At 34.8% G+C, this 118400-nt stretch overlaps 1 pseudogene across 1 annotated transcript; it reads left to right on the top strand.

Annotated features, from left to right (window-relative positions):
• The first annotated feature begins 21054 nt into the window (after positions 1 to 21054).
• On the top strand, positions 21055 to 86142 carry LOC149558827 (uncharacterized; annotated as a pseudogene). Its single transcript, XR_016364739.1, has 10 exons — positions 21055 to 21129; positions 27273 to 27668; positions 27927 to 28189; positions 28297 to 28301; positions 28376 to 28750; positions 82385 to 82467; positions 82652 to 83111; positions 85098 to 85213; positions 85291 to 85557; positions 85746 to 86142. The product of XR_016364739.1 is annotated as an uncharacterized LOC149558827 (transcript).
• The last annotated feature ends 32258 nt before the right edge of the window (positions 86143 to 118400 follow it).

Genomic DNA, 118400 nt, shown 5'->3' with positions numbered 1-118400 from the left:
AAATTTCTTAGTACCTTTTTCATCACTACATCCTTGGATATTTCAATTCCAAAAATCTTGATAGAATTCACTTCTTATTTGATTTGACTAATATATTATTACATTTTCTCACCTTAATTCATTCTCATGTTATCAAACTTTCCTCTTAGAATTTCTACCTTAGCTCTCATCATAGTTGTGTCACCTCCTTGAATTAATGTTAGCTTGTTCCATACTTTTTTTGCATTTGTATAGTCTTTAACTTCATGAAATTCATAATAGATTAGGGAAGATGTAGGTTTAATCATTATTTGGTTATTCTCTTGGTTCTCTTTCATCTTCTCAATAGTTATAGGTATGGAAAATTAAATGTAAAATTTTTGAAGATATTAAAGCTTAGAATCTCCAATACCTTATAGGTTCAACTTCATCAGCATTTTCCATGCAATAAAAATCTCCTTGATCAGCTTGGGTACCTCTATCTTATACATCATGATCTTTAGCTTTAAGTCCTTTAAACTTTAACATAAGTACCAAGAGCTCTAATATTAATCGTTAGAATATTTAGAACAATTGGGAGGGGAAATGAATCAATTATCCCCATGTCAAGATGTACAAATAAAATGCTTGAAATTCCAACAAACTTAACCCAATAAATCACTAATTAAAATTGTTCACAATCATCTAACTAATTCATTACATTATAGCTTTATGTTCTATATGTGCTGAATTGTAGAAACTTATCATAGTAAATAATAAACTTAAATTTTAAAATAGTAAGTAGCATAAGGGTATGTGCAGGATCATTTTCAACCAAACTATGTTCTTAAGTGGCAATAAAAATCAACAATCAGGGTTATGTCAACTTGACGTGCAATTTTCAACTTGTTATAAACTTTATATTAAAAAAATTGAGATAAACTAATCTATAAGAAATTGAATTTATCTTTAAAAGTACTAGGCCTTATCTAAAAAAAAGAAAACTAGATTGGTCAAAATTTTGAATTCTAATGCAATAGTAGAAAAATTTCATAAAAATAACAAGTAGATGTATTTCTGACCACCTTAATCAAAATCAAATGATAATATTCTAGATAGAAGAAGTAGACTCATGCCTAGATTTGACACATATTTTTGTGTACTTTTATTCTAATAAATAAATAATTATTAATTTTCTACTTTAGTATTTTTGGAATTAAAAAACTCTTGTGTCTGACCACCTTAACTAATTCAAAAAACTACAAAATTTTATTTTTCTTTTTCTTTTTATAGCAGAAGAAGCATAGAATGTGATGCATCTTTTGGATTTCAAAAATATTGTACCATTTCAAAGTTATAGTTGTTTTTCAAAAAAAACAACTATATTTTAAATAATATTCTAGATAGAAGAAGTAGACTCATGCCTAGATTTGAAACATATTTTTGTGTACTTTTATTCTAATAAATAATTAATTATTAATTTTCTACATTAGTATTTTTGGAATTAAAAAAATCTTGTGTCTGACCACCTTAACTAATCCAAAAAACTACAAAATTTTATTTTTCTTTTTTTTTTTTTATAGTAGAAGAAGCATAGAATGTGATGCATCTTTTGGATTTCAAAAATGTTGTACCATTTCAAAGTTATAGTCATTTTTCAAGCAGTGTGTCAATGAACACTTTATACATAACTCCATTGAAAAATAAGTAATAATTACTTATTAAACTCATAATTTGACAAACCTTACATTTATGGAAAGTTAAGAACATTCTTAAGAAACCCTTTTCATTTGATCAAATTTTGGGGAAAAAAAGTCATGAGCTACATGTTTGAATTAAAAAACACACAAGAACATGCCAAAATCAAATTTTCAAGACATTTTTTAAGTTGACCATATAGGATTGGTATCAAAAGATATAGTAATCATTATAAAGCTATTTATTGTTTTTGTTTAGTATCAAGATGGGTGGAAAAAAGTTGGAATAGATTTTGAAATGCTTTGAGGAATTTCAGGACTACATGTTTTTTCAAATCACCACATTTTGGCTCACCATGATCCTGCACACACCCATAAACACATAACAAACATCCACACAATTTTTGACACCAATAGTTAACATAGAAATCCAATTTGGGAAAAACTACTAGTAACATGCTACCACTTTTTCACTCTTTTGAATTGATCTTTGTTAGGAGCCAACCTTGTTAAAGGTTACAAAACACAATATTAGGTCTAACCCTATTAAAGGATTTAATCACCCTATTAGGAGTAGCCTTGTTAGAGGACTTAAGAATATTCCATAAGAATTTCACCTTAAGTAAAGGATTTATAGATAACTTTTAGGTCAACCTTATCAAAATGATTTTATAGTTTCCAGAATGGTTATAAAGTAATAAAGAAACTTTGATCTAATACACTACAACTCACTTTGCAAATTCTGATCTTTGTTTGGCTTATCTCTAGTTCATTGACTACACTCCATCATTCTCATCATCTTAGATATTCTTGGAAGATCTTCAAGAAATCCTTCACCTCACAAATTTGACACAAATCCTTTCAAGTATATTTACCACTTCTCTTCACAAGTTTCTAGTCCAAAAACCCTTTAAAACATATTAGATACATCCTTAAAAAGGTAGCTATGATATTTTGTTGCTTAATCACAATTGTAGATCTTAGGGTTTATAACCAGATCCAAAACATTTAATGAATCCATCCACCTTCTTGTTATTCTTCTCTTATTAACCCTTCTAGAAATATCTTCTAAAATATTGGCATTTTATCAATCAACTAATCCTTTCTTTGCATTAAATAATACACCTCATCAATCCTTATCATGAATATGTTTTGCTTATTCCAAGATTTCAAACATGTTGGCTACAGATCTTGATTCTTTTACAAACTTTTTTTTTGTCACTTGGCCATCATTGTGTTCTTCTTCTCGATCTTCATTGGATCACTTAATCATCACTAAATTACCTCAGTCAATCATTACTATACAACTTGGTCAATACTATTACTCAAAAATCTCTATCACTTAGCAACACTTAAGTTCCTCAATCTTCCACTTAAACTCCTTCATTGACTGTGCAATATTGATACTCGACTAGGATTATCATTATGACTTGTTTCAACTCTATGCTTCATCCAACTATCACCTCCACATCATATATTGATTAAAAAATAAATTATCTTTTCAAGTGTCCATTGTAGTTCCATCTCATTTACACATCTTAACTCAACCTTTCTCTAGGTCATCTCATGATCTCTTCTTTTCAAATCCTGTACATCAATCAATAGATATGGCACCCTACACTATTATTGAATGCCTCTCTAGTAGGTTTGACACTTGTCTCACCAATAGGTTTGACATTAATGGAAATAGAACAATTGTTTCAATTAGGCACTCAACAATTATATCTTCAATAATAACAAAACTTGGTGAAGGTTTGGAAAATGTAGTTTCAAGAAGAGTTGGTTTAACCATGGAGGAAACTTCATAGTTAAGCACACTCAAGTTGGAATAGTACTAGGATGGATGACTTCCTAGGAAGTATCGATGCTTCACCTCTGTGAGAAGAACCTAGATTCAATGAGTATTAAGTGTTCCAATTATTATCTTAGAGATGGATTCATGTTAATCATTACTCATAAAACATGGGTCAATGATTTTGACTCAAAAAATACATGGTTAAATCCTAATAAAAATATTGCTATTTGACTTGATTTGGAAAATATCTCCTACTTATCAATTGATAAACTTAAGAAAATTTATAATGAATGGATCATAAGGTACAACATTTGTTGAAGGTTTTACATATAGGGTTATAATCATAGTGGATTTAGCCATGTGGACGAAACTCATACTTAAGAATACACAAAATAGACTAGCACTTGGAAGGGTGACCTCCTAGGAACTCTAAGTGCTTCACCTCTATGCACATCACCTAGGTTGAATGAGTGTTGACTGTTCCATTTATTCTCATGAGAAATGGATTCATCTAAATAACTAATCATGAAACATGGTTCAATGAGTTTGACTCAAGAACTACATAGTTAAATCCTCATAAAAATGTTTTTATTTGACTTGTTGTGGAACATATCTCCTACCTATCATTTGAATAATTTTAAGAGGATTTCTACTAAATGGTTCATATGGAACAACAATTCTTGAAGTTTTTACAAATGGGGTTGCAAGAAGATTTGGTTTTAAAATGGAGGACACTTAGTAGTTAAGTGCACTCAAGCTAGAGTAGTAGTGGGATGGGTAACCTCCTCAAAAGTCTCATTGCTTCACCTTTATGAGCATCACCTAGATCCAATGAGTGTTGAATATTTTATTTATTATCATTAGAGATGGATTCATATTAATCACTACTCATGAAACATGGGTCAATGACTTTGAGTCAAAAATTGTACAATTAAATCCTAATAGAAATATTGCTTTTTGACTTGTTGTGGAAAATATCTCCAACTTATCAATTGATGAGATTAAGGGTATTTCTAATGAACAGTTAATAATGCACAAAACTTGGTGAACATTTTTCAAATGGGTTTGCAAGAAGAGTTGGTTTAACCATGGATGAAACTCTGTTGTTAAGCACACTCAAGATGGGTGACCTCTTGACAAGTCTTGATGCTTCACCTCTATGAGAATCACCTAGATCCAATGAGTGTTGACTGTTCTATTTATTCTCATTAGAGATGGGTTCATGCGAATCACTACTCATGAAACATGGGTCAATGAATTTGAGTCAAAAACTAGATAGTTAAATCTTGACAGCAATATTGCTATTTGAATTGCTATAGAAAATATCTCCTACTTATCAATTAAAGAGAGTAAGGGGATTTCTTATGAATGGTTCATAAGACATAACACTTGGAGACATTTTTGTAAATAGGGTTGCAAAAATAGTGGTTTTAACCATGGAGGAAATTGTGTAATTAAGCACACTCAAGATGGAGTAGTATTGAGATGGGTGACCTCCTAGGAAGTCCCTATGCTTCACCTCTATGCATGTCACCTAGGTCCACTAAGTGTTGAGTGTTCCATTTATTCTCATGAGAGATGGATTTTTTTTGAATCACTACTCATGAAACACAAGTCAATGAGTTTGACTCAAAAACTACATAGTTAAATTCTTATACTAATGTCGTTATTTCACTCAATGTGGAAAATATCTTTGACTTAACAATTGATGAGCTTAAAGGGACTTCTAATGAATAGTTCATAAGGCACAACATTCAATGAAGGTTCTACAAATTGGGTTTCCAAGATAGTGGGTTTAACCATGGAGGAAATTCCATAGTTAAGCATGCTCGAGATGGAGTAGTACTAGGATGGATGGCCTCCCAAGAAGTCTCAATGCTTCACCTCTATGTGTGTCACCTATGTCTAATGTGTGTTGAATGTTCCATTTATTCTCATGAGAGATGGATTTGTGTGAATCACTACTCATGAAATATGGGTCAATGAGTTTGACTCAAAAACTATACAGTTAAATCTTGATAGCAATATCACTATTTGACTTGTAGAAAATATCTCCTACTTATCAACCAATTAACTTAAGGGGATTTCTAATGAATAGTTCATAAGGCACAACACCTTGTAAAGGTTTTTCAAATAAGGTTGCAAGCATGGCAGGTTTAATCATGGTGGAAACTCTATAGTTAAGCTTTCTCAAGCTGGTGTAAAACTAAGATATTTGACCCCCAAAGAAATCTTGATGCTTCACCTCAATGAGTATCTCTCCTGGATCCATTGAGTGTTGAGTGTTCCATATTGCTATTTGACTTGCTATGGAAAATATATCCTAGTTATCATTGTTGATTTATAAAATTGCAACTTATTTATTACATTCTTTTTACATACATTATTTATTGTTCAAATTAAATTAAATTTCAAATTTTCTAGAATACTTCAATAAATAAACCACATACATAGCTACAATGTAGTACATAAGACTATACTAAGTATATTAGTAGTTGGTAAAAAATCTAACTTGGAGTACTAGATTATGACATCATCCTTATCTTTGTAGAAAAAAATTATTATCTTTTATAAATTAATATAACCAAACATTAAATCTTATTAATATAGTTGAAACAAAAACTTTAATTTTTTTAATAAGTTTTCTTGAATGTTATCTTATTCATGTTGGAGTCACCTAAAATAAAATGATAACAAACTCATCTTAACATGTTGATATTGTATGCTCTTGAATGATGTACCTATGCAAATCAAAGCTTAGATAATTCAAACATTAGTGGATTAGCACATATATATCAAAGAAGCATATTCATGAAACATTAGAATGAAAACTTGAAATGATAGAAAATCCAAAGATAAAGAAATTGAAGAATAAACTATCAAATTAAGTCTTTCAAAATAATCTCATATCTCCCTAACTACGATGGCTAAATTGCTCTCAAACCAAGCATCTCAGTGACATCCTAGAATGGGATATTTGTTGAGAATTTCTTTGTGGAAGTTTTCCACTTGTTTATATCTTGGAATAGAGTGTATAAAATACCAAAAGGTTCCCTATCCATAGTAAAATATAGGAGGGCCATTTTTAGAGCATAGTTAGCTTGTTTTATGACTTTTATGGGGGTCTGAACTAAGAAACAAAATTATGGACGGGATTACTATTTTAACCTAGTTTTTTTTCCATATTGAAAATGTAAATGTCAAAAATGGGTAACATGTGGCATGGTAGTTTTACCCATGGTTTTGTAAAACCACAAGTGGTTTCTAGGTTGCAAAATCACTATAAAAGGAGGGCTTGGGGAGGTGTTTGTGTAATTGAGTTTAGTTTGCAAGACTAGTGCTAGGAGTCTCTTCGAGTTTGAGTTGTGTTGATGTGCACCTATAAGAATTTGTATTGCAAGTGTATTGTAATCATATTTGTTTGATAATATACTGTGCAGGTTTTGGAGGGTGGGATTTTTCTCTTGGAAGGGTTTCCCCATGGTAATCACTATGTTATGTGTTCATTATTATTTTGATTATGATATTATGCATTTATTGAGATCTCTACAATAGTTAGTTGAATTTGCATAATCATCCTCTCAAAGATTTGCAATGGAAGCAATTTCACCCACCTTTGCTTCCTTACAAGTGGTATTAGAGCTAGGTTAGTTTTTCTTCTATTTCTTGGGTAAAAGGATTTTTGAGCTAATCAAGGTTTGAGTGGGAGCTTGTGAAGAGTATTTCATTTCTGTGTTGCGGGATTGAAAAGATGACAAGCATGTTGGGGAGAATTGATGTTGAAAATTTTTCTAGCACAAACTTTAGATGTGGAAGCTAAAGATGGAAGATCTATGGACTGATTGGGATCTATGGTATGTGATTGATGAGAAAAAGTTGAGGCCCACATATCTAACTTTAGCAGCACAATATGATGTGACAGACAAAAAAGCTAAAAGTCTCATCAAATTGTGTGATCTATCAAGCGAAATCACCTATTAACAAGATTTTTTTGAGGATGATGTTGTATTCCTTGAGAATGGAAGAAGGTGGACAAATTTTTTAGCATCTAGAAAGCTTTAATATGTTGATGACTTAGTTGACCTCAATAGGGGTGCAAATGGATGAAGAAGAAAGGTGCCAAATCTTGTTATGTTCATTGCCAGACTCATGGGATAGTCTTGTGATGGCTATAGGGAGCACTTCAATTTTCTTGAAGATGGAGGACATTGTTGGTTCTCTACTTTTTGAGGAGATGAGAAGGAAGGTCTCTCTAAATGCCAAAGAGGCTTTGAGTGTTCAAGGAAGACCAAAAGAAAGAGGCAAGAATGAAGAGCAGCATGGCCATTCTAAGTTAAAAAATAAGGGGAGATCAAAATCTCCTTGTAAGTCCAAGGCAATCTATTGGAATTGTGGCAAACCTAGACACTTCTGAAAGGACTGCAAAGAGGAGAAGAAAAAGGAGAAGAAGAGGCAAGATTATAATTCTAAGTTCAATAAGGAAGATGGAGATGTTTTCATCATAGCCTTGGCCACTCATGCAAGTGAAAATACATGGTTAATAAACTCAGGTGCATCTTTCCACATGACTCCTAATAGAAACTAGTTTAGTAAGTATGAAAATTTTGATGGTGGTATGGTGTATTTGGGTGATAATTCAGTACTTGATTTTGTTGGTCATGGAAGTATTCATGTGAAATTTTTTGATGGTACAATTAGAAGATTTTATGGTGTCTTGCATATCTCTAGACTAGCAAGGAATTTGTTATATGTTAGTAAGCTAATAGATACGAGTGTCCATGGACAATTTTTTGAAGTAGGTATCAAAACGGTGAGAGGTGCTATGGTGATAACAAGAGGAAGTAGATTGGGTACATTGTAGCAGCTTGATGCATACACTGTTGAGTGCAATAGTACTTTTGATAAGATTGTGAAAAAGACTACTCAGTTGGAGAAGGAGAAGATTTCTCTTTCAATAGATGGTCATGGTTTCTAGGTACCCAAGGGTGCTTTGTCTACTAAATCAAAGTTGCCTATAGAGAAGACCACGTTATGACACCAGAGAATTGATCACATAGGTGAGAAGGGTCTACATACCTTGAAAAATAAGAACCTTGTTGATGGGTTAAATGACTGCAATCTTGAATTTGATTTTTGTGAGCATTGTATCTATGGTAAACAAAATTGCATTCAATTTTACTCAGGTTCTCATAAGTCTTCATATATTTTGGATCTAATCCACTTGGATGTATTTGGTCCAATTGTTGTTCCTTCTATTGGAAAATTAGTTTATTATGTTCCTTTCATTAATGATTTCAATAGAAGAACATTGGTTTATTTTCTTAGGAGTAAAGCTAAAGTTTTCATTCGTTTCAAAGAATTTAAAGCAATGGTTGAATTGCAAACTAGAAAAAAAATAAAAATTTTGAGAACTGATAATGGTGGTGAATTTCGCATCAATGATTTTGACACATTTTGTAAAGATTGTAGTATTAAAAGAGAGAAGACAACTCCGAATTCTCTATAGGAGAATGGAGTTGTAAAAAGAATGAACATGACCCTGATGGAGAAGGCTAGGAGTATTCAAAGTGGTGCTGGACTAGAACAAAATTTATGGGTCAAAGTTGTAGCCACTACCTGCTACCTGACAAACAAGTCTCCTACATGAGCTCTTGTTGATAAGATGCCAATGGAAGTGTGGTTGGGCCACAAGCCTTCACTTAGACATCTGAGAGTGTTTGGTTGTGAGGCATATGCTCGTGTGCCAAAGGAGAAGCAAACAAAATTGGACAACAAAGCTATCAAATGTATCTTCATCGGATATAGTTATGGTGTGAAAGGATACAAGCTTTGGGATCCTATTACACAAAAAGTATTTTATTCTAGAAGTGTTATTTTTAGAGAAACTAAGCCTTCTTCTATTACAGTGTAGCTAAAATAGAAAGAAGAAAAGAAAGATGTGATTCAACTTCTTGCTACACCTGAGAAAGTTGAATCGAGGCCCTTAGAAAGAAAAGATGTTGAAGAGAGCTCTATGAGTTCTGAATCATCAGAAGAAGAGGGAGAACCTAATCATGAACCTAAACCTAAACTAGATCTTGTTTGAAGATCTCCTAGACAAAGGAAACCACCTGAAAGGTATGGGAATTTTCCTAATGATTGGAGATGTATATTTTCATTGAATCCTAATATTGATGAACCGAGATATGCACAAAAGGCTCTTAGTATCAATGATTTTGAGTCCTAGAAAATAGCCATGGATGAAGAAATGGAAGCTCTTAAGAGGAATCAAACATGGGACCTTGTACCATTTCTTGAAGGATGGAAGTCTATTGGTTATAAATGGGTGAGGGAGTAGATTATGGTGAGATTTTTTTCTCCAGTAGCTAAAATGACATCCATTAGATTTTTTCTTTCTATTGCAGTAGCTTATGATCTAGAGATCGAGCAAATGGATGTGAAAACCACTTTCCTTCATGGAGATTTGAAGGAATAAATTTACATGTCATAGCTAGAGCACTATGTGGTGAAAGGTAAAAGTCATTTGGTCTATAAATTGAAGAAATCCTTGTATGGTTTAAAACAGAGTCCTATGATGTGGTACCAAAATTTTGATACATATGTGTTGAGTTTGGGATTTGTGTGATCTAAATCTGGTCACTGTATATATTTCAAATCTGATGGTGATGGTTTCTTGGTTAGTACCTTGTATGTCGATGACATGTTATTTATTGTCAAAGGAAAAGGTTTAATTACAAAGTTAAAATCTCAACTCTTGATAAAGTTTGAAATGAAAGATCTTGGTGTAGCTAGGCACATTCTAGGAATGGAAATTATAACAGATAGATAGAACAAAAAGCTTTGGCTAGGCCAGAGTAAGTATGCTAGTTTTATCTTGAAAAGGTTTAATATGCAAGATTCAAGACCATTGAGTGCTCCTCTTACTATGGGAACTAATCTTTCTAGCTCACAATATCCCACATCCCCATTAGAGATGGAAGAGATGAGTCAAGTACCATATCAAAGTGTTGTTGGAAGTTTGATGTATGATATAGTTTTTATAAGACCAAACATTGCCCAAGCAGTGGGAGTACTTTCCCATTATATGTCTAATCTAGGAAGAGCACATTGGGATGTAGTAAAAAGAGTTTTTAGATACTTGCGAGGTACCTCATAGTACTCGATATGTTTTCATGGAACAAGAAATGAACATTCTTTGGATATTTGAGGCTATGTGGATTCAAACTAGGCCAGTGATGTTGATAGAAGAAGATCCACCAGTGCATATGTGTTTACATTATTTGGTGGTATAATCAATTGGATGAGCAAGTGACAAGATATGGTCACATTGTCCACTACTGAGGTAGAGTATATTGCAGCTACTCATGCCAGCAAGGAAGCCATCTAGCTAAAGAGATTGTGTTCAGTATAGAGTTCAAACAGGGTGCAGTGACAATTAATAGTGATAGCCAGAGTGCAATTTTCCTAGCGAAGAACCTAACTTTTCATGCTAGGACCAAGCACATTGATGTACAATATCATTTTGTGAGAGATATGGTCAAGGATGGCAAGGTGAAGCTGGAAAAGGTAGAGACATTGGTGAATGTTGTTGATGCATTAACTAAGCCTATGGGCACAGAGAAATTCAGATGGTGTTCAGAGACTATGGGCCTCTCAGTCACTAGAAATTAAGTCCATAATATTTTTGGATCCCCTGACTCTTGTAAGGTGCTCAACAAGTGGGAGAATGTTGAAAACATGTGTCTCAACCTTGCAATCTTTTTCTAGAAAATTCTAGAATTTTTTTGTGGATGTTTTCCACTTGCTTATATCTTGGAAAAGAGTGTATAAAATACCAAAAGATGCCCTATCCATACTAGAATAAAGGAGGGCCATTTTTAGAGCATAGCTAGCTTGTTTTATGACTTTTATGGGGGTCTAAACTAAGAGACAAATTTATGGATGGGATTACTATTTTAACCTAGTTGTTTTTCCATATTGGAATTGTAAATGTCAAAAATGGGTAACAAGTGACATGGTAGTTTTACCCATGGTTTTGTAAAACCACAAGTGGTTTTTGGGTTGTAAAATCACTATAAAAGGAGGGCTTGGGGGGGTGTTTGTGTAATTGAGTTCAATTTGCAAGAGTGGTGCTAGAAGGAGTCTCTCTGAGTTCAAGTTGTGGTGATGCACTCCTGTAAGAACTTGCATTGCAAGTGTATTGTAATCATCTTTGTTTGATAATACATTGTGCGGGTTTTGGAGGGTGGGGTTTTTCTCCTAGAAGGGTTTCCCCGTGGTAATCACTGTGTTATGTGTTCATTGTTATTTTGATTATGTTATTATGCATTTCTTGAGATCTCTGCAATTGTTAGTTGAATTTGCATAATCATCCTCTCAAAGATTACCATAGGAAGTGATTCCACGCACCTTTTATTCCTTACTATATTGTGGAATTAAAATGAAACTAAATGCAATATGTAATTATGATGATGAAAATACAAAATGATATGCAACTTAATGATGAAAACTAAATGTGAAAACTATGGAATAAATAACATGAAACTATGCAATGAACTTGAGATTGCTCTATAATAACAATGCATAAAAACTTGATGATAAAATTGAAACTATAATAACAATGCATAAAATCCTAATGATTTTTGCTCTAGAAATGCCTTGTATTTATAGATTTTTCAAAGGGGTTGGGGTTAAGTTTGGTTTTTACCAAGGGTAAAGGTTAAATAATAAAATAATAATATCCATGAGCCCGTTTTGAATAAAATATTCATTATGGAGAATCCACTCAATTATTAAACTATTATTTTGGGTCCATTTTAAATAAAATAATAATATCCACGAGATCCACTTTGAATAAAATATTCATAATGGAGAATCCCACTTCAAATATTAAATTTTTATTTTGGATCCATTTTGAATAAAATATTAATTTCCACCTATTATGAATAAAATATTAATTTTCATCCATCATGAATAAAATATTAATTTCCATCCATCATGAATAAAATATTAATTTCCATCCATCATGAATAAAATATGATTTTTTATGTCCCTATTTTGATTAAACTATGATTTTGGAGATATTTGAATATAATTTTTTTTTTGGAGGATAGATACCCATTTTAATTTTTTTTAAATTGAATTTCATGTGTAACTTTCAAATGGGTTCAAATAGTTGATTAATTTGAATTTTTGATTTAATTCAAATTTTATTGATTTGTCCTCAATTCTCCAAATTACATATGATTTTAACCTTAAAACCCTTGCTAATTAGGTGAAAGCCCTAATTAAAAGATGTGCCCAATTTTAGGTGTCTATAAATGCCCCTCTTTGAACTGATATGCATAACATGTTGGTTCAAAGAATGCTCTTAAATCATTTGATTTTGACCCAAGTTGAAAATTTTAATTGGTTAATGATCTAGAAAAAAAAAAGCTTGGATGCCCTGGTTTGATTGGCTAGAGTAAAATGGATTGAATAGTTAATGAACTTGGATGTGAAACTTAGATAGATGATGATTTATATTGATATGTTGGCCCCTCATAAATGAAATGGGTAAACTCCAATTGTATTTCAGAAAAATTATGATGAAAAGATTGTAGAACGTGAGAAGAGTGGTTGCATTGAAGAACTAAATCACATAGAAACTTGGAATAACATAATAGTGTAATCACCAAGTGAGATTGAAGATCAATCAAAGGGATCAAAGTGATGAAACATTCCCATCTTAGGATTTAGAGTTGGGGAAGCTAACATGTCCTAGCTCAAGATATAGAGCTAGACAATTAACCGGTTCATGATAGAACCATTAGTTGGATAACTAGATGTGGTTGACTCAAATTGATGTAGGATAATCACTTGCAATGAATAACTAATGCAATTTTTTGGAATTTTGTGTAGAAAAGCCTATGGAGGACAACTTAGGTTGTCTAGTGCATAGAATGCACATAGTAGAGAATAAATTAGTTTTGGCTGATTTGGATAAATCCAGTTCAAACAATGGTTTCATCAATGAAAGGAAAGAGAAGGCAATTCTTGATCAAATACAAAGATATGGGATGTATGTAATGGTTAAGAGAATGGTGTGGTAGAAATAGGAGAGAATTCAAATGAGTCAAGTGGCACCAATTGTATGAGGTATATGAACAAAAGATGAAGCTAGGGGTGCCTCTAATGAGCAAGAATTGACAGATGAAATAGAGATAGTTGTTTGTGGTGCCCCTAGTGAGAGGATTCAATGATGATAGTGGATAGATTGATCTAATTGAGCATGGATGCATCATAGGGTTCAGTGATGAATCAAGGATAGGGGATTGTAATTGGACACATTGGTAGACCAATGATGTTACTATTGACCGAGATAGTTTCATTGATATCAAGTGTCCTTGGGGTTATTGCTAGATTCATTAGAACTTGAAGGACTACTAGAGAATCCTTTCCCATCTTTGAAAAGTTTGAGGCTATCATTATCAATTAAATTTTCTTCATTGGTAGTGTTTTCAAGAATTTTATCAAACTTTTGAGGACATTATAATTGCAACCAATACCTTATAGGTTTGATAAGGCTATTCATGAAAATGTAATTTTTTTCATTCTCTAGAATGTTTCAATTGTATTTGGTGAATACCTATTTCCATATTTGAAGAAAGTTTTGAAAGGACTCATCGAAAGTTTGTTTTGTGTTAAAAAGATCAATCATGGTAACTAGTTTCTCAATGTTGTAGGCATACTGCATGACAAATAATGAGATCAATTGTTCAAAAGTTTGGATGCTTGGGGAAAGTTTGGAAAACCATTCCATGTCTTGTCCTCCTAGGTTTCTTGGAAGCAACCTCATTAGGTAAGTTGTCTCATGTAGATATTCCATACTTGTCATGTAGAATTGTCACAAGTGATCTGGAGGATCAGATGTTCCATGGTATTTTGTGATATTTTGGAATTTGCACATTTGGAGGAAATGGTACCAAAAGAGCTTGTTTTTCAAATGGGAAGGGGAATATCTTCTCTACACTAAAAGGTGTTGGTTGTGCTTTTTCTTATCGAAGAAAAATCATTTGTAGTTCAATGTCTCACATTCGTTGGGTCATAATCTCAAAAGGAATGTCTTCATGATCTTTTTTAGTATCACTTATGTCAAAATCTGAAGGTAATTTGGCTCCTTCTTCTGCAAGAAATAAAAGGTATCATTTTTTATTTCTTTCTAGCATTTTTTCATGACATCAAGAAAATTAGGGTCCTATTAGAGTTCATCAATTTTTATGTTATAATATTCATCACTTCCTAGCAAAAATTGGGAGGCCATTTTTGTTGAGTATTATTTTTCTTGTTCTCCTTGTTGAATTTGGTTTGTTTCAGCTTCTTAATCAGTATATATTGGATTAGTGAAAATAGATGAGGGGTTGATTTCAATTTCAAGATCAATAGTGTTTGATGATTGTGAAGAACTTGCAGTCATAGCTTGTTTTGATAATCTCACACTTGTGCATGTAAGAATCATTCTTGCTCCTCCTGTTCTCAAAGAAATGGGTTTGTTTCCTCTTGTTTTGGGAGTACTAATGGATTTTCTTGATGACATGAGCAATAAGTATAACCTCAATAATGTCTCTTCATGTTGCAAAGTGAGGAAAACCCTTGGGACCAAATAAGGATAAAATGTCTAAGCAAGATGAAAAGTCACTCAAATGAGATAGATTGAACCAAGTTCTTTAAAGTTGAAGATAAAGGATGTAAACTATCCTATTGTTAATTGTCAAGAAACTTTGTGATATTGTGTTTGGTTGGACTTAACTTAGTTGTTTGTAGACAACAAGATAATAGATTAATACATTGCTTTGTTGTAATGAATTATGGTCTTTTTGGTTTGTTCAAATTATAGCATGTAGATTAGGAATGAAGGTGTCCAAAACTAATTTCTGATTTTCAAGATTTGAAGTGCAAGTACTCTCTGTTTGCATTTGTTTTCTTAGATGTGTCCTAAGAATTTAGAAATACATTGTTTGATTACTCAAATGCATTATTCAATTATTGTCATGGTTGTTTGTCCAAATTTGTCAAAAAAAAATCTTTTAAAATGTTCATCTTAACTTCCCAAAGGCATATTCAATCTTAGCAAGTCACAAAAAAAGATAGAAAATGCAGGCATGCATCTAAAAACCAAAAATGGCTTCCTATGAATGGTTTTAAATAAGCTAGTGACTACAAGGTCTTAGTGGTAGGTCCCAATAATGTTCAAATTTACCTCTCTTAAAAAGAGAGCTTCCCACCAACACAAGGGAGGTTTGGTGCAATCTCTCATGAGACTACTTGAGGAAGGCTACATTTTGAACACTATTGTCTTGCATCCCATTATGAATGCAAGTCAAAGGCTTTCCATCTCACCGGCCTTGTTAAGGCAAATTCTTGGGAGGTATGCCTTTCTACGGTTGTGTAATCTACCTATGATATAGCATATGAAATAGAAATCGAAAGTAGATTGGGGAGTTTGATCACCCTAAAAGGGTGAGAACATATCCCTACTACTCCAACTTTTCAAACACAACAAGCAAGATTTGTCCAATTTCAAGCCTTTAAGCTAGAGAAGACATGAGGCTCCTATTTAGTCTATGTGTTAGTTCTTTTCCAAATTGATCGCTATAGACTTCTTTAGAATGTTTGACATTTTGATCAACTCAAAGAGTTGAGAAAATAGGCCTAATTTGAAAAAAAAATTAGAGATCAAATTCTCTTACTTGTCTAAGTGGAGAACTTTATATTGTCACAATTTAAAGAAGAATGAAAGGTTTAGGCTTACCTTGTTCGAAGCTAGCAAAGGTTAGGCACATTTTTAAAGGTCTTCTCTTTGTTGTTTTTTATTTTTTATGAGTTTCTCTTTGACATATGTTTTGCAAGACCACTTCTTAACAATCTCAATTTTGTATAGAAACCTCCTAGCAGCATCACAAACTTGCAATAAATTTTCCAATTAAAATTAGTTGATTTTAGTAACCAATGACTTTGTTTTAATAAAAATCACTAAAAATTTTTTATTAAAAATAGAGGTTTGATATGAAAAATATGAAATTTTTATTGTAGGCTCCTGAATGCATCCAAATCTGTGAAAAAAATTGAGATCAAAATTCGTTAATTTGGATGTTAAATAATTTTTTTAATGAAAAATAGTAAACAAATTATTAAAAATTGGTTGTTACTCTGAAAAATCTGAATATATTACTGTAGTTTCAAGCCATTTTCGAAAACTATCAATAAAAATTTCAAAGAAAAATTCATTTGTTTGCATCCCCAAATAATTTCCATATAAAAAATTATTTGAAAATTTATATATAATAATTTTATCTCTGAAAATTTTGAAATTTGGCATTTGATTTTTCCCTATTGTCTAGAGCCTTCAATAAAACATTTAAATCAAAATTCATTGATTTGATCTACTTTTAAATGATTTTATGAAAAATCATAAAATGATTATAAAAATGGAATTTTGATCAATTCTTTTTTAAACTTTAAAACATGAGAAGGAAGAAGAAGATGAGAAATAGAAGAAGAATAAGTTGAAGAAGAGTAAGAGGTCTCTCAAATTCTCCTTCGAATATGATGATTGTTGGGTGTCTTCTCAAATCATCTTCAAACCTACAAAATAAGATATGAGGCTTTCATGCCCCATGATGGGCGACATTTTGTGTGCTCTTGAATGATGTACCTATGCAAATCAAATCTTAGATAATGCAAGCATTATCTGATTAGCACATATATATCAAAGAAGCATATTCATGAAACATTAGAATGAAAACTTGAAATGATAGAAAATCCAAAGATAATGAAATTGAAGAACAAACTATCAAATTAAGTCTTTCAAAAGTATCTTATATCTCCCTAACTACAGTGGCTAAATTGCTCTTTGATGAAGCATCTTAGTATCATCCTAGAATGCGATATTTGGGATGAAAATGAAACTAAATGCAATATGTAATTATGATGATGAAAATACAAAATGATATGCAACTTAATGATGAAAACTAAATGTACAAACTATGGAATAAATAACATGAAACTATGCAATGAACATGAAATTGCTCTATAATAACAATGCAGAAAAACTTGATAATTAAATTGAAACTATAATAATAATGCATAAAATCTTGATGATTTTTGCTCTAGAAATCCCTTGTACTTAAAGATTTTTCAGAGGGATTGAGGTTAATTTTGGTTTTCACCAAGTGTAAAGGTTAAATAATAAAATATTAATATCCATGAACTCATTTTGAATAAAATATTCATTATGGAGAATCCACTCAATTATTAAATTATTATTTTGGGTCCATTTTGAATAAAATATTAATTTCCACCCATTATGAATAAAATATTAATTTCCATCCATCATGAATAAAATATTAATTTCCATCCATCATGAATAAAATATGATTTTTTATGTCCCCATTTTGATTAAAATATGATTTTGGAAATATTTGAATATAAAATTGATTTTTGAGGATAAATGCCCATTTTAATTTCTTTAAAATTGAATTTCATGTGTAAATTTCAAATGGGTTCAAATAGTTAATTAATTTGAATTTTTTATTTAATTCAAATTTGATTGATTTGTCCTCAATTCTCCAAAATGCATATGATTTTAACCTTAAAACCCTTGCTAATTAGGTGAAAGTCCTGATTAAAAGATGTGTCCAATTTTAGGTGTCTACAAATATCAATAGTCATCATGAAATGAAAATAAAACCCTTGCAATAGATGCATAATGATCACAAGATCCACTTTGTATATCATATATGAAGCATAGGGGAGAGGGCACAGTAGTTGACTATTCCAATTAATTTGATGACAATTATTTATATAATATAATATAATACCCACACTTTCTAATTTTCTATCCATTATTTTTTACAACATTGTACCAATAGTGGTGACTTTTAAGTTGTAATTTATAATGATAAGTACTCATAATTGAATGAATGTGTCTCTTATTATAAAAAGCAACTAATCATGTGATGTCACATGTATAGGAGCCTCTAATGCAATTTAATTACTTTCACTTTTTTCTAGACAGTTTTGGACACCTTTGTAAAAAGCATGTTGATGGTGACGTGGTCCCAATACCTTATTTATAACCAGTGGATGCCAAACAAGTTACTTTATAAAAGAAATTAACCATGGAGGAAACTTTGTAGTTGAGCACACTTAGGCTGGAGTAGTACTGGGATGGGTGACCTCCCAAGATGTCTCGGTGCTTCACCCATGTGAGCATAACCTAGATCCAATGAGTGCTAAGTGTTCCATTTATTCTCATAAGAGATGGATTCATGTTGAATCACTACTCATGAAACATGGGTCAATGAGTTTGAATCATAATCATACAGTTAAATCCTGATAGCAATATCATAATTTGACTTGCAGTGGAAAATTATCTCCTACTTATCAATTGATGAGCTTAAGGGGCTCTCTAATGAATGTTTTATAAGGTACAACACTTGGTGAAGGTTTTTCAAATGGGGTTGCTAGCTTTGGGTTTAACCGTGGAGCAGACTTTGTTGTTAAGCATGCTCAGGCTAGAGTAGTACTAGCATGGGTGACCTCCTGGGAAGTCTCGATGCTTCACCCATGTGAGCATCACCTAGATCCAATGAGTACTTAGTGTTCTATTTATTCTCATGAGATATGGATTCAAATTGAATCACTACTCATGAAACATGGGTCAATGAGTTTGACTAAAAATCACACAATTAAATCCTAATAGCAATATCACAATTTTACTTGTAGTGGAAAATTATCTCCTACTCTTCAATTGATGAGCTTAAGAGACTTTCTAATGAATGGTTCATAAGGTACAACACTTGGTGATGGTTTTTCAAATGGGGTTGCAAGCTTTGGGTTTAACCGTGGAGGAAACTCTATAGTTAAGCGTGCTCAGGCTAGAGTAGTACTGAGATGGGTGACCTCCTGGGAAGTCCTAGTGCTTCACCCCTATGAGCATCACCTATATCCAATGAGTGCTAAGTCTTCCATTTATTCTCATGAGAGATGGATTCATGTTGAATCACTACTCATGAAACATGGGTCAATGAGTTTGACTCAAAGTCACACACTCAAATCCTAATAGCAATATCACAATTTGACTTGCAATGGAAAATTATCTCCTACTTATCAATTGATGAGCTTAAGGGGCTTCCTAATGAATTTTTCATATGGCACAACACTTGGTGGAGGTTTTGCAAATGGGGTTGTAAGCTTTGGGTTTAACCATGGAGGAAACTCTATAGTTAAGCGCACTTAAGCTAGAGTAGTACTGGGATGGGTGACCTCCTGGGATTTCCCGGTGCTTCACCCATGTGAGCATCACCTAGATCCAATGAGTGCTAAGTGTTCCATTTATTCTCATGAGAGATGTATTCATGTTGAATCACTACTCATTAAACATGGGTCAATGATTTTTACTCAAAGTCACACAATTAAATCTTGATAGCAATATCACAATTTGACTTGCAATGGAAAATTATCTCCTACTTATCAATTGATGAGCTTAAGGGGCTTTCTAATGAATGGCTCATAAGGCACAACAATTGGTGGAGTTTTTTCAAATGGGGTTGCAAGCTTTGGGTTTAACCATGGAGGAAACTTTGTAGTTAAGCATGATCAGGGTGAAATAGTACTGGGACGGGTGACCTCCCAGGAAGTGTCGATGCTTCACCCATGTGAGCATCATCTAGATTCAATGAGTACTAAGTGTTCCATTTATTCTCATGAGAGATGGATTCATGTTGAATCACTACTCATGAAACATGGGTCAATGAGTTTGACTCAAAATCACATAGTTAAATCCTGATAGCAATATCACAATTTGACTTGCAATGGAAAATTATCTCCTACTTATCAAGTACAAACTGAACAATTGTAATGGTTGCCTCTTAACATATCTTGCGATTTTTTTTATTTTTAGTAGTTTTTCCTCTATTGATGATATTTGTCAACCTATGGTTTCTATAGAATAAGCAATGCAAAAATACATTTTTATTCATCGTTATCTAGATTCGAATAATTATTACTAAAAATATAATTGTTTATATTTGGTGTTGGCTATGTTTGGGACAAAACACACAAAAAGTCAAAAAAAAATCTTTAGATATGTGATTTTTTCTCAATTATTTTGTTGTTTCCATTACAGAACATACAAATCATGAAGAATAAATGTTGAAAATTTCAACAAAATCTATTATGCTTTCAATATTTTAAATTTTGAACAAATATACATTTTATCTAAAAGATAGTAGCATCCTTTATATTTTACATTTTTTATTAGAAATAATAATAATTGTGGTTGATAGGAATTATTTGACCAATAATTGCAAATATTATTGGCAGGCATAACCACCTATAATTAGTAAACACGGTAAAATATGCATGGTTGAACAGACGTGCCACATTATCATTTCACTATGCATTGGTCAAAATTTGCATAAAATGATGGTTTGGCATCAAAATTACTAAACCAATTTAGCCCTTTATTTAGGCATCAAATTCTTCCCTATATAGCCAAACATTTGAGGTGATCTTTCTCAAAACAAAGTTTAGATATCCCAATCTTTGTAAATTCAGTTTAAAATGGCTCTTGAATTAGTGCTTGACATGAAGGGTGGCAATGGAGATTCTAGTTATGCTAACAATTCATCACCTCAGGTATGTAATTGTGAGAAATATAAATCAAAATATTACAGTCAACCCTAAACCTAAAATTTTCTCGGCACTAACAATTACCAAGTGCCAATTTTTCTCGGCACATGAAGGTGCCAAGTGGCAATGTGCTCCACACATGAAGGTGTCGAGTGACAGTTTGCTCGACACAAAATATTACTGAGTGACAGGCAGTAGGTGCTAAGTTAGCTCGGCACTTAAAAGAAAAAAAATACTTGGCAATCACTACAACGTGATACAGAGGATGCCGAGTGTTCTGTTTCATATACTTAATATTTTTATCACTTAAATTGGAGAGCCAAGATGAAGTATTCAATAATAAACTTCTCAAAAAAAAATGAATAGAGGAAGAGCAATGGATTCAAGTATTCCTACTTGCTTTCTATTCAACTTTGATTAAAAACATTACAAAATCTGGGAGCATTCATCTTCAACTAGAAATCCCTAAAATAACACTAAATTGGTAAAACTTCAAACTTCAATGAACTTTAAATTTGCAACTCTAATGGTTGCATACAATGGTGCCTAGAGAATCACTACTTCAATAGGACAAAACCAACAATAGCAAACTTACAGAGTGAACAAGGGAAACACTTGCCAATTGGATCTGTTGATCTCTTTCTTTTTAATTTGCTCTGCTTTGCAACTTCTATCTTCTCTGCTCTGTTGAACTGACTCTCTAAATGAATAAATGTAGAAAATGCTCCTTTTGTCATATTCCATTTTCCCTCTCAACATTCAAATTTCAAAATCACCTACCAAAATAAATGCCTGTCGTCCATGGATGCTTGCGGGAAACAAATTGATGGGGTAGATGAACATGGGGCTCGAGAACAACCTACAGGCTCTCAATGTTCAATTTCCAACACTCCCCCTTTGTCCTGAGACCCACAAACAAGGATCGCTAGTGATCCAAATCAACTACACCAAGACACGCTCTTAGGTGTACAAAACTTCCAATGCCTAATGGCTTTGTGAAAATATCTTCTAGCTACTGCTCAGACCTAAAAAATTTCATCTTGATATCCCCATTCTCCACCAACTCTCTGATGAAGTGATATCTGATCTCAATATGTTTTCTTTTCCCATGGAAGACTGGATTCTTGGACAATATAATTGATGAAATATTGTCACAATAAATTGTGGTTCCATCCTCTTACCTTTCATTCAAATCTATCAAGATCCTTCTTAGCCAAATTGCTTGACATGCTACTACATTTGCTGCTATGTATTCAGCCTCTACTATAGCTTGAGCAACAATAGGTTGCTTCTTGGATGCCCATGAAATTGCACCCGATTCCATATGAAAAATGTATCTGGAAGTGCTCTTCCTATCATCTATACTTCTAGCCCAATCACTATTAGTATAACCCACCAACTTGAAATCATTATTTGCAGTATACAAAATTCCAAATCTCTTGGTACCTTTCACATACCTTAGGATCCTCTTTCCCACTTGCCAATGGGAATCTGTTGGTGTTTCCATAAATCTGGAAATCAAACTTACTGCATGCATTAGGTTTGGCTGAGTTGCAATCAAATACATTAAACTTCCAACCATACTCTTGTATAGTGTTGGATCCACTCTCTTCCTAGAGTCTTCCTTGCTCAACTTCAAAGCTACTGCTATTGGTGTTGGGGCTGCCTTACTATTCTGTATTTTAAATCTCTCCAAGATCTGCCATGCATACTTTTCTTGAGTGATGAAGATGCCATCATGCATTTTTTTAACTTCTATGCCTAGAAAGTATTTCAAGAGACTTAGGTCTATCATTTCAAATTAATTTTTCATGGCCTCTTTGAACTAACCAATTAGATCCTTGTCATTACCAGTAAAAATCAAATCATCTACATACAAGACAACAATCAACACATTTCCATTTTCTGCCTTGATGTAGAAAGTAGGCCCACCATTGCTTTTGCTAAAGTCATTGCTCATCAAATATGAGTCAATCCTACTGTACCATGAGCTTGCTTGAGCTCATAAAGAGCTCTCTTTAATCTATATACTTTATTCTCTTCACCTGCAACTTCATAATTAGGTGGCTGCTCCACATATACTTCTTCTTTCAATACACCACTTAGGAAAGTAGACTTCACATCCATTTGAAATACCTTACATTTGTGATGAGCTGCAATTGCTATGATAGCATGCATGGTTTCCATTCTTGCAATAGAGGCATATGTCTCATTATAATCTCTACCATACTATTGTTTGTAGCCCTTAACTACTAGCCTTTCCTTATGCCTATCAATCTTGCCTTCAACATTGCATTTGGTCTTGTAGACCCATTTCACTCTAATCACTTGCTTCTTGGGAGGCAATTCAATTAGCTCCTATGTCTCATTTTTTTCTATAGCATCTATTTCATCATCCATGGCCTTAGACCATTTCTTCTCCTTAATAGCTTCTTCAAAATATATTGGATCACTATGAGAAAATAATGAAAAATTAACACTCTCATCATAATCTTCATACCTTTCATCTTGGTATATCTCCCTAAGACTCCTTGTCTTTCTTGGTAATAGGGATGAGAGTGTGGGATCAAAATCTTCACTACTACTACTTTACCAACTACTTTGGTCTTCACTGGTACTCGACACTGGTACTCGGTCATGCCTAGAGGAGCTTGACAATGACTGAGGTTGCTTGCCTTTTCTTCTATTTGCTCATTCTTCTTACTGTTCATTAGCATCTTCTTCACTCATAATTGGCACTTTACTTGAAGTTCTCAGTGACTCATAAGTTGGACCATACCAAGAGTGATTTTCAAAAAATTCCACATATGTTGAAAGAATCATCTTATTATTTAATGGGTCATACAATCTATATGCCTTTGATTCTAAGATGTACCCTGTGAAGATGCACTTCACACCTTTTTCATCTAATTTTTGCCTTTGCTCTTTAGGCATATGTGCATATGCAACACATCCAAACACTCTTAGGTGTTCAACTGTCCATCTTCCTCATGACCATACTTCCATTGGAATTCTATCACAGACTGTCTTTATAGGACACCTAGGTAAACTGTCATTGCCACAACCTCTCCCCAAAATTCAGTTGGCAGACCTTTCTCTTTCATCATGCTCCTTGCCATTTCAACAATGGTCTTGTTCTTTCTTTCAGCCACTCCATTCTATCGTGGTGTATAGCTGGTTGTGAGCTCTTTCTCTATAGCATGTTTCCTGCAAAAGTTTATAAAATAATTGGAGGTATACTCCCCTCCTCTATCTGATCTTAGGACCTTGATATAGTGTCCACATTCTCTTTTAGCCTGGGCTTTGAACTCAAGAAACTTATCAAATTCTTCAAATTTAGATTTCAAAAAATAAACCCATGTCGTACGACTAAAATCATTAATGAATGTCACAAAATAAGTACTCCCCCCAATGGAAGTAACTTGCATAGGACTGACTAGGTCAGTATGCACTAACTCTAATGGATATCTAGCCCTCCTAGAATTTCTAGAATTAAAGGGAAGCCTATGTTGCTTACCCAAAATACAAGCCTCACACTTGTCACATGAATTTCTTATGCATGGTAAACCTTCTACCATTTTTTTTTTGGCAACAAATTTAAACCAACATAGCCAAGATTACCATACTTGAGGTGCCATAGCCATGAGGGGTCTTCAATCACACTCCTTACAGCTGATTGTGTGGGAGGTGCAACACTAACTTGAGATGAGAAACACGTCCCAATCCTCAAGGGAAACATTCTATTCTTTGTCATTTGAAATGTTGCAAGTAAATTCTTGCTCCCATCTTTTTCTTGAATGATACACCTGTTAGTCTCCATTAGCACTTTGTATCTATTTTGAATGAGCTAACCAATGCTCATCAGATTATGCTTCATACCAAGGGAAAAATACACATTTTGTATTTCTTTTTTCTCACCTTACTTGGTGCAGACCATAATAGATCATTTTCCCACTACTGGTAGGGTTCCATTATTACCAATTTTAATCTCAAATTTGAAACTCTTGTCAATGAATGAAAACAAAGTTTCATTACCACTCATGTGGTTGCTACATCCACTATCAAGGTACCAAACCTCAGGGCTTCCTTCTTCACCAACATTACACATGATGAAGGTAGTGGCATTGTCTCCACTTCCCATGTTCACATCAGCCACATTTTCTTGTCCTGACTGATCATTTTGCTTCTTCCAGCATTCACTTGCATAATGCCCATATTTATAATAGTAGTAGAATTCTAAATTACTCTTATTTGAGTTGTAGTTTTTCTTACCTCCTCTTGAAGTATTTTGTAAGCTACTTGCTCTATCTGCTCTTCTTGAGCTTTCTGTTGCAGCATTTCTTTGTCCCCCATTACCTTAGCCTCTGCCTCTGGAGTTTTTTTTTGAGCCATTTTTTCCTCACTCCCTTCCTCTTGGATTTAACTGAGCCTTGAATGCTTACTCTTGAGAAGAAGAAGATGTAGATCTGTTGATCCTATGTTCATGGGTTTGAAGAGTACCCATCAACTCATCCATTGTCAAAATAGTGAGTTCTTTTGCCTCTTCTATGGTCATGACCAAATTTTCATATTTATGAGGTAAACTCCTCAATATCTTTTCCACTATCCTTTGCTCTTGATAGTCTTATCCATTTGATTTCATTTGATTAATCACATTTGAGGTCCTTGAACTAAAATCTGCAATTGATTCATTTTCTTTCATCTGAAGGTTCTCAAATTCCCTCCTTATATTCTGTAGCTTTATTGTGCACACTTTATCAGTCCCCTTGAAGTTTATCTCAAGGATATCCCATGCTTCAGTTGCATAATTTTTTGTTGCAATCTTGGAGAATACTATCTCTGTCATTGCTGCTTCAATAAGACTTAATGCCTTTGCATCTCTTCTCCTTGACTCTTCAAATGAGTCTTTTGTGCATTTGTGAGTGCAACATACTAAGTTGGGTCTGTAACATCATTGAACCCATTAATTACAAACTCTCATAAATCATTTGCAACCATAATGGTTTTCATCTACTTTTTCCATGTATCATAATTTTTCCCATTAAAGAATGGTGGTTGCTGCCATATATTTCCTATATCTATTGCCATGTCAAATGTCACAAGAAAATAAATGCCCTAACTCACTATGGATGTGGGGACTCAAAGCTCTGATACCATGTGAGAAATATAAGTCAAAATATCACAATCAACCCTAAACGTAAAATTTGCTCGGCACTAACAATTGCCGAGTGCCAATTTTGCTCGACACATGAAGGTGTCGAGTGGCAATGTGCTCAGCACGTGAAGGTGTCGAGTGATAGTTTTCTTGGCACAAACTATTGCCGAGTGACAAGCAATCGGTGTCAAGTTAGCTCAGCACAAGAAGAGCTCGGCACTCAAAAGAGAAAAAATGCTTGGCAATCACTACAACTTGATACAGAGGATGCCAAGTGTTTTGTTTCATATACTTAATATTTTTATCACTTAAACTAGAGATCCAAGCATTAAAAGGATTAAAAGTATTAAAAATTTTGGGAGCATTCGGCTTCAACCAGAAAACCCTAAAATAACCCTAAACTGGTAAAACATCAAACTTCAATGAACTTTAAACTTGCAGCTCTAATGGTTGCATACAATGGTGCCTGGAGCAATCAGTGCTTCAACAGGACAAAACCAACAATAGAAAACTTATAGAGTGAAAAAGGGAAATACTTGCCAACTGGATCTATTAATCTCTTTCTTTTTGCTTTGCTCTACTCTGCAACTTCTATCTTCTCTAGTCTGCTGAACTGACTCTCTGAATGAATGAATGTAGAAAACATTCCTTTTGTCATATTCCATTTTCCCTCTCAACATTCAAATTTTAAAATCACCTACCAAAATAAATTTCTTCCATCCATGGATGCCTATGGGAAACAAACTAATGGGGTAGATGGGTGTGGGGCTTGAGGACAACCTATAGGCTCTCAACATTCAATTTCCAATAGTAATAAGCTTGCCCTTCAAATTCTTTCAGCATTTACCCATAATTTTGCTTCAAATTTCGCTTGAGTTGCAAATCCTTGAGCTCAAAACCTTTTTGACAATTAAATGTTATTGAACATATTGCCAGCTTTGATTAAGTTCAGTTTTATCAAATCTAAACCTAGATTTTTGAAAATTTTGTGGAGCAGTTAAAGATAATTCAAGCTGTTAGACCAATTCTCGAGCATGGAATTTATGAGAATATGAGAGTGAAGTTTGGTGTGGGTGACATTTTTAGGATGGAAAATATTGGTTGTGGCATTGGTAAAAACACTCTTGTGGTGGCAGATACCATTGTCAATGCCATCCAACGCTTACTTGATGAATAGGAGATGCTTGAATTTGAGGTTTATTTCATAGATCTCCCCTCTAATGATTTCAATTCACTTTTACAAATGTTGCCTCAACCTTCGGATAGGAATGGTGTGGTTATGAGGCCTTATCTTCCAGCGGTTGTCCGTGGATTGCACTTCGTACATCTCTTCTCACAAAAAACTCTCCATTTTTGTCACTCTTCTATGAGTCTCTACTGGCTTTCACAGGTGAGAAATAAACAAAATATAATGGATCCTCCCTACAAACTGTACAGTTGATTTATTTTAGTATTTAATTTTCATGATTTGCATAGATCTGCATAGTTTGTAGTCCACGACAATTAGAAAATTCTTTAAAAAATCACTACCAAAAAAAAGTTTGACTTTATTTTATCTTTAATCAATTTTGATCAGCCTGTCCTAATATAACTTCCTTCGTATATGAATATGATACTTTTGGCTCATAATCATACTATGTAAATGTAGGTTCTAGAGTTTGTTCAAGAGAGAAGATCTCCTCGTGTTTATGTTTCAAGAGATTGCAAGGAGGGTGTGGTAGAGGCGTATGTCAAGCAATTTGATAGAGACTTGACAGCATTTTTAAGAGGGTGGGCAGAAGAGATGGTAGAGGGGGAATGCATTTTCATATCTCTCATTGATCGTAATGACAACACTTATATAATGGAGGACCAAGGAGCATTGAGACAAAATGCGTGCCATTTAGAATATGCATTTGAGGCACTCATTAAGTAGGTATAGATAGTGGATGATCTCCCAATTTTTGTAAATTCTATAAGTAAAAGGTTTTTAATGTTTGAAACAAGTTTGTTTGGAACAATCCAATGATTGTCCTTAGTTTGGGTATTCATCTATTAGCTAACTACATCCTTGTATATGTATATTTCATAAATTCGCATTTTTGTGATGATAACGAGGGATTATTACAGAGGAGAAATCAGAATCATTCAACTTACCTTGGTTCAATCCAAATACAAAAGAGGTGGAGACCATTGTGAAGAGAGAGGGTTCATTTGTAATAGTAAGCATGAAGATTGTGGGAGAAATTCATGCACATCCTACTTCAGAGATGAAAAGAGGCGAAGAGAAGATGTTTGGAAGAATTGTAGCAAACCAGTATAGAGCACTATTTGAAAATATTGTGGAAGCTCATCTAGGATGCAAGAGACTGACAGATAAATTCTTCTTGAAGATTGCTGAAAGAGCTTCTATTGAATTTGAAGAGTATCTCTCTAGAAAAATAGAGTTGATTGTTGCCTTTTCTAAAAGAAAAGGAGGACCCAATAAAAATAGTTAGCAAGGGACGCAAAGCGTCATAGTTCCTGCCTAAAATGTTAGTAAAATGTTAGTAATTTAGAGTATGTAAAACTGGAACTATAGATAAGGAGAGGGAAGAAGAAGAGAAGTAGATAGGGACATAGAAAGAAGTAGAGAGAGGTGAAGCCTGAAAGTGGGAGGGAAAGATATAAGAAGAAATATCGCAAAGAGGAAGAGATGAAGACTAAGAATAGAAAATTATAAATGGAAAACTATGGAGAGATTAAAAAATAGTAGTTGTGAAAGATTTAGAAATGGAGGGAGAAATATGAAATAATATTTAATTAAAGTAATTGGAGTAGTTAAATAGTTCAAAATAATCTTTATTAAAGGTTAATATAATTATAAATCTATTATTATTATTTTAAATTTTAGAAATCAATAATCTTTTTTATATATAACCTTTGATTTAAATGATTTCATTTTTTTTCTATATTACTAATTTTAATTTTAATTGCAATTGTAATTTTATTTTATTTTTATTTTATAAAATAATTTCTTTTCAAATTAATTATAAATATTCAAATTTTAATTATAAATTTAAGTGTAATATAATTAAATATTATACAATTATTATTGTTGTTGTTATAAACAATGTGTTTCCTTCAAAATTTCAAACCAGTATGAAATGGATGAATAAATTTAAACAAAAACATTTCTCTATTTGTCTATTGCAAGCTTTTTGGATTGAAACAAATGCACTTTTTGTTATATTGAGAATACTTTTATTTATACTTTTATTTATTTTTGCATTTCACCTATGATCCAGGCACACAAAACAAAACAGAGAGAAGAAAATAATCAATTTCTTCTGTGAACCATAGCTATTTATTTATAGTTCAGTTTAGAAATAAGAAGCTATGATATTTGGTGAAAAGTGCATGTCTCTAGGCTTCCACATCTTGCACAACTATTGTAAACTTGGCACCTTATCATCTTATGTTTGGAAAAGAGGCATCGACAACTGGCTTTTATGCAAAAGAGTATAAACAAGGTTCGACGTGATATTTGGAATGAGAGTGTCAATTATAATACACACCATATAAAGATGACTTGTATATTGATGGAATCCAAGAGAGATGAGCTCGTCATCTTCAAACCCCGTATCCAAATACTCCTCCTCGTCTTATAAGTCTTAATTAAGCCGAGAGTTGTTCTACAATGGCAGCAATCTTCAATGTAAACATTTTTCATTTTGAAAAAAAAGTGGCATTCATTTACATGTCAGAAAAACAAAATAGGAATAGACTAAATATAATTAAAATCGTAAAAATTACAGAGAAGAAATGGAAGTAAAAATGAGATAGATTAGGAGTCTCGAATCATTTTCTCATGCCTCTTAGACTCACATAAATATGCGATGATGAAAATTATGGGATTGTGAAAATAGACTCCTCAATAAGGATATCTCTTGACTTATTTTATATATATAATATATATACAAGCTAATTATATGGTGTTAGAGGAACATGGCCCGCCCCAAAGGCTTCGATGTGTATCTGATCTAGAACTGCCATACAAAAGCTTTCCACAATTCTTCTCATGGGTTCTTTAGTCCCTTCTCACAGCAAATGCTTTGCTAAATTTGGAGCACATGAAAGGTTTGCCGCCATGCTTCCTCTTGTAGTAAGTCTGCAGTGTGCGGAAGTCCTTCAATGTCTTTGCCTTGGGATGGTGAATGTTGCCTGCGTTCCTCTAGATAGCAGTAGCATGTAAGCCTCAGCATTGCAGCAGGCTGTTCCCCTCAGTAAATCAGGCCCTTTCAGCCTGTACTTTGATCCATGTCCCCACATATGCATCTGCATGTTGTTATAATCCGTGGTGTTAAAAGTGTTATATCTTGCTATCATTTGCGCTGTGAAGATTGTTGTTGTAACTACAAGACTGTTTGCACTCTAAATAATCAGATTTTGCATCTTCTGTTGTAGAATCTTGTGAGAACACCTTTCTTATAATATTTGAAGGTGATTGTTCAACTTATTTATTTGAATATATTACATTTCTGTGAATACAAAGTAAACAAATTAATTAGTATCATCAATGTTGACAAGTGAACTGACAGCTTGAAGGGACTGAAGAATGTATCAAGTTACACTGAGAAGTATTATGGATCAAATTTGGTCTATATGAATACCAAAGCTCAGGGTAACCCAAGATGGTTGTGCCTGTCTCGTGAAGCTCAAATAACTAATAAATTGGCACTGATTCTCAGAATCTGTGAATAATTTCATGTTTTTATTTATTTAAAGGTTTTGATTTTAGATATAATATGTGAGATATGTTTGTTTGATTTCAAGATAAACACAGTAATGGATGGATATTTCTATGTGTGCCATTTATGTGATTATGCCCTTCTTTTAAATATAGGGGGTATCCATAACTGGGGCACACGCTGCAGTTTGTGGGACGCCCCTTTTCATTCTGCATTGTCATGAATCCTCATTTAAACTGTGCAACTTGTGGCTGCAACTCTTCTTCCATCAACATATGCTCTCGCTTTGATATTGAATCAACTACTTGCGCTGCAACATTAATTTTTGTTGTTGCGGATCCTCCCACTTCACATCATGAAGTCTGAGTTGCGTAGTTTATGTGTCATACAAATAGACTCGCTAAACAGAAACTGAGATTTCATAAAGAAGTTCATAAATCCCCTGTTCTAGATAACCAGTCCTAACTTCCACAATTTTGATAGTCAGCTAATTGCCCATGAAAGGGAAAGTTGGATAATAACAAGATGAACCACAAGAATTGTAAATTTGTATTTGTATCTGTGTTGCAAATATGTAATCTGCAGTTTATTTGAAGAAGAAGATTGGAGCAGCGGTGATCTACGCCATATCGCCCATGTAGCATATTGGTGCAGGAGCACCTCAAATGTTCAAGCCACAGTTGAAAATTATAAAGACCACGAAGATCCTCAAAACAAATCGGAAGGAAGGAATGTATAAACAAGGTCATCAAATCAATTGGGCAGTCTTGGAATCTATCATGATGCTAAAATAATATTAGGTCTTCAAGATAGATTTAGGTATAGGAAAGAGTTTAATGTTTAATAAAACCATTGTATGGTTTTTCAAGTTCAAACATTAAATAAAAAAAGGTAACGGCTGGTTTAGAGGGAAGTTTAGTTTGTAATAATTTTAAAATACCCAACTCAACGATGATAGTTGGTTGTAATCGGTTATTGTAGGGTGTCTTATAAACTGGAAAGAGTCTCTAAAGTAAAGAGGAGGGAAAAATATTGAAGGACTGGTATGTACGGACTGTTGAACAGCAATATCAAAACCTAGATATTCTGCAACTCAAATACCATATTGAGGATTGCAAACCGATTGGTTGGTTCTACAAGTGCATTAATAAGGTTTTCTTCATCATTCCAAGTACTTTGTTGATACGTTTCATGTTATTATAGGTTTGCTGTTACACTTGTTGTAGAACCAGTAGATTTCTTTTAATTATTTATTTACTGCAGTAGGTTTTTAAGGAAATGAAGATCTTTCCATGAGGATGAAGGCCTGATACTCATGGAAAGAGTTATTCTAACATGTATGATATATTACTAACCAAGCACGTGCAGAATCAAACAAGATAGGGATTCTACCCAAACAAAGGGTTTATTTGCTGATTGGAGACATTAGACAATGTACATGTGAAGGTGAATCCATTGTTAGTTGGGATTGGAAATGTGTGTAATCAAGTGATTGAGAAAACCCTAGTTCAAGAGTAAGAAGTGCTAGGAAGAGTCTGCCATATGGTTCCTTTTTAAATTGTATCATTTGTTATTTGATTGTCATTATTGTGATTGCTCCTCATCACATATCAAACCCTAAGGTCTGCCATGGCCAACTAGATCTACACACAAGGAGGAGTAACCCCATTTTTTAAAGGCCATGACAATCTTCTGAAACATCCAGCTGGTGATGCTTCCATAGCCGTGACTCATGCATAGGAGGGGCTCCGCCTTCTGAAACTGATGATTTGGATCTACAGTCTTCCTCTGCATCATGGCTGTTATTTAATTTGGGATTTTCACAGCATGAACCGTTGGGAGGCCATATGTGCAACGACAGTGTCACATTCTTACTCAATTCCTCTGGATCTGATCTCAGTTTCTCCTTTTCTTCCTCCTCTCTTGGAGGGCTGAGGCAAGGAAGCAATGGCAGAGCCTCTCTGAGAGGACGTGACTCTGGAGGTTGCTATAGCTGATGAGAAAAGAAAGGATTACTACTATACTGACTCTTCATGAACATCAAAAAAATAGAGTCCATTTGTAGGTTGGCTAAGAAATTAGATTGACCTAGAAATGGATCCATGCTAGAAGTTGCTCTGCTACCAATTGATGATGATGATCCTGCAACTGTTGATCGTTGCCATGAAAAAGGATGAGTTGCTACTGTTGTTCCAATGTTTTTATACTTACACTGACTGCAAAATTTGTATTGCCACATTTGGAACAGAACCACAAACCTAATCACCATCAGATAACCCAAAGCACCACAGCCAAGGGGCATTTCCATGCCATATCCCTAACAATACTAACACGACTCATTCCAAGAAATTTCTAGAGTTTGCTAGTACCCTCTCAAGTTGGCTGCGAAGACCTTAGCATTAAGGTAACGTGGCTCGTAGCTATTTTTTTGCAATTATTTCTGATAAATTGTATTTTTTTCCTTATCTTTTTTCTCAACAGCGAATAAGAAAAGAGATAACTAACATTTTTTAGTTTTTAAAAATAGATACAATTTTATAAACTATAGACAAAGATAAATCGTTGAATAATTCTTGCACGCTATTGGTTGAATTAATTGATGGTATCTAACATTACTAATATATTCATTTTATTATGTAGGAAGATAAATTTTACTAAAATGTAACTAGTGTTAGCCAATTGGCTAGTTTAGGAAATGTATTGATTCATAAATTGTAATGCTATTGATATTGCTTATACTTTGGAGACAATTTTTTGAGTAAAGTGGCTCTATTTAAATAAATAAGATATATTAAAAAATTGTGTATTGTCATAGATAATGTTTTTAAGGGAGTGTATTAAAAGAATATCTCTAAAGATGAGAAGTAAACAATTTCACTTTATGTTTTTTTGTAAATAAACATTTTTGGACAACAAGTTTTGATTCCATTCTAAGTGTTGCATCTTGACTTCCTGTAGTTTCCATTTTGTGGTTGGGTCCTTCTAGCTATGGCCCCTCCTTTGGGTATTGGTGAGGGTTCTTCCCTCCCCTCCCTGCCCTCTCAACCTAGATTCAAATCACATTCTCGTATAGAGACATAGCCTAAGCCTTCTAAGGCCCCTTTTTCTTGATATCAGTTACCAACCCATTGGGTAGTACCTTCCCCCCCAACTCCCTATGCTTGATGGTAGGGATTCTAAGCCTCTACCCTAGGCAAAGGTGAATCATTTATGGAAAAGGTGAAAAGGTGAAGATTGCATTGACTATAAAGTTAATCTTGGGGAGTTCCTTTTGCATAGTGGTCTCATTGGACATGTGGAGTGTGTATAGCAAGATCCAAGAAGGAGATACAAGATTTTTAAAAGGGACAGAAGAATAAACAAAGAACCTCTATTTAAATTAGATGGTAAAGTCTAAAGCAATTATACTAAGAAAATAAGAGAGAACAAGTGTATAAAAATGCTACTATAACTTAGAAGAAACAAATGAGAAGCATCTCAATTTCTAGAGGCGAGTGAGAGGAGTCATGAAGTAAGTCCCAAGTCTAAACAAGCTATCTAACATCCTATGTGACTCCAATGTGTGATTTTATTAAAAAAAAAAAATCCAATATTCTAACTATATATATATATATATATATATATATATATATATATATATATATATATATATATATAATTTTAAAAAATTATCAAAATTCATAAATGGAGAAACCATTTATAGAAATTTCATAGAACATTTTTCAAATAAATAAAAGAGAAAAATTATCTGAAACAAAAACAAATTTCTACAACCTACTTAATAAATAACCTTGAATACTAGCACTGTATGTTTTTGGTGTTGTAGTGAAGTTACAAGTGTAAGAATTAGAATATACTAGTCACTAGGATTTAGGCTGAAGGATTAAAAAGGAGAAATAAAACATACATACAATTTTAAATTCATCCAAATAAAACATTACATCCAATGAAGAAAATTGAGCTTCAGCTCTTTTACAATCTTTTTGCATCCCTACAAAGACTGGATGACAAAACCTAAAGACAAGGATTTTATAGAAAAGCATAAAATCAATAAAATCCCAAGAACAGATAAGTTTATAATCAAGTCAAGTTTAAATATTGCAGATAATTGAGTGGATATGAGAAATCAAGTTTAACACTTATTAATCCGAGAGGCTTTCTATAGTGGCAGCAATCTTCAATGTAAACATTTTTCATTTTAAAAAGAATTGAAGTTCATTTACATGTTAGAAAAACAAAATATAATTAGACTAAGTATAATTAAAATCATGAAAATTATAGAGAAGAAATGGAAGTAAAAATGAGGCAAATTAGGAGTCTCGAATCATTTCGTCACGCCTCTTAGACTAACATAAATATGCGATGATGAAAATTATGGAATTATGAAAATAGACACCTTGAGAAGGATATCTCTTAGCTTATTTTACACACACACACGCGCACACACAAATATATATAGTATGTGTGGTAGGCTATATACTATTGTAATCATGTTTATTATCTTATTATTAAACTCCACTATATCAACAAATTATAACTATGTATTTTTTGCATTTTTAAAATTTTTAATTGTTGTGTAAAGTATACATGCAAAAAAATTGAGTTACAAAATTACTTTTCTTGACATTGATCAGCTCAAACCTTTTGGGTCTTATACATGAATTTTAAGGAGCACTATACCCTTGCATTTTTTTAGGCAACTTTTAATTAAATTACATAATTTAGCTAAAGTTGCATAGTTTATTAAATTAAATGTATTTTTGTAAATATTATAAAACTATCTAAAATAGATTGGCCAAGAGTTTATAACACAATGGTGACTTGTGAGTCTCTCATGTGGGAGGTATTATTGGGTTCAAGTCTAATGAGCTTAATACATGATAATAATAAATTTCAACAAATAATAATTAATCTAGGCTTTGATTGGATTCAAAAAAAAATATTAAGTCTTTTTCATTTAGCATACTTCTTGTCTTAAAAAGTTTGCATGCTATAATGGGAGTGTATTAGAAAATAAGTGTATTTTTGGTGTATGTAAATAATAAGTTAATATTCTATTTTTTATTGTAAACTACATTTTCATTGAAGAGAATTTTTTTAAAAAAAAATTTAGACAAATATATCACCTACTATTCATTTATATAAATAGAATTATTTAAATTTCAACTTTTAAATGAGTTTCAAAGATAAATTGAATCATATTTATGTAAAAATGAATAAATAGATAAAACATATTACTCATGTTATTTATTACAATGTCTTAAATTTTTGGCAAAAATTTACAAAAAAATATTATTTCATATTATTAGGAAAATACTCGCTACTATGTGGCACTTATCTTGAATGTTAAAGCATTTTTGCTTGCAATCAGAAAATATGGAGGATATTTTTCAACTGGTTCGGGTAGTTGGGAGTATTTACAACATGGCTAAGGTCACTCAGGTAGTTTGGATGCATTTCCAACATACCTAAGATCATTGGAGCGGTTGGGATGTATTCACCACTTTTCAAATGTATATTCCATACACATGTTGCTTTGAAGGTGATTTTTATATTTTAATAAACAAAATTAGTACATTATTTAATGTATGTTTATGTTTAAGTGTAGTTTGCTAGAAGAGGTTACAAAGCACTTAAGAACTAGAAGGCTAAATGTTAATACTATTTCACTTTGATAGTATTTCACTTGAAGAAGTTTGATAGACTACTTTAATCTAATACATATTATTAAAATATATCTTACCACAATATTTCAATGTGTGCCACTTAGAATATTCCATTCAATTTGAAGGGATTCTATTAAATTAGTGAACTACACAACCATTCAGAAGAGATCTAATCTACATTTAATAAAAGTAAACTTTACTTCTTCAATGTCAACTTGGCTTTGCAAAAAAAGCTTACCAAGGGATTGAATTTCTAGGTGGTTGGTCTCCCAAATATTAGCTAGGTCTTTCTCTTACTATCAAGGATGTCACTTCCCAATTCTGGAACATTATAGTTGATAGAATGTAGAGGAAGCTTGTTGGTTGGAAAGGTAAGGTTCTAAGTAATACTAGAAAATTAAAATTGATCAGTGCCTCTCTCCAAGGAAGCCATGTTTACTTTTTGTCCCTATTTTAAATATCTAGGCATGTGAAGGAAACCCTTAGAAAAATTTAGAGGAACTTTCTATGGTTGAGAATGGAGAAGTCAAAATTAAGTATTGTAAGCTAGAAGAAAGTTTGCATACCTAAGTCTTAAGAGAGTTTGAATCTAAGAAGAATAGGGGAATTGAATAAGGCCCTCATGATGAAGATTAGCTGGAGACTAACCTAGGACTTGGCTTCTTGGTATAGAATAATAAGGGCCAAATATCTTGGAGGGAGGCCTTTCAGTTAAGCCTTTTATACAGAGGTTCTTCCTACTAGTTCAAAGATATGGACTAACATTGTCAAACTAGAAGATGCTTAAGAGAGGGAATCAAGTAGAACATTGGTGATGGGAATATGGTCATATTTTTGGAAGACAAATGGATTAGTGATTCCCCTTTAAGGTTCATGAAGTTTTTTGGTTTAAAGGAGTAGGGGTTGAATGCTAATGGTCTTGAGGTGGCCAATTATATCAAAAATAAGGAGTGGAAGGCTTTTTTAACATGAGGAACCTCAATTTGAATCATAAGGTTGTGTATGAGGAGTTGGAGTCCCTTCTGAGAGAAACCTAGATTTCCTTCTTCCTAGATAGAGACAAACTCATATGGGATAAGAACTCATGTGGGGAATTTTGTGTTAAGTCAGCTTACAATGGTATAATTAGAGAGGTTGGAGTTTTGGAGTGGAGGATGGTTGAGAAGTCTCACCTGCTTCCAAAAATCAATTTCTTTTAGTGGATCATTAGGCATGATAGTATAATCACAATTGACGACCTCAAAAGGCATGGCTTTCAAATGGAAAACTAGAGTTTTTTATGTGGTAAGGAGTAGGAGACTATCTCCCACCTACTAATTCATTCCTCTTATTCCACTCAAATTTGTCAAGAATTATTTAGTCATTTGAGGATCCCTTAGATGTTAAATAAGGAAGCTCATCAATTCATCTTAGGATGGAAGAGTCCCTCTAATTACCCCCTTATTATTATGATCTAGAAAGCTATCCCCATGTATGTTTGTTGTAACATATGGAAGGAGAGAAATAATTATATTTTTACAAAGAAATTCTCTCCTACTAGGGTGGTTTCCCAAATAATGATGAGCTTAATAAATGAGGGTACTCTTATATGGAAGTGGAAACTACCTCGTCACCACCCCCTATTAGGTACAACTGTCTAATTGTGTGTTTTCTTTGATGTTACACAAATGTCATATTAGTTGGTAGACAGTGCTTATCAAGCTCAATTGGTCAGCAAGGCAATTTTCTATGTCTAGCGAGCATTCTTGGAAATTACTTTGCGAGGATAGTGTCTACTGAGCTCACTCGAGTGTCAAAGGAAATTGTGGCAGAAAGTAGTGTTAACTAAGCTCTCATGGTTAATAAAGGAAAGTTAGTTAGAAGTTAAAGTTTATCGAGTTCACTCAGTTTCTAAAGAATTTTGTAGGATCGTGGTGTTAACCAAGCTTCTGTTGCTCAAAACTAGAAATCATTTTAGATTAGTGTTTACCAAGTAGGGTCGAGAAATGAAGGATTTTATTGATTTGAGAAATAAAGTTTAATTGTTTCAAGTATTAATTCTAGCCAACTGAGATAATGATTATTGGTAATTGTAAGTTGTAATTGGGACAAGTATCAAGTTGAGATAATAAAGTGTATGAGCAAGTATGCAAGTGTATTGATTATTTGAAGACAAAATTTTGAACAAATTTGAAGGATGGTTAGCTATCCTTGAGGAGCAGCAAAGTTATATTCAATCAAGAAGGATCTAGTGTGAAGAAGAACAAAGATATGTAATCAGCAAAATCAGTTGCATCTCATTCAAGTCATTTCATTGTTACTTTCTTACCATTGTAGCAGTGATTCCAAAATCTCTTAGCAGAGTTGGTTTAATAGCCAGTTGTAAATCCTCTAACAAGGTGACAGTTCCATTGAATTTTTCTATAGACCTCTTGCAAGGCCACTCCTAATAGAGTGATTAAATCTTCCAACAAGGTCACACCTAATAATGTGTTTTTTAACCTTTAACTAGGTTGGCTCCTAATAGGGCTCACTTTAGAAGCGTAAAAATTAGTAGCTAGTTATTTGGTGATTTTTTCCATATTGGGTTTCCACATTAAATCTAGTGTCTCATGTGTTCATATTATTTCTTTTATTCTTCCATGTTAATCACTGTGAATGATTAAAATCTATTAAAGTATAACATACACTGCATCTACTGAGTTAAAACATTTTAAGTAATCTTACTAAGTGACTGTAGTAAATAGTTTTATCAAACACCTAAGGGATCTGTGGATTATTTTTTGTGGTAACTGATTCACCCCCCCCCCCCCCCCCCCCTCCATCTATATTTTAGACAATTGGTATTAGAGCTTTTGGTTCTTGCAGGAAAGGTTTCAAAGACCTAAGCTAAAGATCAAGATGTCTTACAAGAGAGATATTCCAAGGCTTAATAGAGATATCTTTTCAACATGGTAGGGTCTCATGAGACTTCATCTAGCTTCCATTGGAGATTCAGGATTGAAATACTTTGATGAAGAATACACAACTCCTTTTGGTACACTATCTGTTCATGACATTGCTGAGAAAAAGTCTCATAACACCATAATGATAGACATTGCATCTACCCTAAGCTATGAAGAATTTGATGATATCAAGGAATGCAAAACTACCTTTGAAATGTGGAACAAGCTAAACTATATCTATGGTGGTGATGAAAATGTGAGGAGAGCTAAAGTAGAAAGCCTTAGAGGACAATTTGATCAGATGAGAATGAGAGAGGATGAAAACATTGCCAAATATGTTGAAAGGATCAAAGCAAGTGTGAGTGAAATCAAAGCTTCTAGAGGAGAGATCAAGGAATAAATAGTTGTAAGTAAAGTTCTTAGAACATTGCTTCCCATTTATGCAATTAGAGTATCTACAATTCAAGAAAGAAGGTGTGAGACAAATCATAAGATAAATTTGGATACCTTAGTAGGAAGATTGACAACCTTTGAGCTAGATAACTATGACAATTATGTTCCAAATTCCAAGAATATTGAATCTACCTTTGAGGCCAAGATTTCACTTAAAGAAAAAGGAAAGAAAATAAAGGACACTCAATCAGAAAGTGAAGAAGAATTAGAGGAAAGTTCTAACAATGATCTTAAAGTTGTTGAAGCTCTAATTGAAAGAAAATATTCTAGAGGTAGAGGAAAATATAAAGGTAAAAATCTCCTAGTCTATTTTTCATGTGAAGAAATGGGTCATATTGTAGCCAGGTGCCTAAACAAAGGAATCAAGGATGAGAAGAAAGGTCACAAGTGGAATGGAAAGAAGCATTTCAAATCATTCAAGGATAAAGGTAAGGAGACATGTTTTATGGCTAAGGATTCTGATAATAGTGAAGATGAAATAGTTTACATTGTTGTGAAAGATGAGTTTGATGATGAAGAAGAAAATAAGACGGCACTTATCTCTCATGTGAGAAAAAATGATACATGGATCATAGATAGTGTATGTTCACATCATATGACTGGTTACAAAAAAAAATTTGAACACTTTGAAGACTATGATGGTGGTAGTGTAAGGTTTGGAAATAATGAATCTTGTTGCATAAAAAGAAGAGGTTGAATCTCATTAACCAAAGAACTTGCATGCAATAATGCCTATTGGGTTCAAAGACTAAAACATAATCTGTTGAGTGTGGCACAACTAATCAATATTGGATTCAAGGTAGAATTCATGCATGGCAAGGCAAGACTGTTGGATGACAAAAGAAAACTGAATGGATTAGGCAAACAAACAAAAGGTAACTTGTTTTAGCTTGATCTTTGTGAGTGCTCATGTTTTATTGCTTAAGTTGAAGAAATTTGGTTATGGAAAAAAAGGTTATGTCATATAAATTTTGATAACATGGTGAAAATAAGAAAATTCAAGAAAGTAAGAGGCATTCCTAGTTTGAAGAAACCTGATGTTAGTCTATGCAAGAATTGTCAAATTGGCAAAATAGAAAAGACTAGTTTTAAAAGAGAAAACTATTAGTCTTAAGATATTTTGGAAATTGTGCATACTAATTTGTGTGGACCTATTAGAATTGAGAGCTATAGTGGAGAAAAGTTCTTCATTCTTTTTGTTGATGACTAGTCTAGAATGATGATTGTTGTGTATCTAAGAGAGAAGTTAGAAGCATTTGAGAAGTCCAAATGGTATTTGGAAAGAGTAAAGAAGGAAATAGAGAAAAAATTGAAATGCTTAAGATTAGATAGAGGTGGTTAATTCATTTCCAATGAATTCAATAACTTTTTCATTGAAAGAGGAATCAAAAGACACGTATTAGCACCTGGAACTGTCGAGCAGAATGGAATAGCTGAAAGGAGGAATAGATCTATCATGGATTGTGCAAGGGCCCTAATGATTGAAAAAAATATTGCTATCAAATACTAGAAGGAAGCTATCAGCACTATAGTTCATGTATTAAACTGAGTATAGTTGAAGAAGGACTCATTCAAAACCCCCAATGAGTTATGGTATAGCTATAAACCTAATGTAAGTTACCTAAAAGTATTTGGAAGTAAATGTTATATCTTGAAAGAATCTAGAAAAAGAAAATTTGATGTAAAAGGTGATGAAGGTATATTTTTGGGATATTCTTACAAGAGTAAGGCATATAGATGTTTGAATTTGTCTACTCACAAAATCATGGAAAGTGCACATGTGAAAGTTGATGATCTTGTAGAAAGGACTAAAGAAGAAAGAAAAAAGGAACCAGAAGATTACAGGAGATTTTTTTACATTGAACTTGATACATTACCAGAACATCTGTAAATCAAGAGACTTCTACTCCCAAGTCTTCCTCATTCATCGAGTTGTAAGAAGTTCAACTGAGTCACAAGGACATCAGTCACATTCTAAAACTATCGAGCCAATGCCTACTGTGTTTGAGAAATCAGAACAAGAAGCTAAAGTTCAAGAGGATGTCAATGCAATTCATTCAAAAGGCAAGGAACTTGTATTAGCCAAGTATGTTAGAAGGCATTATGCACTAGATCAAATTATTGGAGACGAATCAGAAGGTACTATGACAAGAAGTAAGCTAAAAGGTACATGTTTACTTGTTGATTTTGAAACTATAAATGTCAAAAATGCATTGAAAAATGAAAGTTGGATTGAGGCTATGAATGAAAAAATAGAGAAAATGGAGAAAAACAAAACTTAGACTCTTGTACCTAGGCCTAAAGATAAAAATGTGATTGGAACAAAATGGGTATTCAGGAATAAGTTGAATGAAGATGATAAGGTATCAAGAAACAAAGCTAAATTGGTATCTGAAGGCTACTCTCAAGAAGAAGGAATTGATTATGGAGAGACTTTGGCTCCTATTGCAAGATTGGAAGGTGTTAGGACCTTACTTGCATATGCAACACATAAAAGATTTAAGGTATATCAGATGGATGTTAAATCTGAATTTCTCAATGGTATTCCTTATGAAGAAGTCTGCATTGAACAACCTAATGATTTTGTTGATCTAGACAAAAGGGACATGGTTTACAAATTAAACAAAGCATTGTATGGTTTGAAACAAGCCCCTAGAGCATGGTATGAGAGATTTCATAACTAAGTTATTCAAATTGGTTTCTAGAGAACTAATGATAACAGTAGTTTATACATCAAAGAAGGACCAGACAACAAGATTGATTTGGCAGAAATATTTGTGGATGATATTTTGTTTACAGGGAATGAGGATCTATGTAAAGAATTTTTAGAGAAAATGAATAGAGAGTTTGAAATGTTTATGTTTGGTAAGATTAAACTCTTTGTTGGTCTTTAGATTCAGTAGAGTAGGAATGGTATCTACATTACTTAGTCTAAATATATCAAGGAGATACTCAAGAAGTTTGGTATGGAAGATTCAAAACTAGTTGAAACCCCCATGAGTACTAGATTAAAACTTACCAAAGATGATGACTAAAAAGAGGTAGATCAGACCTTATATATATCAATCACTAAAAATTTATAGTATGTCATTCATACAAGGCCTGATATTGCTCTTGTAGTTGGTATAGTGGCAAGATTCTCGGAAAAACTCATAGAAAATCACATCAATTAAAATAATCTTAAAATACTTGAAAGGCACTAAAGATTATGGCTTATGGTATAAACTTGGAGGAAATATGGACTTAAAAGTGTTTACAAATGTTGATTGGGCAAGAAACATTGATGATAGAAAAAGTACAAGTGGTCGAGCATTCTTTCTTGGAAAAAGATTGGTATCTTAGACAAGTAAGAAGAAAAATTACACATCTCAATCTATAATAGAAGCAAAGTATGTTGCAGCAGCAGTAAACTATTCTAATATTGTTTGGTTTAAACAGTTGTTGGAAGGCATGAAGGTTGAGATCAAAGAACCAATTGTCATGTTTTCTAATAATACAAGTGCAATTAACATATCAAAGAATCTAGTGATGCATTCCAAAACCAAGCACATTGCTATAAAATACCACTTTGTCAGAGAATTGGTGCAAGATAAGAAAATCAAATTGGAATATGTCCATACAAAAGAATATATTGCAGACATATTCACCAAGCCATTACCTAAGGATGCATTCTTGTATCTAAGAGGTAAGTTAGGGGTTATTCCCCTATCTGAAGCTCACTAAAATAAAGTTTTAGTGATGCATCAAGAGGAACCAAGTTGAAGATCTATCAGTTGATGTAGCATAGTCAAGGGAACATTGCATATGAATTAGTACTCAAGGCACATTGGTACTCTAAATGATATGTGTTGTCTTTGGCATGTGTTCTCAAAGAGGGAGAGTTTACTGTCATATCTTTCTAAAATTTGTTTGAGGGAGAGCTTACTGTCTAGAGAAGAAGCTATGAAATTCCTTCACAAGGGGAGATTACTACATCAGAAAAGTTTGTGGTATAAAATCTAAGAGGGAGAAATTTTCTATCAGAGAAAGACTTGTTGTCAAATTTCATTGTGCTATGACATGTTTTGTTTCCATCAATTCCAAAGAGGGAGATTTTTGGATACAATTGTCTAATTTTGTGTTGTCTTTGATGTTACACAAATGTCATATTAGTTGGCAGATAGTGTTTACCAATCTCAGTTGATCAGCAAGGCAATTTTTTGTGTGTACCAAGCATTCCTAGAAATTACTCTGTAAAGATAGTGTCTATAAGCTGACTCGAGCACTGAAGGAAATTGTGCCAAAAAGTAGCGTTAACCAAGCTCTCATAGTTAATGAAAGAGAGTTAGTCAAAAGTTAGTGTTTACCAAGTTCACTCATTTTTCAAAGGATTTTGCAGGATCGTAATGTTAACCAAGCTTATGTTGGTCAACACTGGAAATCATTTTAGATTAGTGTTTACCGAGCAGGGTTGGCCAATGAAGGATTTTGTTGATTTGAGAAATAAAATTTAATTGTTTCAAGTATTGATTCAAGCTAATTGAGGTAATGATTATTGGTAATTGTAAGTTCTAATTGGGCCAACTTGATAATCTAAATGGTATAAATGAAACGTCAAGTTGAGATTCTAAAGTGTATGAGCAAGTATGCAAGTGTATTAATTATTTGAAAATGAAAGTTTGAGTGAATTTGAAGGATGGTCAGATATCCTTGAGGAGAAAAAAAGTTATATTCGATCAAGAAGGATCTAGTGTGAAGCAAAATAGAGATCTATAATTAGCAAATTCAATTGCATATCATTTAGGTCATTTCATTGTTACTTTCTTACCATTGTAGCAGTGATTCCAAAATCTCTTAGCAAAGTTGGTTTAACGGCCAGTTGTAAAACCTCTAACAAGGTGATAGTTCCATTGAATTGTTCTAAAGACCTCTTCCAAGGCCACTCCTAATAGGGTGATTAAATCCTCTAACAAGGTCACACCTAATAGTGTGTTTTTTAACCTTTAACTAGGTTGGCTCCTAACAAGGCTCACTTTAGAAGAGTGAAAATTAGTAGCCAGTTATTTGGTGGTTTTTCCCATATTGGATTTCCACATTAAATTTTTTGTCTCATGTGTTCATATTATTTCTTTTATTCTTGCATGTTAATCATTTTAAATGATTTAAAATCTATTAAATTATAACATACACTACATTTACTGAGTTACAACATTTTAAGTATGTTTACCAAGTGACATCAGTAAATAGTTTTTAGACATTTAAGGGATCTATGGATTTGTTTTTGTGGTAACTTATTCACACCCCCCCTAATTGTAAGTTGTAATTGGGCCAACTTGATAATCTAAATGGTATAAATGAAACGTCAAGTTGAGATTCTAAAGTGTATGAACAAGTATGCAAGTGTATTAATTATTTGAAAATGAAAGTTTGAGTGAATTTGAAGGATGGTCAAATATCCTTGAGGAGCAACAAAGTTATATTCGATCATGAAGGATCTAGTGTGAAGCAAAATAGAGATCTATAATTAGCAAATTCAATTGCATATCATTTAGGTCATTTCATTGTTACTTTTTTACCATTGTAGCAGTGATTCCAAAATCTCTTAGCAAAGTTGGTTTAATGGCTAGTTGTAAAACCTCTAACAAGGTGATAGTTCCATTGAATTGTTCTAAAGACCTCTTCCAAGGCCACTCCTAATAGGGTGATTAAATCCTCTAACAAGGTCACACCTAATAGTGTGTTTTTTAACCTTTAACTAGGTTGGCTCCTAACAGGGCTCACTTCAGAAGAGTGAAAATTAGTAGCAAGTTATTTGGTGGTTTTTCCCATATTGGATTTCCACATTAAATTTTTTGTCTCATGTGTTCATATTATTTCTTTTATTCTTGCATGTTAATCATTTTAAATGATTTAAAATCTATTAAAGTATAATATACACTACATCTACTGAGTTACAACATTTTAAGTATGTTTACCGAGTGACAGCAGTAAATAGTTTTTAGACATTTAAGGGATCTATGGATTTGTTTTTGTGGTAACTGATTCACACCCCCCCCCTCCCCTCAATTACTCCATCTATATTTTCAACACCCCCCCACCCCACCACACATACCTAGATAGGTGTTTGGGAAAAAATATGGGATATCTCACAATTAGTGGAGAAGGTGGACAACTTGAAGGCCCAAAGAAGATAGGAAACCAAATGGAAGGCATCTAAGGGGTGATTGTTTTTTTTCTTAGGATCGATTGCAGATGTAGTTACATTGCCATCTTGGTATATACTTTTTCAAATGCATCAATCTCCTCTTATATGTATTGCAAATGACACATTGAGAGACATGTCTCCTCATGAGACATGTCTATCTATTATAATTGATAAAATATTTAAAATATATAATATCTCATATATTAAATATATATATTAATATACATATGCATATAAATGTAAATATTTATTTATTTTTTCACACTTATATATATATATATATATATATATATATATATATATATATATATATATATATATATGTATGGATGTATGTATGTATGTACTAGTCTCATAGGTTTAACCAACTGGAGCTACCAAACATTGACACTCCCTCTTAGCTAGGGAGGATAAACAAGAGTTTGAACAACATATTACCTCAATGTAAAAAATGGTTTATGGAGTGTCAACTCATTTGACTTCCAAGTTTATTAAATGCCAACTCATTCAATATTTGAAAGTCAACTCATTTGACTTTGAATATCAACTCATTTGATATTAGAATACCAACTCTTTTGACATTTGTGAATGTTAACTCATTTGACATTCACTAGGTGCTTTTGAGTAATGGCCTCTTGAATGTCAAGTTGCAAGATATTCACCAAGTAATATGAGTAATGGCCTCTTGAACATCAATTTTCATACCATTCACCATGTAATCAAAGTGTTTATAAGGTATGTGCACTCACATTCTGATTATGTGTACCATATAAACATCCACCATGCAAAGTATAATCTATCATGATCTGAATAGACATCGTAAGATATCCATCATTATAGAAAAAAGTATGGAAAGATCATCACCTTTCAATAACTTCTACAAATACAAGTGATAATCATTAAGAATTTGTCACTTCCTCATTATGTACATAGGGGTAGGCCCATCAAAATCATGCAATCATTCATAGATTTTCATACTCCCTCTCAATATCAATGTTCTAGGCTCCTCATCTGATGATGCTTCTAATGGAGTGTCAAACTCCCTTTGAATCTGATATCAATCCTCCTTTTCTTGCAAGAACATCCTTAAGAAAGATCAAAGGAAAATAGCTCTTATAGTACATAAATAAGAGATTAACAACAAGAAGTAAATAAAAATAATTTTCAATATATAATAAATAATAATTATCTCTCTCCGTATCTTGAATTCCACTTAATATATTCTTCAAAATGAAATCCTTCTATTTATATCTTTTCAATCTATGTAAAAACAAAACATCTCTTACACAAGTCAACACCTTTAGACTCCAAAAGTTATTAATATGATAATTATATTTAATTAACAAAACATTCATAAAATTTCACTTGCTCTTTATTTATTTTTAGAATGAAACAAAACCATGTTTATCATGTCCAATCAACTAACTCAAACACATGTTTTTGTTGTTATCTAATATTAGTAATCGAATTAAGAGTTTATGAGTGCAAACATTATATTTTATCTCAAATTAGTCATGTTAAATAGTTGTATACTTATCTCTCAGTGTATAATGGCATTGATTAGTTATTAGTGCATCCACCTTACCCACGTGACCTATCTCTCTTCCTTACTATATGATGGTCTTTAATATTCCCAATCATCCCTTATAGGATATATTTATATGCTCTAGCCCATCACTCATAATCTTGATAAAGTGACTCTTTCCAATGAAGTGTTAGCGAGGTTTCTCAACATTACTAAAATGCATATATCACACAATCCAATGATGTTGAGTTCTCTTACTATGAGCCAATGATGTCATTTTTTCTTGTACAAAGATGATTATTTATTTATGAACTAGTGAATAGGTGTACAAATTACCAAATCTAGTGGTCACTCATGGGCAGTCTCATGGACTCTCTAAGTTGTGGGGGCTATAGAGATTGTACATGGCATAAGAGGGCTAGGAAAATTTAGGGCTTTGAGAGTGTTGCATACTTTGAAAGCATGTTAATGGGGGCCCTACGAATGAAGTTTCCTACATGTGAGATGGTGTTGATTGATCTTCCTTCAATATGGTGTGATCTTTGTTTAGGAAATGGATTCCTCACTACATGAGCCTTGTATTATGATCTTCATAGTAGGTGTTGGTGAGTCATTTCTTCACATGTTGAGCTAGAGTTTTTTCTTTCAATCTCTGGATGATCTAGATTGGCAATGGAAAAAGAGCACATGTTCTTGATTTCTTCTTCACTTTCCATCATCTCATCTTCTTACATTTGCAAGTAAGGTGTTAATACCATGTTGTTTTTCTTAGGATCAATTGTAGATGTAGTTGTATTGCCATCTTGGTATATACTTTTCAAATGTATCAATCTTCTCTTATATGTATTGCAAATGACACCTAGAGAGACATATCTCATGAGGAGACATGTCTATCCATTATAATTAATACAATAGTAAATATATATAATATCTCATATATTAAATATATAATATGCATACACATGAATATATAAATATCTATTAATATACATACACATATAAATATATATATATTTATTACATCACAGGTATATATGTAATGTGTGTGTGTGTGTGTGTATTTATACTAGTCTCATAGGTTTAACTGACTAAAGCTACCAAACATTAACAGTGATGATTTGGAAGCAAGAGAACAAATGTGATTTCAGTGAATTAAATGAGAATCACAAGTGTATTCAAAATATTATAGGCCTTCATTTTTCCGATTTGAACTGTCAAGTGAGAAAAAAATTGGCTCTAGTACCTTTCAACAGAGTGTTACAGTACATCGGCAGTATGGCTTCAAAGTTGAAAAGAAGAAGAGGATGATCTAGTTGTGGTTCTTCATAAGGAAGAAGCTATTGAGAATGCCAATGCCAAAATCAAGTCACCAAGAATTGAAGAGAATGTTAGGGATGACTAGGTGGCATGGACATATTTAAAAGAAGGTGAGATCATTCATTTTATAGAGAGAATTGAAGGCCATGATGAGAAGGTGGCATGAAAAATCATGGATTCCTAAAAAAACTACTGAGTTAGCATTGATGGTGTAGTGCCTCTCCCATTTTACTTCTTTAAGTCATATGTTGGTCTCAGATTGGTTTTGACATTTGAGTGTCAACACACTTAACCAATTCTTCAATTGATGCCAAGTATAATACAGAAGCCAACCTGAGGTACAAAATTCAATAGGTGCCGAGTGAACTTTAGGTGCCAAGCAATCTTTGCATACCGAGTGAAGTTCAAGTGTCAAGCAAAGTATAGATGACGAGTCACTATAGATGTCGAGTAGAGTATAAGTGTCGAGTGAGAAAGAATTAATATAGGAGCTGAGTGAGCCAGTTTTCCTATATGTGTCGAGCATCAGCGATTAGTATGTGTTGAGTAACATAATATCAGCATATGGGTTTGTGCCTTCACAAACTCAAATGTAAACCATTTTTGGAGCCAACATAGGATGAATCTCAAAGGATCTTGAAGATAAGAATGAATCTTTCACATTACCTATCCAATCAACATGTAGCCAATAAGAAAAATGCAGAAGGCATGCAACCAATAAGAAAAGTGCAAGAATTAAGCATGAAATGAAGATTTAATATTGATCAAAGATTCATACCTAATCCTAAGTCTTTGAAATCTGTATGAGGAGGATGAAACCCCATTATATGTGTAGAAGAGAGAAGTGTATGGGTAAAATATAGTGAAATTTAGAGGGAAGTTTAAAAGACTTAGTGAAGAACAGAGCAACATAGCAAAATCCAGTAGTTGAAGAAAAAAGTTTCAGAACCTCACAGAGTGACATATCAGATCAAGCAAGGATCAAATTAGTTAGAGTAGAACAAGGATCTAGAATCAGTAATTAAAGATTGCAAAGCTATTAGGTCAAAGGATTTCTAATACTCTATAGAAATTGTATTAGATATTGAAATCTTATGGACTTAGATTGGCCTAGCAGCCATTTGTAAATCCTTTAACAGGGTGGCATTCCATGTGAATGTACAAAAGTCCTTTAACTAGTCCTACTTTTAGTAGGGTAGTGAAATCCTTTAACCAAGTCACTTTTTATAGAGTGTAAAGTCTTTAACAGGACAAGCCTTTCATAGGGTAGACCATTGGAAGTGGTCAAACATTGTAACCTTGAACAGCTACACATTGTTGTAGTGATATTTTGTGGGTGTCATCCCCACCCCAATTTTACCTTCTCATTTTGGAGGGTTTCTAGGGTACCGAATTTGTGTGTTGTCTATTTTCATGCATGTCTTTACTTTCATGTTTGTTAGATAAATTAGATGCATATAAATGGTTTCAGTTAAAAGGATTTGAAAAGGTTAAAGTTAGTTAGTTTTGATTCACCCCTCCTCCCCCCCTCAAAAGTAAATCTCCCCACTTGTTAATTCCAACAATTGGTATCAAAGCCTAGTTCTCATAAGGAGAAGCCTTACAACTTGGAGAAAAGATGAAATGGAAATCTACAAACTTGGGAAGACCATAGAGAATTAGGCAATTGACGTACAATTTTCTTTACATTCTTTGGAAGAAGCTAGAGGAGAACTAAAGAAATCCTTAAAGAGTAGAAAAGAGATTGCCATAGCTAAGAATGACACACAGTACAAGGATATTCACACCTCAAATCTATTTTCAAATGGAGATTCCAAAGAGTTTGATGCAGCAATAGTAGACCTCATGGAGAAAAATAGAGCTCAAGCAAAAGAAATTAGAACACTCAAGCTTGAACAAAAATCACAAGCCATGATGCTTTCTGAGGTGACTAAATAGAAGAAAAGAGCCATTGAAGACAAGACTATGCTAGAAGAAGACAAGAGAAACCTTTCCAATAGACTAGAAGAAAAACAAATTGAGCTTGCAAGAATCTCAAACATGTAGCTAGACACCTTGAGTTAGATGATGAATGTACATCATGAACTGAATGTCAAGGACATTGATATCTCTACACCGAAGATGCAAAATGAAAAATTGCAAAATATCTTAAAAAGAGAGTTCTAAGGAAATTGTAGAAAGCTTCAACAAACCCAATGAGGCCATTGATTACTTTGACCAGCTACTAAAATCACCTAAGGCTAGTAATGACACTTTAGGACTAGGTTACATCAGCACTAAACAAGGAGAGTCTTCCAAGACTATAGAAGAAAGGAGTAACAAAGGTAAGAACACTAAACCTACTTGTCATTTATGTGGTAAAAAGGGACATACCTCTAATGTATGCAGGAGCAAGAATACCCATCAGCATGATAAACCTAAGAATGTAAGTTATTGTCATAAGTGCAAAAGGCAAGGACATCAAGCACACAATTATAGGACTAGGACTATCAGAACACCAAAATTTGAAGGTCACTACTACAATTGAAAGAAGTATGGACATAGAGCTTTTGAGTGTAGATCAAAGCCTATGTGGACATCAAATTAGGCAACAAGGGAAGGTAACCATGGTCATCACTACACTTGGGACTACAACACTAGGTATAGGTGTCATTACTATCAAGAATATGGACACATTCCTGAAAATTGGATAAGGAAACATTTTGATGGAAACTACAGAAGATGGTTGAGCCAAACCACATGTTTTAGTTTCTTGAAGATTGGTCATATCAGCAAGAATTTTCCAACAAGATCAAAGGCATCCAACTCAAAAATTGAGAAAGGTAAAGAGAAGGTAGATGTTGAACAAATCAAAGGAGAAATGAACAAGAAATGGAAGAAGAAAGATGGGAGTAGCACATCAAATGAAGGGATCACCTCACCTAATAGGTCAAGTGGTCACACTTCATCAAACTAACCAAGAGAAGGCATAAGGGACTGATTTACAAAGTTTTATCATACATCAATTCCTAGACAAGAAAGTACTAAAAAGAATAGATCAACATGAACAAAGATGAAAATTGAAAAGTTCAAGATTACATAAGTGTTGCTAAGTGGCCCCCAGATGTCGAGTAAAAATCTAGTACATGCTGAGTTGATTGTCAAAACAATAAGAGCCGAGCTGATAAAGGAAGCCGAGTGAAGAAGAAATCTCAGTTAAAGCCAAGCAAGTAGTACTCCAATGGAAGTTGAGTGGTGGAAAGACAATGGAAGCTGAGTAATGTAAAATCCTTTAGCAACTGAGTGTACAGTTGTAAATGTACTAAGCATTAAATGTGATGAAAATAGGGTATATTATCGTATTTTCAATCATTTTTTCTCATTACGAATGAATAGAAAAGACAAGAAACAGAGAAGAAAAAATCCAAAGTAGAGAATCCAGAGTGTAAGAAGATTTCACCAACATTCCAACATATTTCCACTGATTTCAGGGTATCTATGACTATGTCGAGCTACGCAGTTTCATGTTTTCTTTCCTTTGAATCCCTAGATTGTGTAAAATGGCTTCTAGTTCTATAAAAACTCAAGAGAAGGAATCATTTGAAGTTAAATTAATGTCCAAAGAGGCTAGACAACCTGATTTCTATCTAATCCTAGAGGTTGCATACAAGAACGATCCCGCTAGAGCCCTATCAATCATAACCCCAAAGGTTGTAATGGTTCAAGATGTAAGAAAATTTTATAACTACAAAATTGGAGCTATAGGTGACATGTAAATGAGGAAGGCATATGAAAAATTGTGTGATAATGGAGTATTGAAGGAAGAGTACAAAATTGTTGAAAGGAAGGGTTTAACATGTGCCTTAGAATTCCCTACCATATTCAACACATAATGGATTAGACTAGTGTTGAGCAGAGTACATGATGGTAGTTTATGGTTGGAGGACTTCCCCATAAAGATCACAAAGAGGATTGTACATAGAGTAATAGGGTACCTGACCCTAGATTGGTCAAAGACTCTTAAGAGTGATGCCAAGAAGGTGATTGAGAAAAACACATGTGCAAAATGGAATAAGAGAGGGATGACAATTGATACCATCCATGACCCTCTAGTTGATTTTGCTATCAGGGTTATAGCAAACAAATTCTATCAATCTAGCAGACTCAAAAGTGTGACTTGTATTGTAGTGGATTTAGGATACAAACTGGTGAAGAAGGATCACACATATGATCTTGTAGAGTTGCAACTGCAATAGATCAATGAAAATCTAGCAGCAATCAGGAGAACAAAGGGAGCCCAATGCAAATTTGGTGCCATTTTGATACATATTTTCTTCTATGTTCAAAATGAATTTCCTTCTTTTGGTAAAGTAGCATGGAAAATTGATAGGTCAATAATAGCTCAAGTCAATGAATACATAGAGCAGATGGGAGCTATTTTTGAGACCTTAATGACAAGTTATTTTGAAGACTTTAAGAAATCAATGAAGAAAAGGCTTAGAATTCCAGTTTCTTTAGTAGAGAAATATGTAATTGATGTATGTTTTCTTGTAGATATAGACTATATGTACATACAAGTGGCCATACCAAGAGTGAGATGGTTAAGACCTCTTGGGTATGAAATTAACATAGATGAAGCATCAGCAACAATAACTACATTATTGGTAGAAGAAATAGACAAGGATGCACCACATTTTGTAACTTATGACGTGGTTAGATCAAAAGTATCTAGATATGAATTTGAAGATACCTCCACTTTGAAAAAGAAAGACAAGTTAGTTAATAAGCTCAAAGCTAAATTTAGGGAAGGTACTACAAAAGAAGTAGAAGAACAAGATGAAGATGCCAAGGGTGAAGAAGAAGAACAAGATCAAGGGCCACTTACCTTAACAAAATGAATGGGGGAGGATGTAGATGAAGAGAAAGGTGTTAAGAAAGAAGCACCAAAGGCTAAGCCAAAGAAGAGAAAAGCTCAAAAATAGCCAACTGCATAGCCTAAGGGAAAGAAGAAGGCTACAAAGCCAAGCCTAGCTAAGCCAACTACAAGGGCTGACACTACGGCTACAAGACAAAGGCAAAAGGAATAGGAAAAACAAAAGGCAATAGAACAAGGAGGACTTGTAAACCAAAAAATGAGAAGAATGTATGTTGCACCCCCAAAATCAAACAAAGAAAGAACATAGTTTGATTACGATAAATTTAGACTAGTAAGCCATTCTACCACATCTAAATTGGAAAATATTTGTAATAATATTAGAGATAATGCAAATTTATCTGGTCTAAAGACCATAGAAATCATACGTTGTCAAATGAATAACAAAACATAGTGGAAGAATCCATCTACACTATGATGGCTAAGTTCAAGACCACCCCACTTGAACTAGATAATTCAATTCTTAAGGAGTTAAGCTCATTAATTGAGAATAAATGGCATTACTGTCTCAAAATGGACAAGGAAATAAGAGAGTCTGCATTGGCTCATGTAATGCCAAACCTTGCTAAAGGTCAAATAACAAAGGCTAGTAAAAAGCATGGGAGCAAATTTGTACCCAAATACAGAGCCTTCAAAATTTTGCAAAATCAAATAGAAGATGTTGTCCAAAAGTCTACACAAATATGGAAATTGAGATATGGTTTGACAACTATGAAAGAAGGGTAGCAAGACCCATTTTAGGGTAGAAATGATGATGAAGAAGAAGAGAATGAGAAAAAGGAAGAAAGAGAGAAAGAAAAAGATGAAGGAGAGAAAGAAATAGAAAAAGAGATAGTGGAGAAGACACATGGTGAAGAGGCAATAGCTAAAGAGTAGTAGACTAAACAAAGTGTCCAAGACACACAATTGCCACCACCAAGTCCTCCACACACAACATCTGCAAAAATAGTAATTGTAAAGGATGCTCCTAACACCTCAAGTTAGAACATCAATCCTTTAACTACAGAGGATCTCAAAAAGATCCTTCACCAATATACATTATAGGCACAACTTTGTACAAATCTAGTGTTGATGAGTTGCAAAAAGCTCTAGTAGAAATAATAAGGGAGAAGGAAAGCACACAAGAAAAAATTGCTAACATTGATTCTACAATAAAAGTGACAACAAATACTGAGGAGCAAGTAGAGGAACAAATAGAAAAAGATGTTCCTACTGCACAAAGTCAAGGTGCACCTCCTCAAATTATCATCATTGATCAAGGTAGTAGAGAAGAGGAGAAAGAAGAGGAGAAAACCCCTAAGGAGTAGGAGGCAATAAAAAAATTGGTGAACTTGCCTACACTGGGGACTCTTAATAAGAAGCCAAGCACTGATGCAGTACCATTCTAGATTTCAGCACTAGGCTTGAGCTTTACCAAGGTTGCAAGGGTACTTCACTATGGAGACCCTACACTTGATGAAGAAATAGTCATACCCAGTTCTAACTCAAGGACTATGAATTTTACACAAATCAATGAAGTGCAAGAGGCACTAGAAAGGAGAAAGAGACAAGAGATACTCACAAATGAGTATAGGTAGAAGAAAGAACTAGTGGAAATCAAGGACATATTTCTTGATGCATTTAGCTTGCAAGTACCTGATGAAACCCAGCCCATTATAGAGAAATTGTCCAACATTGTGGACCGGGTATGGAATGAGGACCTAGAAACTAATGTCAAATTATTAGAATGGTCAAAAAAGAAGTTTTAGATGAAAGTGAATGAGAAGATATCAAGTGAAATTGTACTCTCACAAGTTGAATTTGCAAAGAAGATTGAAAAAGTGAAGAAAGTGCTTGAGAATGTATTGTCAGTGTACACCAAGTTGTGTGATTCCTCATATTTCACACAAGAAATGAGAAAAAGGATGCTGATCTTGGAGCAAAATCTAAAGATTTTTAGCACTCAGCTACCTAAAGATCTAGCTTAGAGTGAGAAGCACTTTGTAACTACGCTTCACACACAAAAAGAGTTAGTTGTGTTGACAGCTAAAAAGGCCAATATTAAGGCAAAATTGATGTGAATTCAATCTTCCATAACCCCACATCTAGAAGTACTCCATAAGGAATAGGCCTATGCAGAAAATTTTCTAAAGAAATATCCTAATCTTTCTACTTTGGAAGGACTTGTACATCTTGCAATAGAAATAGCCATCCAACACAAGTCATTGGAGATTGCTTTAGATAATTGGGATGCTTCTCTCAAAATGATTACGGAGGTAAATAAAATAATTTTGGCAAAATATTCTATTTATCCTTAGGACCCTTTGACATAAGTGTCAAAAAAGGGGGAGAATAAGAATATTCAATTCATTATTGCATCTAATCAAAATGAGGAGATATAATGTTTTTGGGGAGATGTAAATAAGAATTGTTACATAATACATTCTTTGATGGAAGCAATATAGAATATCCAAAGGGGAAGATATTCAAATTCACACTTTAAGGAAGTAATAAAGCCAAAAGGATGAAAAACTACAAGAAGATGTGATAGGAAATAGATATAGAGTATAGAAAGCAGAAACAGAGTACATAGATACAGTAAAGGTAGATAAGGCAAAGAGTATCAGATACATCAGCATGAGACACATTCAGCACAAGAATTTTGGTTACAAGAATGGTAATGGCACATTAGCTTAGGGGGAGTTACAAGATTTTGAGGTATAAATTTTTTTTAATAAGATTCTGAAGTCTTGTACATATGCTTAACAGAATATGTAGTATACTCATAAAGATCAGATTTATAATGTCTAGTTAAGTTTTTTTGCCACTCATGTCAAAGGGGGAGATTGTTGGTCTCATATTGGTTTTGACTTTGAGTGTCAACACACTTAACCAATTCTTTAGTTGATGCTGAGTACAATACAGAAATTGAGCCAAGCCAGAGAATTCAACAGGTGCCGAGTGAACTTTAGGTGCTGAGCAATCTTTAGGTGCCGAGTGAAGTTCAAGTGCCGAGAAAAGTAAAGATGCCAAGTCACTATAGATTTTGAGTAGGGTATAAGTGTCGAGTGAGATAGAATTTCCATAGGAGCCGAGTGAGCCAATTTTCCTATATGTGTCTAGCATCAACAATTAGTATGTGTTGAGTGACACAGAATCAGCATATGAGTTTGTGCCTTCACAAACTCAGATGTAAACCATTTTTGGAGCCGACATAGGATGAATCTCAAAGGATCTTGAAGATAAGAATGAATCTCAAAGGATCTTGAAGATAAGAATGAATCTTTCACATTACCTATGCAATCAACATGCAACCAATAAGAAAAATGCAAAAGGGATGCAACCAATAAGAAAAGTGCAAGAATTGAGTGGGAAATGAAGATTTAATATTGATTGTAGATTCATACCTAATTCTAAGTCTTTGAAATCTTGATAAGGAGGTTGAAACCCCATTGTATGTGTAGAAGAGAGAAGTTTATGGGTAAAATATAAAAAAAATTAGAGGGAAGTTTAAAAGACTTAGTGAAGAATAGAGTAGCATAGCAGAATCTAGTTGTTGTAGAACAGAGTATCAGAACCTCACAAAGTGACATATAAGATCAAGAAAAGATCAAATTGGTTAGAGTAGAATGGGGATCTATAATCAGCAATTGAAGATTACAAAGCTATCAGGTCAAAGGCCTTCTAATACTCTCTAGCAATTGTATTAGATATTGAAATACTATGGACTTAGGTTTGCCTAGCAGCCATTTGTAAATCCTTTAATAGGGTGGCATTCTATGTGAATGTACAAAAGTCCTTTAGCTAGGCCTACTTTTAGTAGGGTGCTAAAATCCTTTAACCAAGTCACTTTTTATAGAGTGTAAAGTCTTTAACAGGATAGGCCTTTCATAGGGTAGACCATTCAAAGTGGTCAAAAATTGTAACCTTGAATAGTTACACATTGTTGCAGTGATATTTTTTGGGTGTCATTCCCACCCCAGTTTTACCTTCTCATTTTGGAGGGTTTCTAGGTTACCAAATTTGTGTGTAGTCTATTTTCATGAATGTCTTTAGTTTCATGTTTATTAGATAAATTAGATGCATGTAAATGGTTTCACTTAAAAGGATTTGAAAAGGTTAAAGTTAGTTACTTCTAATTCACCCTGCCCCCCTCCCCCCTGTCCCCTAAGAAGTAAATCTTAATTTTGACATCATCTTGAGGGATGCAACCTTTTTGATCATTCATTGTGATGGATCATGATTGGGACCATGTGTGGTCTACACCCTTGAGGTGATTTGGATTTATGTTACTATATCAATTGCTTTGATTATGCTTATGACTAATTTATGAGACTATGATGTGATTTATGGTTCACTAAGGTTTGTGCCAATGGTTATTAGGATCAATGTGGTATCATGATATTTTTCTAAGATTATCTTGATATGTGTGTAAAGATTGCAATATGTACTATTACTATGCTACACTGGACTAGGTTTCTGCAACAGTGGTTAGTCATGTTTATGACTATGTCTGCTTATGTGTTTTAAGTAACTTTTTGTTGTTTTTTAAACAACCATTATTAATGCTTAAATAATTAGAAATGGATTGTCCATGTTGGATTATTTGGTTATGTGCTACAAATATTTCCCTTGTTATATTTTGATCCAAGAGATATTTGTTACCCATGTTACGTTTTATATGTGAGATGACCTGAGGGCCAGCTGTTATACTTTGATTTCAATATCATAGATGTTAGACTACTATTTTGTTCAATTGATCATATTGGCATGCTGATGCCATTTTGAGATGACAGTGTGTTGTATGATGATATCTAGTTATTCGGTATTTGGACATATCTTTGATTATGTTATGTGATGGATTTAATGCTATGGTTATTTACTTCATTCTTGTGTTGTTATGCTTTATGTGAATGTGAGTGATGTAAATGGATTACTTTAGTACAATTAAATGAATGGTTAAATTAGTTGATTTAATGCATTCATTTCTTCGGCTATGTCATTTTATGCCATTGCACTTGATCGTGTTGTTTAGTGTGTAGGATTTATATCCTTGGCAGTGGCACGTGGAGTTAGTGATTCAACCATTCATATTTTACCAATGTCATCCCTATATGGTCGACATATCCTTATTTTAATTGTTCAATTAAACCTTTTAGTGATTATTAAATCCAAACTCATTTCCACTATGTGACTAGACTTGTGAGAGTGTCTGTGCATTTTGAGTTTCACAATGTCGTGAAAGTTGTTAAGGAAATTTCTGTGTTTTTAGATTTTTGGGCTTTCTTAATTGATTGATTTTAATTTCTAGCAACTTTTCCATAGATGAATTCCTATTTCTAGGAATAGCCTATTTTTTTTTGGGTTGATTTGGGGTGTAACTAAGTTGGTTGGTTATTTGCCCTAATCGATTATTCACTCATGAGGAATTAGAAAGTTCATTTTGTTCATTGTGGGAGCTATGGGCATGAGATCATCATGAGATCAATCTCATTAGATCCAACTCAAGGAGACCTTGGATTGTCATGGTTTCCAGCTACTTCTATGGGATTTTTATTTTCTAGTTCATATTCTCATTTTGCCCTTTTGGCTATGAGGTAGGGCTCTCTCATTTATTTTCTTCTACACTATTTCAACTTCTATTTTTGGTAGCCATTTTTTAGGAGGCTAAGAACTTTTGTTCCCCTCTATTTTTGTTTGTTGGTTTTGCCTAGTTGGTCGAGTATGAGCATTTCCCTATTTTTTGGGATGAGGGTTTGGGGTTTTGTGCTATTATGCTGGTTGTTTTTGCATACGTTGTCTGAACTGAATTATTTTTGGATTTTTGGGGGTTTTTGTACCAAAAGGCCAAATGGGTTTTAATTTCAAATTTTTTTTAATTTTTGAGATTTTTACCTCATTTTGTGTGCCACCCTATTTTCTCAAGTTTTCTTGGCATGAGTTCAGTCATGGACCTAGATCATCCATTTAGATATCAATCAGACCATTGCTGCACTTTTATGTTACATTGGGATGTGTGCCACATTTGTACTCGCAATATTGGATTCAATTGAGTGATTTTATACCTGGTGTTATGGTTTCTTTTGGACCCTTGTTATTGTTTCATGGATTCTAAGATTCATGTATAATCCATACTCACAGATTGAGGCCGATTGAGTGAGTTCATGAGGTTTGGTCTTGCTACATCATTGAGATTTGTGTAGAATCCATACTCCTGGATTGAGGCCAGTTGAATGATTTCATGATGTATGATTTTATTGTTCTTTAGTATTCATGTAGAATCTGTCCTCCCAAGTTGTTTTTAGTTGAATGATATTTTGCTTGTGTTCTCATCCAGTCCTTGTGTTATGATCTTTGTGATGGTGGTGCAATACACATGAGTACGTATGCATACATTTGTGAGGTGACTTGTGCGGCCTAATCTTCCATGGCACTTCTAGAAGTTATGATCATTTAGGGTTAGGTTGGGAATCTACATTCCTCTGGGTACTCATTGTTGGATGAGCATCGGTAGGGTAGGGTAGCATATGGAGGGGTTTCTATCTCATAGCCTAGTAACTATTTCTCGATTGGTAAAAGATTTATATATTAGTGATATTTAAATAAAATGTGTAAATGGTAATAAAACTTAAGATAATTAAAATGTTTGAGTTGTGTGCCTTCCATCGAGAAGAGTTTCTACCTGGGTTGTGTGCCTTATGTTGAGAAGAGTATCTACCTATACTAGCATGGGCTTGTTGATGCCAAGTGACTCTCAATAATGTTAGCCCCTACTGAGTAGCCTATTAAGTTTTTTAACCAAGACCTATTGTACTTGCATTATATATGTTCTTGGTTTCAGTCATCATACTTTCTAGCGTGAGTGTTAGCCATGGTCATTGTGTGTTGTGTGTTTTTGGTTGGATCATTATCTCCATTAGCATGGTGGGAGTGGGCCTATAGGTTCCACATGGTTGGGAGGCATAACTATCCATACCACTGCTAGGGGGGATCAGTATAAAGAGATAGTCTTTCGTCCTAGTGTGACCATTGTTGGATGTTTCTGTTGGAGTTGAGGATAGCCAACTTCGAAGATGCCGAAGATCACCTGCATGTGAGAACCTGGCAAAGAGGAGCCAAGAAGAGGAAGAGCATGGAGCAAGGGAAAAACCCTAAACGAACATGAGAGACCACAAGTATGCAAACACAATGAAAATGTATTTACAATGACAAGTGATGTTATGTGATGAAAATACAATGAGAGAGAGGTCACTTATAAAAACCTCATGGAAGCTTGTAGAACAAGCTGGAAGGTGGTAGAAGATAAGGATGACAACTCAACACATATCCACAAAAAAGGTGGAACATGCTAGAAGGGAACAAACTCCCTTGTTGTCATCAACTAACCACTACATGCATTAAATACAAAATATTAAATAAATGCATTAACCTAACTAAGCTTAAGTAAATAGAATAAATAATTAATAATTAATTATTTACTCTAACACCCCCCCTTAAGTGCAACTTAGGGAAATGCCTTAAGCTCAAAAAACTAAGATGAATGCAGAATGGGTCCCGGCAACAAGGCCATTTTAGGTACCCAGGTAAAATGCAAAAGATGCAACCTCTATAAATGGGGAAAGAGAGAAAACCACGTGGGAAAAACCCTCCCCCAAAAAGAGGTAACCTAGTGAAGAACTGAAGAAGTCTCCAACTAAGGAAAATGTCCCCTAAAACAGGAACAAGGACTGATCATGAAGAAGCATCATTGAAGCATGAAGAAGCTACAAATCTGCCAAACTACTGATCTAAAAAACCTCCATGGAAGAAGAAGGCATGAACCGAGCATGTCTATATGGTAGATGATCCATCTCACCGAAATGCATAGGTAGCCATCCACTGCAATCACCTTGTACATAGGATCAACCACTAAATACATAGTTCACACTATCGAACCATCGAGCCACGGATGCATTAGAACAACAGCATAACCCCCCCTTAATGTAGATAGGGTGTGATGACAGGCAACTGAGAAAGTGGGCCAAAGTCTCCTGAGATGAACCAAGAACAAGGAGAGAGGAAAAGAGGTACAAACACCTATAAAGACATGGTCAAACGGACTCTACATGGGGCTAATGTCATGGAAGGGACACTCACTTGACAAAGGGAGAATTCCTAAAACAGTAAACAAGAATCCCCCCCATGGTGCTTTATGAAAATAGTGCATGTACAATTGACTCAAAATAATGTTCATGATCCTAGGAATGGAAAAGAGGCACTTTATCTCAGTGTGATACAAAAAAGTGCTTCAAAATGATAGCTACAATGATCAAAACTAAAAACAAGCTGCAACAAAACAAAGTACAGCTAAAAACAAGAGAATCCATGCCAGGACAATGATCCTCGGGCCTAAAATACTCAAGATATCCATCATATAGCTAAAATGCCAAAACTATGATAAAAAGAGAATGAGCCAAAAAAATAAGAAAAAGGACCACATTTTTGAAAAGGTGACAGAACCAGCTTTCTAAAAATATAGAGTTTTCAAAAAATGGGCATGGGGTGCAAAAGATATGCTGGCCGGAGTCAAAAATAAGACTTCGGACTTTGACTATAAAAAAGGCAATCAAAAGGCATCAAAACCTAAAAATACCTACACCAATGTCTCCATCTCAAAACCAGCCTTTTGATGCTTCTTTCAGATCAAAAAAATACCTCCGTATGCAAAAGTTATGGCCAAAAAACCACAAGGAGGTTCAAAATAGAACTTGGAGAGGTGCATGCAAGGTTTGATGACTAAGCGTTGATGTCAGGAAGTCGCACGATTAAATTTGACAGTTTCTAGGTCATCATATCAAAAAAGAGTACCATATGGCTAAGCCACATGGTAGGTACAGATGACATGGCAGGGTCTACATGGCAAAGCGCCACATGGCAGACCTACCACGTGTCAGGCGCTGACTGTGCAGAAAAGAAGCTAACGCAGAGCTGGCGGGCTGAGCTGTTGAAAATTTGTTGACAATGCTCCACATAAGAACTCAGTCTACAAAGTGGTGAAGGTCAGCGGAGAACAAGCGAAGGTGGCCTCACGGTGGCACGGTGGCAGCGGCGTGCCCAATTTTAAAAAAAAATTATTTTTCGCTCAAAATCGTCTGTACAGTCCGTACGGCAGCTCCTGATGTAAAAAAAATTTGCCTCCCAGAGCTTTGTCTCCAAATTTGACAAGTTTTATGTGAATCCTGACTACAAATGGCCTTCTGAATCCAATGGTGATGTCCATTTGATCTCAATGTGCTTCGAAAAAATGCTGATCCCTTGATTTGAAGAAAAAATGCACAAACAAACTAAAGTTTGTGACTTCAAATCATGGCTTCAAAATTTCTTCAACGAAGCTGCATTAGAAAGGCTTTGATACCATGTTGGAGTTGAGGAAAGCCAACTTCGAAGACGCCCAAGATCACTTGCATGCGAGAACCTGTCAAAGAGAAGCCAAGAAGAGGAAGAGCATGGAGCAAGGGAAAAATCTTAAACGGACATGAGAGACCACAAGTATGCAAACACAATGAAAATGTATTTACAATGAGAAGTGATGTTATGTGATGAAAATACAATGAGAGAGAGGTCATTTATAAAGACCTCATGGAAGCTTGTAGAACAAGATGGAAAGTGGTAGAAGATAAGGATGACAACTCAGCACATATCCACAAAAAAGGTGGAACATGCTAGAAGGGAACAAACTCCCATGTTGTCATCAACTAACCACTACATGCATTAAATACAAAATATTAAATAAATGCATTAACCTAAGTAAGCTTAAGTAAATAGAATAAATAATTAATAATTAATTATTTACTCTAACAGTTTCCACTTAATACTTCGAGTTCCAGAGTATGCTTTCTTATGATTTATGCTTTCATTGGGATACTTGTATATCATGTTTAGATGATGTTAGTTACTGTCACATTTCTTTATTATGATGATTAACATGTGATAGATGATGTTATCTACTTTGTAGGATTATCTTATGCTTTACTTCTAGCATGTTAGATTTCCTTAGGCTTATGTTGTAGCCTTTTTTAGTAGTGATGTCCCTATTATGATAGTACCAATGATCTAATTAGTATCTTGGTATGTTATGCATGGGGGATGTCTAGGGCCCACAATGGTCTTATGATGCCATTGACGGTTGGGAGGAATCGTGTACTTAATTTAGTTGTTTAGTTATTGCGATGTTATTTCTATACATTGTGATGTTGCTTCTATTCACTGTGATATTTCTTTCAATATGTTCTTTTACTACTATGTTTTAGATGGATAGATGTTCCCCTTACTTGTTTCATGGCATCTTGGTGTTTATACACTCAAGTGTTCATTTGTTGATCTATGTGGATTCGGTACTCCCCGGTGTGGAGAAATTTCATAACTTAGAATTCTTAGCTTTTTACTATTTTTTGTTCTTGCATGCTAATTTAAGAGCTCGTGGAAGATTTCACTTTCTCATGTGAGGATGTAAGTCTTTGCGTGATGTTGTGGGTTTCTTCACGTGGATTGGTACTTCCTCGCTTGAAACCCCACATCATTTTGGGTGTTCTAGTTGTATTTCCAAACACATGCTCATGCTAATGTGCACATCTTCATGTGAGAATGTATTTCTTTGCATGGCATGATGCACTTCCTTGTACAAAATTCTAGCAGAGGTAATTTATCATGCGGAAAATAGAAGGCATCTCCCTTAGTTTTCAAGACTTGATTTTTAGAATTTCTAGTACCCTTTGGGTTGCTTTAAATTACCTTGGTTGGGCAGTTTGAAGATTCTTATTTTGTTTATCATTTTTAGGATTTTATTCTTATAGTGTTGTGTCAGTTTGGGTAGTGGTGTTAGGAGGTCTATTGGTCACCAAGATGGTGGTTAAGTCTTTCGTTGTGATCTTTGTGATCCCTATACAATGTTGTCATGTGCATTCATAATTGTAAAAAAAAAATCTTGGCTTGTATTTCATCCTTGTTCTAAGAATCTCCATGGAGGGCATTACAGATGGGCTCTCCATTGAAGTTATCGAGGATTTGATCACTAATGCCATAGGTGTGGCTTTAGAAGGAAAAAAATGGAGGAAGGAACCTAGGGTTATAGATGAGATGAGCCTATAGAAATTTTCTAATATGACGAAGCTCCTATCCATTTACATGAGGGATTTGATTGTGAAAAGCTTCTTAAACTATGGAACATGGTTTGTTCTATTATCATGGGGTATATAACCATGGAAGACAAAGTTAAGATGTGTTACTATTGTCACTTCCCTATCCTTAATCACTTTAGGAATAAAGAATGTATACATTTTCCTTACTTGTTACTGCACTCTATGGAGGATTGTGTGTGGAATATCCATAAGAAAAGATGGGAAGGAAAAAGCTATATCATTTACCACCAAGAACATATATTTTTCTTGTTCAAATTATACAAAGACCATTAGCCACACATTTTGAGCCTTTCCCCATTAAAAACACCTCAAGGTTGCTCAAACTTTGACCCCCTCTATGAAAACCCAAATTGATAGGGAGCCTTTGGTTGCTGCCAAAAAGATAAAAATAGAGGAAATTGAGGTCTTGGATGTTGAATGTAATAGTACTATCTAGGAAGGGTGATAGGAGGTTGAGAAAATGACTAAAAGAAAAGAAAACCTTGGCTACCCTTCATAAGGAAAAACTCAACAACTTTGATTCCACTGATAATTTGGGAAAGAAAATTGGCACTACACCTAAAAGGAAAGTCACTAGGAGGAATTATGGGGAACAAGAGAAGGAAGAGACTAGTAGTGAACGAAAGGATGAGGATGTTATGGGAGGGGAATAGGACATCCCTTTACCATTTTAAGTATCTAATAAATTTAAAATTGAGGGCAACACTCTAAAGTTTAGGAAGGAAGTGGTAATGGGAGAATAGGGCATGATCATGTCTCCTATTAGAATGGGTAATTTTAGTGGAAATAATCAAGGGGGGGTTCATATGGGAAGTGTTGGTCAGAAGGAGGAGAAAATCAGGGGGAATGACATCCAGAAGGAGGTGGGTACCATGGGGAAAAATGACAAATACCAGGGGAGCCCAGATATAGCCAAATTGGAGGCGATCATCACTAGTTTGATCAAGAAGAATGAGCACCTAAAGGACAAATTTGACAAGGTTTCCAATTTTTCTGCCAAGGTTATGCATTTGGTTGTGACTACTCTTCATCTAATGTAGGTGAGAAAGGAAGACACCACTGAGAATAAAGACATGGAAATGACTCATTTTCTCTATGACTTCCTAGTAGATGATTAGTTATGCTTGCTACTAGCGAACCCAAGGAACAAAAGGAAGGAGGATTAGCTCTTGCCCCTATGCTATTATTTTGGTTGTTTGTTATGATCACTAGTTTATGTTTAGCAACGGGGGGTTTCTATGTTGATATTTTCTAGACTTGTTTAATGCCCAATGAGAATTTTTTGGTTAGTCTTATGTATAATGATGATAATATTGTAGATATTAGTAGCAATAAATTTTGAAACATCTTACTTTGAGGGTTATTGATATTAAGGGGGTTGGTTAATATGTTGGTAGTGACTTTCGGCTAATTTTTTGCTTTTCTTTTCTATTCTAGGCCAGCACTCATTTTGGCTACTTTTTAAGATATAAAAAAAAATTTGATGACTCTTTCTTTTCATTCACATTTTAAGAAAATTTCAATAATTTAATAACTGTATATAAATTTTAAAACTTCATTAATTTATTGATTTTATCAATCATACATATTTAGAATTTAAATAGGTTTGAAATTTTATCTTAAAGAATTTAAGATACATATATTTTAAAAAATCATAAAATAAATAAATAATTATATTTTATTCTTACAAAATTCTCTCTCACTCTTTGTGTATGTATGTATGTATGTGTAGTCATAAAATCATTATTAAACTGCAAAGGTTTTTCTTTATATTTTGTGGAGAGGATAATACTTTTAAATATAATGAGTTTATTTTAAAATATTTCATTTACTAGAGAAAACTTTGATGAAAGTCGTTGAAATCATATGCACAAGAGATAGTGGAAAGAGAGTTGATTGGCTCAACATGACATTGAGAAAAAATATACATATTATCAACTTTCTTTTAGAAACTCAAAACTTCCTTTGTAGCATAGATGTTAGCTACTCAAAGCAATTTCCTCATCGTGAATAAAGAATCCTATGCAATTATTGAAGGAATGCTCTTCTTTGGCCTTATTGAAGTAATATCTTGAACATATTATAATCCAAGTATTGAGTAGGGATTCTAAAGATGGAGCATTGATTGCCAAGATATACTGCACAATAGATTGTCCAATGAGGAGAAACCATGTCATTCATGGCCCCATCTACACATATTCACCAAGTCCATCATTGTGTTTTCAGGTAAGATCCTCACAAAGTCTTCGATATGCACTTTGAGGAATCGCTCATTTCCCATGTCTCAATTGAAGAGCTCAATTTATAGAGCATTACTAATATAATATTACATTCCCTATGATATTACATATGCTTGAAAAAATTAAATTGGGGTGTTTAACTTGCCATCCATATAGGAATATGTACAAATTAAGAGCTCAAACACTTTGAAATTAACTATGCATTACTAAGCCTACATTTAATTTAGAAATAGTCTAAATATTGAGTGGGGATTCTAAATTTGGACCATTTATTGCCAACATATAATACACAATGGATCACGTGATATGAACTTCAAGGAATTTCCCATGCCTCAAGTCTTAACTAAAGAGCTCAATTTGTAGAGTATTAGTAATATAGTATTTCATTCCCTACCATATGCCATACACTCACACAAATGAAAGTGGGGAGTTTAACTTGTCATCCAAATTGTAGTATGTATCAATTAAGAGTCGAAACAGTTTGAATTCAACTACTCATTACTAAGCCAACATTTAATTTGGAAATAGTACAATTTGATAACAATGTTGAGAATTGTGTCTCAACCTTGTAGGTTTTTTCCAAAAAATTATTGAATTTGTTTGTGGTAGTTCTCCACATGTTTATGAGTTGGAGAAAGGTGTATGATTTTTTAAAAATGTGTCTTGTCCCTAGTACAATATAGGAGGGCTATTTTTAGAGTATAAACAACTCATTATATGACTTTTATGGGGGTCTAAACAAGAGGACAAAATTATGGACAAAAATGCTATTCTTGGAGTTATAAATGACAAGTGGGTAACATGTGGCGTGGCTTTTTTGCCCATGGTTTTGGTCCATGGTTTTGTAAGACCAAAAATGGTTTCCAATTTGTAAAGCACTATAAAATGAGGGCTTGGGGAGGTGTTTGTATCATCAAGTTCTATTTGCAAGACTAGGTGCTAGAAGGTGTCTCTCTGATTCTGAGTCTGAGTTCGAGTTGTGGTGATGTGCTCATGTAAGAACTTGCATTGCAAATGTATTGTAATCTTCTTGATTTGAGAATACATTATGTGGATTTTGGAGGGTGGGGTTTTTTTCCCTGAAGGGTTTCCCCATTATAATCATTGTGTTATATGTTCATTGTTATTTTGATTATATTATTATGCATTTCTTGAGATCTCTACAATAGTTAGTTGAATTTGCATAATTGTCCTCTCAAGATTAGTGTAGGAAGTGATTCCATACACCTTTTCTTCCTTAAAAGTGGTATCAGAGCCTAGTCAATTTTGGTTCTATTTGTTGGGTACATAGTTTTTTGAGAAAATCAAGGTTTGAGTGGGAGCTTGTGCAAAGGTTTTCATTTCTATGTTGCAAGATTGAAAAGATGGCCAACATATCAAGGAGGATTGATGCAGAGAAGTTTTCTAGCACAAACTTTGAGATTTGGAAGTTGAAGATGGAGGATCTATTGATTGATCAGGATCTATGGGATGTGATTGATGAGAATAAGCTAATGCCCATAGATGCAACTTTAGCCGCACAGTATGATTTGATAGATAGAAAAGCTGAAGGTCTCATCAAATTGTGTCTTGTAGACTCAATTCTAATTAATAACCATTGAAAACCTACCATGAAGAAGCTTTGGAAGAAGTTAAGTGAGATCTATCAAGCGAAATCACTTGTGAACAAGATTTTCTCAAGGAAGAAGTTGTATTCCTTGATAATGGAAGAAGCTGGATGGATTTCTGAGCATCTTGAAAGTTTTGATACGTTGATGACTCAATTGACCTTAGTTGGGGTGTTGATGGATGAAGAAGAAAGGTGTCAAATCTTTCTCTGTTCATTGCTAGACTCATGGGGTAGCCTTGTCATGGCCATAGGGAGCACTTTAGTTGTCTTTAAGATGGAGGATGATGTTGATTCTCTACTTTCTAAAGAGATGAGAAGGAAGGTCTCTTTGAATTCCAAAGAGGGTTTCAATGTTTGAGGAGGACCAAAAGAAAGAGGCAAGAATGAAAAAGTAGGATGGCCATTCTAAGTCAAGGAATAAGGAGAGATGAAAATATCCTGGTAATTCCAAGGCGATCTGGAAGAATTGTGGCAAACCTGGACACTTCTGAAAGGACTGCAAATAAGAAAAGAAAAAGAAGAAGAAGAAGAAGAAGAAGAAGAAAGATTCTAATTTTTAGTCCAAGAAGGAAGATGGAGATGCTTTCATCGCATCCTTGGCCACTCATGTAGGTAAAAATGCATGGTTGATAGACACAAGTGCATCTTTTCACATGACTCCTAATAGAAACTAATTTAGTAAGGATGAAAAGTTTGATAGTGGTAAGGTGTATTTGGGTGATAATTTAATTCTTGATATTTTTGGTCATGCAAGTATTCATGTGAAATTTTTTGATGGAAGAGTTAGAAGATTTGATGGTGTCTTGCATATCTTGAGACTAGCAAGAAATTTTCCACTTGTTAGAAAACTAATAGATGTGGGTGTGCATGTACAATTTTTTGAAGTAGGTGTGAAAATGATGAGACGTACTATGGTAATAGCAAGAGGTAGTAGATTGGGTACATTGTACTAGCTTGATGCATGCACAATTGGGTGTAATAGTACTTATGATAAGATTGTAAAGAGGAATACTTTGTTGGAGAATAAGAGGTTTTTTCTTTCAATAGATGGTCATGGTTTCTAGGTACCCAAGAGTGCTCTATCTACTGAATCAAAGCTAATTATAGAGAAGACTATGTTATGGCACCAAAGACTTTTCCACACAAGTGAGAAGGGTCTATGGAACTTAAAAAATAAAAACCTTGTTGATGTGTTGAATGACTACAATCTTGAGTTTGATTTTTGTGAGCATTGTATCTATGGTAAACAAAACTACATTCAATTTTACTTAAGTTCTCATAAGTCCTCTTGTATTTTGGATCTAATCCATTCAGATGTACTTGTTTGAGTTGATGTTCCTTCTATTGGTAGATCAATTTATTATGTTTCTTTCATTGATGATTTTAGTAGAAGAAAATGGGTTTATTTCCTTAGGAGTAAAGCTAAAGTTTTTAGTCATTTCAAAGAATTTAAAGCAATGGTTTAGTTGCAAACTAGAAAGAAGATAAAGTGTTTGAGAACTGATAATGATAGTGAATATGTCTCTAATGACTTTAACACATTTTGTAAAGATTGTGGTATTAAAAGAGAGAAGATGACTTCGTATTCTCCGCAACAAAATGGAGTTGCAGAAAGAATGAACAGGACCTTGATGGAGAAGGCTAGGAGTATGCTGAGTGGAGCTAGACTAGAACAAAAGTTCTTGTCTAAAGCTATAGTCACTACCTACTACTTGATAAACAGGTCTCCTACATTAGCTCTTGTTTATAAGACACCAATGGAAGCATGGTCGGGCCACAAGCCTTCACTTAGACATTTGAGAGTTTTTGGTTATGAGGTATATGCTCATGTGCTAAAGGAAAGTAAACAAAATTTGACGACAAAGTTGTCAAATGTATCTTCATTGGATATAGTTATGGTGTGAAAGGATACAATCTCTGGGATCCTATTGCACAAAAGGTATTGTATTCTAGAAGTGTTATTTTTAGAGAAACTAAGCCTTCTTTTGTTACAATATAGTCAAAACAGATGGAAGAAAAGAAAGATATGATTCAACTTCATGCTACACCTAAGAAAGTTGAATCGAGGCCCTTAGAAAGACAAGATGCTGAAGATAGCTTTACAAGTTTTGAATCATCAAAGGAAGAGGGAGAACTTGATCATGAACCTGAACCAAATCTTGTTCAAAAGTCTAGTAGATAGAGGAAAGCACTAGAAATGTATGGATATTCTCTTGATGATTCAGGTGTATATTTTCTTTGAATGTTAATATTGATGAACTGAAATCTATAGAAGAGGCTCTTGGTATGAAAGATTTAGAGTCCTAGAAAACAGCCATGGAAGAAGAGATGAAAATTCTTAAGAGGAATAACACATGGGACCTTGTACCATTGCCTAAAGGAGGGAAGTTTGTTGGTTGTAAATGGGCATTCAAAAGGAAGATGGGTTTAGATGAAAGGATTGAGAAGTATAAAACATGATTGGTTGCAAAAGGTTACTCCCAAGTTGTAGGAATTGATTATGGTGAAATTTTTTTCTCCTATAGAAAAAATGGCATCCATTCAATCTTTACTTTCTATTGTAGCAACTTATGATCTTGAAGTTGAGCAGATGGATGTGCAGACAACTTTCCTTTATGGAGATTTGGACAAAGTAATTTATATGACATAGCCAAAGCACTTTGTGGTGAAAGGTAAAAGTCATTTGGTCTATAAATTGAAGAAATCCTTGTATGGTTTAAAACAAAGTCTTAGGATGTGGTCTCAGAATTTTGATACATATGTATTGAGTTTGGGATTTGTGCAATCCAAATCCAATCACTGTATATATTGCAAGTCTAATGCTGATAATTTTTTGGTTATTGCCTTATATGTTGATGACATTTTGTTTATTGGAAAAGGAAAAGGTTTGATTTCAGAATTAAAATCTTAGCTCTCAACAAAGTTTGAAATGAAAGATCTTGGTGCAGCAAGGTACATTCTGAGAATGGAATTATAAGAGATAGAAAAAAAAAAAAGCTTTGGCTAGGCCAAAGTAAGTATGTCGATAATATTCTAAGAAGATTCAATATGTAGGATTCTAGACCATTGAGTTTTGATGTTACTATGGTAACAAAGACTTCTAGCTCACAGTGTCCTTTATCCCCATTGGAGATGGAAGAGATGAGTAAAGTACTGTATTAGAGTGTTGTTGGAATTTTGATGTATGCTATGGTTTGTACAAGACCAAACATTTCTCAAATAGTGGGAGTTCTTTCCAATTACATGTCTAATCTAGGAAAAGCACATTGGGATGTGGTAGAGTTTCCAAATACTTGTGGGGTACCTCAGAGTACTCTATAAGTTTCCATAGAATAGGAAATGAGCATTCCTTGGATATTTAAAACTATGTGGATTCATACTACACTGGTGATGTTGATAGAAGAAGATCCACCAGTGCATATGTTTTTACATTATTCAATGGTGCAATCAGTTGGATGAGCAAGTGACAAGTTGTGGTCACTTATTCCACTACAGAGGCAATGTATATGGCAACTACTCATATCTACAAGGAAGCTATCTAGCTAAAGAGGCTGTGTTCAAATATAGACTTCAAATAGGGTGCAGTGATAATTTATAGTGATAGTCATAGTGCAATCTGCCTAGCAAAGAACCTGACATTTCATGCCACGACTAAGCACATTGATGTAAAATATCATTTTGTGAGAGATATGTTCAAGGATGACAAGGTGAAGTTGGAGAAGGTGGATAATTTGGTGAGTGTTGTTGATGCATTAACTAAGCCCATGAGCACAGAGAAGTTCAGATGGTGTTCAAAGTCTATGGACCTCTTGGCCCCTAGTGATTAAGTCCATGATACTTTGGATCCCTTGACTCTTGCAAGGTGTTTGACAAGTGAGAGAATGTTGAGAATTGTGTCTCAACCTTGCAAGCTTTTTCCAAAAAAATTTAAAATTTGTTTGTAGTAGTTTTTCACATGTTTATGAGTTGAAAAAAGGTGTATGAGTTGTTAAAAATTTGTCTTGTCCCTAGTACAATATAGGAGGGCTATTTTTAGAGTATAAACAACTCATTATATAACTTTTATGGGGATCTAAACAAGAGGACAAAATTATGGACGAAACTGTTATTCTTGGAGTTATAAATGACAAGTGGGTAACATGTGGCATGGTTCTTTTTCCCATGGTTTTGGCCCATGGTTTTATAAGATCACAAATGGTTTCCAAGTTGTAAATCACTATAAAAGGAGGACTTGGGGAGGTGTTTGTATCATTGAGTTTTTTTTGCAAGACTAGATGCTAGAAGGAGTCTCTCTAAGTCCAAGTCTTAGTTTGAGTCATGGTGAGATGCTCCTATAAGAACTTTCATTGCAAGTGTATTGTAATCTTCTTGATTTGAGAATACATTATGCGGGTTTTGGAGGGTGGGGTTTTTCTCCTGGAAGGGTTTTCCCATGGTAATCATTGTATTATGTGTTCATTTTTATTTTAATTATATTATTATACATTTTTTGAGATTTCTACAATAGTTAGTTTAATTTGCATAATCGTCCTTTCAAGATTAGTGTAGGAAGTGATTTCGCACACCTTTGCTTCCTTACAAACAATGGTTTCTATTAATATCATGTTCCTGACTTGTATGAAATGCATCTTTAGTTAGAGTGGTCTTTGATTGCACCTAGTTTTATGTTTTTTTTCTAAGAGTATATATCTATAACTAGCTTAGTAGTCTACATATAATTAGAGTAAAGGTGGCTTCTAGGCTTAATAGCTTGCAAAAAAAATGGAAAGGAAATTGTGGTTGAAATATCAACAACCCAAAAATGAAGATAATATTTTAGAGAATGATGTGTGACATTGTAAAGGTAAGCACACATTTGCTAATATCTTTTGGAAAAATAATCGACTTGTGGGGGAGTTTAAAACCCCAATGAATAATGGCTACCGAATATGTTAAATAGGACATGGTATCCTTATATAAAATAGGAAATTCATTAGAATAACAAGACAATTGTAATGGCTTTTAAGGGACAAAGGAATACTTTCTTCTTCCACCAATCTACATTAAAATGTAGGAAAGGGAATTCTTTAATCATTTGTAGGTGGATGATTTTCTCACAATGAAGTTGGTTTGATGGAGGAGAACCAAGATGGTATTTTTTCCAATAAGAGATTTAGAGTATGGTTAAATTAATATATTGGTTAGCTATCTACAATTCTTAGAGCCTTTGGCTAAGATGTACATTAATGTCTTGTAAGTTTTGATAGTTATATGTGGTTTAGAGGATGGTGAGACATGTTCATTAGAACATTTATCTTCTTTTGAATATTTGTCATCTTTTGACAAGATGTACTTTTTTAGGTGATTTTTACTAATTCTATAATTGAAACTTTGGTAATATTGAAGAAAGAATTTTTTTAAGGTTTAGAGAGAGAAAGAGAGAGAGAGAGAGTGCTGCTAGAAAGAACACAATGACATCTTTTCATATATTCAACTATCCGCATAACCCTTACAACGTAACCCTTGCACCCTTTTAAAATACAAGTGCTAGTAGTATTTCACTTTAAAAAGTATGATGGACTACTTTAACTTTAACCTAATAGATATTATTAGAATTAGTGAAATGCACGAGCATTCAAATGAACTGTAAAAGAGCTATTCTCATATTTTAATGAGCTGAAAATGATCAGATAATATTGCAGGCAAAGGAATGGAGAATAGGAATACAATATTGGTAATAGGAATGGCCATTCCAATAAGCTTATTTTAGAGGTAAAATAGGAATATGTATTCCTATTCCCTATTCCAATTGATGAACCAAATAAAGAATAAATTATGTATTCCAAATTTTCTATTCCTATTCCAACAACCAAACGGACCCTTGGTGTTTTCTTTTTCAGTTGTTCATTCTGAATTACTTTAACCCTATTGAGCCCTGTATTTCTCTTTCTCAAACCAAAGCATATAAATCAAGCGACGCGTGTTAATGTACGTGTTCAGATGTAAAGCGCAAAAGAAAATTCAATAAATTGAAATTTAGTCTACATTGGCAAGATTGAAATAAGAAGATATTTTAACAGAAAATTATAGGTTTATTTAACTCGCACTAAATCTAATAATCTTTAAGTGAAGCACATTTAAAAAGGCTTTGCGGTCCGATATGTCGTGGTGTTCAATCGCTCACATTGGAAAGAAGGGCGAAATTGAAGGCACAAAAAGGCGGTGGGACGAATCGATTTGAACTCGCACAGTAGATTCCAACATTTAAATAGTCTTTGCAGTCCGATATGTAGGTAATGCGTGTTTTATAGCTCACATGTAATCGGCGCCAAAAAGCGGATGGCACGAAAATGAAGGCTGCTTAATCGACAAATTAGTGAAGAAAAAGTAATTTCCCATGTGTTCCACTTGATAGAGGTTGCTTCCTTTCCTGACTGGACAAGTAAGGCATCCCAATTGTTGGAAACTAAAATTAATTAATTATCCTACAATGTGATCGGTACAGAAAACTGCAGACAAAACAACTCCACGTACAACATCTCTTGCCATCCACGTTGTTCTTTGGCATACTATTGCACTTACTCTCAATGAATTCTATATCTAACTCTCTGCAATAGGAGGTAGTGGCTATCCAGCCACGAGAATGGTTTTTCCTATGCAAGATTTCTATCTTCTAGAAAAGAAGTCTAAGTATCCGCCCTTGGTATGATATACCGATTTCGTGCCTGTATAGTCGTTGCCACAATAGGAAGGCTAGCATTTAATAAATATGTTGTTATAAATATAATATATTGGACTTATGATCTGCAAAGTTCCTAGTATTTGGGTTTCTTGTCTTCTGATTTCTTCTCTCACACAAAAAGTCTTCCTTTGGATTGTATCATTAGGAACTTTGAATGGTTGATAAGTAGGAGATATTCTCCAAAATAAGTCAAATTGTAATATTGCTATCACTATTCAACTTTGAGTAGTGATTTCTATAAAGTGTAGATGAAATCTTGTGCGTTCTCCATTTCTAATCATCCTTAACTTTTTTTATTAGCAAAGTATATTCTTGTTTTCTATTAAGAAAAGTAGTAATTAATGGGTGTTGACCCAAGCAACGCCTAGTAAAGAAAGATCCAAACAAGCCAGATATCCCTCTATCAAAGACAAAGGTCCACAATCGATTGACTTGCCAACCATGGACAAGGCTAAAAATGAAAGACTTGGGACAAGCCCCCATAATAACTGCAGCCCTAAACCAAAAACAACAACAAAGGAATAGAGAGTGCCCTTTAAAACTTACAGCAATCACTTGATCACAAGGAGAAGAAAAACTAAGACGATAAATCATCATAAGAACAAGTGAACAAACTCTAGTCGTCTATGTCTATCTGAACAGTAAGCAAAGAAAGAGGACGAAACAAGACTATACCTCTAGCCTTGGCAAACACAATGCATGTCATCCAACCATAGGTCTAGGCAAGGCTCCAACCTTGGAAAACGTAGTCAAAAGTCTTCCTACCCCCCACAAACTCCCAAAACACCATATTGAGAGGAGCAAGGAGGAGGAAGCCCAAGGCCTAGAGGTAAGAGAAACTCCCCCTTCCTCCACTAACAAAACTACTAAAAGTAGTGCAAGTATTTAGTATTTTAGTAGGAGTCTCCTCTTCTTCCCAATGCCCAAATATGATCTTCACCTCAATAAGAGATTGCTCCACCTCCATAGGAGTAGTGAACTTCGAAACTAAGAGTAAGACCCAGCCCATCTCCATAGGCTGTAACACACATCTCCACACCAAAGTGTTTAGCTATGGAGTCATCTTTTCTTCACCATTCGAAGTACATTGTTTAAGCATGCTCTCTCTAGCCAGATCTCTTACAATAAGAAAGGGATACACAAAAACAATTGGAAAGTACCTACTTAACATATTCATAACCACTTCCCTCCAGCAATCAACTACCTCCATAAGCTTTGCCCCCACCTCAATAGGAAGCAAGAAAGTGAAAGAACAGAATAGAAGAAGCCTCCACCACACATGCATCCAAAGCTTTGAAATGACTACCATAATGAGATTTGAGTCCCAAATAGAGGAAGCATTCACCTTAGAAAAAGAGCAACCAAAGGAAACCCTAAAGAAACAAACACCAAGAGGCAAGAGAATCATCACATGATGAACAAAAATGCCCAGCCAAGGGGAGCTATCAATTGTAAAACCTCTAAAAAAGAAAAATCATCTAGGGAAAACACCCTTGTTAATAGAACTAGCACCAAGGATAGGGACCGCATTTCCTCTAGAGATTAGTCCATCAACATCCAAGTCCCCATAAACCCTAGTGTTCTCATGGGCTCCATGAGCCATAATAGGAGGCCCCAAGGGAAAGCACTATTGCACAAAGCCCTCCAAACCAAACCCATCTATATCCTCATCTCCGACAAACTCCAAATACAAGAGAGCCTACTAAACGTAGAGACCAACAACACACCTAGGACAAAAGACCCTAGACATCCAAAACCCAAAGTGGGGAATAGGTGTGCCAGCAGAAAACACCTCCACCCACAAACCCCAACCCCTTATAGAGGTCCAACTAGTGCACAACCCAACAACACCTCAAGAACCAACATGGGACCTTCCATTTCCAATCACCACCCATAAGAGCTAAACCCCCCTAGAGTGTGGAGAAGAGATGCTAGAAAAAAACCATCCTTTAGCAATAAACACCCATTGAATAGTAGAAAAACCACTCCGTCATGCACCAGCAAGATCCACCCTCAAAACATGACAACACCCAAAAAAGCTAGAGGGAATTGGCACAAAGAAGACCCCTCATCTATCATCCCCATCTACTTTAGATCCCTCACCATTGCAAGCATCTGCTGAGCTAGAAACCCTAGCCCCCTTGTCGCCCGCTCTCCTGCTCACAGCTCTTTGCTTTAGAGTCCTCGTGATTACAAGCATCAAAGTACATTCTTGTTATGAGTTCAATCTCCATGTGATAAAATCTTCATTTTATGTCTTGTGTGGTGGCTTGGTGACTATATCCCCGATGAGATTGCTCTCCACCACCAATACATGTTTTTGGTGTGATGGAAAAAAAAATATGGTATCAGAGTGCATGTCATTGGTTTGAGTCCCTCAAGCTCTTTGTTGACCCTTGACCTATGTAGGCTTGGATTATCAACATGGTATGGATGGAAATCCTACATGATAAATGGTTGTATTTACCTCCATAATGTGGGGTATTACCTAGCGACTATATCCCTAATAAGTTCCCTCTCCATCACTACTATGTTCTTTTGGTGTGATGGATCTCATGGGGGGTATAGTCAATATGCCAACACCCCTCCACACAATGGAGCCAAATACAACTATTTATCATGTGGGATTTGCACCCACTACACACCATGTTGATAATCCAAATCTATGTGGGAGAAGGGTCAAAGGGCTTGGAGGACTCGAATTGATGACTATAAGTAGGGATTTTTTTAGTGGCTATTATTTGCCAATTGGCTAATATGTCCCGATTGGGCTATAGAAATTGGCTAAAAAAAACATCATATACTAGTTAACCAGTTCACCCAGATTTTATAAAATACTCATATAGTGGTCGGAATGTTTGCCACTATTATTACGTATTTTTAGTTTGGTAGTTGGGTTCTTCGTCCATATTTCTCTTTAATGTTTACTCTTATTCGCCACGAAATTAATTGAGTGTCTCTTTCGATGATCATCATTCACCAAATTCCCATTTTCCTATGTGATTTTTTTTTTTATGAGTGACACTGTACTCCACAGACAACTTACCTTGATATGTGTCAACATTCCGGTGACTACCTCGACAATTCTTCTTCCTTTAAGAAATGTTGGCCGAAATTAAACCTCAGCCATTGATCTTGGATCATCAAATGGTCTGAGTTCTCAAACAATACATTTAACATAATTACATTTCAAAACATAATTTGCCATCAACATTAATAATTTTGTTAAAAACAAAAATTATAATCGCCATTATTTTATAAAAATTGTCTAAACTATTAAAAAATTTGCCACCAAATATCCATCAATTGACGCATAATTCGCTAACACTATTAATTTTCTTCACCTAAATGACATGTGATTTGCCACAATTTTATAAATTTTGGGAGGGGGCGGTTCCTTAAAGTCATTCCTGACTACGAGTATATTTATGATGAGATCCCTCTCCACCACTAGTATGTGCTTTCGGTGCGATGGAAAAATCTAAATGGTATGAGATGTGATGAGATCTCTCGCAACCACTAGGACATGCTTTTGGTGTGATGGCAAAATCTACATTGTGTATGGGTTTTAGATTAATGCATGAAGTTTAATTCATTAAAATTATGATTAAGGGCTTCAACTTAAGAGTTTTAAAGGCTTAAGTGTTTTAAGCAATTGCTCCCCCCAACCTAGTTGCTTATTGTCATATTTTCTAAAATGGTAAATAATGAAAATTATCTCTTCATTTATAAGAATTTGAGATTTTAATTAGAATTATATTATTAATAAGATTGACTAAATTTGATTAACTATTTGAATTTAATTTATTGAAAAGTTGAACTCAATTTATTGTAGAAGTGGAAAAAAATATCATGAAAAATTTCATGCTTGATGAATGTGTTAATAGCCTATTTAGAAATCATATTATTTTTCTTAATCATTTCAACATAATTAATCTTATGTCTTTATATTTTTCCCTAATATCCTTTCTTTTTCTAATTCTTAATGAACATAAGAAAAATGTCAACTTCCTAGATCTCCATGAGGTTATTATTTTTCTCATCTTAGAGCATGCCCAATCTATGTCTCTTCCACTTGAGTAATCCTATACTAAACATGAAATTGAATATACCCATAATGTCGCTACTTACTATGTTGATATGTCCGCTAGTTTAAGGATGAAGTTACAAATGAGGAGGCTATTTTGCATATTCTAAATAAGAAGAATTCAAGGAAGAAAACTATGAAAATATGCTATCCTTTAAGTCACGTGTTTATGATACTAATGGTGACAATGGAGACTGTGTTCCCCTCTTCTCATACTCAGCCTTATTAGAATTGTAAAAGATAAAGTCTTTGCCTTTGAGCACTTGCAATTAAAAAGTAGAAAAACTCAGACTGAGCCATTGAGTTTATAAGAGAATTCAGATACATTCTAGATCAAAGCATTTATGAGAAGGGAGAAAAATGACTGGTCGGTTCTGAAGATCTTGCATGTGAGAAATATATAAATTGTTTTGTACTTGATCTGTGTCGTGGTATAATTAATTTATTTCAGCACCAATGACATTTAATGGGCTCCTTAATCAAGGCATTTAGTGAAGAACAAAACCTTTCAAACGTGCTGGAATTATCAAATTAGCCCCTATATAGCCAATCAATTGAGGTGGTTTTTCTCAAAACAGAGTTGAGAGATCCCGGCCTCTGTAAACTCGATCTAAAATGGCTCTGGAATTTGTGCTTGGCATGAAGGGTGGAATTGGAGATTCTAGCTATGCCAACAATTCTTCACCTCTTTAGCGTCTATCTATAATTGTCAAATTTCGCTTGACTTGCAATTCATTAATCTTACAGTCCATTTACCATATTTAAACTTTTTGATGATTAAATGTTATTGAGCAATATGTGTAATAATTTATTAGAACTAACCTAGGCATTATACAGTTCACAAAGATTATAGATTGTAGTCTAAATTGACCATTGTATTTTGTATTTGTCTTGTAAGGGAGAAAGACTTCCTTTGGATTGTATCATTAGGCAGTTTGAGTAGTTGATAAATAGGAGATATTTTCTACTGTAAGTCAAATTGTAATATTGCTATCAGGATTCAATCTTAACTTTTAGCAAAGTATATTCTCATTATGGATTCAATCTCCATTGCTGTTTTTACCCTATCTAGATTTCCATGATAAAATCTTCATTTATTTCCTCTGTGTTGCCATAGCAAATATATCTCTGATGAGATCCCTCTCCACCACTAGTACATAGTTTTTGGTGTGATGGCAAAATCTACATGATATCATAGCATAGGTCATTGGTTCGAGTCCCTCAAGCCCTATGTTGACCCGTCACCCTCATAGGTTTGGATTATCAACATGGTATGTAGTGGGTGAGAATCCTGAATCCCACATGATAAATGTGCTTTTAGTGTGATGAATCCGCCAACACCACTGCCACCCCCCCCCGCCCCCCCCGCACCCCCCCACACACACACACAATGGAGTAAAAAACAACCATTTATCATGTGAGATTTGCACCCACTACACACCATGTTGATAATTGAAGCCTATGTGAGCAAAGGGTCAAAGGGCTTGAAGGACTTGAACCGATGACTATGACTATATCCATGATGAGATCCCTCTCCACCACAAGTATATGATTTAGATGTGGTTTTTATTTATGTAAGAAAATTTAATTCATTAAAATTATAATTAAGGGCTTCAAAATTAAGAGTATTAAAGAGTTAATTGTTTTAAGCAATTGCTCCCCCCACCCAGTTGCTTGTCATATTTGATTCTATGATTAATGAGGTTGACTAAATTTGATTGACTATTTAAACTTAATTTATTGAAGAGTTGAACTCATTTTATTGTAGATGTGGAAAAAATATCATCAAAAATTTCATGCTTGATGATTGTATTAATAGCCTCTTTAGAAATCATATTATTTTTCTTAATCATTCCAACATAATAATCATATGCCTTTACATTTTCACCTAATATCCTCTCCTTTTCTAATTTCTAATGAACATAAGAAGAATGCCAACTTCCTAGATCTCCATGAAGTTATGAGTATGCCCAATCTATGTTAATTCCACTCGAGTAATCCTATACTGAACATGACATTGAATATACCCATAATGTCGCTGTTTACCATGTTGATATGTCTGCTAGTTTAAGGATGAAGTTAGAAATGAGGAGGATCTTTTGCATATTCTAAATAAGAAGAACCCAAAGAAGAAAACTATGAAAATATGCAATCCTTAATGGTCAGTGTTTATGATATTAATGGTGACAATGGAGACTATGTTCCCCTCTTCTCATACTCAGCCTTATTAGAATTGTAAAAGATAAAGTCCTTGCCTTTGATGTTCAGTAATTTCGTAAGCCCTAAAAGGGGAAGAAGGGAAAATTGGAGAAAAGGCCAAAGCGGTTTGTAGGGAGGCAAAAGGAAAAGATGTGAAAGGGATTTTGGGATAGCCTTAAAGGATTAGTGATGGATACGGCGGAGGGTTTTTAGGTTAGAAGGTTCCATTCTAATAATAGAACTCCTAAGAAGGATAAGGGAGATTCTCATATCAAGATGTCCCTATAGATGCAACTATGGATATAGATGATATTACCCCTGTGGATGACATAGCCTTATATAGCCAACCATTTGGGGCGATCTTTCTCAAAACAAAGTTCAGATATCCCAATCTTTGTAAACTCGGTCTAAAATGGCACTGGAATTTGTGCTTGGCATGAAGGGCGGAAATGCAGATTCTAGTTATGCCAACGACTCTTCACCTTAGGTAAACAATACGAGTTTCCCTTTTAATTTCTAAATTTCGCTGGAGTTGCAAATTGTCCATCTCAAAATCCATTTACAGTATCATAACCCTTTTGAAGATTAAATGTTATTGAACATATTGTCAGTTTTGTTATAGTTCAGTTCTGTCAAAACTAAACCTAGATTTGTGAAATTTTCTGGTGCAGTTAAAGATGATTCAAGCTGTTAAACCAATTCTGGAGCGTGGCATTAATGAGAACATGAGAGTGACGTTTGGTGTAGGTGACATTTTTAGGATGGCAGACTTCGGTTGTGGCACTGGCAAAAATACTCTTGTGGTGGCGGACACCATTGTCAGTACCATACAACGCTTATTGGCAGATGAGGATATGCCTGAATTTGAGGTGTATTTCACCGATCTCCCCTCTAATGATTTCAATTCACTGTTTCAAATGTTGCCTCCGCCCACAGATCAGAATGGTGTGATTGATGATATATTAAAAACAGAACACAGAAGAAGAAGAAACCAGAAGAAAGAAACCAAAGGAGAAACCCAGAAAATGGGCTCTGCTGAACACAGGCCCAGTCTATTAATTTATAGACAAATACATAATAAATGTTGTTTACACTGTAGTAGAAAGTTAGCTGAAATAATTATAAGAAGCAGTTGAGATGAACGGTGATTGACTGGTTGGTTTGTGTTGGACACATGCAGAAATTTCTCCTTGGTCTGTGCTGGGTGGCTGGTCTGAGCCGACCATATTTGAGATAATTTATTTATTTCAACATCCCCCCTAAATTAATTATCAAAAGATTTCAAGTATCCCCCCATAATCTAGAAACGATGGGTCCTGGCCTTAAGCCTTGTTAGGTACCCATTTACAATCAATTATCAAATGCTTTCACTCTTCTTGTTTCTCCCATCATAATCACTATAGGTTTTGTACGGATTACCCATAACCGATGCAATATCAAAGTGGTTTTAAGTTCACCACAAACTTTTCAAACATCACACAAGTGGTTTTAAGATTACCACAAACTTCAAGCACTCAAGTGGTTTTGGAGTACCACAAACCAAGCACTCACTGGTTCTAATGACGACGAATCATCACTACGGGGAAACTATCATCACTCTGGGCCTTTCTCTTTTGTACTTGCATCAAATTAATTATTGAGTCCATATAAAAAGAAATCCATCTACCGAGATACATGGGTACCTAGCCGCTGTACTTGCCAGATCTATAGGAATCCTTTTCACATACATGGTTCATCAATATGTCAAACCAAAAACATTTAGGATGTCGGGCACAACCGATAATGCACCCCATACATTCACATAGCCCATTAAAAAATCATCACTAATTCAATTTTAATCACTTAGTTGGGGGATATCAATGCAACCAACTTCTATTACATAACCACTATCAAGAACATCATATCCTCCACAATTAGACAAACAAATTCTCACTTCCAATCCCAATACATTTGTCCTATCAGCACACACACAGACCTTTGCAACATGACAACAAATTTTAGCATGTCATCTCTTTTCTTAATGAATGCTAACTCCTACAACTGATTTATAATACTCCACACATATTTCAAAATAAAGTACTATTAATAATAACAAAATTAGCTTTCACCTTCAATTGTAGCTTCCTTCTTTTCATGGCTTCTCTCTTTCTCATAGCACTCCCTTGATATTTTCTTATCACATTAGAAATATGTATGCAATCTTTGGCTCTCCCGCTTGCACAAAGTTGCTCCACATCCCACAAACATATGAATAACAACTTGACATTCCCGCATTAATAGCAATCCAACACTCTTGAGTTGCTTCAAATCAGCAATGCTTCATTATTTTTTATTATCCACTCCAATTTCACACATTTCCAACAATATCATACTTTCAATTTTCTCTTCCTTCTAGCAATATCTTTCTTTAGCACGAGTTATCCTTTAACACAATATGCTGCCTCGTTAACTGGCTACATCACAAATCACATTCTTTGCCCAAATACACCACCAACCATCTTCCATTCAAAGTCAATATCAATCATCTTTCACAATGGCTTGAACATTCACTCTCAGACATGATAACAATCTCTTTTGAGGAAATTTCTTTGGATCTCCTTTGCAACACTTTTTTCCTCTTTCAGCTCACTTAACAAATTAACATTCACAGAATTTCAATCCAGCTCCATAATGGGCAGCCTTCTCACAACAGAAGCCTTCTTCACAAGACATTAGCAATCATATCACAATCTTTCACTCCGCATCTTTCAATCACAATATTCCACTCATTGCTCTCTCAAGACTTTTGGATCATTTACCATAAGCTCTGATATCATGATAATATATTAAAAACAGAACACAGAAGAAGAAGAAACCAGAAGAAAGAAACCAAAGGAGAAACCCAGAAAATGGGCTCTGCTGAACACAGGCCCAGTCTATTAATTTATAGACAAATACATAATAAATGTTGTTTACACTGTAGTAGAAAGGTAGCTGAAATAATTATAAGGAGCGGTTGAGATGGACGGTGATTGACTGGTTGGTTTGTGTTAGACACATGAAGAAATTTCTCCTTGGTCTGTGCTGGACGGCTGGTCTGTGCCGACCATACTTGAGATAATTAATTTATTTCAACAGTGATTATGAGGTCTTACCTTCCAGCGGCCGTCTGTGGATCCCACTTCACACGTCTCTTCTCACGGAAAAGTCTCCATTTCTGTCACTCTTCTATGAGTCTCCACTGGCTGTCACAGGTGAGAAATATACAATATGACTTCCTCCGTTCATGAATATGCTATTCTTCTCTCATGAATATAGTATATAAAAGCAGGATCCACAGTTTGTTCAACAGAGAAGATCTCCTCGTGTTTACGTTTCGGGAGATTCTGAGGAAGGTGTGGCGGATGCGTATGTACAGCAGTTCGATAGAGACTTCACAGCGTTTTTAAGAGGGCGGGCAGAAGAGATGGTGGAGGGGGGATGCATGTTCATATCTCTCATCGGTCATAATGAAAACACTCATATAATGGAGGATCAGGGAGTATTGGGACACAGCGAGCACCATTTAGAATATGCATTTGACGCACTCGTTAAAGAGGTATAGATAGTGGATGATCTCCCAATTTTTATAAATTCTATAATTAAAAGGTTTTTAATGTTAGAAACAACAAGTTTTCTTGGAATAATCCAATGATTGTCTTTAGTTTGGGTATTCATCTATTAGCTAACTACATCCTTGTATATGTATATGTCATAAATTCATTTTTTTTCTTTTAATATTAACAGGGGATTATTACAGAGGAGAAATCAGAATCATTTAATTTACCTTGGTTCAATCCAAATACAAAAGAGATGGAGAGCATTGTGAAGAGAGAGGGTTCATTTGTAATAGTACGCATGAAGATAGTGGGAGACATTCATGCACATCCTACTTCAGAGATGAAAAGAGGTGAAGAGAAGATGTTTGGTAGTATTGTAGCAAATAAGTATAGAGCGCTATTTGAAAATATTGTGGAAGCTCATCTAGGATGCAAGAAACTAACAGACAAATTCTTCTTAAAGATTGCTGAAAGAGCTTCTATTGAATTTGAACAGTATCTCTCTAGAAAAATAGAACTGATTATTGCCTTTTTAAAAAGAAAAGGAGGACCCAATAATAATAGTTAATATATTCATTTTACTATGTCGGAAGATAAATTTTACTACAATGTAACTAGTGTTATCCAATTGGCTAGTTTAGGAAATGTATTGATTCATAAATTGTAAAACTATTGATATTGCTTATACTTTGCATAGCTACATAGAGAGGGGTTGGTGACAATTTTTTAGTAAATTGGCTCTATTTAAATAAATAAGATATATATAGAAAAGTTGTGTATTGTCTCAAATAATGTCTTTAAGTGAGTGTATTAAAAAATTATCTCTAAAGATGAGAAGTAAACAATTCCACTTTATGATTTTTGTAAAGAAAACATTTTTGAGCAATTTTGATTCCATTATGAGTGTTGCAACTCGACTTCGCATGGTCTCTTTTTTGTGGTTGGTTCCTTCCAGCTATGGTCCCTCCTTTGGGTATTCGTGGGGATTCTTCCTTCACCTCCCCACCCTCACAACCTAGATTGAAATCTCATTCTCGTATTGAGACATAGCCTAAGCCTTCTAAGACCCCTTTTTTCTTGATATCAGTTACAACTAACCCATTGGGTAGTACCTTCCCCCAACTCCCACTACTGCTAAGATTATGCTTGATGGTAAGGATTCTAAGCCTCTATCCTAGACAAACATGAATCATCTATGGAAAAGGTGAAAGGGATCACTTCTTTGCCAAGTAAGTTTTCAACTCCTGCTACAAGCTATTGATCCATGAAAGGAACTACTATTCTAGTCCCAGATCATGTTATGGATGAGACAGTAAATGATATGGAACTAACCCTTGTTGGGAGGTTCCTTTACCTTAGACCCTCTATAGATCATTTAAGAAAACGGATTGTATCTCATTGGGCCCTTAAATAGAGTGTTAAAATTAATGGGTTTATTAATGGCATGTTCCTTTATTTTTCTATAACAAAGAAGATCTTACCTGCATCCTCACTAACGATGCATGATTTCTAGGTTCTAATGTAAGGAATATCTTGGTAGATTTTAAGTGGAAACCTAATTTTGAACTAGGAACAATGACTACCACTTAGGTAAGGCTACACTCTTGTTGGTGGAAAAAGTTATGCAAACTAAATATAAACTCCTCTTTTCTAGAATATGTGCCAATGTTCTGGTCAACTTGATTATTCCTACCTTTATTATGCTAGAATCAAAATACAACTCCTATGTCCAACCACTTGGATATGAGAAGGGAGACCTATCTTGTCTAGATTGTAAAAGGTATGGTCATCTACTCAATGCCTTTTCCTCAAAGATGAAATGTATTGCTCCCCCTATTATATCATTAGTGTTGGCCTTCTCTTTGATTGACCCCTCCAAACAAGTTGTTACAACTTCATCACCCCCAACTCTCCTCCATAGAGTCCTCTTAGCTCCACTCCTTATTTCCCTCCAACTCCTTGCTTACCCCCTCTCAAAAAAAGATCTTTGATGGAGCAATGAATAAAGCCATCTACTCTTTGCGCCCCAACTTGTGGGCTCTCTAGAGAAAGGCCTCAATTCATCTTTTGGGAAAGAATCTTCTAGGTCTATAGTGTTCTCCCTACCTCTATTACCCAAAGCCTTGAAGGCTTGGGGTTTAAAAAATCTTAACAAGCAATTGTCTATTATGGGTTCTCCTCCACCCCCTCGACTTCTTTGATTTCTTCTACCCCGGGAGATTTTTTTGAAAAGGTTGATTTGAAGGTGGTAGATAGAAAAAATTAAAAGAAGAAAAATTAAATTTGGGGAGAGATAGAAAAGTGGTCAAATCTCTAGGGAAAGAGAGAAGCTTTAAAACCCTATAGAAAAAGATAGAAAATGGAAGACAAACTGAATAGGAGGAGTCCAACAAATGTTAGAACCAAAATTGAAGAAAGAAGGGGAAATCAAGTTTGTAGGAAAGGGTTTAACCTTAAAGAAAGAATTTTTTTGTCACTTATAGTTTATTGTATGATGAAAATATTTTCATGGAATATAAAAGGTCTTAACAACATGGTTAAGAAACATATACTCAAATGTGTTCTTCAAGATTTGAAGGTGGATATTCTTCTCATCCAAGAAACCAAGATGCTTAGGGATGGTTTTAAAAGAGTGGAAAATAATATTTGGCCAGGTGATAATTGGGAGCTGGTGGGCTCTAATAATGCATTTGGAGATATGGCGATCATATGGAACAAGAACAAAACTCTAGGTACTTTTCTGTACTTTGTCCCTATCTCTTTCATCTTGGCCTATCATGATATCACTTCTAGCTAATCTTGGAATATAGTCAATGTTTATCCTCCAAACACTAGAGAAGACATCAAATATTTTTGGGACTCTCTAAAAAACTACATGAGAAACAATAGAAATGTTGAATGGATGGTTGTTGGGGATTTCAACTACCCCCTTTACCCATCTAAGAAGCTAGGGAGGTCTCAAGATTACACTAACTATCTGGTTAATCTTGGGGAGTTCCTTTTGGATAGTGGTCTCATTGATTTAGACATGTGGTGTATGTATAGCAAGATCCAAGAAGGAGATACAAGATTTTTTAAGGAGAAAGAAGAATAAATAAAGAACCTCTATATAAATTAGATGGTAAAATCTAAAGGATATATAATGAGAAATAAGAGAGAATGAGTATATAAAAATTCTACTATAACTTAGAAGAAGCAAATGAGAAGCATCTCAATTTCTAGAGGTGAGTGAGAGGAGTCACAAAGTAAGTCCAGAGTCTAAACAAGCTATTTAACATCCTATGTGACTACAATGTGTGATTTTATAAAGAAAAAATCTAGTATTCTATATAGATAGATAGATAAATAGATAAATAGAAATAATCAAAATTCTTAAAAGAAAAAACCATTTATATAAATTTCTTGGAACATTTTTTAAATAAATAAAAGAGAAAAATTATCCCAAACAAAAATTAATTTCTACAAGCTAATTAATAAATACCCTTGAATACTAACATTGTAAGTTTTTGGTGTTTTACTGAACTTACAAGTGTAAGAATTGGAATATACTTGTCACTAGGATTTAGGCTGAAGGATTAAAAAGGAGAAATAAAATATACATACAATTTTAAATTCATCAAATAAAACATTACATCTAACAAAGAAAATTGAGCTTTAGGTCTTTTACATTCCTTTTGCATCCCTACAAAGACTAGATGACAAAACCCAAAGACAATGATTTTATAGACAGACATAAAATCAATAAAATCCCAAGAACATATAAGTTTATAATCAAGTCAAGTTTAGATATTGGAAATAATTGAGTGGATATGAGAAATATTGACTTGTCTAGGGGTTTGAATCCAAGAAAGTCTTGTCTTTAACACTTATTAGTATTTGTGGTAGGCTATATACTATTGTAATCATATTTACTATCTTGTTATTAAAATCCACTATATCAATAAAAATTTAATTATGTATTTTTTCAATTTAAAATTTTTTAATTATTGTGTAAGTGTGTGTGTGTGTGTGTGTGTGTGTGTGTGTGTGTGTGTGTGTGTGTGTGTGTTTGTGTGTGTGTGTGTGTGTGTGTGTGTGTGAACATTGTAGGAAAAAGTGAAAGTAGGCATATTTGAAATGTAGAAAAGAAACTATGATAGGAAATACTTTAAATTTCAACATAAACAAATATGAAAACTTATGTAGTCTTCTGCATTTAGTAGACTTCTTTTGTTTTAGAATGTTGCCATGCTATAATGGGGTTGTATTAGAAAATAAATGTATTTTTGGTGTATGTATGTAAAAGTAGATAATAATAAGTCAATATTCTATTTTTATTGTGAACTACATTTTCTTTGAAGAGAAATTTTTTTTTTTTTTTAATTTTGACAAATATATCTCCTACTATTCATTAATTTAAATAGAATTATTTAAATCGCAACTTTTAAATTATTTTCAAAGATAAATTTCACATTTATTTAAAAATCAATACAATAGATAAAAAATATTTTTTCATTGTCCTCTATTACAATAATTAAAATTTTGGCAATAATTTACAACAAAATATTATTTAATATTATAAGGAAAATACTCACCACTATATGGCACTTGTCTTGAATGTTAGCATATTTTGATGTAATTTGAAAATATGGAAGATATTTTTAATTTGGTTCATGTAATCAGGATGTATTTACAACATCACTAAGGTCACTTGGGTAGTTGGGATGCATTTACAACATACCTATGATCATTGGGGTGGTTGGGATATATTCACCACTTTTCAAATTTATATTTCATGCACACGTTGCTTTGAAAGTGATTTTTATATATATTTTTTAAGATAGTACAATATTTAATGTACGTTTATGTTTAAGGGTGGTTTGCTAAAAGAGGTTACAAAGCACTTAAGAACTGGATAACTATATTTTAATAATATTTCACTTTAATAGTATATCACTTGAAGAAGTTTGATAGACTACTTTAACCTAATAAATATTATTAAAATATGTCTTAATGTAGTATTTCAATCTATGTCACTTAGAATATTCCATTCAATTTGAAGGGTTTCTATTAATTTAGTGAGTTGCGCAACCATTCAAATGAGATGTAATTTGAATTTAATAAAAGTAAACATTACTTCTTCAATGCTGACTTGGCTTTGCAATAAAAAATTACTAGGGAAATAAATTTCTAGGTGGCCAGTCTCCTAGATACTTACCTAGGTCTTCCTCTTACTGTCAAGATGTCACCTCCCAATTCTAGAACATTGTGGTTGATAGAATGCAGAGGAAGCTTGATAGTTAAAAAGGTATGGTTCTATGTAATACAGGGAAATTATAATTGATCAATGTCTCTCTCCAAGAAACCAATGTTTATTTTTTTTCCCTATTTAAACTATCTAGCCAGGTGAAGCAAACCATAAAAAAAAAAAAGAGGAACTTTCTATGGTCGAGAACAGAGAAGAAGTTAGAATTAAGTCTTGTAAGCTAGGAGAAAGTTTGCATACCTAAGTCTCAAGAGAGTTTGAATCTAAGAATAATAGGGAACTTGAATAAGGCCCTCATGATGAAGATTGGCTAGAGATGATGCAGTGCACAGCAAGAGAATCCCCAAAGGAGATGTCTACACCCACAACAAATAACCATGCAACAAAAACACAACAACAAAGCAGCAATAATGCAAGATCTAATACCAAATCACAACTCTTTACTCATAGATATAATTGATTACATGCAATATTCCTAGCTATAAGGCCTTCTAGGTTAGGGCTAAATATAAACAACAATTACAAAATGAATTATGCAAGATCCAACAAAGATCCACTTACCAACCCAATCCCAGCTAGTCCAAATACACAACTAGATAACAACACCAAAAAGAATCCACACTTGTACCCTTAGATCCACCAAGAAATCCTCTAGTTTCTAAGCCATAGTCGTAGCTCTTCAAACCTTGCACCTACACTACATCCCCTTCACAAAGATGGATGATAACTACCTCCTCCTCCACCTAAAGACTCCACAAAACCCTTTACTTATACCCAACTAAGCCACAAGTCATCTCAACTCATTACAAACTAAATTAAATCCCTTATATTAAATATAGGTCAAGCCACAAGTCAGCTACAACACTAAATTAAATTCCAATACAAAATTAAATGCCAAAAGTTGGCTCACAAACAACTCAGCACCAATAGAAACCAAGACCAAGCTGAGTATCAACAAAACAAAGTCAAGCACCAGTAAATTCCCAAGTATTGTTGAGCTCCATAGACCATGTTGAGTTACTAGACCATGCCGAGTTGCTAAACCATGCCGAGCTGCTAAACCATGCCAAGCTACTAGACCATGCCTAGCTATTAGACCATGCTAAGCTACTAGACCATGCCGAGCTATCAAACCATGTTGAGCACCAGTATCTGTTGAGCTCCACAAAACTTAACCAAAAACACTCCAAACATGTAGGATTGCAAGCAAGCCTAGGATGCTCTTGCATCAGACACCCTAGGTTCAAAATGATGTTCTCAGTAGTTGGAAGAACATCTTTTAGGATTCAACACATAAACCTCAAACTGATTCTTCACATACCTATACTCTAAGTCTTCAACTTGTACACTCTTTCCTTTCTTCTTCTTTTGCTTCTTTACATCCATCTTAGGTGTGCTATAGGTCTATTTTCCACACCAATCTCCAACCTTCTCAAAATCTACCAACTCAACTTGGCTACCAATACTCAAGTTCCTCCTACCGAGTTCTTCATTCTACAAAGGAATTAGGGAAAACTTCCTGAAACCTTTCTTAATAGTAAATACATTCTTGACACAATCATGCACAGCCCTGCAATCATACTAATAAGGTCTACCAAGTAACACATGATAATTGTTCATGTCCACAATATTACACAACACTTTATTCTTATACTGCCCAATCTAGAAATCAACAAGGCATTGCTCCCTCACTTCCAAAGCATGTTCACATTGCAACCAGCCAATCCTATGAGGATAAGGATGTCTCACTCTCTACAAACCAAGTTTCTAAACCATCTCCTCAGCAACAAGGTTATCAATACTAACACCATCCACAATCACCTTGTAGACTTTACCACCAAACTTACAACAAGTCCTAAAAAAACTAATCCTTTGACAAGAATCCAATTTCCTCTCACCAACCAATACTCATCAAGCCAACAAGCTTTCTCCTTGCTTAAGCTGACTATCTTGAACTACAACATCATTCAAAATAAAAATTGTCCTACCAATCGTACATTCAAAAGATCTATGCCGTTCTTTACCACATCTAAAACAATTACCTATGAACTCACCTCTACCTATCCTCCTGTTTTGATCAATAGGTTTTGGTTCACCTTTAATACTCGATTTATCTTGTGCCAAGCTATCCTGCTTCTCCTTCCCTCTAGCATTACCTTGAATTTTCATTTTCAACTTATCTTCTACCTTCAGAGCATATTGATAAGTATCCTTAACTGAAGAAATATTTTGCATTCCAACCTCATCCTGAATATTGAATCTTAAACCATTAATGTACCAAGCTACCTTTTCCTTTGATAATTCTCTATGACTAGACCAAATAGTCAACTTGTAGAACTCCTCGATATATTATTTCATAGCCATATCCTTCTATTTTAGATTCTACAATATCTTAAACAACTCAAGTTCATAATTAGAAGGAATGAACTTAGCCTTCAACTTAGTCACCATCAAACTCCATCTAGAGATCTTAATTTCACCTTCCTCTTCTCTATCTCTTTGCAATTCATTCGACCAAAGAGAAGCATGTCCCTTCAACTTAGTTTGTGCCAACCTCACCCTAAGTGGATGCTCAATATCCTTAAGCTCAAAGTAGTCTTCCAATTCACCAATCCAATTAATCAGGTCTTCAAGAGTCAAAGTACCTGAGAAATTAGAAACTTCCATCTTATGCTTTAGCTCTAACTGAGATCTGAGTCTAGCAAACTAACTAGCCCTAGTTCCAATAGGCCTCTCCACATGATTAGTCTTGTCCTCACCACTAGATCTAGTAACTTCCTCATAAATTCCTTTAGTACCCACATGCCTAGGTATGCCAGCTAAAGCACTTACAATTTTTGTGATCATGTCACTCTTCATCAATGCAATCTTAGATCTGAACTCTGCTCTTATCTTCTCTAAGATTCTTTCTTCCACAACATCACTAAGATCATTAATTACCTTAGGGTCCAATCTTCTTGGAGGAATTTTAGCAAACCCTAAGCAATAGATCCACCAATCCAGAAGACCAATAAATTACAAGATTAACCTTCTCTACAAGTCCTGGTGTAAACTACCATGACTTCAGTGATTTGTTCATTCACTCAAGAAAATCTTTTCTCTGATACCATCTAACACAATGCAAGGCATGAGAATCCCCAAAGGAGATGTCCACACCCATAGTAAATAACCACATAGTAGAAACACAACAACAAAGCAGCAATAATGCAAGATCTGATACCAAATCACAATTGTTTGTTCATAGATATAACTGATTACATTCAATATTCCTAGCTATAAGGCCTTCTAGGTTAGAGCCAAATATAAACAACAATTACAAAATTAGTTATGCAAGATCCAACAAAGATCCACTTACCAACCCAATCCCAACTAGTCTAGATACACAACTGGATAAGAACACCAAGAAGAATTCACACTTGTACCCTCAAGTCCACCAAGCAATCCTCTAGTTTCTAAGCCACAACCCTAGCTCTTCAAAACTTGCATCTATACTTCATCCCCTTCATAAATATGGATGATAAATACCTCCTCCTCTACCTAAAGACTCCACAAAACCATTTACTTATACCCAACTAAAATACAAGTCGGCCCAGCTCATTACAAACTAAATTAAATCCCTTACATTAAATATAGGTCAGGCCACAAGTCGGCTACAACACTAAATTAAATACCCATACAAAATTAACTACCAAAAGTTATCTCACAGACAATTCGGCACCAATAGAAACCATGACCAAGTTGAGTGCTAGCAAAAAAAAGCCAAGCACTGGTAAATTCCCAAGCATTGTTGAGCTCCATAGACCATGTTAAGATACTAGACCATATCAAGCTACTAGACCATGCCAAGCTACTAGACCATGTTGAGCTATCAAACCATGTTGAGCTACCAAACCATGCCAAGTTATCAAACCATGCCAAGCACTAGTACCTGCCCAGCTCCACAACAGTTAACCAAAAACCCTCCAAACATGCAAGATTGCAAGCAAGCCTAGGATCCTCTTGCATCAAGAGACTGGCCTAGGACTTGACTGCTTGGTGCAAAATAAAAAGGGTGAAATATCTTGGAGGGAGGCCTTTCAATCAAGCTTTTAATATAGAGGTTCTTCATATAGGTTCAAAGATATGGACTAACATTGTCAAAACTAGAAGATACTTAAGATAGGGAATTAGGTAGAACATTGGTGATGGGAATATGGTGAGATTTTGGGAAGACAGATGGATTGGTGGTTGCCCTTTGAGGTTCATGAAGGTTTTTGGTTTAAAGGAGTATGGGGTTGAATACCAATTATAACACAGATTCCCTTCTTCCCTAAAAGATACAAAATCATATGGAATAAAAACTTGAGAGGGGAATTCGGTGTTAAGTCAGCTTTAAATGATATAATTAGAGAGGTTGGAGTTTCAGAGTGTACGGTGATTTAGAAGTCTCACCTATTTCCTAAAATCAATTTCTTTTAGTGGTTCATTATGCATGATAGTATCCTCACAATTGACAACCTCAAAATGTGTGGCTTCCAAATGGAAAACTAGTTTGTTTTATGTTGTAGGGAGTAGGAGACTATCTCCCATCTACTAATACATTCATCTTATTTTACTCAGCTTTTTCAAGAACTTTTTAATTAGTTGGGGATTCCCTAGGTGTTAAATAGGGAAGCTCATCAATTCATCTTGGGATGGAAGAGTCCTTCCAATTACCCCCTTATTATTATGATCTATAAAGTTAACCCCATATACATTGTTTGCAACATATGGAAGGAAAGAAACAATTTTATTTTTAGAGAGAAATAATCTCCTCCTAGGGTGGCTTCCCAAATAACAATGGGCTTAATAAAGGAGAGTGTTGGATAGCTTGAAGGCCCGAATAAGACAAGAAACCAAATGGAAGGCATCTCCCCCCCCCCCGCTAAATTGATGGAAACTAAATTTTTATGGCTCAAGAAAGAGAGAAGGGGTTTTTGCTAGAGAAGTAATCAGGAATGAACATGGTGTTTGCATGAAGGGTTATTTGGGAAATTTTGGGAAAGTCTTAAGTAATGAAGCAAAAGAACTTGCTATCTTATGGGGCCTAGAGATCACTCATAATAGTAGATTTCAAAATTTGATAATCGAGAGAGACTCTCTATTAGTCATTGAGGCCATTAAAGGCATGAATTAGATGAGGGGGCATGCCACATCAATCTTAAGGAATGGAAAAAACTCTTCAAACTAGATTTAAAGAACTCAAAATTCAACATGTGTATAAGGAGGGAAATTAGATGAAAGATAGACTGGTGGGTTACAGAAATAGAATCATTTTGTCAAGTTTGGAAAAATGAGTATGATCTTCTGCTGATGATTAAATCATTTTCTCAAAATGAAGCCATTTCAAGAAATTATGAGAATATTAATTGATGGAGATAGTGTGTCCTTGTCATAATGACACTCCTTTTAATGACTAATTTGATGATGGAAAAATTTTATTTGACTTCCTACTTACTAAGTGACTTGGAGGACCTTGTTAATATGATACTAAATTTGGTGGAGGAGTTAGATAGGGTTAGTTTAGTAAGGGTTAAGTGGGCTTTAAAAATTAGAATTATAACACTCCATGTAAAGTACAAGTCCATGACCCAAAGCATGATTTGGGGTGATATTTAGCAGTCCCAAACTATGAGACTCTCTTTTTATCAATAGTTGCCTTTGAGGGAAGGCTATTGAGGGGTGATGATTTGGAAGCAAGAGAAAAAATCTGATTTCAATGAATTAAATGGGAATCACAAGTTTATTCAAAATATTATTAGCTTTCAGTATTTCAATTTGAACTATCAGGTGAGAAAATTCTTGGCTCTAATGCCTTTCAGAAGAGTGTTATAGTTCATAGGTGGTATGGCTTCAGAGCTAAAAGAAGGAGAGGATGATATAGTTGTGGATCTTCATAAGGAAGAAGCCATGGGGAAAACCAATGCTAGAATCAAGCCATCAAGAATTGAAAAGAATGTTAGGAATGACTAGACATCATGGACATATTTAAAATAAGGTTGGATCATTCATTTTATGGAGAGAATTGAAGGCCATGAAAAGAATGTGACATGACAATTTGTTGATTCCTAGAAAAACTATTAGGTTAGTATTGATAGGCTCTCCTTTGAAGTTATGGAGGATTTGATCACTAATGTCATGAGATTGGGTATAGAAGGAAAAGTTGGAGGAAGCAACCTAGGATTGAGAATGAGACAAGCCTGTAGAATTTTTTTTGATATGACAAAGCTCCTATTCATTTATGGGAGGGATTTTCTCATGAGAAGCTTCCTGAACAATGGAACATGGTCTGTTATGTTATCATGAGCTATATAACCATGGAAGACAAAGTTAAGATGTACTATTATCACTTCCCTATCCTTAATCACTTTAGGAATAGGGAATGTATCTCTTTTTCTTAGTTGTTACTCCACTCTATAGAGGATTGTGTGTGAAACATCCATAAGAAGAGACATGAAGGAAAAAGCTATACCACACTTTACTATGAAGCCCTTATTTTTGGCCTATTCAAATTATACAAAGGCTTTTACCCACAAATTTTGATCCCTTCCCCATTGAAAATCACTAAGGTTGCTCAAACGTTGTCCCTCTCTACCAAAATCCAAATTGATAGGGAGCCTTCGGCTGCTATCAAAAAGATAAAAATTCAAGAAATTGAGGTCTTAGATACTAAAAGCACTAGTATTATCTAGGAAGGGTGATAGGAGGTTGAACAAAAGACTGAGAGAAAAGAAGTCCTTGGCTACCCTTGGTAAGAAAAAACTCAACAACTCTAAGTCCACTAAAAATTCAGGAAAGAAAACTGACCCTAGACCTAAAAGGAAAGTCACTAGGAGGAATTATGGGGAATAGGAAGATGAAGAGACCGGTCATAAACGTAAGGATGAGGACATTATGGGAGGAGAATAGGACATGCCTCCACCCTTTTAAGTTTCTAATACATTTAAAATTGAGGCCAACACTCTGGAGCCTAGGAAGGAAGGGGTAGTGGGAGAAAAGGCCATAGTCATGTCTCCCATTAAAATGGGTAATTTGAGTGGCAATAATCAAGCATGGGTTCTTGTGGGAGGTGTTGATTAGAAGGAGGAGAATATTAGGGGGAGTGACATCCAGAAGGAGGTGGGTACCATGGGGAAAACTAACAAATACCAGGGGAACCTAGATATAGATGGATTGAAGGAGACCATCACTAGTTTGATCAAGAAGAATGAGCAACTAGAGGAAAAGTTTGACAAGGTTGCCAACTTTTCTACTAGGGTTATGCATTTTCCTATGACTACTCTTCATCTGATGCAGGTGAGCAAGGAGGACACCATCAAGGATAAAGATATGGAAATGACTCATTTTCTCTATGGCTTTCTGTAAGATGATTGGCTATGCCTACTATATTTCAAACCAAAGCATATAAATCAAGTGACTTGTATTAATGTATGTGCTTAGATCTAAAGTGAAAAAGAAAAATTTGATAAATTGAAATATAGTTTACATTGGCAAGATTGAAACAAATGCCATATAGTGACTTAGTACTTGTCTTTAGTTTTTATGTAAACATAGTTTTAATTTTATAAATTTATCATAGTTTATAAAATATTTCAAACTAATAAAAATATTAGATAATTATAGTTTTCTATATTGATATTAATTATAATTATAATTTAAATTTTATTTATAAATATAATTATTAATATGTATGTTCTATTGCATATATGTCATATGATACTATTATATTAGAAATAAATTATAATATGAGAATAGTAATATTTTTATAATATTAATATATAATATTATTTCTTAAACTATTCTATAATATATGGAAGATATCTTTTTAGTATTTTTAATTGAATGATAAATATTATATTATAAAAAAATAAAATATTAAAATATTGAAAAATTAAACCAACCCATTTACATTAAAAATAATTAAACATTAATGGGTCATATTCACCTCAATAAAAACTAAATCTTAGAAATTATTAGTTTTACAATCCATTCGTCTAGCCAATATAAGAGGTAAATGAATTCACCCAATCAAATCTTTAAAAAATAATTTAGTTAAATTGTAAAGTTAACAATCTTGCATCTATTCTATCTAAGAAAAATTAAAATCAATTAATTTTAAATGGTAGAAACCTAAAAATTTAATCACTAGTTAAAGCATAAAATCTAAAAAGTGTCACAATATTACTTAGCCTATGGGCAAGTACTAATAAGAAGATACTTTAATAGAATTATTGTGAATCCTATGTTGTAAAAAAATTATAAGTTTATTTAACTCGCACTAAATCTAGTGAATCACATTTTAAAAGGCTTTGCAATCTGATATGTTGTAGTGTTTAATCGCTCAAATTGGAAAGCATGGAAAAATTGAAGGTGCCAAAAAGGTGGTGGGATGAATCGATTTAAACTTGCATAGTAGATTCTAACATTTAATTAGTCTTTGTAGTCTAATATTTAGGTGATACGTGTTTAATCATTCACATTCAATCAGTGCCAAAAATGATTAAAAAAAATTAAAATAGAGCAAACAAGGGAGAAAGCTAGGGAGAGGAGAAGCCATAGAGAAACCTAGATATGTGCTTTGTTGATCACATGCCAGCTTATTCTATTTATAAGAAAATGCATATTAAATGTTGTAGTAAAGAGTTGGCAATACAATTAATAAATAAATGCATATTAAATGTTGTAGGAAAGAGTTGGCAATACAATTAATGCTAGATGGTGAGGCTAGTATGTTGGCTAGTGTTTGGATGGCTCGCTATCAACTTCTTTCAATTTTTTGTATGTGGCTATGGATGGTAGGGTAGGTGGGAGAAATTACTCTGCCAACACTTCCCCTTAATTTCTTTCACTAATGCTGCTACATTTATATTGTTTTCCCTCATCATAATCACTTCTAGTTTTATGGCTTACCCCTAACCAATGTAATACAAATGATTTCTACCTAACCAAAAACTTTTCATTTGAATGGTTTCAGCTAACCACGAACCTTGCATAAGAGTCGTGACTACAAACCACTAAACATCACAAAATGATTTCAGATTACTGCTAACTCACATGATGGGGAAACTATCATAACTTTTCTTCTCTGATCTGCAACAAATGAATTATTGAGTCTATATAAAAATAAATCCATCTACCGAGATACATGGGCATCTAGCCATTGTACTCGCTAGTTCTATAGGAATTCTTTTCAAATACATGGTTCATCAATATGTTAAACAAAACTCTTGGGTATTAGATACAATCGATAATGCACCCCTTACAAAAAAGTATGTATGATGCAATCACTAAATTTGGATTTATCAAAGGTAAATCACACTCAATACATGTGCCCAAAATACATAGAAAACTTTCACAATTTCAGTCTATAGCTTCCGCGTGATCTTCCTCAAGCACATCTTCTTGCTTAATTGCGCTCCTATGACAAAATCCACTACAAAAAATGCTAACTCTCACATATTTCATTACCACACAAAATAATAATTCCAAACTTCATAAAAATACTTCAAACACAAACACATAATAAACCCCTTTTAATAGCAACAAAAAAAACTTCCATCTACCACCTTAAATTCCTTCTTTCACATCTTCTATTAGATCTTCGAGTATTTACCATTGGACCTAAGTTCTTCTCTTTATTCTTGTAGAAGATAAATTCAAATGCCATTGCCTGTTGGGCTACGATGCCACAACCTCAATGAAAAAATACTCAATAGCTAAAACTTTTCATTTGTCAAGAAAAACTTCAAGATCATTGACCTCTCCATGATCTCTAAGATCATCACCTACTAGCTTTGATACCATGATGAAAAATATAACACAACACTAAAAAAAAAAAAAAAATAGTAAGAGATATGAGAAATTTGAAAATCAAACACAATGGAGAAACCCAAATATGGGCTCTACTATTCATAGTACCAACTTATTCTAGTTATAACCAAATGCATATTTATTGTTGTAGCAAGGAGTTGGCAATACAATTAATGCTGGATAGTAAGGCTGGTGTGTTGGCCAATGCTTGGATGGCTCACTGTCAACTTCTTTTGGTTGTTTGTCTATGGCTATGGATGGCAGGGTAGGTGGGAGAAATTACTCTGCCAACAAAAAAGGGGATGGTACAAAATTGAAGGCTCCTTAATAGAAAAATTAGTGAAGAACAAGTAATTTTACATGTGTTCCACTTGATATAGGTTAATCCTTTTTCTAATTAGGACAAGTAAGGCATCCAAATTAGTTGAAAGTAAATTAATTATTCATCTTAAATGTGGTCGGCACAAAACAACCGTAGACAAAATAACTGGTACTCCATCTCTTGACATCATAGTTGTTCTTGTGCATACTATTACTCTTGCTCACAATGAATTCTATTCTAACTCTCTACAATAGGAAGGCTACCATTTAATATCTATTTTATTATATTAATGTGATTTGCAAAGTTCTTATTTGGGTTTCTCATCTTCTAATTTATTCTCTCTGATAGAAGTAAAACACAGTAGAACAATTGCAATTGAAAAGCAGAAAAACATAGACTGAGCCAATGAATTTATAAAAGAATTCAGCACATTCTAGATTAAATCATTTATGAGGACAAGTGAGAAAAATGATTGGTCATTGCTAAAGACTTTGCATGTGAGAAATTTATAAATTGTTTTGTACTTGATCTATGCCATGGTATAATTTATTTATTTCAACACCTATGACATTTTATGGGCTACTTAATCAAGGCATTTAGGGAAGAACAAAACCATTCAAATGTGCTGGAATTACCAAATTAAGCCAATTATCATTTGAGGTGGTTTTTCTCAAAATAGAGTTGAGAGATCCCGATCTCGATAAACTCAATCTAAAATGGCTCTAAAATTTGTGATAAGAATGAAAGGTGGAATTGGAGATTCTAGCTATGCCAAGAATTCTTCACCTTAGGTATATAACAAGCCCACAATTTGAATTTCTTTAGTGTCTATCTATAATTGTCAAATTTTGCTTGACTTGCAAATCATCCATATTAAAGTCCATTTACCATATTTAAACTTTTTGATGATTAAATGTTATTGAGCAATATGTGTTCTAATTTATTATAACTAATGTAGATATTATACAACTTTCACAAAGATTATAGATTGCTCTCTAAATTGACCATTGTATTTATCTTGTAAGGTAGAAAACCCTCCTTTGGTTTGTATCATTAGGATGTTTGAGTAGTTGATAAGTATGTCAAATTGTGATATTGCTATTAGGATTCAACTTTGAGTAGTGATTTCTATAAAGTGTAGATGAAAGCATGTGCATTCTCCATTTCCAATCATTCTTAACTTTTAGCAAAGTATATTTTTACTATGGATTCAATCTCCATTGTTGTTTTTACCCTATCTACATTTCTCTGATAAAGTCTTCATTTTATTTTTTTTGTGTTGGAGTAGCAACTATATCTTTGATGAGATCCCTCTCCACTGCCAGTACATGTATTTTTGTGTGATGGTAAAATCCACGTGGTATCAGAGCATAGGTCATTGATTCAAGTTACTCAAGCCCTTTGTTGACCCTTCACCCACATAGGTTCAGATTGTCAACATGGTATGTAGTGAGTGGGAATCATGAATCCCACATGATAAATGGGGTATCTAGCTCCATTATGTGGGGTGTTGGCATAGGGACTATATTCTCGATGAGATCCCTCTCCATCACTAGTACGTTCTTTTGGTGTGATGAATTTTCCAACACCCTGCCTCCCCCCCCCCCCCCCCCCCACACACACACACAATGGAGTCAGACACAACCATTTATCATCTAGGATTTGTAGCCAATACACACCATATTGATAATCGAAGGCCATGCAGACAATGGGTCAAAGGGCTTGAAGGACTCAAACCAATGATTGTGACTAGATAAGTGCACCAAGTTGTGGTGCCAAGAGCAGGGTATAAGTGGACATCTTTTTTCTAAAATCAGCAATTTCTGAACTTCAACAAGAATTTGAAGATAGTTACGCTCAAAATATTAAGATATGACAAAACCAAAAGTAGTAATCCTTTGAATCTAGTTTCTAAACTACTAAATTTTTTTCAAAATGGTTTAGTTTTAGGTCCATAGAAAGTGTTACTATTTATTTACAAAAAACATACCATAGTACAAAGTGTGGCCCCGCTAAAATTTTAACTTTTTTTTTTGAAATTCTTTAATTGCTCTGGTCAAAAGTTACCTAACACTATGTAGTTTATCCAAGATTTTTCGGGTAATTTTATAATGTGTATTTTTTTAATGAATTTTTTAATTGGACACATCCCAAAAATATGAAATATCTATGTGCTCCCCCTAGAAATGATTGAAAACTAATCTAAAATAAAAAGTTCTTTTTCTTAAAGTGTGTAGGATAGAGTCTAGTTTCTAAAAACTAAGTTGTTGCAAAATTTGATGAATGAGCTAAAATCTATAGCCCAATTAGTACATGTTTATTTTTGACAAAAAATGGACATACATTTAAAAGAAATTATAGCTGAAAGGCTTGAAATAGTTTAAATAAAATATAAATTATATGGTTATATAGCTAACACAAAGACCTACAATATTATGTAACCTGATTTTATCGATGCTCAACCATGAGAAAACTTGGACAGCACATAAGGAAAATCAATCATTTTTTAATGTTTGCAACAAAAAACATCTGAAACCATTTTAGAGACTCCAAACCTTTGGGTTGGATCCCCAAGGAAAAACCAATCCTTAGGCTTTGTAGAATGTAAAGCTTTAAATAGCACTTACTGACTATAGTTGGTGCATGCTATTCAAAAGTTTTTTAAATTTCTATCTTGATAGTGTGTGCATGTTTTAGTGCACATGCACTATTAAGACCTAAATTTGGAAGGAGAGAGGTAGAGAGAGAGAGAGAGAGAGAGAGAGAGAGAGTAGGGGATGGGAGAGAGAGGAAGTATGAGATAGAGGGTGAGAGTAGGGGATGGGAGTGAGTGTATGTGAAAGAGAGAGAGTAGGGGTTGGGAAAGGGGAGAGAGAGTAGCCCAAGAGAGAGAGAATAGGGGATGGGAGAGAGAGAGTGTGTGTGTGAGAGAGAGAGAGAGTAGGTAGTGGGAGAGGGAGTGGGATAGGGAGAGAGGGGGGGGATGGGAGTGTGTGTAAGAGAGAAAGCAGGGGATGGGATAGAGTGTGAGTGAGAGAGAGAGAGTAGGGGGTGGTAGACAGAGAGTATGGGATGGGAGAGAGAGATTTATAGTATGGGATGGGAGAGAGTGAGAGGAGGATGGGAGTGTGTGTGAGAGAAAGAGATTAGTGGATGGGAGAGGAGAGAGAGGGGGGGATGGGAGTGTGTGTGTGAAAGAGAGTAGGGGATGGGAGAGGGGAGAGAGAGAGAGAGAGAGAGAGAGAGAGTAGGTGGTAGGAGAGAGAGAGAGTGGGAGAGGGAGAGAGAGTGTGTGAGAGAGAGTGAGAAGTAGGGATGGAGTGTGTGTGAGAGATCTAGAGAGTAGGGGATGGGAGAGGAGAGAAAGAGGGGGGATGGGAGTGTCTGTCTATGAAAGAGAGAGAGTAGGGGATGGGAGAGGGGAGAGAGAGAGAGAGTAGGTGGTAGGAGAGGGATGGGGAGGGGGAGAGAGGGGGGATGGGAGTGTGTGTGAGAGATCTAGAGGGTAGGGGATGGGAGAAGAGAGGGGGGGGGATGGGAGTGTGTGTTTGTGTGTGTGTGTGTGTGTGTGTGTGTATGTGTGTGAGAGAGAGAGAGAGAGAGAGAGAGAGTAGGAGATGGGAAAGAGAGAGTTTGAGAGAGTAGGGGATGGGAGAGGGAGTGGGAGAGGGAGAGAGAGAGGGGGGGATGGGAAAGAGTGTGGGACTGTAAGAGAGAGTAAGGGGTGGCAAAGAGAGAGTACAAGATGGGAGAAAGTGAGAGAGAGAGAGAGAGAGAGAGACAGTAGGTGGTGGGGGAGGGAGTGGGAGTGGGAGAGGGAGAGGGGGGGAGAAAGGAGGAGGAGAGCGAGAGAGAGAGAGAGAGAGAGAGAGAGAGTAGGTGGTGGGAGAGGGAGAGGGAGAGGGAGAGAGAGAGGGGGGATGGGAGTGTGTGTAAGAGAGAGAATAGGGGATGGGGGAAAGTGTGAGACTGTGAGAGAGAGATTATAGGATGGGAGAGAGTGTGTGAGAGAGAGAATAGGTGGTGGGAGAGGATGGGAGAGACAGAGTGAGAGAGAGAGAGAGAGGAGGATGAGAGTGTATGAGTGAGAGAGAGAGAGAGTAGGGGATGGGAGAGGAGAGAGAGAGTGGGGGGGGATGGGAGTGTGTGTGTGTGTGTGAAAGATAGAGAGTAGGGGATGGGAGAGGGGAGAGAGAGAGTAGGGGATGGGGGAGGGAGAGAGAGAGAGAGAGAGAGAGAGAGAGAGAGAGAGAGTAGGTGGTGGGAGAGGGAGTGGGAGAGGGAGAGAGAGGGAGGGAGAGAGGGGGGATGGGAGTGTGTGTACGAGAGAGAGTAGGGGATGGGAGAGAATGTGAGAGTGTGAGAGAGAGTAGGGGGTGGCAGAGAGAGTATGGGATGGGAGAGAGAGAGAGAGAGAGAGAGAGAGAGAGAGAGAGAGAGAGAGAGTAGGGGATGGGAGAGAGAGAGTAGAGAGGGCGAGAGTGAGAGTGAGAGTGAGAGTGAGAGAGAGAGAGGGAGGGTGGGAGGGAGAGATCGTAGGCGATGAGAGATAGAGATTGAGAGATAGTAAGCAGTGGGAGAGGGAATTGGAGAGGAAGAGCAAGTGAGAGAGAGAGTAAGCAATGAGAGAGGAAATGGGAGAACAAGAGAGAGAGAGAGAGAGTAGGGGATGGGAGAGAGAGTAGGTGATGGGACAGGGAGAGGGAGAGGGAGATAGAGAGAGAGTAGTAGTGGGAGAGGGAGTGGGAGAGGGAGAGCAAGAGAGAGAGAGAGTACAAGATGGGAGAGAGAGAGTGAGAGAGAGAGAGTAGGCGGTGGGAGAGTGAGTGGGAGAGGGAGAGTGAGAGAGTGAGAGTAGGAAATTGAAGAGGGAGTGGGATAGAGAGAGAGAGAGAAGCAGTGAGAGAGGGAGTGTGAGAGGTAGAGTGAGAGAGAGGGGGGATGAGAGAGTGCGTGTGTGTGTGTGTGTGTGAGAGAGAGAGAGAGAGTAGGGGATGGGAAAGAGATTGAGTGAAAGAGAGAGAGTAGGGGATGGGAGAGGAGAGAGAGAGAGAGAGAGAGTGGGGGATGGGAGAGGAGAGATATCGAAAGAGAGTAGGGGATGGGAGAGGGGAGAGAGTGAGAGAGAGTAGGGGATTGGAGAGAGAGTAGGTGATGGGACAGGGACAGGGATAGGGAGATAGATAGAGAGAGTAGCAATGGGAGAGGTAGTGTGAGAGGGAGAGTGAGAGAGAGAGGGTGGATGGGAGTGTGTGTAAGAGAGAGAGTAGGGTATGGGAGAGAGAGCGAGAGAGAGTAGGGGATGGGAAAGAGAGAGTGTGAGAGAGAGAAGGTGGTGGGAGATGGAGTAGGAGAGGGAGATAGATAGAGAGAGAGTAGCCTGAGAGAGAGAGAGAGAGAGAGAGAGAGAGTAAGGGATGGGAAAGAAGAGAGAGTGAGAGAGAGTAGGGGATGTGAGAGGAGAGAGTGAGAAAGAGAAGAGGATGGGAGAGAGAGAGTAGGGGATGGGAGAGAGAGAAGGCATTGGGAGAGGGAGATAGATAGAGAGAGAGTAGGGGACGGGAGAGGAGAAAGAGAGAGAGAGAGAGAGAGAAATATAGAGTAGGGGATGGGAGAGGAGAGAGAGTGAGAGAGAGAAGGTGATGGGAGAGGGAGATAGATAGAGAGAGTAGGGGAAGGGAGAGGAGAGAGAGAGCAAGAGTGAGAGAGAGTAGAGAGAGAGAGAGAGAGAGAGAGCAATATAGAGTAGGGGATGGGAGAGGAGAGAGAGTGAGAGAGAGAGTAGAAGAGAGAGAAGGTGATGGGAGAGGGAGATAGATAGAGAGAGTAGGGGAAGGGAGAGGAGAGAGAGAGCAAGAGTGAGAGAGAGTAGGGGATGGGAGAGGACAGAGAGAGTGAGATAGAGTAGGGGATGGGAGAGGATTGAGAGAGTGAGAGAGAGAGTAGGGAATGGGGGATGGTGGGATAGGGAGAGATTTTTCTTCACATAGTGTGTACACACTTTATAGGGCATACACACTATATGAGAACACCAAAAAAGGGTGATAATGCAAGTTTGGGTCCCTACTGGTCCATATTCTACTTTTTTTCTATTGTGCATTCTATATTTCTAACAGAAAACATGAGTTTCAAGCTATTGGAAGTTAGCAAACACTATTTGAAGGCTTTTTGAATATTCTTTCATTCTATTTGAAACTAGCAAACACCAAACTCAATCATTGGATACACTATTTGAAGGCTTTTCGAATATTCTTTCTATAGAAAAGGATAGTGCAGTCCTTTTAAAATATTCTTTGTTGTTATATAGAGACAAATTTGATTATAATTTGACATGTTGTTCAATATATAGTGAATTCATTGAAATTTGTATGTTTGAATGAATTTTTATTTGGAAATGGTTAGAAATTTGATAAGTTGTTTAATATATATTGTGTATTCATTGAAATAATTGTAATTTGTATATGTATTTGAATGATTTGTAATTTACAAATTGTAAGTAATTCAGATGTTTGAATAATTTGATATATAGAAATCATCATCATGCCAAGAAAGAAACCAAAAACTCAAACAATGGGAGAGAGAGAGAGAGAGAGAGAGAGAGAGAGAGAGAGAGATTTGGCAATTAAAAGAGAAAATGAAAAGAAAATTGTAAAACAATGATGAAGAATTGACTTTCAAAGAGGAACAAGAACCTTTGGTACAAAGAAACAAAGAGAAAGAATTGGAAAGACAAACAGAACAAATAAGGTTGTTATGCTCAAGAAGACAATTGAATTATAAAGCTACACCATCTTCCAATGTTGGAGTCATATCATCATCTCATGTTGAAGAGACAGTAATTTGTAGATTCGATGATGTACAGACTCCATCATGTCATGTTGAAGGCACAACATCAACATATCAAGTAGGTGACATTCCATCTTTTGCATCTTATTGCCAAGGCACATCATCTTTGGTTCAAGATATGAAAAGAACTCAACCTTATGTTGAGGTTCAAAATGTTGAGGGAATGGAAGAGATTATAACACCTTCTAGAATTTTTTTTAGAAGACCAAAATATTTGAGTGATGTTGATACTAACATTTTGAAATCAATACCTAACAAGATTAGCAACTATACTTGTCAAAGAAAAGTTAATCATATGTGGAGATTATTCTTTGAAGAATTAAATATTACAAGTCAAAGTCAATTATTTGTTGAAATAATGAGAAATTTGAAATTTAGGCTTATCATGAAGATTCTTGGGCTAAGAATAATGAACAATTCATATGAAAAAAGCATTGTAAAGAATATAATGAGTGCTTATGAAAAAGTGAGTTCTAAATCATGCACCAAAGATAGTAATATCACAAGAAAAGTACTTACATTGACAATAGTAAGTACCCAAATGAAGAAATCTTGACTCATGAGAAATACAAGAAGAATATTGAAAATCGGTAGAGGTACTCTAACGAGAACTATGCTAAGGTGTGAGAGATTGGAAGATCCAACAAAAAATGAGTTATGAACATTTAGTGGTATAATACTGTGAAAGGATAAAGAAATTAGTGAAGCTTTAAAATCATTGATCAAATATTTTTGGACAAATAACACACGTGTATCCCCTAATCAAAGAGATATTGTAAGGAGGATTGGTAGCCAAAATCGTGACCCACATACGAAACTTTTTTGGACTCAACTCAGACGTAATTTTTTGCAAAATTTATTGGTATATATCCTCAAATTTGAATAAGTCAAAGATTTTTGAGATGGGTAAACCTTTTTATGTGAAGATAAATCACACACATATAGCTTGTTGTTGTAGAATATGTACATTGAATTTTCTAACCATTTTGATGTTTTTAGGCATATATGTGTGTTTTTTCATTCTAAGTTTGTTTTGCAGGATTGTGATATGAATGAGCCACCTAGATCTTCAAAGGAATTCATATCCAACATTTTATTTGAATATAGGGGGCAACCAACAATTTTACAAGACATCATGCTTGGATGGTACATGTTTATTTTGTAGTTCTTTGCAACTTTTATCAACTTGTGAACATATGGATAGTACACATGCAATTGGAAATGAAATAGTAGATTACAAAAAATATAAGATAGTGACATAGGCTCTAAAATATGGGAAATAGGGTAAAAGATGTGATTTAGTCATTGACAAGGTTCTAGTGTATGAGTTTATGAAGATTTTTTATGAAAAAATTATTTATGAGTATGCAATGCATACACACAAAGCTCGATAGCTGGATTTGCAATTCAAGTTGTGTAAGGATACATGTCCATTGGATACCATTATTTTGGTTGTAGACTTCACAAAGAACTACACACTGCAACCACAAGATGAGGTGCAAGCAAAGCATTATACTTCTCAACAGATTTCCATATTTGTTCACATAACATTAATGATTCACCTACAAGTATAGAGGATGACAGGAAGATTTTGAGGGAGTACCATTTTTACATCAGAGATGATCGATCGCATTCTATGAAGTTTGTACATGGTTGTTTTCAACTATTTTATGGAGATTTGGCTAATAAGGGCATACCATATCATCAGCACATTATTTGATCAAACAATTGTACATCTTAATTCAAGAATGCATAGATGTTCTATTGGTTGAGCAAGATGCACAAGTTGTCTAGAATTAAATATATGTGAAATTTCACAAAGGTTGGTCATGGAAAGGGAGAGCACGATAGTACAGGCACATGCATCAAAAGAGCCTTAGCTTGTGAAAAACTAAAGTACAAAGATGGAGCAATATTGATAGATGCAAAATCCATCGTCCAATGGTTTAATGCTACAATTGGTCCAGATAAGGAAGGTGAGTCTACGGTTCATAGATGTTTTTGGTTGATAGATAATACTAACATTACACCACATGAGGATTGTTGCATACTAATAGGATCAAGTGAGTTGCACTCTTTTAGAAGCTCTGATGTAGGTTCATAGAGTATCCACACACAAAAAATGGCATGCTACTATCCATCATGTGCAGAGGAAAATTGGGATGATTGTGAGTCAACTAAATGGGTGGACAAATGGGATATACGAGTTTTGGACCCAATTGACACCTATCGTCCCCCACAAGCACTAAAAATGGAAGAGATGGATTCATCTATTGACTTTGACTACTTGTCTGATCTAGTGCAACCTAGTAATATATATATTTATATATCTTTGAAATTTGAATATGTAACTTTATAACTTTTAGCTAAGTACTTTTTGAATTAATGACCGCATTTTGTATATTTATCATTGTAGGCCATGTTTTTGTTGTTATTGCACTTGAAAAAAATGAAGAAGGGATAAATTATTATTTACGTCATTGTATCCAAGCCAAACAAAAATTGGATCACTTGGTTATAGATGGTGAAGGTATAGAGTACCATATCAGTGTAGTGGTTGTAACCGATACATGGCTTAGACGATATTCTATGAAGAATCCTAACTTTTGGTTATTTGATGATTGGAAATCAGAGAGGAAGATTCTTCATTATTCAAAACTTTTTGTCAAATCAAATGTCCACTTGATAAAATATGATGGAAAACCACATAATAAGACTCTTTAGAAAGTTTGCAAGTTAGACTACAAGGCAATACTTGAGACATTAAAATGTAGAGCAGATCTAGTTGGTTCATTAGATTGAATAGAGAGAGAGGGAGAGAGATAGAGTGGTATAGGGTCACCTTGAATCATAGGGCCCTCACCTTTCCATTTTTGTTGTGTTATGCTCGAAGTGAGCCTTGTAAGTAGAATTAGCATCATTGGACCTAAGTGTGGTAGTTATGGTATTGGATGTCATTTAATGTCCTTAGAAGAGTCACTATTTTGGCCTAAAAATCAAGGCATACATTGCCATAGGGAAATGAGTAAACTAAGGGATGATTCATTAGCTTAGGGAAGGGTCCCTAGCATGGAATTGCTAAGGAATAGCCTGAATAACAAGTTATAAGTGTTAAGACTTGAGCAAACAAGAAAAATCCAAAAGTTGCTATATTGCAATTTTGCAATTTTTGCAAAATGCTGATTTTGCAAGAAATTCTGGATTTTCCTTTTAAAACTTGAAGGAGGTCAATGAAAATCATAAGGATGGAGGGGAAAGACCTAGGAGGAGATATAAAGACTTTCCAAAACCTAAAATGAGAGAAGTTAACATCATTGTGTACGTTCAACAAGCTATAGCATGATATTTGAAGGCAAAATTATTGAGTTTTTAAGTTTTAAGGCATTTTTGACATCATTTTTGTAGATTTTACTAGTTTCCATGGTAGATTGGGTTGTTTAGAAAAATTTTGTTTTAGGAAGTTTGGTTTGATCGTCTTTCTTTTCATAGTTGCTCAAAATTTGCTTGACAACTTATGAGCAACTTCTTAAAAATTTGTTAAACTTTCAAAAACTCTTCTCCAAAGGGTTAGTTGGTTCAGGTAGGTGATAGGTATGATGTACTTATTTTGGCAAGGAATCAATAAAATAACCTATTTTCCTTATAAAATTCTATGTTTTAGAGAATTCTATGGATTGGTACAAATGTTGAGACATGTTCCAATGACCCTAAGAGCTAGAGGGGTGAGTTACTTTTCATTTATAGTTGGTTTCATATTTTGATCCTTTGTAGTTTGCAAGTTATTCAAGTTTTGCTGAAGGTACCTAGAAATCAGCATTAAACCAAGGGTTTCACCTAGGGCCTTGTTTTTTTGGAACTTTCCACCATGGGAATTTGATGCCCCTTAGTGGAATGCAAACTCTATTAGTGTACTTCATGATTTTTCAAGTTTTATAGATGGCCAAGCAAGAAATGAATTTTTCCACCATACCCTAGGTGTATGGTTCCATACATGCACCATTCAACATTTCACCGTGCAATCACTATAACTTTTTCTTGAGAGTGATCCAAGGTCTATAACTTTGGATTTAGACTTGTTTCACATGCCCCTAGATGTTCCAATAATTTTTTTGTAGATTGGCAAGTGTGAAAGGGTACCTATAGTGTAATTGCAGAGGCCTATCAACACTTTCTAAATGTTGTTATAGCAGTGGCTTCTAGTCTCTTCCAATGTGTGATGCTTACATATGTTTTATATGTCCAAAAAGGTTGTTTGAATCTCACTTTAAACTATGTCTTCTTGACCAAAAACTAAAAAATACCCAGTTTGACCTAATTAGCAACTTTTGCTCATATCTTGCACAAAGTGGCCTAGGCATACATATCTTGCTCATATCTCTCTCACTATTCATCATGGGATCAAACCATCTATTCTATTAGCTCTAGGTGGATGGGTAAACCATAGCCCCAAGCTTGTCCTATCTCATTGAGTGCTCAAATGTTCTTGGGCATGCCGAACCGAAATGTCCCTAAGAGTCACTAAATGTCATAGGGAAACAATCTTTGACGGGGCATATCTCAAATCTCGTGTGAGGTATCGATGTGATTCTAGGTGCTATAGGACCATGTTTCAAAGACCTACAATAACCTCTCTCACTTTTTAGAGATCTTAGTCTGTTTTGATTTTATGACACCATCTCGAGTGATGCTGAAACTTGTAGTGTTGGCCAGCACAAAGTTGCCAACTACCAAATCTACCTCACCATTCATCGTGGGATCAAACTATATATTTCATTAGCTCTAGGTGGGAGGATAAACCCTAGCCTCAAGATCTCATTGAGTGCTTGAATGTTCTCGGGCATGCCGAACGAAAACATCCCTAAGAGTCACTAAATGCCATAGGGCAGTGATCTTTGACGAGGCATATCTTAGAGCTCGTGCAAGGTATGGATGCAATTCTAGGCACTATAGGACCCTGTTGAAAAGACCTAAAATAACCTCTCTCACTTTTTGGAGATCTTACTCGATTTTGATTTTGCGATGCCATCTCAGGTGATGCTGAAACTTGTAGTGGTGGCCAGTACAAAGTTGCCAACTACCAAATCTCCCTCACCATTTTTTGTGGGATCAAACTATTTGTTCCATTAGCTTTGGGTGGCTGAGTAAACCCTAGCCCCAAGCCTATCCCATCCTGTTGAGTGCTCAAACATTCTCGGGCATGCCGAACCAAAACATCTCTAAGAGTTACTAAATGCCATAGGGCAGTGATCATTAATGGGGAATATCTCAAAGCTCATGCAAGGTATGGATGTGATTCTAGGTGTTATAGGACCATTTTATAGAGACCTACAATAAAATCTATCACTTTTTAGAGATCTTACTCTTTTGATTTTGTGATTCCATCTTGTGTGATGCTAAAACTCGTAGTGTTGGCCAGTATAATGTTGTCAACTGCCAAATTTCCCTCACTGTTCATCGTGGGATCAAACTATCTATTCCATTAGCTCTAGATGGCTAGGTAAACCCTAACCCAAAGCTCATCCCATCATGTTGAGCACTTACACATTCTCAGGCACACAGAACTGAAACATCCCTAAGAGTCACTCAATGCCATAAGGTTGTGATCTCTAATGGGGAATATCTCAAAGCTTGTATTAGATATGGATGTGATTCCAAGTGTTATAAGACTGTGTTGTGGAGACATAAAATAACCTCTCTCACTTTTTGGAGATCCTACTCTATTTTGATTTTGCGAAGCCATCTCGAGTGATGCTGAAATTCATAGTGTTGGCTAGTACAAAGTTGCCAACTGCCAAATCTCCCTCACTATTCATCGTGGGATCAAACTATATATTCTATTAGCTCTGGGTGGCTGAGTAAACCCTAGCCCTAAGCTCATCGCATCCCATTGAGTGATCACACATGTTCTTAGGCATGCCAAACCAAAACATCCCAAAGAGTCACTAAATGCCATAGGGTAGTGATCTTTGACGGGGCATATCTCAGAGTTTGTGTGAGGTATGGATGCAATTTTGAGTGCTATATGATCATTTGTGGAGATCTACAATAATCTCTTTCACTTTTTGGAGATCTTACTCTATTTTAATTTTGCGATGCCATCTCGGGTGATGTTGAAATTCATAGTGTCAGCTAGTACAAAGTTGTCAACTACCAAATCTCCCTCACCTTTCATCATGGGATTGAACTTCCTATTCCATTAGCTTTGGGTGGCTGGGTAAACCCTGGACCCTAGCTCATCCCATCTCATTGAGCACTTGCACATTCTCAGGCATGCCGAACCAAAATGTCCCTAACAGTCACTAAATGCCATAGGACAATGATCTTTGATAGGGAATATCTCAGAGCTCATGTAAGGTATGGATGTGATTCTGGGTGCTGTAGGACCATGTTGTGGAGACCTTCAATAACCTCTCTCTCTTTTTGGAGATCTTACTCCATTTTGATTTTGCGATGCCATCTCAGGTGATGTTGAAACTTGTAGTGTTGGCCAATACAAAGTTGTCGACTCCCAAATCTCCCTCACCATTTGTTGTGGGATTGAACTATCTATTCTATTAGCTCTAGTTGGCCAAGTAAACCCTAGCCCCAAGCTCATCTTTTCCTATTGAGTTCTCACACGTTCTCGAGCAAGCCAAACCAAAATGTCCCTAAGAGTCACTAAATGTCATAGGGCAGTGATCTTTGAAAAGGCATATCTCAAAGCTCGTGCAAGGTATGGATGTGATTCTAGGTGTTATAGGACCATGTTGTGGAGACCTACCATAATGTGTCTCACTTTTTAGAGAACTTACTCCATTTTGATTTTGCAACACCATCTCGATTGATGCTCAAACTTATAGTGTTGGCCAGTACAAAGTTGCCAACTACCAAATCTCCCTCACCATTCACCATGCGATCAAACTATCTATTCCATTAGCTCTAGGTGGCTAGGTAAACCCTAGCCCCAAGCTCGTCCTGTCCTATTGAGAACTTGAACGTTCTTGGGCATGCCGAACCAAAATGTTCCTAAGAGTCACTAAATGTCATAGGGCAGCGATCTTTGTATGGTCTTTAACTTCATCAAATTTATAATAGCTTAGGGAAGATGCAAGTTTAATCATTATTTGGTTATGCTCTTGGTTCTCTTTCATCTGCACAATAGTCATAGGTATGGGAAATTCAATGTAATCACTTTCAAGATTATAAAGTGTAGAATCTCTAATACCTAATAGGTTCAACTTCATCAGGGTTTTCCATGTAGAAAAATTCTCCTTGATTGGCTTGCGTACCACTCTCTTATATATCTTAATCTTTGGCTTTAAGTCCTTTAAAATTTAATACAAGTACCAAGAGTTCTTATATTAATTGTTAGAGTATTTAGAATAATTGAGAGGTGGGGTGAATCAATTATCCCCACATCTAGATGTGCAAATCATCTAACTAATTCATTTCATTATAGCTCTATGTTCTATATGTGTCAAATTACAGAAACTTGTCACAGTCAACAATAAACTTAAACTTAAAAATAGTAATTAGCATAAGCACACAACAAACATCCACACAATGTTTGACACCAATAGTTAACATGGAAATCCAATTTGGGAAATACTACTAGTAACATGCTACCACTTTTTCACTCTTTTGAAGTGATCTCTATTAGGAGCCAACCCTGTTAAAGGTTACAAAACACATTGTTAGGTGTGACCCTATTAAAGGATTTAATCACCCTATTAGGAGTAGCCTTGTTAGATGACTTAAGAATATTCCATTAGAATGTCACCTTAATTAAAGGATTTACAAATGAATTTTAGGTCAACCTTATCAAAAGAATTTTATAAATACCACAATGGTTAGAAAGTAATAAATAAAATTTGATTTGATAAACTATAACTCACTTTGCAAATTTAGATCTCTTTTCGGCTTATCTCTAGTTCATTGACTAGACTCCATCTTTCTCATCATCCCAGATCTTCTTGGAAATTCTTTAAGAAATCCTTCACCTTAAAAACTTCACACAAATCCTTGCAAGTATATAGACCACTTGTCTTCACAAGTTTTCAATCCAAAAGCCCTCTAAAACATATCAAATACATCCTTAAAAAGCTACTATAATATTTTTTCACTTAATCACAATCGTAGATCTTAGGGTTTATGATTAAATCTAAAAATTCAATGAATCCATCCACCTTCTTGTTCTTCATCTCTTCTCAACCCTTCTAGAAACATCTTCTCAAATCTTAGCTTTTGATCAGTCAATTAGTTCTTTCCTTGCATTAAATTGTACACCTCATCAATCCTTATCATCAACACATTTTGCTTATTCCAAGATTTCAACTAAGCTAGCTACAAATCTTGATTCCTTCACAAACTATTATTTTGTTGTCACTTAGCCATCTTTGTCTTCACTAGATCACTCGATCATCACTAAATAGCCTCACTCAATCACCTCTATACAACTTGGTCGATACTATCACTCAAAAATCTCTATCACTTATCAATGTTTAAGTTTCTTAATCTTCCACTTAAACTCCTTCATTGAGTGTGTAACACTGATACTCGGTCAAGATTATCATTATGACTTGTTTCAACTCTATGCTTCATCCAACTATCACCTTCACATCATGTATTGATTAAATGATAGATTATATATTGTCAAGTGCCCATTGTAATTCCATCTCTTGTACACAGCTCAACTCAACCTTTCACTAGGTCATCCCATGATCTCTTCTTTTCAAATCCTCTACATCAATCAACAGATATGGCACTCTATATTGTTAGTGAATGTCTCTCTAGTAGGTTTGACACTTGTCTCACCAATAGGAAATACACCAATTGTTCCAATTAGGCTCTCAATAATTGTAGCTCCAATAGGCAGAATACTTGGTGAAGGTTTTGCAAATGGGGTTTCAAGAAAAAATGGTTTAACAATGGAGGAAACTTCATAGTTAAGCACACTCAATCTGGAGTAGCATTGGGATGGGTGACTTCCCAGGAAGTGTCGATGCTCAACCTTTGTGAGAATAACCTAGATTCAATGAGTCTTGAGTGTTCCATTTATTATCTTAGAGATGGGTTCATGTTAATCACTACTCAAGAAACATGGGTCAATGATTTTGACTCAAAAAATACACACTTAAATCCTAATAGAAATATTTCTATTTCACTTGATGTGGAAAATATCTACTACTTATCAATTGATAAACTTAAGTGGATTTATAATGAATGGGTCATAAGGAACAACATTTGGTGAAGGTTTTATAGATCAAGTTACAAGCATAAGTGATTTAACCATGTGAAGGAAACTCATAGTTAAGCACACTCAAAATGGAGTAGCACTTGGAAGGGTGTCCTTGTAGGAAGTTTGAGTGCTTCACCTCTATGCACGTCACCTAGGTCAAATGAGTGTTATGTGTTCCATTTATTCTCATGAGATATGGATTCGTCTAAATAACTACTCATGAAACATGGATCAATGAGTTTGACTCAAAAACTACATAGTTTAATCCTCATAGAAATGTCACTATTTGACTTGTTGTGGAATATATCTCCTACCTATCAGTTAATGAGATTAAGAGGATTTCTAATGAATGGTTCATAGGGCACAACATTTGTTGAAGGTTTTATAAATGGGGTAGCAAGAAGATTTGGTTTAACCAAGGAGGGAACTCAGTAGTTAAGTGCACTCAAGCTACAGTAGTATTGGGATGGGTGACCTCCCAAGAAGTCAGGTTGCTTCACTTCTATGACCATCACCTAGATCTAATGAGTTTTGAATGTTCCATTTATCCTCATTAGAGATGGATTCATGTTAATCACTACTCATGAAACATGGGTCAGTGATTTTGAGTAAAAAACTGCATAGTTAAATCCTAATAGCAATATTTTATTAGACTTGTTGTGCAAAATATCTCCTAATTATTAATTGATGAGCTTAAGGGGATTCTAATGAACCATAAATAAGGCACAAAACTTGGTGAACACTTTCAAATGGGTTTTCAAGAAGAGTTGGTTTAACCATGAAGGAAACTTTGTAGTTAAGTGCACTCAAGATGGAGTAGTACTAGGATGGGTGACCTCCCAAGAAGTCTTAGTGCCTCACCTCTACGAGCATCACCTAGATCCAATAAGTGTTGAGTGTTATGTTTATTATCATTAGAGATGGATGCATGTCAATCGCTACTCATTAAAAATGGGTTAATGAGTTTGAGTCATAGAGTAGATAGATAAATCTTGATAGCAGTATCGCTATTTGACTTATTGTGGAAAATATATCCTATTTATCAATTGAAGATCTTAATAGGATTCTTAATGAATGTTTAATAAGGCATAACACTTGGTAAAAAATTTACAAATGGTGTTACAAGCACATCGGTTTTAACCATGGAAGAAACTTCATAGTTAAGTGCAGTAAAGATGGAGCAAAACTGAAATGGGCAACCTCCCAGGAAGTCCCTGTGCTTCACCTCTATGCATGTCACCTAGATCTAGTGAGTGTTGAGTGTTCCATTTATTCTCATGAGAGATTGATTTCTTTGAATCACTACACATGAAACATGGGTCAATGAGTTTGACTCAAAACCTACATAGTTAAATCCTTATAGTAATGTCATTCTTTCACTTGC

This window comes from Cupressus sempervirens, chromosome 5 (assembly GCF_028749045.1).
Source record: "Cupressus sempervirens isolate cs-2001-9-10 chromosome 5, ASM2874904v1, whole genome shotgun sequence".
In the NCBI taxonomy this organism is placed as follows: domain Eukaryota; kingdom Viridiplantae; phylum Streptophyta; class Pinopsida; order Cupressales; family Cupressaceae; genus Cupressus; species Cupressus sempervirens.
The sequence above is the reverse complement of the archived record's forward strand: the minus strand, read 5'-3'. Positions and strand labels throughout refer to the sequence as shown.